The sequence below is a fragment of the Podarcis liolepis genome, assembly GCF_965112155.1.
Source record: "Podarcis liolepis genome assembly, chromosome: 1".
Taxonomy (NCBI): domain Eukaryota; kingdom Metazoa; phylum Chordata; class Lepidosauria; order Squamata; family Lacertidae; genus Podarcis; species Podarcis liolepis.
The window spans coordinates 87,562,960-87,680,735 of record NC_139554.1 but is presented as its reverse complement, the minus strand read 5'-3'; the positions used below and the strand labels follow the sequence as shown (position 1 = coordinate 87,680,735).

General features: G+C 44.5%; 2 protein-coding genes across 3 annotated transcripts; one reads left to right on the top strand and one right to left on the bottom strand.

Moving 5' to 3' along the window:
• Positions 1-352: 352 nt before the first annotated feature.
• On the top strand, positions 353-6,021 carry RPL37A (ribosomal protein L37a). The gene is made up of 4 exons (XM_083491795.1): positions 353-503; positions 2,812-2,940; positions 4,438-4,520; positions 5,877-6,021. The coding sequence occupies exons 1-4, from the start codon at positions 501-503 to the stop codon at positions 5,938-5,940; spliced, it is 279 nt and encodes a 92-aa protein (XP_083347921.1). The 5' UTR covers positions 353-500; the 3' UTR covers positions 5,941-6,021.
• A 6,335-nt stretch (positions 6,022-12,356) lies between these two features.
• On the bottom strand, positions 12,357-74,249 carry IGFBP2 (insulin like growth factor binding protein 2). Of its 2 annotated transcripts, none has more exons than XM_083491113.1 (4): positions 73,482-74,249; positions 22,724-22,914; positions 18,483-18,623; positions 12,357-15,148 (listed from the first exon to the last, which is right to left on the bottom strand). In XM_083491113.1, exons 1-4 carry the CDS (start codon positions 73,912-73,914, stop codon positions 14,981-14,983), a joined length of 933 nt encoding a protein of 310 aa, XP_083347239.1. In that variant the 5' UTR covers positions 73,915-74,249; the 3' UTR covers positions 12,357-14,980. The 2 variants fall into 2 exon arrangements, with proteins under 2 accessions (XP_083347239.1, XP_083347238.1); XM_083491112.1 differs by having other exon boundaries at positions 22,715-22,914; positions 73,482-74,001.
• Between the last annotated feature and the right edge of the window lie 43,527 nt (positions 74,250-117,776).

Here is a 117,776-nt window from a genome sequence, read left to right as displayed (position 1 = left end):
CTGGTAGGTGCTGACCCACCAGTTCAGGAATGATGCTGCCATGCATGCACACGTATTAAAAATGAATATAGCACATTGCATTTTCATATTATTTAGTCATTGCCCAGTGTCCCAGCCTTTTGACTCTGACCTCCCCTAGTATACTGACTTATTTTCTATTATGCTTGGGTCACAATGCAAGATTAGTATCCAAAGGGAGTTACTGTACGGTGCCTTAAGCACGATGCAGTTAGTGTAAGTAAGTCGTTCAGAGTTGTCGCGTCTACTAAGGCGGCTGCTACTCTCTATTCGAGGCAACAACTGAAAAGCTAAAGCGACGAGGAAGGCTTGACCATAGAGTCGCAGTACCTCCTGGCGCGCAGACAATCCTACTATCGCTTCCTCGGTCTCAATGGTTGCGTCACACGCTGATTTTTTTGCCCCTTCCTGGCCGGGTGGGACATTGCGCGTGCGCAGAGGGCACTTCCTTCTCTCTCCCTGCGGCCTGCAGCGGTAACAAGATGGTGAGCAACAGCTCTTTTCCTTTGGTACTCGGGTTTTATCCGCCGCCATCCTCTCCGTCGCTCGCCTCTCCCGCACGGGATTCGCCGGGAGTGGGAAACATGGGGACAGGCTAATCCAGGCAGCCGAGTATTTGGGAGCAGTTTTGATCAGCACCGGCGCTTGGGGAAGCCGGCTTGGGGAGCCTGCGGGCTGGAGGCGAGGGAGAGGGATGGTGGTCGCGGCGGACTGAGTTCCCTTGCTTGCGCTCTGCTGCTGCTGCGAGGCCTCACTTGACTAGGCGCGGCGGCCAGCTGGAGAGTGTTTTCCTTTCCCTCCTCCTCCAGTTTAAATTAAACGATGGAAAGTAGAGAGGGGTTGTCAGCTTCGTCTTAAGCAGGCATCCTTAAACTCTGCCCTCCAGCTGTTTTGGGACTACAACTCCCATCATCCCTAGCTAACAGGACTAGTGGTCAGGGATGATGGGAATTGTAGTCCCAAAACAGCGGGCAGGCCGAGTTTGGGGGTGCCTGGTCTTAAGCAGTTGCTGCAGGAGGTGGCTAAGGAATCCTGAAAGGTCCTCTTGAAAGCTATGCCTTTCATGGACCCGGTAGGTCCTAACCCACCAGCTTAGGACTGATGCTGCAATGCATGCACACGTATTAAAAATGAGTATAGCACAGGGATTGGCAGCCCTCTGCTGCCTGGTTACCTGCAAGAAAAGCTTAACCGGTTCTTAAATTAGGTCGGCTGACCCGTCATCCTTGGTTACTGCTCCTTTCCTTCCTTTTGTTTGCATTCTCGCTTCCCCCCTTCCAAGATCAAAGGTGCTCAGATCTCCTGGACTGTTTCAGTGAGAGGAAATTGTATTGTTCCTAGGAATAATTAGAACAGGGTTTATCCTCTTAAGCATGTGTTTGAAATGCTTTGGCAAAAAAAGTCTGCCAAGGATTTTTCACCACCTTGTGGGTCTCGCCAGCCTCTGATCCTAGATCCAGAATAAAAAAGCTAAAGGCCTTTTTGTCAGAACCTTTAGAAGAGGAAAGGGTCTGTAATTTGCATTGGGTGGGTTGAGCAGATCTCTTACCTGTGCCCAGGTTTGCTCTAAGGCAGGTGATGGGAATCTGGCCCTCTCTTGGGCCCTTATAGGCCACAGCCAGCATTGCCAGTGGTTAGGTGTGGTGGGAATGGTTGACCAGCAACACCCGGAGGGCCCAAGTTTCCCTGTTCGTGCTCTAGGGTAATTGATTGTGGGAGCTTGCCTGAACAGGGGGATAATGTTTTGTGCAATTTGTACTAAAAGGGACGGTATGAAAGTTCTGTTTGTGGTGTCACACATAGCATGTTGTTTTAACTTTATCTGGGGAGGCCTGGAGGGGTGAGGGCTCTGCCTACTACTGTCAGCAGTTGTTGTGAGAATCAAATAAGAAAACCTCATCCTCATAGGTTCTTGAAAAAAGAGTGTGTGTGTGTGTGTGTGTGTGTGTGTGTATATATATATATATATATATATATATATATATATGAAAAAAGAATATAAATATGGTTGGCAAGGGAGCTGCCCTCTCATTCTATGACAAAAAAATAATTAAAAGGAAGCATTTACTTTGCAGAAAACACCCTCCCCATCCCCTGGTATTTTATTTTGCAATTACAGTGGTGCCTCGCAAGACGAAAAGAATCCGTTCTGTGATTCTCTTCGCCTAGCAGTTTTTTCGTCTTGCGAAGCAAGCCCATTGAAGGATTAGTGGCTTTTAGCGGCTTAGCTGCTGATCGGATCAGCTGATAAGCGCCTTAGCGGCTTAGAAAAAGGGGGGGAGGGAAAAAAAACCAGCAGGAACTCGCAAGACATTGTCGTCTTGCGAAGCAAGCCCATAGGAAATTCGTTTTGCGAAGCACCTCCAAAATGGAAAACTCTTTCATCTAGCGAGTTTTCCGTCTTGCGAGGCATTTGTCTTGCGGGGCACCACTGTACCTTTGCAAATAAGAGACTTGTAGAACATAGATGACTGCTGCAGTCCAATAGATACTGAACTGGCATAGTGACCAGGATACATAATCCTAAATGTGTGGGTTCCATCCCCACCACATTTAGGATTATGTATCCTGGTCACTATGCCAGTTCAGTATCTATTACAAGTTGTTAGTCATTACTACACTGGAAATAAATGGTTTTAACTTGGAATTTGTGTTTTTCTGAGTTCACCATGTCTTCTGAGTAAACATGCATTGAGTCAGGCTGTTAATTGTTGTAAGTGTGGGTATAGTTGCAAATAACTTTGCCAGAAATGAAAATTTAATGTGCTTCTCCCCCCCCCCCAATGGTAATAGGCCAAACGAACCAAGAAGGTTGGGATTGTGGGTAAATATGGTACCCGATATGGAGCTTCCCTGAGGAAAATGGTGAAGAAGATTGAAATTAGCCAGCATGCTAAATACACTTGCTCCTTCTGTGGCAAGGTAAGTGCATCCTCTGTTACTGCAGAGCTCCCAGTTCATAATTTCATTTTTTCCAAAACTCCACTTAATAGTCATAGTTTACCTTTTGCCTTTTGTGCTAACTAAACTGCTCAGATATAGTATTCTTGGTAATAATCAACTTAAAGAGGCTTGAAAGCAACCATCATTTACAATCAAATTCATGAGAGTATAGAGTAGGTATGAGGAACCTGTGTCCCTCCAGGTGTTGTAGATTCAACAGTATTCAGCCCCAGCTGGCATGACCAATAGTTAGAGATGGTGGGAATTATAGTCCAACAGCACTAGAGTGTCATAAATGTTGTAGATCAGTGGTTAAATACTGTGGACTCATTGTTTTTTTAATAATTAAGCCATGAGCCCCCTACTTTTGAAAATTTTCATAGAATCGTAGAGTTGAAAGGGACTCTATACAGTAATACCTCCGTGAACGTCTGTATACAGTAATACCTCCGTGAACGTCTGCCTCGTCTAGCACACATTCCGGCGAATGTCTGCAGCAAACTTGGAAGTACCGGAATGGTTTACTTCCAGGTTTGCCACTCACGCTAAATCATGCTTTGTGCAGACACGGTACTTTGCCCTGTGTCCTTTTCGGCTAGCGGCCGGGGCTCCAGAACAGATCCCAGTCGCAAAACAAGGTACGACTGTAGTAGTTTTTGTTATGTGAATGGTGCCAGGCACCGATTCAGCACATCCATGGCCTCAGCTGCTGCTGATGAAGAGTAGAGCTGCATCATAACAACAGCAGGCTACAAAACTCTTGAGTGACCACACCACCATTTCAAGTAGAGGTTAAATGGAGGATTGATAGGACTGACCCGCTGTGGAAGCACATAGTAAGAGAATCCATGGGGCTAAACCAGGGGTCGGCAAGGTTTACCTCACCTGGGCTGGTTCACTCCAGGGAGATCCCTCCATGGGCCGGATTGTGTGTGTGCCTGCGATTTCCAGTGTTTGCTTCTGCACAGATGCAATTTCTGGTGTCTGCGTAGATACTATTTTCGGCATCTACGCATGCGCAGATGCGATTTCTGGTGGTGCGGAAGCGAGTCCCCGCGCCAGTTTAGTGCAGTGCACGGGGACTCGCTGAGTGGGCGGCTTGGTTTGGGGGCGGCTCATGGGCCGGTTAAATGACCCCTGTGGGCCGCTTGTGGCCCATGGGCTTTAGCTTGCCCACCCCTGGGCTAAACAGTTCTCCCAATATGTGCTTGCTGTTTCAGAACATGTTGTGGCATTTCTTAGTGTGTGGTCCTGAGTTTACATTTGCTCAGACCTGATTCTATGCAAAGTCATGTGTGTAGGGTTAAAAACATGCATTATTATCACTTTTTTAAAAAAACAACAACCCTACCATACTCTGTGTATTGTGTTTTTAAAGTGTTGAGTAGATGTTGAGATGCATTTTGATTGAAGTGACATGGTATGGTATGGTAGATGCTCCTGTGGAAGTAAGTAGCTTTTGTGTTTTTCTTACAGACCAAAATGAAGAGGAAAGCTGTGGGTATCTGGCACTGTGGCTCTTGTATGAAAACAGTAGCTGGTGGCGCCTGGACATACAAGTAAGGGAAATTATATTGGTTGAGGGGTATGCACGCCTGGGGGGAATGTTCCATTTTCATCTGTGGTGGGTGCTGTGTGGCGTTTGGTATGCTGGTGGAAAGTAAATTAAGAAGAGCCCTGCTGAATCAGACCAAGGGCCCATCTAGTCCAGGATTCTGCTTTTGCAGTGATGTGGTTAACCTGAACCCTATGATACACTCAAACAGGATGTGTAGAAGTGCATTTATGCTCTTGACTCCCAGCAACTGGTATTTAGAGGCATACTTCCTCTATAGTACATAGTACAGGAGATAGTACATAACCGCAATGACTAGGTAGTCTTCTCTAATTCATTTGTCTAATGCCCTTGAAAAACGGTTCATGGTTGTATATCAAACATTTTCTCTTCAACTTCACAGTGATCAGTGTTTGGGAGTGAAAGGGAAGGTAGAAGTTATTTAAATAGAGCAGGGATGTCCAGCTTACAAGAGACTGTGATCTACTCCCACTATAACAAAAACTGGTAGTGATCTATCCATTGGATTGACAAAAGTTGTGAGCTTTTTTTGGGGGGGGGGTGTCAGCAGCGATTTACCATGGACCCCTGCCATCGACCAGTAGATCGTCGTTGACCTGTTGGGCTTCCCTGAAATAGAGTATTCTAACCACATCTTCTCTAAAACCCTAACTACATGTGGCATTAACAATGTGATTATCAAACATGTACAATGGAACCTCTACCTGCGACCATAATCCGCTCCTGAGGTCGAAATGGGTCGCTGGGAGAGGCGCCATTGTGCGCAGGCATGGGCTTCAATTGCCGCTTCTGCGCATGCGCGAATGGTGGCAGACCCGCCGTTATTTCTGGGTTTGCCGCGGACACTGGGCGAAATGGATACAAGCGGAGGCGGGTGTAAGAGGTTTGACTGTATGTGTTTAAAAAATAATACTAGGTGCAAGGGGAGGGGGCACTCCTCATGGTTGCTACTTCTTGGTAGTGGCGCCTGCCCTGTGGAACACCCTCCCATCAGATGTCAAGGAAATAAACAACTATAAGTATCTGACTTTTAGAAGACATCTGAAGGCAGCCCTGTTTAGGGAAGTTTTTAATGTCTGATGTTTTATTGTATTTTTAATATTTTGTTGGAAGTCACTCAGAGTGGCTGGGGAAATCCAGCCAGATGGGCAGAGTATAAATAATAAATTATTATTATTATCTAAAGAAAGAAGAAAAACCCCAACATTTTGTATGCACTATTAAAATTTCATTTAGCTGACTCTTGTTAGTTCTAAAAAAAACGTTTAAAAGCTTATTACAGAAACTGCTAATGGTTTGTCTCATTTGAAATAATAGTGATACTTTTTGTTTCTTCCAGCACCACTTCAGCGGTGACAGTGAAATCTGCCATCAGAAGACTGAAGGAGTTAAAAGACCAGTAGAAGCATATTTTTGTTCCACTGTTGCTCTTCCTCTACAGTTCATGTCCTTATTGTCAATTAAAGGTGGTTGTGAACATTGAACCCTGTTGGGTATTTTGTGCAAGAACAGTCCTATAGGCAGTGTACCTTTTTGATCTTGCTTTTTCCCTTTCTGCACAAAATATCAGTTGGTTTATGTAAGAGTAGCAATAATGTGCTATACATGTGGATTCCAAATCAGGTCAATTTAAAATAGAATGTAGACATATTTGCCAAGCACTAACATCTCAATAAAAGTATAATGGAACAAATAAAAGCATGCAAAATGAAGTGCTTGTAAGTCATGCTGATTTTGGTAGGAGAGTTAAGCACATAATCACTCAGTTTGAAATTGATCCCACTTAACTGATATTTTTGCCAGCATGTGATCTCTATCTGTCTGTAAATCTTTAACCAAAAGTTACTCTTCTAAATCTAAATGGAGCTAAGGTACAGAACAGAAAATGCTATTAAGGCCGCATGAATACTTATAGAATTCTATTTTTGGAAAACGGAGCGATCCTAATTGGAAGGATGGGGAGCAGCAGATTCCCTCCTGACTGGGGCAGTGAATGGGTGGATGGTTTTGTTCCACCAGCTCCAGGCTGCTCTGGCATCAGGGCAAAAATCAGCTGTCTCCAAGAGTTGGGCTACCTTTTCATCAGTGGGTCTAGCACCAGCATTGCTCTGTTCCATGTGCCACCCAAGATAGCTTTGCCAGAGGTAATGTGTCCTCAGTGCACCTGGTGGGGACAACAGGCCCTTCACACTGGTAGAGGGGCACTTTTGCCAAATCCTGATCCCTAGCAGGCGTGCAAAAATTGGGACTGAGGATTACTCTGCCCTACATTTTCCACATTTTTCTTTTCTCCCCCCCCCCCCCCATTTTTCTAATGGGATGCTAGTATTTTGCCAGTGCAGTGAGTGAGACACTTTCCACACAGATAACTGGCTGAGTTCAAAGCATTTGGGAATCATATTTTTGTAGAGTTGAATGGGACCCAAGGGTTGTCTAGTCCAACCCCATACAATGCAGAAATCTCGGCTAAACATTGTTGCCATATTTAAACTTTTAACTTGGAACATAACAAAAACTCATAAAATCAGCACCATATACATCCAACAATTGTTTTTGTCTGAAATCATTTTTTAAAAAAATTGATGTCTATTCAAACCATTTTTTTAAAAAAATCTGATGTGTTCTTTTCTCTTGAATCTCAAGATACTGAGCACATCTCCTAAACAATGTTGTTTAGAAGGTAGTTTTATCAGTTAGCAATTTCCTTTCTTTTAGAAGTAAGTAAGATGGAAAGCCTCACTGCAGTAGCGGATATTTTCCAGCAAAGGAACTTTCTAGCTGTGGTGGATCTCATGGAGGCTTATAGTCTTTTTTTTTACCGAAGCTGCTGATAATTCAAGTGGGCTCTGCTCAGAGAGTTCCTGCAATAGTGGATTGCCTCACCTGCAGGCATTAACCTATATTTGCCTTACCACCGCAATTCTTTCAAGAGGGACTGGAGAGAAGGAGGTACTTGTGGTTTCCCTGCAAAGTGGTAAGATGTGTCAGTTCCCATGTCCATTGTACAGGGAAAAGTAAAGTCTTCCACTGATTGCAAATCAGTGACTCTTACGCACTTAATACAGAGTTAAGAGTGGCATAACCTCTGGACCAGATTTCACTCTTAATTGGTTGTAAAATCCACAATAGTGTTTTTAGACACACATTGTGAGCAGATATGGTCATCTGGGCAAACATCTGTCTTCAGCCATCTTAAAGGTGAGCAGGGTTTTTTCTCCAGGTTCTGTTTGAAAGGATGCATACGTCTGGCCAAGGGGAATGTGTACATATTTCTATGCATAGGGTTACTGGGTATGTGCAGAGATGGAAGTACAGTGGTGCCTCGCAAGACGAAATTAATTCGTTCCGCGAGTTGTGCCGTCTTGCGATTTTTTCCGTCTTGCGAAGCACGTGTTGGGAAAGTTTTGGAAAAGCTTCAAAAATACCAAAGTCTTTAAAAACCTCAAAAAAGGCTACCACACCGCGTTCTATGAGTTGCTCCTCGAAGTCAAGTCGCAACTGTATTAACGGTGTTAAGAAAAAGGAAACAAACTTGCAAGACGTTTCCGTCTTGCGAAGCAAGCCCATAGGGAAAATCGTCTTGCGAAGCAGCTCAAAAAACAAAAAACCCTTTCGTCTTGCGAGGCATTTGTCTTGCGAGGTACCACTGTACTGTTTCTTACTATCTTCTAGCCGTATAGGGTCTGCTTTGCCAACCTGATCATTACAGTTCAGGAGTGTCCATGGGCCTTTCCAGTACAGTCATACCTCATGTTGCGTCCGCTTCAGGTTGCGTGTTTTCATCTTGCGTCCTGCGGCATCCCGGAAGTACCGGAACGGGTTCCGGGTTTCGCCGCTTGCGCATATGCAGAAGCACTAAATCACGCTTCGTGCATGCACAGAAGTACTAAATTGCGCCATGCGCAGATGCAGCACTTCTGGATGCGAACACTTTGAATTGCGGACGTGCCTCTGGGACGGATTATGTCCACAACACGAGGTTCCACTGTGCACAGCTCTCACGCAGGGTCATGGTCTGTAATTGTGGCTTCACATCTGGCAGAGGAGCATAGTATTGTTATGGGAGGATAGAGATTGCCATCTTGGCCTCTTGTAGATCTTGCACGTGCATATATGAGGGAACCCGGAAGGTGATGTGGTGCAAGAGGAAGGTGAAAATTTCTTACATGCACACGTTAAGGGGATATCAGAGCCTGAAACCTAGTACCTGGTACCTTAAAGAGGCAAGTGGCTGTTCTCCCATTCAGTCATGGAACAAAAGGGGCCAAGCCCTCATATTGAAATTATCACAAGCCATTCTGTTGATACCTCCCACAGTGCATAAATGTTTTCAGCTGGGACCAGCACAGATGGAAGACACCAAATCACCCCTCAAGCCCATACGAATTATAGCCCAGGAGTCAGCAACCTTTTTCAGCCGTGGGCCAGTCCACCGTCCCTCAGTGCATGTTGTGGGCCGGACTCTCTCTATATATATATTTATTGGGGAGGGGGATGAACGAATCCCTATGCCCCATAAATAACCCAGAGATGCATTTTAAATAAAAGCACACATGCTACTCATGTAAAAACACCAGGCAGGCCCCACAAATAACCCAGAGGCGCATTTTAAATAAAAGGACACACTCTACTCATGTAAAAACACGCTGATTCCCAGACCATCCACAGGCCGGATTGAGAAGGCGATTGGGCCGCATCCAGCACTTAAGTTGCCTACCCGTTATAACCTGAAGGATCAGGGCTGGGAACTGCTTTTCTTCGTGGCTATTACTGCAGTTTGAAGGATTTCTGAGTCCTTGACAGGGCTACTGTAGCCTCCTTAGCAGATGTTTTCACATACTTCAACACCCTCAACACCAAGCCTTCAAGGTAGTGATATGAATATTTTTTGCATTGAAGATTAGATTGAGGCAGTGATTTAAAAACTATGGTTTTGAGCAAGCCAGGTAGAAGGTAGTAGCCTCACTAACATCCTAACACGAGACATTTCTGGAGGCCACTGACGAAGAATTGGTACCAGAAGGCAAACATGAAATTACTAGGCACCTGCATAATTTAGGACTAGCTTCAGAGATGACTTCCCTGCACCAAATCCTGAAAACTCATGGATAAGGAATCCTTTTGAATGTGGTGATATACAACTAACAGCTCTCATCTACATAAAAGCAAGATGCACTTCTTGACATGACTTGTGATGGTTCATTGAAATCATTCAAAGAATGTAGACTGGACCAATTCTGGGTGAAAGTTTTTGCTGATTATAAGAAGTTAGCTGAACATCTAGCTTCGAAACATCTAGTTCCCTTTTGTTCCACATATCTTTGTGAACAAACATTTTCAACATTTTGTTATATGAAGAACAAGCATAGAAATTGGCCTGATGTTGAATCAGATTTGAGAATAAAAGTAGGAAATATTGAACCGGATGTGGAAGAGATTGTTCGAGACAAAAAGAAGCATGAATTTCTCCCATCACATTTAGGTTTAGTGTGTTTTGAACATTTTGTTGGGAGCTGTCCAGAGTGGCTTGGGCAACCCAGACAGATGTGTGGCTGGTAAGTAAGTAAGTAAGTACCATCATCATCATCATCATCATCATCATCATCATCATCATTTAGTAGCTAATAGACATATCTTAATTTGTTCACTTGTACTATTCATTAATAACATTAAATATGTCTGTCTCCCAAATGAATTACTGTGATTTTTGCACGGCAATATAATGAATTTTACGGTCTGTTTTTTTTTTTTAGTATACCTAAAAGCCATTGCTTATTATGGGCTACCCCACATTTTCTTCAAAAAATAGGCACAGGCAACTACTATAGAGTTATCAAAATTTCCAAGAGTAGGGGGTCTGTGGTTTGGCTTTTGAAAAAATAGGGGGTCCTCAGTAATTAGCTAATTGGGAACTACTGCTCTACAGTACAGGGTGAGATGGGGTTATCATTGAGGAGATTTGGCCTAGATTGGAACCAACTTTGTCATTTCTTCTGATCTCTTCCATTACATGGTTATTTTTCTGTTTATTGTGCTGCAAGGTGGTAGGGTTTTTTTGGTTTTGTTTCGTTAGCTATAGTGCACTTTGGAACAGAAACAGAATCTGACTGATCCTGCCCAGAGGAGCAAGTGGGAGGAGCAACACATCCAGGACTCCCCTCCATACTCTGCAGAAAAGAAACTCTATGGTTAAATCCAACATTGTATTCAACCACAAGAAAATATTTGCATAAAATGGTGAGGGCATTTTGACACAAGTAACATGTATTCCTGCTCTGTCACTGACCACACAATAATGGTATATCAATAATAAGTTTGTAAGAACTAAATTAAAAGCATGCATGGGGAATGTTGCATTTATATGGGAAATAAACACATCTCTGCTGGGTTGCTGTGATATTTGAGCTTCAGTTTTACAAATGGCCTCATGTGGGAGCTGCAGTTCCACTAGTTCCATTTCCCTCCTGGCCACTGTTATATTTGATCTTGCCTTTTCATTTTATAAATGAGCTGAGACAACTTTATTCAAGAGCATGCAACTCCTTCTGTAGTTACCTAGTTGTCCTTAGCCCCCAGCTTCTTGGAAAGATGCTGAGAGAGGCTCAAGACATATTTGGCCTGGGTTTTTCTTTTTAGTGTGTACATGGCTTCCCCAGACAAAAGAGGCTATTTCCATTTTGGCAGTGGAATTTTAGCTTGAAGTTCTATCAATCCCCTTCATTTTATTTACCTTGCCAAATTTTTGTGATGCACTTTCAAATGTATGTGTCAAGATGTGTCTGGTCTTTTCTGGACAGATGCTGCTAAATTTGTAGAGCTATCCACTGTTTTTCAAGGGAGATGTACCTTACCAAGACTGTCCCTGACAGTCCTACCAGTTAGAAAAGTGTTTGCACCTGGGAGCAAAGTGACACACTCCTGATGTGTGGATGCTAACTCATACAGATCACACAAAAAGCTGGTCATGAACAACAATGCCCCTTACTGAGCAGACAAATAGGATCAACAGCTGAAGATGTGTACAGTCATACCTCGGGTTAAAGTTGCTTCAGGTTGAGCATATTCGGGTTGCACTCTGCTGCGACTCGGAAGTAACGGAATGCATTACTTCTCGGTTTCACCGCATGCACAGATGCTCAAAATGACGTCGCACACATGTGCTGAAGGGGCAAATCGTGACCCATGCATGCGCAGACGCGGGTTGCGTTCACTTCAGGATGCAAATGGGGCTCCAGAACGGATCCTGATCACATCCAGAGGTATGTGATGCCTAATGAGAGTAGCTTTTGTAATTTACAGGGGTACCTTGGTACTCAAACAACTTGGAACCCAAATACTGCAAACCCTGAAGTGTTCCGGCTTGCAAATTTTTTTGGGAATCCGAACATGCTCTGTTTGGAGTGCCACACTTCTGTTTTGAGTGTTACGCTGAGGTCTGTCTGTTTTTTGCTATTTATTTTGCATTTTTTGTATTTGCGGCTCTTTTTGTTTCATTTTTGTGACTGTGGAACCCAGTTCAGCTACTGCTTGATTGACTGATGGATTCTGTGGCTGCAGTACATTGGTTATTGCTTTCATTTTATGGATCAATGGTCTTGTTAGATAGTAAAATTGCTGTTTTGGGGGTTGTTTTAAAAAGTCTGGAACGGATTAATCCATTTTGCATTACTTTCTATGGGAAAGCGCACCTTGGTTTTGGAACGGACTTCCGGAATGGATTAAGTTTGAGAACCAAGGTACCACTGTATCATTAAGCTGGCTCACCTGGTGAGTGCTGATGCTCTCGCCCACAATACAATAAACTGCAGGACGACACATGTTTTGTTTGGCATCCCATTTAATTTATTCCAACTTTCTCACAATTTAGCAATCAAAACAAAATAGAAAAAAAAGCATTGTGATTTCTAAACAGGAGTACAAATTTCAGTCGTGAGCTGATGCTTGTGATGTTCAAATTCCTCTTCAATGTGTATCAACCACAAAGAGCACCATCTGCCCCCTTATAATTACTAGGTGTTGCAGTACGGAATCTGGATGCCTCTCAGAGGGGGAAAACCCAACAAAAACAGAAACATACATTTATGCCCCCAGAACGTGGAGGTGCTTTGATGTCCTTACTGATGCTGAATGCTCCACAGTTCTAGGTTTGTACTTAAAAAGTACCTAAAGGTAGCTAAAGGTAAGTTTGAGAGGCAGCTGATGTTCCCCACCAAGGCACTAATACTAATGTTCGTGGGTGCTAAATAGATTGAAAATGGGAAGCAGTAATGAGATTTTTTTTTCCTTTTTGCTGTGTGGGGAATCCCCAAAACAATACCACTTTCTGTTTTATGAGCCTATGGGTTGGGGAAATGCCAGGCAAAATTGCCTTGTACTAAAAAAGATAATCTCATCACCATATTAACACTCTTCATTTCATCCATCCATCATTACAGCAGGCTAGAATGTGCCATATTTTTTATCCAAATGGTCTAATGGGATGGTCATTGAACAATGTCCACTCCTAAAAAGTCTCCAGTGTACTTGAGATCCGTTTCCATCATAACCACTTGCATTGTTGCCCTTGTTCTGTACTTCCTCACAGAGCAGGCACCCTCATTCCACAAACATTTTGCCACACCGCTGTTTTCTCTATCCTGCATAACCGAGCAAACTACTCAATGACTGCTCACACTGTTTCACATTAAACATTTAAATTTCACCTCATTTCTTCCATCTAAACTCTGCCTTGGGGGTGGGGTGGGGAAACTCAACTAAGAAAGTCAATCTCTATGAGTCATTTATTTTAGGGTGGTGTGTGGTGGCGTTTTCACACTGTTCATTTACCACCTCATTTTCACAATGGAGGTGAGGGAATAAGAAGAGTAGTTGAAATCACCTCCGATTACTAACTGCTGCATAATGGTTCAAGACACTTCTCTTCCAAGATGGCGGCTAGGACAAGGAAATTGCTCCACTTGTGAAAACGTGGTGGTAAAGTAAAGCACCTGCTGCACACTCATGACATTTGCAGAAAAGGGGGGGGGGAACTATGTTGCTTGGGTTTCCCTTCTCAAAATACTGTATTTCAAAAAACAAAAGCACCCAACCTCCAATGATTATACTAAGTACATGAACCTAGCAGTTGTCCTGTAAATATAAATTGGTATATATAATAAAAGAAAATCTAATTGATCGTGCATTTGCTAAATCAGTTTTCAGCATTTGCATGATCCACACAAAAGCCAAATCAAGAGTGTCTGAAACAATATCAGAGAAGCACAATCTATTCTTGAGAACAGCATATTCAACACCACATCACCCCAGCTCCCAGATATTAATTATTATTCTGTACATGTGTATATATGCATGTGTGTCCATCATTTTCTCAGTCTGCATTTCGGGGGATTACCACACACTGTATAAAGTGTTGTTTACATATTGCATTGCTCACCTGGGTCCCATGCAAAAGGAAGGAGGGACATTGGCAGCAGCTTAAAATGTGGGTTTTAAATGGGTTTTTGCTTCTTGGGCGGGGGGAATAACAACAACTGAATTCTAAGCTTCTTCCCCCAATCTCTGACCCCTCTCTTCCCTGCTTTTGAGTTTAACTCTCGTTATAACCTGATCTGAAAGAGCTGACTGCCTAGCATTGACATTTTCTGTGTATTACTGTTTCTTAGGATGCATCAAGACTGAATGCAATACAAGGTCCTACCTAACAGAAAGTTGCCCAGAACTGCAAAATTCTTAAAGAATAAGGCTCCCAGGGCAGGGGAAGAGAAGGGGTTGAACTTCTATGTCAAGTGCAATGCCTTGTGGAAGAAATTAGTGTCAGGAAGTAGCTCCCTCCCACTCTATATGCTTTCTGTGTAGCAATTCCAACTGAGTATGTGCTAGACAAGGATTCTCTTTACCCCCTCTCAATATATGCTACAACCCACACAATAACAGGGGAACAGGTTGTCAGGGCTGTGTGTAGCAGGCAACATGCAGTATTTACAATCTTTGGTCTTTGGTGTGTGTGTATGGCGGGTGGGGGCTGGGGCAATTATTCTCCCATCCAGCATGATCACCCGGGTTCTTTGGAGAGGCCTGGGTAAGCAATTCAACAGCCAAGAGGGAAGGTCAGCTCCCTTGTTTCTCCTGCTTGTTTGCTGCAAGGCTACAAGTGGTCTAATAATCGTGAAACCTCTTAGGCAAAAGATTTTTTTAAAGGTTTAGAAACCAGTCCCTGTCCCCACCCCTGCCACCAAGCCCCTTTGCAATTCTTCCCCAAGGATTTAAAGGCAAGCAACTGGGAGGCACACGAAGCCCACAAACTGTTGGGACCTTCTGGAATACAAGAAAAAAGAGAGAGAGATAAAAATAAGATGCATCGAAACCCATGTAAAATCCAGCGCTGAGGCGAGAGGCCAAGCTGCCTGCCTGCCAGCGAGTGAGAAAGAGAGAGAACGCGTCCATCTATTGCACATGCAAAGCATGCGCTCCCCGGTCCTCTTGCTCATGCACAGGGTAGAAGAGGTGGCACTCAGGATCTCCACGGACAGTGGGCGACCCCTGGATGATCTTCCCAGTGTTAGGGTTAACACACCAGCATTCTCCTCGCTGGCCATTCACCGACATCTTGCACTAAAGGTGGAGAAGGGGTGGGGAAGAGAGAGAAGAAGAGAACACCATTGGCTTAGGCAGACTACATTAAATGGAGCACATGGAAAACAAAGCTCTCGACTTTTGTTATGCAGACATTATAGCTGCCGGGTAGTGGAAGCTACACCAGGTGTTTTAGAGCAGCTTGCTGTCTAAACAAAAAGCGAAACGGCCCCCCGTGTCACACAATGTTTCTTCCTTCACAGACAGGGAAGGGAAGGAGCAGTTTACAACATTCACCTCTAAGAGCAGCACCAATGGGCTGGAGGTGCTGCAAGAATGCAAGGGAAATCGCTGCCTGCAACTGTTGTGCAGTGAGAGCATTGAAGTTTCACTGTAACACTCCATCAATACATCCCATCAAAATATACAACCACCTCTTGTGGTTTTTTTAAAGGGACCAACATCATATTTATGGAAAGTCTGAGAAGATGCAAATGTTCTAGTAGGGGCTTTCTCATCTGGTGCAGGTGTGCACTAGGAACAGGTGTGCAAGAGATACACTGCTTCTGCACCCACCCACCCACTACTTCTACAGTGGATTTAACTTGTGGCTAGGATTCATAAGCGTCAGGGATCCTGGAGTGTTCACAGATGTCACCATATGCAGAGCCATAGCTAGGTGATCTTGCACCCCTGGCAGAATCGTCCAGATTGCACCCCCTAGCTATGGACAAATTAGTTTTTCTTTCTGCCTCTCCTCCAACCCCCTCCCCATTCAATTCACCCTCTATTTAAAACCATCTATTATGAGGCAATAATCAATATTTATATTTATGGACATATTTTAAAGCCGATTTTGCGCCCCCCCAATTGTCTGTACCCCTGGCGGGGGCCTACCTTGCCACCCCCTAGCTATGGCCCCGACCCCATGTAAGGTTTAAATTGGCTTTCCTAATAAGCAGCTGTGATACCAGTTTCCTGGTGGGAAACAGGAGAGGAACATGTGTAGCAAAGGAAAGAGGGAGGGGGAGCTTCATGGAAAGGGGTGGGAAAGAGTGGTCTGGAAAGGAAAAACTCTGCTAACAGTATATTTTATCAAAGATCACTCTTTTCACATGCTACCATGCATCAACTGCAAAAATGTGACAACAGTGGGGAGTTATGTCATTAGCACTTGACATTTCAAAAGAGAAATTCAGCAGTAAAGTGTTTAGCAGTGGAGTTAATGCATACATAACAAGGTTGAGGCCACAGAAAGATCTCAGCGTATGGAATGCAGAAAACGATGAGCAATTCTTATACTCATTGGCTAGGACAACTTACAGGCCTCTGACATTTCAATTTAATGCATAAGGGAACTGAGACTCAGAGACTGGGACTTGTCCTGAAGGTCCTTAGCAGATTCATTGCTAAGAAGGATTTGACTATCCTAGCTCTTGAACCAGTAAGCATAGCGCTAATAGAAAGCAAATGAACAAGGCATCTATAAATACATGTGTCTGTAATACCAGTGTGAGCAACCAGACTTCAGGCAATACTGTTTTTCTTTTTCTCTTTGTGGCAGGGATGAACATGACGGGCAAGGGCTGTACAGGTCCGAACTATGTATGTACCTGCCTGCTTCCTGAGTCGATGGCAAATGTTGGTGCAAGACAAGGCAGTGTGAAGAGCAAATTTCACTCAGCACAGCTAAATCCCTTTAGGGAACTAATTCATTTATGGGGGATTAGCCACAGCTGTGGGGTGTGGGCCTTGCAAGGTAATTAGAACCTTGGGGGAATCAAGGTTGCTGCTTTCATCTCCCCCAAATGGGGAAAGTTCCATCAAAGCAACCACACCCTACATTTAGGTCCACACCCAGCTTGTCCAGCAGGACTAATAAAAAAAAAAAATGCTTGCTAGCCTTAGAAAGGGAAAAAGCGGAGATATACATCTGCCAAGTCAACCTTTAGAGAATAACAGGTAAGAGACACCAGATTGGACCAGAAACAGGGGTGGAGAAAGGGGGGGGTGCAGTGGATGTGGGCCGCCCTGGGTGTCACCACTGAGGGGGTGTGTGACAAAATGCCGGGCAGCACTAACTGTGGGGCCTGCAACGTGCCTGAGCCATGCATCTCTCCTGGGAGAGACGTAGTGGCTTGAGCACGGGCAGGCTCTGTGCTGCCCAAATGGCCCACTTGCTGCTTCCCCCCAGCTATAGGGCAGCTGAGTGGGGGGAGGTAGGCAGACTCCAGAGGCCCCACCCTCACCCTGCCCCTATGGATGGCTCGCCCCGTCCCTGGGCGCACAGCCCCAGGTGCCTGAGCGGCTTCCTCCGTCGCTGACCAGAAGTATACTCCTGGCTCCATATTCCTGAGAGCTGCTGCTGCGCTTATGCCTTATGCAGGATTCAGGGTCCAGAAAGCCCTTAGAGCTTGATCCACACAGAATTGCCTGCAAACTCAAAACTTTGTGAGCTGAAGTCCCCTCAAATGCCGTTTCAAAGAACTGGCGGGCATATTTTTGGGGTGCTTTATATCCAACCAAAAGTTGAGGTTCTGGATTGAACATGGGGTGTGGTACAAGGTCAGCTGCTAACCTAGAAGTACAGTTCCTGCCTGCTGACCAGGAGAGCCCCATTACCTTCAGAAGGTCGCCATTGTTGTCACAGTCCCATGCCCAAGGGATTACATAGAATCATTGCCACAAGGCTTCCTAAGGCCTGCTTGGCGTCCTGACCTCTCACCCCCTGATAAACTTCAACCAAGATGTCAACTGAACTCTTATTTCATTCCTGCTCATGAGTGGACAATGAGTTTCCGAACAAGGTTTGTAAGTGAAATATGCTTGTTGTTGAGTGGCACATAGGCTGAAAGGAAGACTGGTAGATGTATCTACCAGATTTAGGATTCATACAACCATTCTGTATTCCAGATACAGTACATCCTTGGGACCTGTAAGACTGGATGCAGGAAAGCAGGCAATTTCTGCCACTTGGCAAACAAACAACAGGAAAAGTGGGGCTTTCTCTCGCACCATTACGATTTCCCCATGAGCTTTAAGAGCAGCAGTAGCCAATGTGGTGCCCTCCAAATGTTGTTGGGACTCCTAACCCCATCAGCCTCAGCCAACATGGCCAATGGCCATGGATTATGGGAATTGTAGGTTCTGAAGAACACTGTGTTGGCTGCTAGAGAGCATATCCGAAAGGATATTCATATGGTATTCAAACATGCCAAGAGTCCTGTGCTGCCCATGCTGATCTCTGTTTAGACATGCTGACCTGCAGAAACCGGAACCGGCTGAACCACCCTGCATACCTTGATCAGCACTGGTGATCCCTCAAATGACAGTTGTCTGAAGGACCCTGCCCCCAACCACCCTCTGCACTTGCCTGTTTGAGATTGTAAAGGCCTTGCTTGTCGCAGTTTGGGATATTTAGGGAATAGAGGTGCTCCAACGGACCGCGTTCATCTGGCAGGCGCATGGTTGAGATGCGTTCCAAGACTTGATCTAATTCCTGTTGGCAGGGGGTCTGCAAATGGTCAAGAAAGCAGAAGAAAAACAAATGAGGAAATCAGGCAGGGCCCAGTTGGCACAATGGAGACAACAATGGCTTTTGCCTTCTGACACATGCGGGATTTAAGTTCTTGCTTAGGGTAGCTATGCAGGTTCCGCCCCAAAACCCACACCCGACTCCTTTTCATCCCAAAGCATCAGAAAAAGTATTCTAGCACACCTCACTCCGCCTGTAGTCATACTGTCTCAAGGCTGTTGAACATTTGCCAGAAAGGATCAAAGTGTTATGACCCAATGGTGATTTGCCCAAGGCCCAAAGACGCAACACACTTGGTATATATGCAGCTCATGTCACTCAGTGTCAATTGATTTGAAATAACTGGCTTGCATCATCTTTGATTAACGGATATGAAAACAAAAACGATACAAGGGGAAAATGTAACAAGGATGATTTTCTGGTCTTCTGAATATACTTCTTTTTAGACAGGGCTGGGAAGAAGAACTATTGAGAGCTCTTTGCAAATATTTGTGCTTTAAGACAATTTCCTACCATTTCTTTCTTAGAAGAATCATAGAAGGGTAGTTACATGCCCAATTTCCATGGAGATTCTCCCTGTGCCAGTAAAATTGCAAACTTAAATTGATCGAATTCAACCTCTTCTCAGGGGGAACTTTGATTTATAGCCCCAAAACAAAGTTCAAACACTGGATAGAAATCTTCATCCACTACACTTATTAAAAAGCACCAATGAGTAGCTCCTCGAACTATGGGAATAAAAAGATAGTTTTTTGTTTTATAAAAAAATGAAACCCACAAACCCCAATCTTCATGTTCCACCAATTTTGGACAAATCATTGTCTCCTTAAAACCTTCTAAAATAGTAATGGGGCCAGGCTGATCATCCCTCCTGTGATTTGAACACTATTCTGAAGAGTGACTGGAGAGGGAGAAAGAGAACCTACAGCTTCATATTAACTGGCATTAACCCACCAACTGCCTGTATACACTGAGAAGAATGGAAACACTTATAAGATCCACAGTGCTACGATGGGAATATGGTGCCCTTCAGACATTAGAGGGTTGTTCTCCATAGCAGAGAACCTCTTATGACGCTTCTATGATGGATTTATTTCTATACCGCTATATCTTAGAATGTCAGGGAAGTGTGCAATGCTAACATATAAAACACCAATTTAAAAAAACCAAAAATACAGATAGTCTTTAAGGCAGCTGGCTAATCAAATATAAAAATTATACAGCTGCAACCGACTGTTTGCATTAAGAAGTTTTCAAGAGATGCCCAAGGATGCCTGTGGAATTTCTGCTTTATCTTGTGGGACTAATCACAGTAAATGCCCGACTTTAGCTGAGGTTGGTCAGGGCTCTGTAACACAGGGGGACAACTAACAGGGATCCTCTGGATGATTGGGCTGGGATAGAAGGGCTCAGGCAGTCCTTATCAGCCCTCCCTGCGTGGAGACGCTTGATCACATGGGTCTTTCCAAGGTTGATCATATATGATTGCAGCCTTTTAAATGCTAGGGGGCACATAGGGAGAACCCATGGCAAAACACCCCCCAACTAGGCTCCTGTACAGTTTTAAGAAGGGCACCGGTGTTCTGGGATTCTTAGAATCAGAAGAGTTGGAAGGGACCCCAAGGGTCATCTAGTCCAACAGCCTGCAATGCAGGAATATGCAGCTGTCCCTTATGAGGCTCGAACCTGCAACCTTGGTATTATCAGCACCACGCTCGAACCAACTGAGCTATGCTTGTGATCATACGATATAGCCTTGCTATTTGCCACAGAGTTCAGCTCTCTGAGATCTTTCAACTTTTATTTTCTTAACAACAACGGTAACATGTTCCTGACTCTTTGGGCTGTGGAAAAATAGGAACTGAATGGGAAAACAACTGATGAAATCAAAAGAGGCAGAGGGCGCTGTAAAGAGTTTCCAATAGTTAGGAAGCAAAGTTATGGCACTGTGTGTTACTCTTTACCCTTTTATCCCATGGCTAATGGTAGCCTCTGAAGAAATGCTGCAGAAAAATAAAATCCACGTAACATGTTCCTGCTCTGCATAAGTGATGTACAGACAGCAGAATTCAGCTCCTCTTGGCTTGGATGTTAGGTTATAGTGTGGCCCAAAAATTGGGATATTTTTAGCACACAGTTTATATATACACATATCCCTGGCTATGCTGCTGGTGGTAATGTGACATTTTATATTGCCTCAGGTTGTAATATCCAGTCTGGGAGTGTGCACAAAATCAGTTCCTCCAGTTATCATGGAGGGCAAACATTACCATTTTGTATACGTCTTGATTCGCTGCTCTGCAAGCTAATATCCATGTACTGTGAGAGACTAAGCTCCCCCACCACCCCGATGCTACCTTCTAATTCCCAGTGGCATTTGGTCATGTACTGTATATGGGATCCTCTTCAGCTACCATGGCTCTCTTATGGTATCAACCATGCCCAGGAAGTTGCTGCTTCAGCTGCAATGTTTAACACTACCTGGCATACATAAAGCAATCATCCCATTGAGACACTCCGTAATCCCGCCAATAGACCCCAGACCAGGAAACACATTGTATGATGGTTGGGATCCATTGCTGTTCAAGGTTTAAAATTTTACAGTGTATATAAAGAATGCAAACTTTCAGAACACTTCTAAGCATGCTTACTCAGACATGTTCAGTGGGGCTTATTCCTTAATACTCCAGCCATCTTCATATCAGTGGTAGATCTTGTTCTGGGCAATTAGCTGGGCAAGGAATCTTTCACAGATGAATTGCTACAGTTCTTTTCCCTGTTCTGGGTGGGTGGTTTTATTTAGCTTATCGACTCATGACACGTGTCTTATCTGATTGGGCCACCAGTACTCTGTCCTTATCTTTTGATTTTCAAGATTGCAAAGGCCACCAACAAGCTGACAGCATGCCAGGTCCCTAAATGCAGCCTGCAGTTGCTTTGAAGAGACTCTGAAAACCAATTTTAACACTGGTTTACCAGTTTCTGTCCAAGAAACTGGTAAGCATCCTGAGTACCTTTCAGCCACTCAGACTCTGCCTGGAACCCAGCCCGTCAGGGAACAGTGAAGCCAACTAGACCAGCGTGAGTGCGGTAATTAAAAGCACAGAGCAGGAGAATGGAAAACCCCAGGAAAAGCAGTAGCAGTAGCAGCAGGAGCAGCAGCAGCAGCAGCACCAAGACTGCTCTGGAGGCATCAAAGCAATGCTGCTCTGGGAGCCTCCAAGAGTTGTGGCTATAAGACCAAAAGCTTATGTAGCATCAGTCCCACCCGACAAGTGGGGGGAGAGGATCCAAAGCTAAATTACAAAAGCTATTGATAGGAATTATCCCTGCACTCTGGTTAATGATGCCAGCTGTAATCCTGAATGACAACTGTGTGGCAAAGTCCTCCTCCTGGGCCCTGCCAAAATCCATCAATCTCATGAAGAGGTATCTCGTGTTCTGTTTGTTTGGCTCTATTTTCCTCCTCGCTGTGCTGTCTCATCTCTTCCCATGGCCTGGCCCCGATGTAACCTTCAGCACTGTTTACGACGGGAGAAGTGAGTAGAATTTAGTCTCACACAATGAACTTTATTCATTTGACAATCAGAAACTCTGTGGCTCAACCTCTGGGTTCTCACTCAGGCTCCAAAGAAACTCTCAGCTAGCCCACAAAAGTCTCACAATGAGAAGAGTTCCTGGAAACAGCGGACACCACCCTAGTTTCTCACTCTAGACTTGCTTTTTACAGGCAGGCTCAAAGTGGCTGGTACTTTCTCAGGTAGCCCAACAGCTGTGTCCCATTCAGCTGCACTCTCCACACCCAGTTCCAGCAGGTTTGTTGAGTTTCCTAGGGGGTCCAGATGATGGGGAAAGCTCCCACTCCTCTACTCACAGCACATTCTTCACTCTCTGCAAGTCTCATCCAGCTACTAATGGAGACTAGGGGCAGGGGTGCCTCTGACAGCTAGAGAAAAAGCTCATCAGGTGATCATCTTCAAACTACATATAGTCCCACCCCCCTCAAAGAAGAATAACATGTTGCACCCTTTCGAGGGACTTGAAGACCATCTCCCGCACCCATTGTTTACCTCACTCACCCTGACTGATGGCGAGTGGAGGTGGTGCTTGGTAGGCTTGCCCAGCTGTTTTTGCTGCTCATTCACCTTCTCACGGATGACGGCGAACTCCTTGCCATTTTTAGGGGGCTTTATCCGTCCACCGCCACTCACCACACTGGAGGCGGCATCCACCACATTCTCTGCAATAGATACTTCAGTATGTTCCTCATCTACACAGACAAAAAAAGAAAAGGAGGGTGGGAGAAGAAAGAAAAGGGGCATCAGCAAGGCTTCTTTCCAGCTGGAACCCAGTTCCAGCACCTCTCAGGTGGGTGCCAATGCCATTATAAGAGAACCAGGGTGAATTCATGGTGTGTTCTGGCACCTCTTTTTCTAGAAAAATTAGCACTGGTGTATTAGTTATATTAGCCACAGAACCCAACTGCTCTGCCCAGAGATGCCCACAACGGAACAAATGGGGGAAATCCACACAGGCCCACAGTGAGAAGAAGAAGAAGAGGAGTTTGGACTTGATATCCCACCTTTCACTCCCCTTAAGTAGCCTCAAAGCGGCTAACATTCTCCTTTCCCTTCCTCCCCCACAACAAACACTCTGTGAGGTGAGTGAGGCTGAGAGACTTCAGAGAAGTGTGACTAGCCCAAGGTCACCCAGCAGCTGCATGTGGAGGAGCAGGGAAGCGAACCCGGTTCACCAGATTACGAGTCCACCGCTCTTAACTACTACACCACGCTGGCTCTCAGCGTGGGATATGAACTCCAGTCACAGCTATGTGGAAGTGGCATCCCAGCTGTGTGAGATTCCCAACCCCCCCCCCATTCCAGCCTTTAAATGCTTGGTTACACAAATTATCAAAAGTATTTAATAATGCATTTATTTCAAATCAGAAGTCACACATGTCTGAACCGCAGGAGACAATTTGGCTAAGCGTGCAGAACATCATGTCCCATTTATACTGTAAAGAGAAAGATATTTTTTTTTAATGGATAAGCTAAGCATCTTGGTCTTTTAGCAACACCCGATCCTTTGATTATCCTCCCCCCCCGCCCCCCAGTTCAGATACTGTGGGCCAAGTTCATTCCTGACCTGTCACCCTCAGGCTTTCAAGAGGTTCCAAAGCAGAATCTGAGCTGAACTTAGCCAAGTGGCTCAAGGGGATGGGGTGTGTGTGTTTGAGGGTCAAATAATTACCCCTAAGGACTCTAATTAAATAATAATAAAAAAGAGGCCCATTTTGGAAAATAAGTAAAGAGAACCAAAAAAGGGAGAAAGCAACTAGATGAGAAATCACGCCAAGAATACAAAAAGAAAGCAACATAACAAAGCAGGCTTTGTATTGTTTATAAACAAATTCCCTATCTCATCATGTAACTGAAATCAAATATACAAGATTGTATAACAAATGTAAAGCTCCCCTACAAGATTTTAATGAAAGGCCAGGAAGGGGAGGACGGGTCATCATTCAAGTCATGGCTGAGCTGAAAATATTCACGATTTTAATGACTACGGGTGGGGGGCAGCGTGGAAAAGGGTCTCTTGTTCTGGTACCTTCATCAACACTTCCAAGCAAAAATTTCCACTGTTTCTTCAATGTGTCAAAATGTGAACTTTTTTTTTCTTTTGCCCAACAGACAAATCTGATTGGCTATGTCATGAGTTAGTTCTATTTCACTGAAGCTGCTATTTCTGACCCAGAAAGATCAGAGCCAGTGAACATTTGGCCTAGTCCATTCTGCCTTAACCAGAAACCTATGGCATCTAGTTTTGATTTCAACAGAAGTCAGCTGAATTTGGACCAGTAGCTATTTGGATGTCGCCAACTCCAGACCAGACTTTTTACAGGCTGTTTCTATGTGTTTCTATGATCAGGCTCAGTACAGATTGGCTGCCAAAGCCTGACCTCACCTGGCTGGTGTAGGAGCATGCATGGAAACATCAAAAATTCACGGACAACTGTTGACTGTGATTTGGCAAAGATCCAGCTGCTCCAAATCTCTTATGCAGAACCTCAACTGTCTTTCTGGCCCATATGACCCCTAAATATGGCACAGTTGGAAAATATGGCTAGCAGTACTGCCCAATTTTTCACAATTAGTGTGACACAATTCAGCTGCGTTTTCACAGTTCTCCCAGGGCTGAGCTGGAGGCATACCAGGAATCCGACCTGGAGTATGTGTTCTCCAACCCAAAATCCCTGCAGTCTGTTGCTGGAATTTGGAGATTGGCCTGGCATGCAACTGGCATAGTTCCTTTGATCAAGTCTTCATAGAAGATCAGGGTCCAATTTTGTTGCGCTTTAATGCCTGGGCTGTCCAATCCAATCCAATGGTATCATATGGCTCACCTGTCCACCAGGGTCAACATTTCAAATTGTTACCACCATCTAGCCTAAAATGGGGATGTGGGTGGCGCTGTGGGTTAAACCACAGAGCCTAGGACTTGCTGATCAGAAGGTCGGCGGTTTGAATCCCCGTGACGGGGTGAGCTCCCATTGCTCAGTCCCTGCTCCTGCCAACCTAGCAGTTCGAAAGCACGAAGTGCAAGTAGATAAATAGGTACCGCTCCAGCGGGAAGGTAAACAGCGTTTCCATGTGCTGCTTTGGTTCACCATGCTGGCTTAGTCATGCTGGCCACATGACCTGGAAGCTGTACGCCAGCTCCCTCGGCCAATAAAGCGAGATGAGCGCCGCAACCCCAGAGTAGGTCACGACTGGACATAATGGTCAGGGGTCCCTTTACCTTTTTAGCCTAAAATAGTCTGCTGGGTAGCTTCCTTCCAGTCCAAGATCATGAAGTCCCTTGTATATATGTATATTTATTGTATCACGCTGAGTTTGTTTTGTTTAAAAATACAATCAAGCAGTCCACTGGAACCTTGGTTCTTGAACAGCTTAGTTGATGCTCCCAAACCCCAAAACCCTGGAAGTAAGTGTTCCAGTTTTTGAACATTTTTTGGTAGCCGAACGTCCAATGCAGCTTCTGCTGGAGTGCAGGAAGCTCCTGCAGCCAATTGGAAGCCGCGCCTTGGTTTTCAAACGTTTCAGAAGTCGAACGGACATCCAGAATGGATTAAGTTTGAGAACCATGGTTCCACTGTATATAAATTATATGATTTGGGAAGTGATTAAAAAACCGAAGAGTAGAATCCAATGCAGCACTAAGTGGATGTTCCATCAGCGCAAGGATTTCTGATTGTCCAACAGATCGTTCATCCTCTCTCCTCCCATTGCCTGCCCCTAAATTTGTTCTAGGGGTTACCCACAACCCATGGAGCAAGCAGAGGCACCAACTTGCACCAAAGATTGAGGGAGCCAAGTGACGTTTTGACAGGGGCCAGGGGACAGAGCTGAATGCATTGGCCATCATCTCCTCCTCTCTTGGGCTCGGCAGCCTTCCATGGCAGGAGGAGGAAGAGGAGGAGCCAGACACTGAAGCCATGCTTGGCTCTGTACTTGGCCTCCACCACCTGATGGTAGAGGACACTGGGGGGACCACTCCCCAAAAGTATTGGGGGCCCAAAACTGCTCAGTCCTCTGAAGTTGGCACCCCTGGGAGCAGAGGTGGAAACTCTCATGGCACAAGTCGAAGTCCTTATGTTGACAGAATAGGACAGGTGAATAATGCCTCAAATAAATTAATGAACTCTCCCTCCCAGCATGCCCTGCTGCCAAGATCCATAATGGGGTTTGACCACTTGTGGCCCTCTAGTTAGAGCTGCTCTGCAGTGCCCATAAATCCTGACCGAATGGGTCATCTTGGGTAAATCTTGTCAAATGGGGCTGACGGCAGGTGGAGTTCAACAAGATATGGAAGGCCACAAATCTATAGCATCAACCTGCTCCAACAGCTTGCATCAGGGGATGATACTTCCCTACTAATGCATGACATTGGCACATTTTTTTTTTAAAAAAAAGATAATCACCTGATGATCCAGCCATCATTGCATGGTTGGATTTGTGCTTAGCTCAAAGCGTTAAGAACTATGCAAAAGCTGAAGATCTGGAACTCAAGACTGGTCAAGAGCCTTCCAGATAAGTGATGCAATATTAACCCCACTCTGCCTCCTCCCCCAATGCATTATCTTCCACTGCTGTCCGGTCTTTTCAGCATAACTGTGAGAGTAGAAAAGGGATTGCTAAGCAGGAGAATGAACAGTATGTTCCAATGGGTGGTTGCTTAGCAAGTTCCTCTGGTTGTCCCGGACGGCTGCTGGCACAGGGATGATCCAAACGGGCATCCCGTGGCCTCCTTTGGCTGTCACCTCCCCCCAGGAAGTGCTTTCAAGCCCTTCAAAAGCACATGGAAACGGCAGCTTTGACAATCCCTCTTCAGCACGAGCAAATCCAGCTTTTAGCAGCATGCCCTACTTGCCCGTTTTGCTCGCTTTCCATCGCTGAAGGTACATATTGGGGGCCTGAACAATGCACTCATTCTTCCCATCCTTCCCCGAGCTGGTGTGATGCAGTCCTCCCCATTCACTCAATTTATAGCCCAGAATACATGTCCCAGCCCTGATGCTTTGCGGCACCATTCCCGCACCAACCTTTCCTGAACTTCTGCTGGGATCCTTGGGCAGCAAAAGTCTCAAGTCTGTATGGAGAGAGCAAGATTAGGGAGGATCTCTCCTGCTTTTGCAATGTCTGCTCCCATGACTATTTAAATGCACTGGCAGAAGTTGAACTTGGCACTGAATCACTGTGGAGGCAACCTGCTTTGCCCTGGATATGACCGCAATGGGACTCTGAGTCCCATTAGTCCCATAGCAAGAAAGCTATGTTTATTGCAGGAAATACATGCTTGATAGGGGAAAGATCCCAGTTCTAGGTAACTGAGGAGGAGAATGCAAAAATCTACACTTGCTCTTGCATCTTAGATGGAGAGAGAGCAAAAACAGACATCACTCCCCTAAGGCAAGGCATGCAGAAGAAAGAAGTAGCAAAATGAGGTTAGGAGCCCTAAGAGTATCGTTCTAGCCCTCAAGGAGGGTTAGCAAAGGTTAAAGAACAGTCTAGGAAGCATGGAGGCCCCCCTCTCTATCTGCTCTTTCCCATGCAGATATATCAGCCTCCAGTGCAAGCCCAGTTGCATCCCAACACTTCCAGCATGTTTTAGTCCAGTATAGTGGTCACCTTTAAGCAAACAACATTCCTGTGCCTCACAGTTGTTCTCAAATCTTGTCATAGCAAAATCACCCATAAACCAAGAGAAAAAAATGGAGGCACTGTGGGTGAGTAGCTCCCATGTCCAAGAAATTGGTCAGTGCCTACCCTGGATGGGGTTGCACTTCCCCACAGGAGCAGGAGGGGGTTGCTTCTGAATTCAGCTCTGGCATTGTACACTCAGGTAGCCTCAGTGACTAGAAATGCCTTTTACCAACTGTGACTTGTTCAACAGCTATGGGCATTCCTGGACTGGGAAAGCCTACTCACAGTAGTTAATGCAATGGTTACTTCAAGACGGGATTACTGCAATGCCCTCCATGTGGAGATTCCCTTGCACTTGATCCGGGAGCTTCAGCTAGTGAAGAAGACTGCAGCATGATTGGTGACGGGAGCGACCACCTGTGCTCAGAGGTCTGCACTGGCTGCAGATTTGACACCAGGCCAAGTTCAAGGTGTTAATATTAGCATTTTCATTTTTGTATGCTACAAAGGGAGGGTCGTGAGTTTTTCTTGATTTTATCTTTTTGCAAACTGCCTTGAGATTTTTGATCAAGTGGTGCATAAATTTTCTTAAATAATTAAAATTAACACACACTTTTTGAGACTATTTGGGCATCACATCCTTTTGAGTGAGATTGGTTCTCACCCTGGCAGGCAGGAAGTAGGAATACCTCAGCTAAACCATAGTTTAGTTCTGAAAACTGTCTTAAAGAGCAAGACTCAGCTCCTAAGGGGTCACCACTAAGGGCTGCTTTGCACATTACAGAATGCTGTGGGGGCCAAGACGCTTGCTCTCCCACCCCACCCAAATTTCCACAAACACCCCCTCTAGATACATTCCCCACCACACCACATCCACCCTGCTTGTCCTGGAGTGTTCTGCTTTTCAAGGGACAGAAGTGAACAAAATGGGACAGGAAAAAGTCTTTGTGTAAAGAGTCACACAGTCACATTCCTTTGGATCCAAGCCATAAGTCTCCCCCACCCCACCCTCACCAGGATGTGTACATAGTATATACACAAGCACACACAAAGGGAATTTGTGGCTGCTCATGATTTCCTAGCAACCATGTGTGAAGTGGCCACTAACTAAACACAGCTAGCGCCCACCCCTCATTTGGGAGATATGAGACAGAGAGAGAGAGGATTTTGCAGCCAATGGGGTAAGGCTTCCAACAGACACGTCCAAGTTACAGGCTGTGTATGTTTGCTGCCTATCTAACCTCTGCTGACAGGAGGTGGCATATGGCAGCTATGTGCTTCCACAAAAGTGACAAAAAGAGAGGTCCCCATGCCTTCAGTGATACAATTTGACCTCAGGAACCCACAACTGAATATTTTAGTATAGGTTTTGGGAAGGACAGAGTGTAGTATGGCCAGAAGTCTGACTTTCCACTCAAGAAATCGAAGCCAGAGAGGGGGGGGGGGGGAAATTCCACATATAATACTTTTTTTTTCAAGACGTACATACACCAAAAGATCAAATAAGTGCTCCACCCTACCCTTTTATTTCTGTCTGCGTGTCCATCTTTGATTTTGTCCACTTTACCTCCTCAGCCACACTGGCTTCAGCAGAATGTATTTAGATTTTGTTAGCTTTGAAACCACATCACACTTTTCCACTGTCTAGTTTCCAGACAGTGGTTCTGCCCAGGGCGTTACCCTCCCCTCCCCCTTTTCCTTTCCCCATTTCACTTTGCATTTTCTTCGTCTGCCTTTTCTTAAGGTCACTCATGAGGAACTTTTAATCAGTGATTCTATGTCCCATATAGACCAAATCAAATCTGGTTCCATCCACTTGCAGGGCACTCCACTTAGATCGTTTACTTTAAGCTTAAGGAGGAGCTGCAGATCTCAGACTATGAGAAAAGGAAAAGGAAATATCCATTTGCCACATCTGATAAAGTGGGCTGTGTCTCACTACTCAACCTGCCCAAATGGCCTCTCCAAAACGAACTCTGACCTCTAGAGCAAAATTTGCAATCACCAGAATGCCAGTTGTCATTCTTTTAAGAAAGCAAGTTCTTGTGATGTTCCATTTTAGGTAATAAAAGACTTGGAAACATATGGGCAGCATCTGGTGAGGGTTCGGAGACGATAGAGGAGGCTCCATAGATTTCAGGAAAATTGAGAAGGGGGTCACAATTAGCCCCAGTTTGGCTCAATCTAGAGCTTGGAATATATGGTAACCCATGATTCGGGTGCATGGAAGAATCATGAAATCAATCCTCATGCCAAACATCATTTTAAAAATCAGCTAGCAGCAGACCACAGAGCCTAGGACTTGCCGATGAGAAGGTCGGAGGTTCGAATCCCCATGATGGGGTGAGCTCCCGTTGCTTGGTTCCAGCTCCTGCCAACCTAGCGGTTCAAAAGCACCTCAAAGTGCAAGTAGATAAATGGGTACCGCTCCGGCGGGAAGGTAAATGGCATTTCCGTGCGCTGCTCTGGTTCACCAGAAGCGGCTTAGTCATGCTGGCCACATGACCCAGAAGCTGTACGCCGGCTCCCTTGGCCAATAAAGCGAGATGAGCGCTGCAACCCCAAAGTCGGTCACAACTGGACTCAGTGGTCAGGGGTCTCTTTACCTTTACCTTTAACCTCCCTGCAAATAAATAAGGATGTCAGTTAAATGATCAGGGCATCCAGAAGTATCCTCATCCTGGTATCCTTTTCACCTGCTCTGTTGCTCTTAAAGTCACAGTGGGGTTCTACTGCCATGAATTTGCATGGACCTGTTTGAATGCCACAGAGTGCCATAGCTTAGGTTTATTGCACACTCTTTAAAGCTTGTTGCCATCTCCTGCTTTATTCCTTCAACATCGGCCCATTCCCTTTTCTCTGCCTATTGGCTTCCTATCTCAACATTCCCCAGCATCTTCTGCAATTGATTTCCACACCTAGGAAAGCAGCCTTGAATTTCAGTTGGGTGAAAGTTGCTTGATTAGTAAAATACCTATTTGAGAAGCATTAGCTGCAAAAAACCAAAATGCCTTGCAATTCATACTCATTAAAGCCAGTGCAGCCCAATGACATTTGTCCAAATCCTTCTTCCATCACACTCTGGCCTTAAAGTCACAATCTTTCAATCTTCATAAAACAGGAATAATAAGGACCTTCCGCACAGGACCAAGACTGTGAAGCACTTGGCCCATTAAAAACAAAACAAGAAGTTATTAATAACACAGCTTTCCTTTCTTCCATTCCTTCATTTTCCATACTCAAAACATCAATGGAACCAGTAATGTGATACAGAATGGAAAGAATGCTCTGTAACCATTACCATTTCCTTTTCATGATTTACTCACAAAGAACAAAGTCACCCCAATAGTTTCCTCATATTTTTTTTAAAACAGAATTGTTTGTGGGTTCCTCCAGTATGTGCACAGGACAAAGAATTCAGTCTTGGATAAAGAAGACAAGACATCCCAGTGCTTATGCCCAGAAGACAGCAGGACCATCACTAATTTTTTAAAAAGCCAGAATTTTAAAAAATAGTTTAATTTTTTTAAAAATTATTTTAAAATTAACAACCACCACCACCTTGCACCTGCTAATCTCCAAGTCTGAGGGAGTGGGACTTCTCTAAAGGGCACAGGCAGCTGCTAGCAGAAGGAAACACTCAATTGGGTTTCCCCAAGCTTGCTATTTTGTGTGTTGCTTGTGCGCTGCTGTTTCATTTGTCCTTCTAAATATAAATGGACATCATTTATTTCTCAAGTCCCCATTCTTTCCCTGGGTTCTTCAGACCACAGACTTAATTCCCAAGTGGGCCTACTCTCATTTTCCCCCTATATGACACATTTGCTCAGGGTTATTTGGGTCTCTGGTTAGATTCCCCATGTTCCACAACATGGTAAGCTATAATAGGTTGTAAAGTCCACAGTGTGGGCATTCAAACCTCTTCTTTTGTCCCGGCTTCTTACATATCCAGCTGGAGTACTAAGAGAAAGCAAAGCCCTCTTGTGGTCAATGCCCTCCAGCTGGAACTAAGTATTCAGGTAAATATGAGGCTGTCACTTCAAAATAGCAACTCTGTCTCTCTTACTGCATAATATTGCTATCAGTTTGTGGGGTGCCTAGACTCCCCTTCTAATTCTTGGGTGCCAGACACTGGATTTAGCATGGAAATACAAGCCAGGAGACAGCCTGGTGATGATCCACTAAAGATGAGTCTTTAGGAGGACAAAGAGAGTGGCTCTGTGCCAGAGAGCAAGTGGGAGCCCCCCTCCCCAATTCAGAATTAGTTAGAAAGACAAAAGCCTTTGAAGTAGAGTTCTAAAGCAGTGGTTTTTAGGATTGCTGCTGGGGATGATGTGGGCTGGAGGCAAAATAGCTGCAGTCAGTTAAAGGCAGCAGACAGGAGAAGAGGGACAGAGGGCAATGGCTAATTTCCACCAGAATCCAAGACTGTGGCCATGGGAGAAGCAATAACCTCTTGAAGCACAATGCAGTGAGCTCCTCTATCATAGGTACAGGTTGTATATATGTATAAATAATCCCCATATCATAAAGGCACCACAGTCTCCAGTGGACGCCTAGAATCTCGCACTGCTCAGAGATTGAGATGGTGAGTAACAATATTAGAAATATGCAACACATGACATTGAGTTATGGGTCAGAATGAAACACAAGGTTGTTTTTAAGGTATTGGGCATGTCTAGGTTTAGCCCTGGGTTGCTAGTTCTTAGTCTAACAAATGAGTATCACACACAGATGCTGCAAAGGACAGTGAATGTAACTTAGGTTTGCATTTCCACTTATACCAACTAATTAACTCCAGTAAATTCTTGCTGAGTAGTGAGGTGTTTGTAGAAAAAAGTAGGGCATCTAAAATCTGTTGGATCAGTGTTCTGGAGCCTTAGGGTTTAAGACATCCCTGGACTACAAATCCCATCATCCCCAGTCAGCTTACCCAATGGTCAGGAGTGATAGGAGCTGTAGTCCACAGCAACAAAGGACAATGAAGAAGAAGAGGTAGGACATAGCTCAGTTGGTAGAGCATGAGCCTCTTAATCTCAGGGTCGTGGGTTTGAGCCCAGATTCCTACATTGCAAGGAGTTGGACTAGATGACATTTGTGGTCCCTTCCAACTCTACAATTCTATGATTCTAAGAGAGAGGAGGCAGGGACAGAGGCATCTAAGGTGCATCCTTTTGCATAGACACTAAAAAAGGACTGGCACGTCACAGTCAGCATCACCAGCTTCCTTTGCTTTCCACCCCTTTAGCTAAACCAAACAATATATTGGTCTCCCTTGCAATGTTTTGGAAAGAGCCAGAGAGTGAAACACACATTTAAAAATTGTTGGGAAATAGGATGAACTATGCCTAATTTCACATCATCTGAACTTCAACCTGAAATATATAGAAAGCCTTTACAAACTCTTTGGGATTGGAAATGGTGCATTCCTATGAGGCTTCTCAACAGAACTTACAGGCTCTTTAATTCCCCTTGAGACCCTCACAAGACAACCTCTCCCCTACCTCTTCGCCTAAAGATAAAGCACATCAGCTGACTGAGAGCAAGCCGGTTAACAGCAAAATCGCTGAATAAAGCTGCCTGCTATGCTCTAGGCACTGGAAGCAAAAGCTGAAGTACGAGTACCTGCAGCTAGTATATAAAATTTCATAGCTCCTAAAAATAAATCCATGCTCTAAAACACTCAGAACCATCCGCCGCCCTCAGTTAATAAAAAGGCTGTATTGTGTTACAGCTGTTACAGCTACTACTACATCTGCTAGTGTTTCAAAAGCAGATACGTCTGGCTCAATTGTACTCAGTTTATAGCTACTTTATTTCCATCTCCCGGACAGGTTTATTTTCCCTTTTCTGGTGGAAAACTCCACCTAAGGCGGGCATGAAAAGCACAAGCTGTGATCGTTTGTATGCCTTGAGCCGGCATTAAAAGCAAGTCCCTTACCCCATCTGAGCTCTGAAACAGATCCTAAATAACCTGGCAGTGTATGCTCCAAATTGGGGACATTTCAAAACACTGACTCTTAACTCCCTAGAGGGGAGGAGCCCAGGCCAACAGTCTTCCAACCAAATGCTGTGAACAAAAGTCACCCGGCTCACCTCACCCAAAGCTTCTGATTTTGCGAAAGTCACAGCACAAAAGAAAACCCAAATTTTGGGTTTTTTTAAAAAAAGGAATTAAGCTAGCATGGCTAGGAAAGTCCCTTGTCCAAAACCCTGAAGAACCCCTTGCTAGCTGGAGAGGGCAATAGTGGGCCAAATGAACCATAAGGTATAAAGCAGTTTCACTTGTTTTAATGCTGCCTTGTTCTTCCCTTTCATACACATCCATGAAACTGCTTCTCCCATCAATAGCCTTAGACTGTGGAATTGATTCTGGCTTCAACTTTCAAATGTATTTACAGAATTGCTCTAGTGCGTCCTCTCTTGTAGCCACAGCAAAATCCCTAGCAACCTGCAGGAGAGAGAAGAGCCACAGTAAAACAGGCATGGAGGACCCTTGGCCCCCCAGATGTCATACCAGCCACCATGGCCAATGAGTAAAGGCTATTAAAGTCCAGCAACATCTGGATGGCCACAGGTTCTCCATCACTGCAGTAAAGGCTTCACATAAATCCAGGGAGTCCATACGCGAGGGGTAGAGAAGCAGGAAGCTAAACTGGAGAGAGACACCTCAAGTTTTCAGGCAACATTAGGAATCAGCTATATTACATATGAAGTGCTCAGTCTTCTCCAAGGGGATCACACATATAAAATAATGTTAAAAAATGAACGGCACAAGTTAATAAACATCGATCTTAAAAATAGAAGGAATATAGGATATGGCCACAGCACCAACAATTACATCATTTGCTGAGGCTATGTGTCAATAACTTAAATTGCAATACAAGATTCAATTAGGTTGAGTGCTGCACCTCATTACCGCTATTCAAATTTCACACACATCGCTGTCACGCTGCTGAGAACTGCTGCACACCCAATTCCTGGGCTCCGGGCCAAGGCTCCCCTCCATTAGAAACAACAAAACAAAAACACCCTCAAATTATGCTTCCAAGGGTCCTGCCCTTTACCCAACATGTGAAGGTCCCTGGAGGAGGTGGCAGGCGTAGAAAGGGAGCCAGACCACAGAGAGGGGACCCGAGGTGGCCTGCTGCTTCCCTGGTCTAGTGGCCTGGACGTTAACTCAGCCAGAGACAAAAAGGTGGTGTGATAAATAAGCCTGTGCAAACTGCCCTCATTACAATTTGAAACCAGCATTCCCAAACCACTTTTGACTGCTTTGAGAGCCACAGGCCAGTCAAGGTTTTCTTTGTCCCCAGCTAGGTTGCTCTGTTCAAAAACTTGCAAAGCGATGCTAGCTACACACCCATAAAGTATCTTCTAATACATGGGTAGGCAAACTAAGGCCCGGGGGCCAGCCCCAGCCCAATCGTCTTCTAAATCCGGCCCGCGGATGGTCCAGGAATCAATGTGTTTTTACATGAGTAGAATGTGTGCTTTTATTTTAAAATGCATTTCATTATTTATACCGTGCCCATTTGCCTGGGTTGCCCCAGCCACTCTGGGCACCTTCCAACATATATAAAAACATAATAAAAGATTAAACATTTTTTTAAAAAAACCTTCCCTATACAGGGCTGCCATCAGATGTCTTCTAAAGGTTGCATAGTGACTTATCTCCTTGGCTCCTGGGTTGCATAACTCCATACCCTCCAACATTTAACCGATGAAAACAGGGACATCCTAAGGAAAAGCGGGACATTCAGGGATCAAATCAGAAACTGGGACAGCTTCTGTAAATCTGGGACTGTCCTTGAAAAATAGGGACACTTGGAGGGTCTGTCAAGGGAGTCGTGGGCTCAAAATGGTTGAAAACCTCTGCCCTAATCATCTTCCTTAAAACAGTTCTCAAGACCATTGTTCCTGTGGGCAGTGGTGGAACTTCATGCTCTAGCACCGGGGGGGGGGGGGGGGGCGGAGAGCAGGTGGGGGCGGGGCTGGTGCGCATCCTGGGGGCGGTGTGCTCCCCCTACACTCCTCTTCCTCCGCCACTGCCTGTGGGGCTGTGTGAAAAATGTGCAGTGGCAGCAGGCCTCATCGGGCCTTGTGGCATCTTCCGACGGGAATGACATAATAAGTGTTTGTCGCACGTGTAACATCGCATGCACTTGACCAACCTCTCCACCAATGTTGTGCAGAACTTGGTGCCAGTGCTCCTGGGCATTTTTGAATGTGTGCTGCCTTCTTTCAAACAGGCACTTCCGCAGAGCCTCATCATTTAAGCCCCAGACCAGGTGATCATGCAACATCTCTTCGAGGTTCGGGAAATTGCAATGCTGGGTCTAGCGTCTAAGTTCAATAGGGCCAGTACACTACAGGAAAAGTGAGGGAGGTGCAGGCAAACCAAAGACTCTGTATGGTTTGCCCTTGCAACATTGCCCTTGATTGCTAGTGGGAGTTAAAAGTTAAGTATTCAAAATATTAGCATAAAATATTGCATTATGTCACCATATGAAGGCAGCCCTGTTTAGGGAAGTTTTTAATGTGTGATATTTTAATGTATTTTTAATCTTTGTTGGAAACCACCCAGAGTTGCTGGGGAGACCCAGCCAGATGGGCGGGGTACATTATTATTATTATTTGCACTGAAATATTTTAATGTGGATTTTAAAGCAGAACAAAAAGGAGCATCCATGCTCCATCCAGCTACCATAATTCACTAACCTGAACATTCATGCTAACAATAGCTTCTTTTTATATGAATTACAGTAACCAGTTGCAGTGTGTGGATGTTGCTGCAGTTAAATGTACTAGACTGCCCTTTGGACTGAACTCCCAATTGCTAAATGACATTCTTTTTTTAATCAGTAGACGAATACTGGACTTTGAAATTCCATTTTATATGCCAAAAGTTACTTTTGTAAAGGAGGGAAAACAAGAATGACATAGTCCAAAACTGAGTACCGACAAGGTAAGCTCCTGAAAGGCCATAATAAGTATTATGGGTTTGCAAGTTGTGAAACCAAACATGAGATTGCACTCTTCTCCCCACACCCCGAATTCTCATGAAAACCACACAATTATTCCTTGGTAAAATGTATGGTACCTAGGATCAGAATGCCATCTCCATTTCAGAGTTTATGTTGCTTTCCTTAAAAAGTTTATATCTTAATCCTGCCTGAATACTTACATTTGTTCTTCATTTCTTGGTTCTTCAATCACAGAGCACTTCAGAAGAAAAATTATCTGACCTTAGTGGGCATGCTGAAAGTTGTGCTCTCTTATGTCAACACATTTCTTGACCCCCTATTACTGAGTTGCACTCTGGTGTACAATAATAATTTTCAAAACTGATGTGCCTACAATTACAGAAGTCTTATGAGAGTCTCAGCACTCTGTTTACCAGCACATTTTACTAGAACTGTGAAAAGCATATGTGCTAACTTCCCCAAATACCAGATAGCAGATAGACTATTTGTCCATCTGTCCTCTCTGTTGCGGCCAGAATCAAACAAAGTAGAATAACTCCTGACCACTTAAGACTAAAAAGTGGACAGCATGAAAAGTCAGGATAAAAATCCCTGCTTTACTAAAAATATTTGTGGATATATATTTGCAATGAAATAAAATTTCTGAATACATCAGATAGAGGTGAATACAACTAAACAGTCTAATGCAGCCAAACTGACACTTTCAGTTGCCAAATATTAAGATAAATCATCTTCTAAACACCATAATGCCATTCAATATACATAATAAGGCAAAGGAAAATGAATATCTCCTATTGCAAATAAAATATTTTCAATTGCTAAAATGAGTTTTTGGCTATATTGAAATGAAAAATTACCACTTTAAAGTAGATTCAGAACTCACAGTGTCCCCATTTTTTTAAATCTGAAAACATATGCTTTTAAAAAATGTAAAATATATATTTTTTCATCTTTCTTTCATTGCCCACTTATTTTTTTTGGTGGGGGGCTCTTAGCAGACATAACATAGATCTGGGTGGGGAATGTGTGGTCATCCAGATGTTGGACTGCAGCTGGCCATTGGTCACTTGGTTTGCAGCACTCTTGCCTTCTCTGAAAAAGTGAGGTGTTGAGAAAAGACCCCACCACTCTTAAGAGTATGGCAAGAAGGCTGTGGAAGAGGGATTGGGGTCTTGCTGTATTTTTGCAATGGACACAGGGGCAGCCAAGATGATGCTGGACATTCTCCTTCTGCAGAAAACACCAGTGACAGAGAAAAATTTCCATTCATGGGGAACAAAAGGACAATAGCCAGCTGCACAGTCAGAGGCTTAGGGTACCCTAAAGCAGCATGTTAGTAGTTAAAAGCTGGCTGGGGAATAAACCACAGCAGAGGCCCTTCCTGCAGCCTACTCCCACCTGCTACCTTTGGCTATAAAAAGGGGTAGCATGGTTCATTCATTAGAGGGTCATAAAAGTCTGTAAGAGGAAGCAAGTGTTGACCTGAAGATCATTCCTTAACTTTTCAGAAAAGGAAAATAAACATGGAACTATGGAGACAGGCAGATATGTTTCACAGCGGGCTTTTTGTTTTGTTTTTTGGAAGCACAGTGTTGCCAACCTATCCATTCTCAATCACTTAAGATTACCGGTAATTAGAGCCTGATGGGTCTATCTAGTTCAGGATACTGCTCTCATAGTGGACATCCAGATGCCCAGGGGATGCTCACAAGTAGGATGTGAGTGCAACAGGAGTCTCCCCTTTCCTTGTGCTCTGGCAGCAGAGACTGGGCAGTCTGGATCCTTCAAGTCTTATCCCACCCTCAAGGAACCAAGCTATGAAATATACACAAGAAGTCGGCACAAGAAATATACACAAGAAGTTTTGCCATCTAGCCTGGTATGGTCTTAACTTGATAGGCGCTGGCTCTTGAGGGTCTTGGGCATCATCTGCTATGTGATCCTTTTACCTGAGGGTTTGAACACAGAACCTTCCAGAATGCAAGGCATGTGCTCCATCCACACAGGAGGAAAGAAAGTGGGATGGCTGGGCTTTTTGCTACCTTCCTACACAATGCAGCTCCCCCCACCTCCAGGATACGTCCTCCTCCCAAGCAAAAGCATTTCCACATTTTCCACAATTTTGTCAGTGCGCCCACATGGGGAATCCCCACCGGCTTGGCAGCTCCAGGAGGGAGGGAATGCAAAGCAAAATAATCCTGTACCTCATGAATAAATGTGCGTGTGATTTCATTAACGAAACAAAAAGCTAATTGAAAGTGGAGTGCTGACGAGGCCCAGCTTGACGCCACGGGCAGAATGACGTGATCCTGGGGACAGTCTCTGCATGCAAGGAGCTGCTCCCTCCAATCAGGCGCTTGTGAAAAGGGCAAATATCGCCCTGTCCAAACACATTTACCCGGGAGGCCGTCAAGCCAGGCGGCATATCTAACGCTCCGTGAAGTTTTCCACTCTACTGCCGGGGTAGTTTCCAACAGACACCGTCAAGGTTGACAGGCCTAAAATCTGTCACGCCTCCAGCCTGAACCCTTATAAAAGAGGAGAAGAAAGGAAAGAGCTGCGTCAGGATGAGGACAGCACACAAAAGACGCAAGGAGAGGCACGTCAGCAGCCCTTGCGCAGGGGGTAGGGAGGTTGCAGCACAGTCTGAGTGATGCTCAGCAGCTGGGGTTCCAATGCTGGTTATAGCTTGTGCTGGAGAGGGGTTGACAACAGAAGGGGTTTAAAATTCAACAGGACATATCACATCGGGGAGAAATAAGGGGTGTCCTTTGTAGATGTCGTGCTGCCCAATCGTCTGCTAAATTAGGCACATCAAAGCCCACTGGAAGCCGATCAGCCTAGGCGACTGCAGTTCTACGTAAAATCGGACTATTAAAATTACTGGGTAGCAGAGTTTAAAGACACTATTCAAAACTAAGTACGCTCTCTACACTTCACAGTGGATACTTTTCTCTTGCAAGCTGATTTCAAATAGTTCTCAGAAATTTGCTTCCTCTGCAGTTTGTCCAAGAATGTGAGGCTTTTTTAAAGTAAAAGAACTGATAGCATGTAGGCTAAATACTTTGCTCTGCTGACTTTTCTATTTCCTGACTATAGCATTTATATAAATACTTTCTTCTTGTACTTGAGATTAGGGACCTCTTTTCCCAAACTGCTAAGCCCAGTGGGTACTGCTGTCAAACCTCAAGCTACTGGCAGGGGTGAAATTCTACTACCTGTTAGCTTATCAAATTATTTCAGAGGGGGTTTCTGAAAGTGGGAATGCTCCCCAAGGATCAACCAAAAGCAGTACAGTGGTACCTCAGGTTAAGAACTTAATTCATTCCAGAGGTCCGTTCTTAACCTCAAACTGTTCTTAACCTGAGGTACCACTTTAGCTAATGGGGCCTCCTGCTGCCGCCACACTGCTGGAGCACAATTTCTGTTCTCTTCCTGAAGCAAAGTTCTTAACCCGAGGTACTATTTCTGGGTTAGTGGAGTCTGTAACCTGAAGCGTCTGTAACCTGAGGTACCACTGTGCCTATATTCTTGGCATTTTAGGTTTGGGGTTCAGAGCACCCAGCAGAACAGGCATTGGAAAGATTAAGTTCTAGGTCTTATCTACACACCAAAGTTGACAAATTGTACTGTCCGAACAGCATCTGCTTAAGAATTCTTGAAAAAACTCAAACGTGAAATTGCTGATATAACAAAAGTCATATTAAAAGGTAAAGGAACCCCTGACCATTAGGTTCAGTCATGACTGACTCTGGGGTTGCGGCGCTCATCTTGCTTTATTGGCCGAGGGAGCCAGCATACACCTTCCAGGTCATGTGGCCAGCATGACTAAGCCACTTCTGGTGAACCAGAGCAGTGCATGGAAACACTGTTTACCTTCCCCCCGGAGCGGTACCTATTTATCTACTTGCACTTTGGCGTGCTTTCGAACTGCTAGGTTGGCAGGAGCAGGGACCGAGCAACGGGAGCTCACCCCGTCACTAGGATTCAAACCGCCGACCTTCTGATCGGCAAGTCCTAGGCTCTGTGGTTTAACACACAGCGCCACCCGCGTCCCTAAAAGTCATATTACTTGTTCCTAAAATCAGCCTCCATACCAGAGGGCTAGAAAAAAACAAGAAGAAAAGGGACTGGCTGAAGAAATGCAGGAAATTGCAAATCAGTTAGCTACCGTTCTGGTCTCCTCACCTCAAAAAGGGTACTGCAGAGTTGAAAAAGGACCAGAAAAGGGCAACCAAAATGATCAAGGTGGTGGAGTGAAGAAAAGTTGCAGCATTTGGGGCTTTTTAGTTTAGAGAAAAGATGAGTAGGAGGTGACATGGTCGTAGTTCATAAATTTATGCTTGGTGTGGAGAAAATGAATGGAGGGAAGCTTTTCTTCCTGTCATAACACTAGAACTTGTGGTCACCCAATAAAGCTGAATGTAGGGAGATAAAGTATTCCTTCATGCAGCACATAGTTAGACTGTGGAACTCACTCCCACAGGAGGCAGTGAAGGCCACCTTCTTGGGTGGCTTTAAAAGAAGAGCAACGGTGGCTCTGCTCTGCCTCCACAGCTGGAGGCAGTCATGGTTCTGAATACCAGTTGCTGGTAACCACAGTTGTGTCTCTCTGTGTGGGGAGAGCATTCTTGTGTGCAGGTCCTGCTTATGGGTTTCGGGCAGGCATCTGGTTGGCCACTGTGAGCACAGGATGCTGAGCCAGATGGGTCCTTGTCCCGATCCAGCAGCCTCTTCTTAAGTCCTTAATTTTTTTAGCAGTAGCCAACCTGCAGAAGCTACACTGGAAACTGGTGAAGTCACCAGATAATGCTGTGTTCATGTAGAGTTGGTAGCATCATTTTTAAGTGCAAATGTGGGAGAATTGAAAAGGGCACCCCAGTTTTCACCCCATATATACATATTTCAGCTGACATGTTGACCAAGTTGGTCTTACCTATTTTCATGCATTCTCTTGAAGCATAAACCTTGACTGGACAGCGTCCGTTTTTTTAACTTGGTTTATTTGTATACTTTCAAACATAAATGAAACCTGATCTTTGGATTGCTGAATATCTAAACTTTACAAGGTTCATGGGCTATGTGTGTCTTTTTTGTGGAAGAAATAGCAAGGAAACCCAAGGGCAGCCTAGTCCACTGATATGCAAGCACATAATTCAGAAGCATTTTAAGAGCACAGGTTTAGATCGTTGGTCTTGAACAGGTGAGAACCAACTTACAACTGGGTCATAACCTGGCTTGAAGGACTGCCCAGGGGCGGAGCAAGCTGATTGGGTACCTGGGGAGGCGCCCATGGGTGGGGCCAGCCACCCGCTGGGGTGGGGCCAGCCAGGGCAGGATGCTCTGTGGGGCCTCCGGGGAGTCTGCCTGCCTCCTCCCACCCAGCCGCCCTACAGCTGAGGGGCAGGCAGCAGGCGGACCATTTGGGCAGCACGGAGCCTGCGTGCACCAAAGCCACTTCGTCTCTTCCAGGAGAGACGCGTGGCTTGGGCGCGCTACAGGCACCGCAGTGAGTGCCACCCGGCATTTAGTCACCCCCCTCAGTGGTGACACCTGGGGCGGTCCGTCCCCACCAGACTCCCTTGCTCTGCCACTGGGACTGCCTCCTCTCTGCTTCCCACAATAAATAAATAAATAAATTACATACATACATACATACATACATACATACATACATACATGAGTTTCTTAGGTAGAGATACATTCTATACTCATGTCTGAAGCTTACAACATGGCAATAAGGTCTTCCTCAAATTAGCTTTAGTCCTCATCATTGAAAAGATTGCAGGTGTCACCCCCAAAACACCTCACCCACAGATGTCCACTATATCCAATTTCTGACTATAACAGAGGTCTTATTTTTCAAAACCATATTGAAGCAGGGAACAAGGACCACTTCTTATTGAGCGCTGCTGCTGGTTTCTGCACACAGAGTCAGGGGAGAGAGGGAGGGAGGGAGCCACGATGCCAGGCAACTGTGTGAACTGGGACAAGAATTCGCGATAGAAAGCAATTTCAGTTTGGCTAACATTTGCTTTCTCGAAGACCTCGGATTTGCCACCATAGTTGTTGCTCACATGGAGAATTCCCAATCAAATTGTGCCCATGGATCATTATTGCGTCTAAAGCCTATCAATAGGAAAAGTGACTCAGTAGAAGTCTACTTGAGCTGGCAAACAAAAGGAAAAGGGACACTGTGACAAATTAAACATTCAGCATGGATTGCGTAATGGCATGAATAATTCTTTTCAAAATAAAGAGGTTTCTGCAAAAGAACCATAGCTTCCCTCAACCCCTAAGACCTCAGCTAAGAAACAGGAGCCCTTAGACTCTATTTTAAATTGAACACTTCCTAACTCTGTTAAGCTCTCACAATGGAGGGATATATTTATAAAAGACTGAATTGCCCACTTATCTGTGACTTTTCTCTGCGATCCTGGGGAAGAAACAGCTTTTCTTTGGGGAATATCATTACTGTCACTTTAACTAAAAAGACATGTGTGATTAATTTTGAAACAGTAGCTATAGTAGATGGGAAATCCCTGATAAAATCACTCTGAGAAAGTTCAAAAAACCCACCAGGCCCATTTCATCTTTCCATCTGATGCTTTGCTAGCTTCCCAGTGGCTATACAAACTTTGCCTCAGCCTGCCATTGGCCTCATTCTAAGGCCAAGCCATTCAGGTAACCAACTCCCGCCCCCCTTTAAAAATAGGTGCTGGTACTCACCAAGAAGTTGTTACAGTAAGTGCCACACTTTTTAACAACAACAAAAAGAGGTGCCGGAAGTGTGTACCCTTCAGTACTCCCTGGAAAAAGCACTGCAAGTAACTGATTCAAAGGGATTTGGGAGATAAGGAATAAAACTCATAGGAAAGTGGGTGAATACACTGGGAGAATCATGTTAGGCTCCTACGCTTCTATTCAAGGAGTATTCTATGCTGCTTGAACTGGCCAGGTTGAACTGATTGACCCTGTCTTCACATCCCATTTACAAACTTTTCATGAAATGAGTGGCACTGATTTCTCCATAGGTGATGCAAATTCTTCCCAAGGAAACTGATTTGGTTTCTCAGAGGACTGATGGGACCTCTGTTCAAACTGATGTCCATTCAGATTAATTCATATACTTTATTTAGTTCATTTAGATTAGCTCAATAATATTTTAGATTCTTTAAGACTTTGCTTCTGGTATCGATAACATCAGCTAGGATGTTAGAGCTAGGGGGTCCAAAATAGTACCTCCCATTCTGCATACAGAAACCAGTCCGTCTGGCTACTGAACGACCAACACCACTGGTCACTTGCTGTCACCCTTTCCTCATTTTATTTGTACAAATCCTACTTGTGCTCATTGCTGGAAATACTGAGGCTATGTCTGCACCAATGCAGATCAATGGGAACTGTGCTTGATCAGATGCCAACAGTCCTATGCACTAAAGACAAAGGCACTGGTATCATAGGAACAGAGGAATCTGACTTATACTCAGGGCATTGCTCCATTTAGTTCAGGATTGTCTAGGCCAATCTTTCTCTACATGCTGCCTTCCAGGTGCTGTTGGACAACTCTCATCAACCCCAGCATGGCCTGGGAGGATGGGGATTGTAGTCCAACAATGTTTGAAAGGCACCTGAATGGAGAAGGCTAGTCTCACTGGCAGTGGCTCTCTACCATTGAGCTATAGAGCTCTTCTCTTTTATAGGCTTAGCATCTGCATGCTCTCAGGAACACTGGGAAAGGAGACCATCAATTCTCTTCAAACAGGTGGTCTTGAACATGGTATAATTCAGCTTGGTGCAACAGCCGATACAGCTAGGGAAATCACACTGCTAATTAGTGACACTCCCGTTGGCTCTCTCACACAGCTGGGTTTTCTATACAAGCCCTTAAAAAATCTCCAGGCATCATTACATCTGTATGTTAAACCACAGAGCCTAGGGCTTGCAGGTCAGAAGGTTGGCAGTTTGAATTCCCACGACGGGGTGAGCTCCCATTGCTTGGTCCCTGCTCCTGCCAACCTAGCAGTTCGAAAGCATGAAGTGCAAGTAGATAAATAGGTACCGCTCTGGTGGGAAGGTAAATGGTGTTTCCGTGCGCTGCTCTGGTTTGCCATAAGCGGCTTAGTCATGCTGGCCACATGACCCGGAAGCTGTATGCCAGCTCCCTTGGCCAGTAAAGTGAGATGAGCACTGCAACCCCAGAGTCGTCCATGACTGGACCTAATGGTCAGGGGTCCCTTTACCTTTACCTTTAAAGTAAAAAAAGGCCCCAAGTGGCAAATCTGTGGCAACAACTGGAGAAATGTATCTCTCCTATCTGAGTGGACAGTGTAGAGCAGTGATGGCCAAACTTGGCCCTCCATCTGTTTTGGGACTACAGTTCCCACCATCCCTGACCACTGGTCCTGTTAACTAGGGATGATGGGAGTTGTAATCCCAAAACAGATGGAGGGCCAAGTTTGGCCATCACTGGTGTAGAGGTATTAGTGGAGCAGCAGGTAGAAAAAGATTGGAGTGCACTTCAGATTAGAAAAAGTGTTCCAGTGCCATTTTTTGCATAATTCATAATGCAGTCTTCTTCACCCCAGAAGACATTTATTAAGCATTACTTTCAAAACAATCTTTTGTGAGTCATATTCTTCTCGCCCATCCCTGTAGACATTTCAGCAATGATCCTAAAACCCCATGCCATGCTACTCCTGCTCCCGCTCCCAAACAGAATTACATAACTTGCTTTTTTCTTCCAAGCCCTGATGGCAATAATAAAAAAGGCTTCTTTTTTGTCTCCTCACTCCTCACTTCTTGCCCTTTCCACTGTTCAAGAAGCAAGACATGATGGCAATGTATATCTTTATGGTGGTTGTCTATTGAATAGATCGATTATTGGGAAGAAACCCTGGCATGTCAACTATGTAATGAAGACGTTCATTTCACACAAACTGCAGAGTTTCAACCCATGAAATCACCTTCAGAACTGGGGAAAATGTTTGGAACTGGGGGAAATGTATAGGCAGGTGCATCTTGGGAGTGAATAAGCAACCCAAATGTGCTCTTTGCAGTTATCCTAGGTTCTTGCCTTACATATAACCATCATGTTCTCAGATGATTTCATGCTTCTGATCAACTTAGCACTTGCCCACAGAAGCTCATGTCACACTAAGGCATTTAATCTTCAAGGTGCCATCAAACACCTTCCCTCAAATTGAGATGTATGCATCAGCTTTTGTCTTGGCAAAGCAAAACAAACTCTGCTGGGAAGGATGTAGACAGAAACATAGCACCCAAGATCCATGACCACAATGCCAGGCACACAGTAAAATGGAAGCAGGAGTATGACTGGAAAAGGGCAAGTTACATGCAGATCAGGGATGGGGATTCTGTGGCCTTTCAGATGTTGCTGAACTACAGCTCCCAACATTTCCCATGATCCTAGCTGATGGGACCAGGAAGTGTAGCCAGCATATGGAGGAGGGACCATACGTTTCCCAATCCAATGTACCTATGGATGCTAAGAGCCTTGGCAAGATGATGGGGTGGGAATGAGAGAAGAGGAAGACCAAACAGTCAGGGACGCCTCACACAGGAGAACTGTCAGACTTAAGCATCACAATTCCAGCACTCTGAAACTTCCCTATAAAATGCCTTCCCAGATCTTGCATTAACATTCTGAGATAAACAGAGGTTCAGGAACTGCCCTCAAAAAGCAGACTCCAAGCCACGGCTGTGTATGTAGGGGACAGAATGCTGGGGCTGAGTTGGGAGGGGGACCCCACTTCATTATGATGCTCGCTTACGCAAATGACTACCTCTCAGTCTAATGATGGGAATATAATGGGATAGCTCAGTGAAGCCAACGTGCAACTTACACACATTTAACTGGTGAGCATTCAGCTTTACACACTTGGACAATTAAAAAAAAAATCAAACTAAAAGGGGGTGTTAAGGGGGTGGGCATCCAGGAAAAAAGAGTTTGGCAATCCCACCTGCCATTGACCCCTATGTATTTTGACTAAATATTATTTTGGCTTAGGCGCTATCCCCGGAACGTAACCCCAGCGTAAGTTGAGTTGCCTGTATACACTTCCTTGGCTGTGGAAGGGTGTGGTACAGCTTGTTCATTTCTTTAGAAAAGATAGCCTTCACACATTCAGAAGAACTACATTAAGATTTGAACTTAGCTATTCCAGTCCCTCAAAGGGCTGGCAGAAATGGTTTGGGGCTAGATCAGGGGTAGCCAATGTTGTTAGACTCCAGCTCCCATCAGCTCCTTCCAGTATGGGCAATGATCAGAAATGATGGGAATTATAGTCCAGCAACACCTGGAGGGCCCCACACAGGTTATCCCTGGACTAGATGATACTAGAGGTCATTTCCAACTCATGAATTTTTACTTGCCAGCTCCCAAGCCCCTGTAGAACTCTACACATTTCTTTCTGGCTTAGCAGAAAGAAATGTGCCAGAATAAATCACAAAGCATATCATACAAGTTCTTACTTGACCCATCAGTCACCACAGAATGGGGAAAGAAATTATAGACACAGATCCTAATTAGAGGTGTAGCCATCGCCTTCAGTAGGCAGGTTTAGTTCTGTGATCAGTCTGGGCACGTTCACCTTCGTAAGTCAAGCCCCAAGACATACCATCTCCCGATGCAAAACAAAAGCTTAATTTTTAAACAAGTGTCTTGCTGAAATGGCCAATTGCCCTGCTGAAACAGCTGCTCCTCCACCTCCTACCGTAACGTTGATGGAATGCAATAGTGGGTGCTCCTGGCCTTGTGACATTGACCCATGGACAAGAGGCCCCACTACAAAGCTGATAGCTGAAGAAAGTCAAAAACAAACTTATTCATCAGCTGACGGGTCTTCTTGGGGCAATTGCGTGGGAGTAGAGGGTGAAGGTGAGGACATGAATTGGATGGAGAGCAAAGCGGCAAACAGAACCACCGGAGCTCTTCTTCAGTGGCATTCTGATAGCATTAAAGCTTCATTTACCAGCCAAAATAAAGCTCTTTTCTTTCAACCCTCTGGCTGTGTACACATTATCATTTACTCTGACTCCACTGCTGGTATTTGAAGCTGTGTGCATGTGGTGTACATTAGGGACACGGGTGGCGCTGTGGTCTAAACCACTGAGCCTCTTGGGCTTGCTGATCAGAAGGTTGGCAATTCGAATCCCTGCGACGGACTGAGCTTCCGTTGCTCTGTCCCAGCTTCTGCTAACCTAGCAGTTCGAAAGCATGCAAGTAGATAAATAGGTACCACTGTGGTGGGAAGGTAAATGGCATTTCCGTGTGCTCTGGCACTCTTCACTGTGTCCCGTTGTGCCGTAAGTGGTTTAGTCATGCTGGTCACATGACCCGGAAAGCTGTCTGTGGACAAACACCAGCTCCCTTAGCCTGAAGCAAGATGAGCACCGCAACCCCATAGTCGCCTTTGACTGGATTTAACCGTCCAAGGGTCCTTTATCTTTTTCCCTACACATGATGTTAGCCACAATCTATATCTATTCTGTAGTTTCTTGAGAAATACTGCTGTTTAATGCTTTCCCCCCTCATTCCAGCTTCCATTCCATTTGAAAATGTAAGCCACATTCACTTTTCACTTAAGCTGAGGTGTGTACCTTTGAGACAGCCACAGGTGTGAGATTTGTGAATAGGAGTTTGCAGGGATTGCAAGCGTGGGGAAACCAAACAGGTAGTGCAAAGGGGGGGGGCATAGAGGGTGTCCAGAGGGGGGGGGGAGGAAAGTCCTGTTGTGCAAGTTGAAGTCCTTGTGCAGGACTTCCACTGATGAGACTCGCTAGATGAACCCTGCCCAACATGCATGGTTTCAAAAGATGGTTTAAAGATTGATGCAACATGGAAGTACAAAAGTTTCACAAATATATAATTTCCTCATGGCTACTATGCAGATTTAGTATTTCAGGTGAGAAATGAGATACTTCAAGTTAAATTTCACATACATTTTCAGGGTGAAATTACTGTTTGCATTTGTTTTACACAAGAAATATGAGCGTACTTGTAAATGAATTTTTAAAAGCCACATGATTTTTAGAGAGAGAGAGAAAATATTATTTCAACAAATTACTCTTGTAAAATTTGGATTCATTCTAGAGAAACATTCATTAGAATACTTAACCCTCTTACTTCAACGGCAATACTACAGTAGAAAGATCAGCACAAATCAAGAGTGCAGAGAGAATTTAGAAAATATATTGTGTCACAGCAGCTTCTTATACAGAGGGAGAGAAGCACCTTGAATATAAATAAGTGTGCAAAATAGGTCAGCATGTATTTCCTTTGCCAGTGAAGGTTGATTTCCGCCTTCCGCTCCCCTTATACTTAGTTTGGATGGTGGTGGAACACAAATTGCACTCAAAACTGATGCTCTACATCTAAAAATAGTTCACTTGTAACATTTAAATAAGGTGGTGGTTTAAGAGTTTGCCATAACTTATTAAGAGGACTTGCTCTTAACTCTGAACTATTTAGCGTGTCAGATAAGTTTAGTACAAGTGCAGCCTTAATTGCTATGCAAGAGAAATAAATGTACTATAAAAAGTAAGGGAATGGGTGTCTTTATCAGATCAACTTTGTGCTAGCTGAAAGAGCATCAGATCCAAAAGTTGCTCCACTGAGTTTCCTAATTTGTGATCAGATTTTCCTAAAAAAATCAAGGTAAAACAAAGAGGATGTTCCACACTGCCTGCCTATTCTGTCTCCTTCAGAGGCTGTTCGCGAGCCAGAGGACTGTGGCTGTAGTGTTTAATATGAGTTTGGTGACATCTCATCATGTTTATATCGGTGGATGTTCAGTAAGTTAGCACAACAATTCAAAGCTTCTTTATCAATACTGATTTTATTGCAATCCACATTTACAATAGGGCAGTGGAACCTCAGTTGTCGAAAGCTTCAGAGGCCGAACAATTCGGAACCAGAATGCCGACAACCCAGAAGTGAATGCTTCCATTTCTGAATGTGCCTTGGAAGTTGAATAGCTTCCATGTTTTCCACTTTTTAAAAGGAATTTCCAGACCGGCAATTGTGCCTTGGTTGTTGAACGTTTTGGAAGTTGAACTGCCTTCCAGAACAGATTGCATTCGACCACCAAGGTTCCACTGTATACAAACACTCTAGAATCTGAAATTCTGACAAAATTAAGGGGTTGGAATATGTTGCTATCACAGTCACACACAATCATTTTCAAAGCGCATCACAGCTTCCCAAGAAAGTGCTGAACGAATGCACAAACATTAACTGGGTACAAGGGCAGCGGCAGAATAATATGAGCATGTTCTCGGTCACCGACACAACTGCTGTAGAGATTATGCAAGTCTGCTGTCCTCTGAAAACTGCACGAACCTAGGAAATGTTGTGAATCCCAAAGGCAATGCTGCCATTTGGCCTTGAACTGAAAACAGTCTTATGCAAATAAAAAACACATCAGCCAAGAGATCTGAACTCTGGGGATTTTACATAACCCTATAGACATGCAGGGGAAGGAAAATCGACAGCTGGGCACCCCCAGTGACCTAACCAAACTTTTTCTGAGGGAAAAGGGCATCATGCTGGCCACTCTTAGAATTAAAAAAAAACCTATTCAAAAAAGTAAGTGGAGCAGGAGTGCCTTGTTTGCACTCACTGTTTTATCTATAAAATAAAGAGTGCTGTGATACTTTGCTATTAGGGAAATGCTTGGCCACTAAGGAAGTTTCAGCTAAAAATTGTGCAAGCACTTTGGAAGTTGGCATCTCACATCACTAATGGCAGAAGCTCCACCCAATAGGTACCTCAAGGATTTCACAGAGCTAGCTCTGTCTCCTTCCTCACAAAGCCGAGAAAACTGGTTTTGATAGAAGCAACTTAGGAGATAGCCCGTTACATAAAATAATAAAGATTATTCCCATGGAAAATAGAAGAAATATGAAATGAGAATGTTACAGCCCACTGTGGAACTATGAGCCACGTCTGCTTAACCCAGACTATCTATGTTTTATGGCTACTTTTACTATAAAAAGGAAGTTTAGTGGGACAATTCTACTGGCTTCAGTTGAATTTCAGTAGAAGAACTGCCTTGTGGTTTACAAGGACTTGGTACAGCCTAAGAACATCCCTGTTGGATCAGGCTCACCTAGTCCGGCATCCTGTTCTCACACAGCCAGCCAGATGCCGATGGGGACAAGCAGGACCTGACTGCAGCAGCACTCTCCTGTGCTTGTGACTTCCAGCAGCTGGCCTTTAGAGGCACACCGCTTACAATGGTGGAGGGCAGAACATAGCCTTCTCTTCCATGAGGTTTCTCTCCCAATGCAGTGTGTGAGAGAGGAGGAGCATTGGTGTGAGAAAGAAGAGAGTGACTGAGGGAGGGAGGAAGAAAATATGTGCAAATTTTTGGGGGGACAAGGAGAAAAGGGCTACACCTCCCCTCACCTGCACTTCCACTGCTGTTCTCTCCCCTTCCCTACTTTCCCCTGCAACTAGCCATTGACATTCTGGTGTGAAGAGTAAGGTACAGTGGTACCTCAGGTTACATACGCTTCAGGTTACATACACTTCAGGTTACAGACTCCGCTAACCCAGAAATAGTGCTTCAGGTTAAGAACTTTGCTTCAGGATGAGAACAGAAATCGTGCTCCGGCAGTGCAGCAGCAGCGGGAGGCCCCATTAGCTAAAGTGGTGCTTCAGGTTAAGAACAGTTTCAGGTTAAGAACGGACCTCCGGAACGAATTAAGTACTTAACCCAAGGTACCACTGTACACACAAAAGGTGACCTACAGCAGAAAAGCAGAGTGCCATGTCTGTACAGTGGTACCTCGGTTAAGAACTTAACCCGAGGTAATATTTCTTGGTTAGCGGAGTCCGTAACCTGAAGCGTATGTAACCCGAGGTACCACTGTAAACACACTGCACAGACTCAAGTCTAAGGACCTCTGCAGATTCCCTTTTTATGGCATGCTCAAGATTATTTGTGGAACGAGGCAATTTTATGCAATCCTGCTTTCAATATCATTTGTACCTACATTAGTTTTATGGTGGTCATATTGCTTTGCTTCCAACCAGTGCATGCCGCATAGCGACCTGTGGAAATACTATAACTTTTGTGCCACAAATTATCATTATTTATTATATGAACAAATGTCACTATTTATTGACTGTTCCACTTCTGTTGCACTATAGTGCAGGAGTGTCCCTCTGGATGATAATAATTCAACAATACTGGGGAAGCATCACAGAGCAAAATGGAATGTTGTGTGGACAGTCAAGTATAAATCCAGTACTAATGCACTATTGTTGCATCACTGGCAGGCTTCAGAATACACCCACAGAAAACCACCAGTCTGAAGGAGCCCTAATTTTCTTTTATTGATACCTTTTGAGAGGGGGTGGGGTGGAGAACAGCGAATGGGGTCCCCCTCTAAGAATGGCTCTTCCAGATGGTGGGCATCATGTGCCCATATGGAAGCAGGAGAAACTCCTCATTTCCTCCTCAATTTTCTTTTTACTGTTTCCTGGTTTTGTTTAGCACCAGAGGGGAAAATTCATTATCCTTTTTTTCAAGCACAAGGAAAACCATCATCTGCCCCACTCCCCTAAATCCCTTGCCACCAGTAAAAGGGCACCACTTCGCCAGACAAAAGATTCTGAGCAGGAAAGCAACACACACAAGATTGTAAACAAGCTAAACACAAAAGGCTGGAGTCTTATCTGGCATGGGCAGGTGCTACTTTGCAGCGATGTTTAAGCCAAGTGAACCAGAGACGTTCTAACAAACAAGGAAATAGAACTTGCACCAGTTTATAACCATTTTAATATCTTCCCACCAAGGAGTTCAGGGTTCACCCCCTTCCTCTTTTATCTTTGCAACAACCCTTGTGGGAGCTAGGCTAGGCACATGCTTCATGTGCGACCAGGTATTTAAACCCATATCAGCCCAGTTCAATGTTCTATTCCATGGGTAGGCAAACTAAGGCCCAGGGGCTGGATCCGGCCCAGTCGCCTTCTAAATCTGGCTCGCGGATGGTCTGGGAATCAGCATGAGTAGAATGTGTGCTTTTATTTAAAATGCATCTCTGGGTTATTTGTGGGGCATAGGAATTCATAGGTTCCCCCCGCCCCCAGTATAGTCCGGCCCCCCACAAGGTCTGAGGGACAGTGGACTGGTCCCCTGCTGAAAAAGTTTGCTGACCCCTGCTCTATTCACTACTCTGCACAAGTTCCCCAAAGTTATATCTTCAAGATATAAAAACCAAACATGTTCTACACAGTGGCGTAGAGTGGGGGGTGCAGGGGGGCAGGCTGCACCGGGCGCAACATCTGGGGGTTAGGGTTAGGGGGTGCAAATCCACGGGTTAGGGGGCGCAAATTACTTGCCTTGCCCCGGGTGCTGACAACCCACGCTACGCCACTGGTTCTACATAACACAGAAAAGTGAACAGAGCAAAATGGCTCAAGGCATCCCTTGCCCGCTTATTTTATGGCCTGGTTTGCATGACACAAAGTATGCCTTAGCACAGATATGTGGGCTCCTGGAGAAGAGCTCACTGCCATTTTGCTCCTCCCTGGTCCTTTTTACTGCTGCACTGCACTCACTGCATTAATTCAAGGTTTGGCTTGGTGTGTCATCTGATCTGGAACTTGTGGTTAAGAGATCTCCGCACTAACCATGAGTTGCATCTAAGGTTAGTGAAGAGGGAGCTTAACCACAAGCCATAGACAGGAACAAACCTTGGCTGCAGCTTGTGGTTATGGTGAGGAGAGAGCTGAATCACAAGTCCTGGTTCAGACAACACACCAAGCGAAATCTTGCCTTAGCTCAGCAGGACTCAGGAGCCAAAGAGACTGGGGAAAAGCAAAGCAGCTGCAACTTCCTTTCTGAGAATCCACACATTCATGCAGGCCTTAAAAGCCATAGTTTGATTAATTTTGTTGTGAAAACATGTAATGGATTTGTGTTATTCTGTATATTTGCACCATTAGGGACTCCTGGCAGATTAAGATCATACATAAGAAAGGAATCACACATGTAGAGTTGCTTTCAAAATTTCTACCCATATTCAAATGGCTGTGGAATATATTTGCTATCAAGTCTCAGAACTAACACAAACTGCATTCAAAAAGAGCCTAGTGTTCCAATCAGATTTTCTTGCAACTCCACCACCATATTGAGCTCATAGAAATTAAAAATAAGACTTTCTCCCTTAAGGGCACATACATAACTAACTTGACTTTCTGGATATGAAAAGTGCTGCCAGCTCAGACTTACATCATGCTACAAAACGAGCAGGTATGTTGCTTATACACATAGCATACCCAGTAGGGTTCTGCAGATAAAAGTACACAGCGTGCTCTTACAATGATTGTACACACCAAAAGAGAATGGAGGCCAGTCACAAGCTAGCTCTTTAAGGCCAGTACATATTAGCACATGTAGTTAAAAGAAGGAACAAGCTTGCTTTATGCACCCTGTAAGGTACAACACAGATGTATCCACTGATTTTGAGATGGTGAAGTGGCCCTAGGAGGCTCTATAGAATATATTTCCAAGGAAGCATGTGATTATCACACTTGTTTTTCACCAAGCCCATTTATGGAAACTCACTTAAGGGAAGACATCTGTTTCAAACACATAAGTAAAACCCTTTCTGAACACCACCCCTGCTAGAACACTTTGAGCATGGGTATAACAATTTATCTGCAGTATAAGAAAATTGAAGCATATGTAATATAACCTCATTAGCCCCATGTATTTAAAACATGTGAGTAATAAGACAGGATAAAACAAGAATGCTACTGTATACCTAGGCTTATAGTGGCGCAAGAAATTCATGGAACATGACCTTCCAAATAACTGAGGTTTGGATACAATGGTTTCTATAGAGGTTGGAAACAGATGGCAGTTTTAAAGCCAAAAGTGTTATTTCCCATGCTGTGCTTGTGTGTGTCACACTTCTTTTTACCTGTGATCAATCAGGTTTTGAACCACTGAAAAAAAATCCCATCAAACCTGTTTGCCTAGATGTAGGACAGGTGTGCACACAATGGCCCTTCTTTCCAGCTGCCTTCAGCATTCTGGGGGTACAATACTTATTTGATTCCAGCCCAAAAGGTGGGCTGCATATAATATGTCTGGCATAAGAGGCAAGATGTAGAGACAAAGGTGTTTAAACTAATATTACACACAAATAGTGAGTACAAGCCAGTTCACTTGTAATGCCAACCATGGTTGGGTAACACATGAGTGATTGGGTATTGCATCCTCTCCCATCCTGCGCTCCAATCTGCTTACTTCATGCTTAGTACAAACCATCATTTGCTGTTACAGAAGAAACCGACAAACTATGGTTTCTACTTCCCTCCAAACCAGCAATAGAAACATGTCTAGACTGGAGTGCAATCTTGATTCACAGCTTGCTGGTTCAGATAGTGTTCATGGAAGACAATCTTACTCGACTACGAGTGATTGCCAAAGAAGAAGACTATAGTTTGCAGTGTGGTGTAGTGGTTAAGAGCGGTAGTCACGTAATCTGGGTAACCGGGTTCGCGTCTCTGCTCCTCCACATGCAGCTGCTGGGTGACCTTGGGCCAGTCACACTTCTTTGAAGTCTCTCAGCCCCACTCACCTCACAGAGTGTTTGTTGTGGGGGAGGAAGGGAAAGGAGATTGTTAGCCGCTTTGAGACTCCTGAAGGGGAGTGAAAGGCGGGATATCAAATCCAAACTCTTCTTCTTCTTCTTCTAATCAGGAAGCTAACTGGAGCACAGAAAAGGAAGGGATGAGTGCAAACCAATCTTAGGTACACGGCTCCCTTATACCTTCTCCACCATGCAACCACCTTTTGACATTCCAAATACAGTCATACCTTGATTCTCGAACGCCTTGGTACTTGTAGGTTTCGGCTCCCGAATGCTGAAAACCTGGAAGTAAGTTTTCGAATGTTTTCTGGAAGCCAAACATCTGACACAACTTCCACTTGAGTGCAGGAAGCTGCTGCAGCCAGTCGGAAGCTGTGCCTTGGTTTTTGAACATTTCAGAAGTCGAACGGCCCTCTAGAACGGATTATGTTCGAGAACCAAGGTACGACGGTATACACTTTATGCTCTAGACAAGGAGCATGTTTAACCAATGAGTATAGACATGTTCAGTTCATGTGATGAATTGGAATTGGTTGTACACTTTCAGCCTACTCCACAACCCAGAACAACTCACAAATGAAAGTGCCGTTTATGCTGAAAGCCCCCTCCAGGCGTTGATGCTTTAAAATGCAGGAAGATTTCAGATTTTTGTGCATTTATTATTTTAGTGAGCCCATAGGATAGATTCTAGAGTACTGTAATGGGAAACATGGCAGAGGTTTATAAAGTGATGAAAGAGGGGAAAGAAGATAGAGATAAGCCCCCCTTTCTGGATTCTAGAATGCAGGGCTATCCAACAAACATCCATGGTGGCAGATACAGGAAAGATGAAAGGAGGTATTTCTTCACACAGTGCATAGTTAAAGCTATGGAATTTGCCATCACAGAACAGATAAACTCATGAAGGATAACGCTATCAGCAGCTACTGGTTATGACAGCTAGATGCTACCTCCAGAATCAGAGACATTGTGTCTCTGAACGCCAGTTGCTGCAAAACAGCAGCAGGTGAGGCAATTGCCCTCCTCACGTCCTGCTTGTGGGCTTCCCATAGGCATCTGGCTGGGCACTGTGGGTAATAGGAGTCTGAGATAGATAAGCCTTTGGTCTGTTGTAGTAGGACTCTTACTTGTGCTCCTTTAATACACTTTATGTTGTCGGCATATTTGAAAATGGGGTGCTTAAACTTGGCCTCTTCGTTTGAGGAAAAAGCAGCTGCAGAGCTCTGATCTGGAACATGTTCTGGATCTGGATCAGGGCCCCAAGGGCTGTTTCCTGCTGAAATAGCACCTTTTCCCTGGTCTCTATATGCCCCTGAAGATGAAGTTTGGAGCAAATTGTACTTTTACAGAGGTTCTCTCCTCCTGTTTTTAGTATTAAAGTGTCAGCGTCACATCCTAGATTGGGATCCAGTGGCAGCTTTGCAAGTACTTCGTCCCCAAGCTTGAGCACGCTGCAGAAACATGAAGGGAAGTTGGGGCAATCCTCAAAATTTCCTAAATCCTACTCAGAGTAGACCTGCTGAAATTAGTGGATGGAACTTAGTTGTGAATTCCACTATGTCTGCTCTGAGGACTGGCATTGGTGCCATCCAGTGTTTCCTTAACCGTCGCAGGGTGGCTGATACTGAGTGAAAACACAAACACAACAAGGCTCTTTTACCATGTAAAAATTACAGCCAACATATATGAAAGCCTTCTTCATTAGACCTAGATGAAGGCCATTTGCCTTTGCAATAAGCCCACTTGATGGTATTTTGTGGAGGATTGTTATAGCGATGTCTGCATCAGAAGCTGATGTTTCTCAAGAGCCTCGTCCGCTTTTCCATAGGGAGCAGCAGTTCATTATATGAGAGAAGGGGAACGGCTGTCGTTTAAGTTAACATCCTACCCTGTTTTGTTACTGAAGAAATGAAAGTTAAACATTTACCCTCTTTCTCTCTCTTTACCCCTGCGCTGTTTTCAAAGTCAGCTGGAACATTTTTGCTGCTCAAAGACAAGCTGTTACTCTGGAGGGGAGGGAGAAATCTCCCAGTTTAAACATCCACCCCCACCCCTTGGAGCTGATAATTCAAAAGTTTCAACAACTGAAAAGATTTGGAAACCCACAATGGGCCATAAAATTATGAAAGTTAAATCAGATAAGTCACTTAATGCAGTTACTGTCAGCAGGGGTGGACTTTGGTAATATGGCACCCTGAGGAAGGGCACAATTTACTGTGTTCCCCCTCACTTTGAGTAGGCACCCATATAAATATAGGTATTATTATTATTATTATTATTAGTCCCCCTCGGCTCAATGCCCTGTGCAGGGAAATTTCCCAAGCTGTTCAAAGAACACAGAATGCCATCTTATACAGAGGCAGACCGTTAGCCAATCAAACGCAGTATTGTCTACACAGACTGACAACAGATCTCCAGCATTTCAGGCCTGGGACAGTCCAAGACCTACCTGGACTGAACCTGGCATAATTCCCTCCTAGGTGCAGAAGTACTCCACAGTAACAGATATACGCTATTACCCATGGGCTGTTTCTCACCCCCATCAGCCTCTAAAGTAATTGCACCTCCAAGATAAAACAAAACAAAACAGCCCTCTCTTTTATTAGAGACATAACTTTACACTGAATCATGGCTCTGAGCTGCAGATTCACAAGGAAGACACTCAGCTCGCTCGTCGACATCAAGGCAAGATGTTGCCCGAAGGGTAGGTGAAGCCGCTCTCACCTTTGCTATAAATTAAGCACATATAAGCTAAGAGCTTCACCGATTGTATCTTCCCGCAGGATGGGCAGTCATGCAGTACTGACTAAACTCTTTCAAAGTCCTGTTCCAACATGTGTTGGGAGAATAAAAGGATCAATTAAAGGTTTATGGGAGGGCAGCTTCTTTTCTTTTTTTAGCATGCCTGCAACCACGGTCAGGAACATCTGGAGAGAGATCCCCCAGGATGCAACAGGAGTGGTAAATTGTAAAGGGCTTGTAATTTTATGTTGTCTAGAAAGGGAGGGCTGGGGGAAAGCAAGTGAGAAAAGACTCATTTTCCTTTTTAATTAAAGAAACAGCCCAACATAGATTACAGTGGTTAAAATGAGTTCTGTGGTCTAAGGCGTAAACAATTTCCCGATAAATTTAACTGGATGCGCATCACTTGGTTGTTGTTATCATCACCATCACCGTTATAATTAATTAATTGATTGATTGGTTGATTCAATTTGTATACTGTCTTTCATCTGAAGATCACAGGGCTATTCACAATATAAAAATGCAAAATGGGAATGCAAAATACATGATAGAAACAAGCACGAGTCAGGGAAGTCCAGGCAAGTCAGGGAAATCATCAGGGCTTCTCTCTGTTCCCTAAACCCAAAAGAATTTAGTTTAAAATATTACTGTTCTGTTAAAAGAAATTATTTTCACTGGACTTGCAATCCTAAACACTGTTTCTTAGGAGTAAGTCCCACTGGCTTACGAGCAAGTAAGCACACAAGTGGGATTGGGTTGCCTCTCTTATGATACACATGCAAACAAACAAACAAACAAATACATACTATAAACTAGACTATTTGCCAAAGGTAGACTCACCATACTCTTTGGATAGCAGGGTTTGACCCAGAATCTAGACATACTGTGCATCACCCATTGAGGGAATTAACAGGCCTACTGGTACTTTGCTCTCTTTCGTGGGGGGGGGGGGGAGATAAGTCCACAAGTCTGTAGTTCTACAGACAGTAGAGAAAATGTGTGGTGCTTAATTCTATAGTTCTGTAAGTAGTAGAGCTGCTTCTGCCTCCCTCTGTTCTAGTGGATGAGTGAGAGCCACACTGTGTGAAGTTGACCGATGAAGAATGAATAACTATTAGCTCCTCAGGTTGGCCAAAATTCTGCTGGGTGGAAACTGGATTATGCTATATGGAGTGGGATAACATTCCAGATGATGTCTTGCCATAATCAGTGATAATTCTGCCCCCTGCCCCAAATTATGATCACTAGAAATACTTTTCTCTGAGAGACCCTTGCCATTTACTAACCCTATATGATGACATGCTGCGGTCTCCGGACTGTGCAACTTTAGTCTGATTCAGATGCAATTGCTATTCAAATTGTGGCTTGGCCTCTGTGAATAGGCATTGTGCTTCGATTCTCTCCCCCTTCTTCTGCAGCCACCCTCAGTAGAAAGCAGCTTCATAGTTATAATGGTGCAGCCAATTCCACAATCCTCTTATGAAGGAGATCTTATTGTAGTGGGTGTGTCTTTGCAACACAGGCATGCCTACTACATGGAGAATTCAGCCACAAATTCACCTTCATGTGATTTGTTAGTATAGAGACATGCACAAGGTCAGCTCACGTACGTGACTAACAACAAGAACAGCTAGAGAAATTAAGCTGGATTTCTGTTGATCTTGACACCAAGATCTAGTCTCAACAAGGTCAGGCAAGTCTAAAAAGGTCCACCCAAAGTGTTCTTTAGTTGACACCACTCTTTAATATCAGAATTGGAGTTGAAGGCATTTATTTATGCCAGTCCGTCACTATGTGCTAAAGGATAAGAAAACCCTATTGCGGGTATAGACTCATGAGTATAAGGCGGTATACAAAATAAAAAAATAATATTGGGCTGGCTCACACTCTGATATTGCATGGGGTCCCAACCAAATCACACTCTTGTCATGTTGCATCAAGATTCCTACCAGGAAGAAGTGTTGACATTACAGTGGTACCTTGGTTGTCAAACTTAATCTGTTCTGGGAGTCTGTTTGACTCCCGGAACGGTTCAAAAACCAAGGTGTAGCTTCCGATTGGCTGCAAGAGCTTCCTGCACTCAGTCGGAAGCCACAGAAGCCTCGTTGGACATTCGGCTTCCAAAGAACGTTTGAAAACCAGGACACTTACCGTACTCCCAGGTTTTCAGTGTTCGGGAGCCAAAACATACGTGTACCAAGGCGTTCGAGAACCAAGGTATGACTGTATCTCTAGGTCTGCAAAATTATTGGCATTGGTTCTTAGGATTCTGGTCACCCCACAAGCTTGAAATCTGCTATTCAGTTCTGGTAGCTCAATCCAATTCTGCAGTAATGCTTACTGATTCAGCACTGTTGTGCTCAGGTCCTGCATTTGGCTTTTGATAGGCCCCAGGACAACACAGAAACATAGATAGTGTCTTCTGCAGGATCAGACCATTGGCCCATCTGGCTCACCATTGTTGACAGAGTGGCAACAACACCTGAAGGTTTCCAGCATGGGATATTCCCAGTCTCACTTGGAGATGATGGGAACTGGAGCTGGGACCTTCTGTATTCTACCCAACCCAGGATGCTGGGTTACATGTGGCCTTGGCTTGACCCAGTAGGACTCTGCTTGCAATCTCAATGGTCTAACATTATTCTGAAACCACTTTGATAAAGCATGTGCTAGGGATCTCCCATTTCCTGTTCCCACATGCCTTAATGGAAACCAAAGGTGGGAAGAAGTTACAGTAGTCTAGATTGCCTGATTTTACAAGAACAATTTGGGGGTGTTGTTAAAGAAGTCTTTTTATACATTCCTTTTCTGTTGCTATGGGTTGCCTTTTTTGTTTTCCAGTGGCCCTGTGCCAGACTCTGAATAGAAAAGCACCAGATGGAGGGGAACTGCGGAAAGCCAGCTACACGGAGTAAGGTGTGAGCACATCCTTTCAGGAGGAGGGGCATGTGGGAGGCTTGCCATGTGTTCCATAAATGCAAAGTCACTTTCCTTCTTCATTCGCTTGAGCTCTGAGGTAGATTGCACCAAGATAGATCAGAGGCGGGGAAACAGGATCTGGCTAGCAGGCAGGATCCTGAGCTCTTTTGGCCAGGGGGTGGGGGGGGCAGGTGAAATAACTTCAGAAGAGAAATCAGGAGTGCACTTTCTTCCTTTGCAGGAGCAACTTGAATCAAGCAGCACATGCAAAGGAAGATTCCTACAGAAAGTGGGGATGGCATTTGGCACTGATTATTCCATAACAACCACAACATTACTTAGTCTGCATCAGTCAACGGGTGCAAGGCAGGTGGATGTGGCTGGGATAATATGGTCATGCTGGCCACACACACACACACACACACACACACACGTGGGCTTCCTGTGACAGAAATTAAGCACAACTATCTGCTTGTCTATCATCTATCTATCTATCGAGCTAGCTAGCTAGCTAGCTCTACAAGCTCACATTACCTGGGAATCAGTATATTCAAATCTTGCTCTATGGTGTTGGTAGAACCAGTTATTTTTATCAAGCAGCAACAGTGTAAGATGGAGAACAGTCTTTATGTCATAATTTGTGAGTCTTAAGGCAAAAGGTGTGTGCAGAGCTATCATCACAAGTTATATATGCAGGTACAGTGGTACCTCGGTTTATGAACTTAATCCGTTCCGGAAGTCCATTCTTAAACCAAGACCGTTCTTAAACTGAGGTGCACTTTCCCTAATGAGGCCTCACACTGCCGGTGCTCTTCTACCGTTTGGATTCAAGTTCTCAAACCAAGACACTATTTCCAGTTTTGCGGAGTTTGTAAACCAAAGTGTTCTTAAACTGGACTGTTTTTAAACTGAGGTACCACTGCATATTGTTTGAATTCTTTAAAAAGGACCACTAAGATTCAGTCACAGGACAGATGACTGGAACTCTCTTTCAATGCCAGAGCTCAGTTCAATGTAAGATTTTTTCCAGAGAGAGAAAAAGAGAGAGACATTTGCCTCAACTTTCCCAATATTAAAATGTTTCTGCTTATAGGAACAATTCTATAAAGGAAGCTTAACTGAACTGCCAATGAGTTTAGAAATGCATCAGCAGAGGAACAAACTTGTATGCAATTGTGAGAGACTGCTGCAAACTCAAGGATATAATTAGAACTGGGTGAGTATGTCATGTCATTGGGTAAATGCTACAGGAATCTCTCTTTTATCTGAAATATCAATGGATCACATTTTTGTAACACCTTTACATATGTGCAAGATGTTAGAAAAAAAGGAAAGGTCCTGACTTCCTTTGTCTCCTCAGCCTGGTCCTCGGACCCTTGTCGGTATAAAAGAGTACACGAGGAGAGTGTCCTTGCAGAGTATTTTCTGCTTTTATTCTTCAAAGTCTTTGTCTGCAAAACGACCGACCAACTGTACACACATCAACACTACCAACTTTCTCTAACCAAGCAACCAACCCACACCACAACACTAACACTGACCACCCTTACGTCGCAACCATGCCCCAAACTGTTTGTTCAAAAATTCCCCACCCCATCTGTTTGCAACTGTACAAGAGGGCGATTGAAGAGCTTTTCGGCTTGGGCAACCCATTCTCTGAATGTGGGGGAACACTCTGCTTTAACAAAATTTCTGCTTTAACAAAAGCAACCAACTAAAACATGATTTATCAACTATTACCAGAAGAGCATATCTGGTGCCCCCTTCAGTCTTCTGTGGAAAAGGGCCTATCACGTCACAATGGACAAGTTCTAAAACCTCTTTAGATACTCTGTCACTTTTAGAAGCCACAGGCTTCCTCTTAGATTTGGCCATTTTACATACGTTGCAATCTAGGAAACAGTTACAGCTATTTACTTTTAGGTTCTTGCATACCTTTGACATCTCTGAAAGCACATGAAAATTTGCATGACCCAGTTTTCTATGTAGTTCATGTACACACTCCTTATGAACTGGCAAATTCTCCTGAATCACCTGGGCTGTTTAACAGGCTTGTTCTGCATTACATATAACCCATTTTCCATCTTTGCATGGCCACATATCTGTGTTCCATTCTTTATCAGACAACCATCCTGCGTGAACTTAACACTATACCCTGCATTAATCAAACAGCTTACAGACAGGAAACAATAGTCCAAACTGCTGACAAACAGAGTCTCTGGTAGAGTAGTGCTCAAGCACTGCAGGAAACATGTTCCCTGGCCATCAGTCTTGCTTCTAGGACCATCAGCAAGATAGTTTTGTCTTTTCCTTCGACTGGCTTCTCCAGGGTCTTAAAATCCTCCCGATTGTTGCAGATAATCCTGCTGCTGCCAGAGTCCAACAACCATGTTCCTCAAGGTATCTTCCTCTCCTCTCGAGAAAATGCAGACACAAGCTGAGCAGAACCTGTGTTCTTCTTCCTTGAAGAAAATCCCTTCTGCTTACATTTCTGTGTTGATTGCTGTCTCTGCTCCACGTCGTCTCTTGGAAGTCTTGCCCTACACTGACACTGGAGATGCCCGGGTTGGTTGCATCTATAGTATCTCCTCACTGCCATGGTCATGTCCAAATCTTGGTGTTGCTCCATTGGCAGGTTCTGCTGCTGGCCCCCTCGGCTGTAACTCCTCCACTCTTGAAGTTCAGCCTGTCTATCTGACCTTCTTTCTGCTTCTTTGGTCAATCTTCCAACCACATGGGCAACCAGCTTTCAGGCAAACTTGAAAGGATAATGTATGTTTGGTCAGTCTCATCATAATGCTTACCTCTCTGCTGTAGTTGAAGAAACAGAGATTTCAGTGTTTGAAGATGAGTTGCCAAACTCTCACCTTCTTTCATAATAGTCCTGAACAGCCTTCTGGTCAGAGAAATTATGGTTCCAGCAGTTTCTCTGACATGCATTGCCCTTAATAAATTCCAGTACTCAAACACTGTGCTGGTATTTGCTACATGCAATAACTGACAGTTGCTCAAACACAGCATAATTTGGGCACGAGCCCTTTTCCAGCCCTCTTTTCTCAGCAGAGTCTGTTATGAAAACCTCAGTCTCAACACAGTCCCATAGTCCATCTCTCCTTAGCAACTGCTGCATTCTTATTGACCAATTCAGCCAGTTGCTTTCTGAGAGAAGTTTAAAAAAACTGCTTCCCCCAATATTTACAACTTGGAAAGACTGGAAATCTGCCATCTCTGCTGGTGCTTGCTGAGCCCCTTCAGTGGGGCTTCCAGCAATCTCTCCTGACTCTCTCTTTAGAGTCCGACTGGACTTTCCTGGCTGGCACTCACCACTCACCAGCTTCTAGCTGCCACTGCTGTCGACCCTCAGGTCCTGCCTGACTCTGCAATCGGTGTAGCTGCTCTGTGAGTCACTTACTGTGGTCCTCTAGCAGTTCAAACTGTTCCAGTAGCTGACGCTGAGAGTTTTCCTGATCCTCAGATCCTAGCCGCTCCAGCGTCATTGCAGACAGTTACAGCTTGCCACCAACTGCTCCAACGCACAGCCACTGGCTCCATACACCACCAGGACTCACCAGCTCCCTACTGAGATGCTGTCAGTTGTTTTGTACTCTGCATATGCTCAGAAACTCTGGGCCCATAACCTATCAGTGTTTGAAAAAAACAAGGGTCCTGACTTCCTTTGTCTCCTCAGCCTGGTTCTCGGACCCTTGTCGGCATAAAAGAGAGTATCCTTGCAGAGTATTTTCTACTTTTATTCTTAAAAGTCTTTATCTGCAAAATGACCGACCAACAGTACACACATCAACACTACCAGCCTAGTTCTTTTAGCATTAAAGAAACAGCGGCCAATTTTTAGCTGTGACATATATAATTGTTGTTCAATAGCCAACTGAATGAGTCATTCATATAAAGGCAAGGTCATTAATAATGAAAACCTGTCTCTAGCTAGAATGGGTGGTTCAGACATATTGTTAGATTCTAAGAAAATGTTTATTTAAAAAATCACAAAATTTCTGCAATGTAGAGATTTTGTATGAATGGAAACCTCCAAAACCAAACAGGCACACACATCAGCATTGATCCGGTTCAAGCGAAAGCTTCTGGGAACAAAGAATCATGTTTCTTGTGGATTATAAAACTGCACTAGATAGGGAAAACAAAGATGCATAACAAGAATACAGTAGTGCCCCGCAAGATGAATGCCTCGCAAGACGAAAAACTTGCTAAACGAAAGGGTTTTTCGGTTTTGCGTTGCTTCGCTAGATGAATTTCCCTATGGGCTTGCTTCGCAAGACGAAAACGTCTTGCGCTTTTTTCTTAAAGCCGCTTGAAGAGGCGCAGTTGCGTCGGACCGTGCTTCGCAAGACGAAAAACATCGCAAGACGAAAAGACTCGCAGAACGAATTATTTTTGAGGCACCACTGTAGAAAGGTTAAAGGTAAATAAGTATTGTCAAGACAGGATGAAGAACCCCACAACAGGCACAAAACTTCTCTCTCTGTATTCCATGTTTAGGTCCAGGAAAAACATCCAAACCTTTTGCAACTGTACTGCTAGGTATCAAAGTACTGGTCTCTGCGAAGTGCCACCACGTGTGTTAAATCTGAGCAGGGCATTATAAAATGCAGCAACATCTATTCTATCTATGTTTTTCTAGTGTCACATTTCGGCATCAATTTCAAATTCTATTTTTAAAAAAGGCACTTTGCTTTTCAGATTTTCTCTCATGCCTGAAAAGTCTTTCTCGTTTCAAAGAGAAGGATGATCCTGTGCCTCCTCCTAGCCCAAACATGCTCGTGTAACATGAACCCCATGGATCAGGGCACTGCAATTACTGAAATCTCCATTAGCAGAACTTGTAAAACCGTCTGTACTGAACTAATGTTGCATCAGGCCAAAGGCTAAATTCCAGGCAAGGTCACAAGTCTTCTTAACTCCTCTTCATACCACGGGAGAGCTAAACTCTACACATACACTAAGTAAAAGAATATAAGTTTGACCATCACCCCCCCCTCTCCTTCCCCAACCTTATACTGTGTATAACAATAATGTCTCAAAAGAAATATAACTGATCTGTAGAAAATACAACCTGAAAAAAGAGACAATGCATGTACTTTTATAAACCAAGAAAATCTTTAATAATTTTTTTAAGGTCTCAAATTGCTCAAATCAGATCATTTCAAAAGCGCAGAACCCATTGCTTAGGACAGCAATAACTGATCAATAAGATGTCATAGATCCTAAGCATCTTGTGCTATAATATTGCTTGGGATTAAACAAACTCATGGAAGGATGAGATAGGTGCAATAGCTATGACAGATAAATGCAATATCCATAATCAGCTATATCTCTAGTGACCAGATGCTGGAGACAAACTATCAGGAAGTGGCTGTTTTTTATTGCCCTGTACTTGTATCCCCCCCTTAATATTTATTAGTTTTCCATTTCAATAAAAAGAACATCGACATTTCTTATCCTCACATATATTCTGACTCTTTCGAGTTCACTCCTTCCTCCCTTCCCCCTAGATGGCTTTCTAATTACATTTCCTATCTTCTTTGCATTTCTATTTCCTCTTATTTACTTTGTATTACTTAAATCCACATACTATGCAATATTGCCCTGTACTTGTAAGCTTCCCAAGCTCAGCAACTGCTGGAGATAAGAGTACTGGACTAAATGGAATTATGGCGTTAACACACCTGGATAAAAATTCCAGCATAGTCATGGAAACACTGGGTAACTTTGGACCATCACTTACAGCAGGGGTGGCTAACCTGCGGTCCTCACAATATTGCTGGCCTTCAGACTCCTATCAACCCCAGCCTGAATGGTCTATGAGCGGGAATTATAGAAGTCCAACGACAGATTCCCCATCCCTGACTTAAGTCATGTTATAGGTCTGGCAAGGAAAACTGATATAGCTGTTCCAAACTCTGTGCTAGCACAGATTGGCAGGTTTTATTATTACAGAATTTTATTTTATTTTATTTTAAATGCATTCTGTATCTCACACTCCTCACAAACACATCCCAAATAGTTAGTCTGTACTCAAGCCCCATCAAACTGCTTAAGGTTTTCCACAGTCCTGAAGCTCCAACAGCCTCCTTTGGCAATATCAGTTTCAGTTAACACCCACCTCCAATCTAGAAGAAAAGGAAGAAAGGCATGTTTGAAACAAGGAGAGAGCAGAACATTTGCTAAAAGGCAAGAAAAAAGTTTAAAGTCTTGCAAAATATTTTCCCGAAGTCCACAGTTATATAGCACCCACACAGAAAGACCACCACATGAATCAAAAGCCTCTATTTATTTCAGTTAGTTGTTTGCTTGATATTTATTAGCTGCGCTAGTAGTTTTAAATAACCAGCATTGTAATTCTTTCTGCCTTTGCAAAATCAAGGAGCATCTGAATTGTCTTTCTAAGGATAGTCTCTGTGGAATTATCAGAAATGGTTCTAGGTCTTCCCACCACTCCAAAATTCTGTTGCACCAGTGCTACTCCTGGAAAAGTGCAAAACAGGCTGTGATAGCAGCAATTTCGGTGACAGCTCCAATAGCAATAAAATACTGCCAGGATCTTGACCGGTTAGCGGTGCTCCATAACTTGGGAAACACTGAAAGCAGAAGCAGAACGGCAACTCAAAAACACCATACAAACGAAAAGCTGTATCACCTAATCCACTCCACAGAAATACTGTGCATTAGGAGGTGATGGTCCTATGATCTCTTGGGGACTAGCTGATTTATTGCCTCTGGAACATCTGCAGCAACAGTTTATTACATCAGATGTGTAAAAGCACACTAAGAAGGTGCTCGAGGGAGGAACAGAGGATGATCAATCAAGTTAACAAGGTGAGAGAACAGGAAAGGGGGGGGGGACCTAACAAGAATACTTCCGCAACAAATGGAAGGAAGTGTGGGGTTGGGGATTGGGGGGGTTACAATAAAATTGCCACATACAATCCTTTTATTCAAACCTTGAGAAATTCTGTCAAATAGGTTTATGGAGCCCAGTTCTGTAGCATCCAATATCAACGGCTAATAACTGAAGAGTTCAGGATCCCTGAAGTGCTCCCCTGCTGATGTGCACATTCCTCATTTTCAATGTTATGTTCGCTGATGATCTTTTGTGGGAACTGGCTTGTGTAAACTGCATTAACTTTAGTTCTCACCCAGTTGCCTTGCAGAGCAATCCTAAGTGAGATGGAGATTTAAGCGGCGAAACATAAATCACTTTTAAATTATAAATCACTTGGCAGGGGGTTGGGCTCGATGGCCCTTGCGGTCTATTCCAACTCTATGATTCTATGACTTCCAAAGCTCTGTTGACCTGCTCTGGCCAAGGAAGAAGTGGGGGGCACTTTTTATTCCCTCCCCCTTGCAGGCAGGTTTTTTTTAAAAAAAATGTCCACTGAGAGAAAAATTAACTAACTCCCAGGTAGCATTCACCTTTGCTATTGCTATAGAGACTATTGTAGCCAAACTTATCATTATTGTTTGAAGATACCAAAAATGGTCATTGCATAAAGGTAGCCAGTGTGGTGTAGTGGTTAAGAGTGGTAGTCTCATAATCTGGGGAACCAGGTTCACGTCTCCGCTCCTCCACATGCAGCTGATGGGTAACCTTGGGCTAGTCACACTTCTCTGAAGTCTCTCTCTCAGTCCCACTCAACTCACAGAGTGTTTGTTGTGGGGGAGGAAGGGAAAGGAGAATGTTAGCCACTTTGAGACTCCTTTGGGTAGTGATAAAGCAGGATATCAAATCCAAAATCTTCTTCTTCTTCTTCTAATGAAAATGATCTAACCCCCAACTGCACAAATGAATCCTCAAGGCTTAATTGAGGATAATCACATGCTTATCCAAGATATGAGTGACAAATGTGGCCCCCTCTGCCCAGTAAAGGTCTAGCCCTTGCAGCTCTTCCCAGGCTACACAGCCTCCTCAGTTCCTGGTTCCTCCTGGTTCCTGGTTGCTCTCTCCAGGAACCAGGTGCATGTATCCTGGTTATCACAACATATTTTAGTCTATTTTCAGAAATGAGTATTCTCCTACATTGATGAGTTAACATAATAATCAGTCAGCAGCCTTAAGCCTCTGAAACTTCAAATAAAATATTGCCGGGTCCTCATTCAGCAAGTTGTGTTTATGTCAGTAAGGATGAGAGTTACAGACAGTCCTTTGAGGTCTGGGGTCAATTGCCAAATGGATATTTATCATTCAGGAGCTTAGAATGAACCCATGGACTCATTACACATAGAATTTGGAAGGCTATACAGTGGTAACTCGGGTTAAGAACTTAATTCGTTCTGGAGGTCCATTCTTAACCTGAAACTGTTCTTAACTTGAGGTACCACTTTAGCTAATGGGGCCTCCCACTGCCGCCGCAGGGTGATTTCTGTTCTCATCCTGAAGCAAAGTTATTAACCCGAGGTACTATTTCTGGGTTAGCGGCGTCTGTAACCTGAAGCGTCTGTAACCCGAGGTACCACTGTACTGAAAACAGTTGGCAGCGACTCTTGGTTGCATCTACCCATGCCTGCAATGGATGGAATGCAGTTGCTTGTTAGCAGAAGTGAGGAAGGAAATCCACTCAAAATAGCATCGAGACACTACCTCAGTCAATCTAATTGGCACTGAGTAACTTCATGGGGAGAAGTGAAGGTTTAAGACTTTATAAAACTGGACCCCAAAAGGGTACAGCTCTATTTGGCCTGTCAGTTTGATTTGCACAGACTTGATATTTTCATTCCAACATTCCCCAGAATACCCACAGCCTTTTTTTGCAATCAGCAACAGCATCCGTTTCTTGCTGTGGATTATTTGTATTTCTTTCTGCCTACAGCCTTTTCTGGATTGGCAGCCCAGACCTCAGTGGAAGATTAAACAATACCGAAGCCCACAGCAGGAGAATTCTCAGTCTTATTCCTTGTTTCACTTGGGCAACCTTCCTGACTCTCATCAGGAACAAAATAAAAGTTGCCAACCCTTTAATTTAGGAATTGCATACAAGTTTTGCATTCCAATCCCCAGTCAAGAGAAGGGTTTTTCTACCCCAACCTGCTCTGTGCAAATAAATGCAGTCCATGGGATTTGCACGTAAAACAGAAATAAATTTTTTTTAATCAGCTCTTTGACAGATGAGAACATGCCAGAGTATGTTTCAGAATAATTTCACATGCGCTCCTGAGAATGATCTTAAGCTATCCCCCCCCTCTCTCCACACTTGAATTCAGCAAAGACCAATTGCCCCAGTTAGCCATCTCTGTTTATCATGGAAAACCTCCCATCACACACTCATTTTTTATTGTATTGGAAAGCAATACTGAACAAACAACATTATGTGAAGTTTTTTTTCCCGGTTGAAAAGTTAACTTAATTAAATGAAGATTAAAACCATTTCCAAAAACTCACTACAATCTTAGCCTATCTGATGGGAGTCCTGCTTTCTGTGGTTCAATGGTTTGAGCTTGTTTTGCTGCTTTCCTAGACCTCTCCGGTTTTAAATATCAGAGTTCCTCACTTTTATCATTACACTATTATGTTCTGCATTTCCATCTACCATCTCTCAGGACAATATTGAGGTGCATGGAGAAAGCTGTCAGTGTGCTTTTTGAAAGTGTTATCAGGGAAACTGCTACAAAAGGATTTAAGAAGCTGATTCGAGCAACACCAATGAAACAAGTGTTAAGGTGAACCATTATTATTATAGCTGAAAAGTAGTCTAATCCAAAATTGCAGGGCCCAGGTAGAAAAGTTTCATTTTGTTTCATGCTGCAATCCTAAGTACATAGCATAAGGGAGCTTGCTGTGTTCCCGAGTAAGACCATTGGTTCATCCATCTAGTTCAATACTGTCTACTCTGGCTTGCAGAGGCTCTCCTGGGTTTCTGGCAGCTCTACTTTGAGACACCAGGGATTCAACCTGAGAACTTCTAAACACAAGTCAGATCCCCTAGCACTCAGCTATGATAATTTACCCTCAGTGAGTCCTGCTGAATTTAAAGTTTACTTTTCCAACAGGAAGGCTTGTGAGTGTGCTGTATGTGTGCGAAAAGTTAAGTGAGTCCACACACATATATTCAGAAACGTCTGAGATAATTATACAGTCAACAACTCATTATGGAAACAGATTACGACAAAGTACTTATTGTAGGTGAAGATGGCCTATGTCAGACAGAAGCTGTGTGTTTATACCTATATTTTACACACTGGTTTTTAAGAGAGTTTCTTCCCACCTCAAACCATAATATGAGAGATACAGACCCACACATGCAACTCTTCATTCTCTACCTTGGTCAGTGTGAGTTAAAATGTCATTACAACAAGCTGCTTATGCCAAGGGGTAGGAGCTACCACAATCAACTGATAAGCAATCAATTGATAAGCAATCAATTGTCAATCAGATGTCAAAGAGATAAATAATTACCTGACATTCAGAAGACATCTTAAGGCAGCCCTGTTCAGGGAGGTTTTTAATATGTAACGCTGTACTGTTTTTAACACTGATTGGGAGCCGCCCAGAGTGGCTGGGGAAACTCAGCCAGATGGGCGGGGTGTAAGTAATAAATTATTATTATTATTATTATTATTATTATTATTATTATTATTATTATTATTATTATTATTGCAGGGCCCCCCAGGACATAATGGGTGATATCCAACTCAGTCATACTCAGAAGTAGACCCATTGAAACCCGTGGACTTAAGTTATTCCACTGATTTCAGTGGGTCTACTCTGAGAATGGCTAAACATTGGATTTCATTCTATAGAAGAAAGGGGGAGCCTTTGTCCCTCCAGTTGAGGAACTCCCATCTTCTCTAACCATTGGTCATGCTGACTGTAGTTGGTGGAGTGGTTTCCCTTTCCTGGTCTATAGCTTTAGCTGCTTAGACAAGGGAAGTTAATAGTAGATGACCAACGAAAGTTAAACTCAGGCAGTGTTGCCTCCGGCTGCTTCATATGTCTGCCACAGGTACATCACAAATGGCAAATCATGTTCTTAAACATTCCCAAGGACATGAGTCAGGGTGCCACAGGAGGACAGCTCTTAAACACATGTCCACTGCATGGAAAAAGATATATAATTTTCATTCACACTTCACATATTACTCTGCAAGACACAGCCAAGTAATATCTGTGCACTCACAGCGTCCAGGGCTGCAATTTAAGACTGTAAAGTAGCTCTTGAGAATCTTTGTGCCACAGAACCAACAGGCAGAATTGTGATGGACCATATTTTTGAATGTTGCTGCTGCTGCTCTCTCCCCACTATCCTGCCTTTAAAAAGCCAGCGTGCTTTGCTGGAAAGTTTGACGAAGCCTTTTGTGAGCACACTTGCTTATTGCATGCAACTTTTCACACAGGAAAGTACTGTAGTTAAATAGAAGGCATCTCACTTACAGTCTTGATAGGGCAGAGTGGATTATTTAGTTTATATGTGTTAAAAATGTTTCCAAGTGGTGTATGAAACACCGAAGCAACAATGTACATCTTAAACAGTTACAAAAACACAGTCACATATTAAAATGTTACATCAATATGAAATTACTAATAGTTCAGAACTCTATTGCCGTATCTTCATTTTTGCATAATACATACCGCACATTGGCTCTTTTAATTTTGCATGCAATAGGAAGTCTATTCCTCAGATCCAGCCCCACACCTGTCAAATTTACCCAAACTACCTGTGGCCCACCTCAAGATCCTTATGCATGAGGCCTTCCTCTCCCACTCACCCCACATCAAATTCCCTAATGTTTGTGTTCACCCATTGCTACCCATGCCTTCCTTCCTTCCCATCCCTGCACAATAATGCCTCTGCTCACTAGTTCAACTCTTGACTCCTGATATCCTTTTATACCAGATTATTCTTCTGTTTGCTGCCCCAACAGCTAGTTTACCCTCGGCAGCCAATTTCCCACACGGGATCCTCAGAGATGACAAAAGCACTCACTTAAATACATCGTTATTAGGTCGATTCATAACAATACCTCGGACACCCCTTGTTCGAAGTAAGCCCGACGTCTTTTGAAGCCTAGTGGTTAGAGTGTCAGGTAGGGATACGGCTTGACTCCCCACCCAGCTCAAATGAAGAGTGATCTGGGGCCAGTTTCCGCCCTTCTGCCTAACCTACCCCACAGGGTTATTGGGGGGACTAAATGGGGAGGGGGAGAGCCGTGCGCGCCGCCCTGAGCTCTACGGGGGGAAAGGTGGGAGATAGCAGCAATAAAATAGATCTCTACAATGAATTGGAGAGAGGGGGAGCACACTGCACATGCTCAGAGGGCGGGAGTTCATTTGACGCCCTAGTTGCCCCCCAAGCCCCCCGCGCGGAACCGGCGCCCCGTCCACTCACCGGTCGCTCGGTGCTCGGCGCTGGCGGCGCCGTACTCGGCGGCGTCGCTCCGTCGGGCGCAGGTGCCCTGGCCCTGCACTAGCGCCTGCAGGGGCAGCTCGGCGCCGGGACGCGGGTAGCAGCGAAGCCCCGAGGCGCAGCGCGGCGTGTAGACCCCGCACGGCTCCCCCTCGAGGCGGGCGCACACCCGGCAGCAGCCGCAGCCGGGCTCCCGCACCAGCTCCGGGCACGCGTCGCCCTCGGATCCCGACGAGACGGGCGGCGACGGCGCGCAAGCGGCCAGGCGCTCGGCGGTGCACGGAGAGCACATGAACAGCACCTCGGGCAGCGCCACGCGGGCCGCCGGCAGGGACGCCCACAGCGCCAGCCCCAAGCCCAGCCACAAGGAGCAGCGCCCGGCGCGCGGCTGCAACAGCAACAGCAACTGCACCATCGTGGCAGCAGCGCTTCGCGGAGTGAGCGAGCCAGCCAGCTTGCCAGAGAGCGCCCGCCGGCCGGGCAGGTGCTGCGGGGCGAGAGAGGGGCGGGCGCGCCGGCGCCGCTGGGTCCTAAAGGCAGGCGCGCTCAGGGAGGGAGCTGGGCTCTGCTCTGCTCCACCCCCCCCCCTCTCTCACACACAGACACACTCAAACGTTCTCTCTCTCTCTTACACACACACATTCTCTCTCTCTCTCTCTCTCTCTCTCTCTCTCTCTCTCTCCCAGACATTCTTTCTCTTTCTCACACACTCACAGTCCGTTTTTCTCTCTTACACATTCTCTCTCTCTCTCTCTCTCTCTCTCTCTCTCTCTCTCTCTCTCACACACACACACACACACACACACACACACAGAAGGTGACGCGTTCTGCCCTGCCTGCCTCGACGGAGACCACAGACTTCATTCGGAGTAAAAAAAAAATCATATAAGCACCCCAACTTCTAGAGGATGAGATCCTTTTGCCGCCCCCCAAATAAAATATTTGAGGGGTATGGCAAGGCAACAATTCAACAGGTGCAGCTTTCTTCCGGCAGCAGTTTGTATCTTGGCTTTCCTCTCCAAAGAGCTCGCGAAGAGAGGGCCACTTTGAGTTCGGGTGTTATGGCCTTGACAACGAGGGGCAGGATCTCACAGGGTTGTTGTGCTATAATAAAGGGACATAATCCCTGAACAGCAAATTTACAATAGGTACTCAACCTTTACTCAATGAAAATCATGGGGTGCGTGCAGTGGCGTAGCGTGGGTTGTCAGCACCCGGGGCAAGGCAAGTAATTTGCGCCCCCTAACCCGTGGATTTGCGCCCCCTAACCCTAACCCCCAGATGTTGCCCCCGGTGCGGCCGGCCCCCCCTGCACCCCCCACGCTACGCCACTGGGTGCGTGCCTGGGGGAGGGGGAGAAATCCAAGAGGGCAAGTGAGAATGAAGCTTTATCCACTTCATGCACCAACCTTGGCTAGAAGCTGAATCAGGAGGCTGGCAGTATTCACCCCTCTGCTATTATAGATGTGATTACCAATGTTTCTCCATGTCCTGTTATTTTAAAGAAGCATTAAAATTATTGATTTCTTTCTTGCTAAATTTATATCCTGCTTGTTCTCCCAAAGGAGCATGGGGCAGAGTTCTGGTTTGATCAACTGCATTTTGTTTTATTTTCTGTGGGTTCCTTTTTATTATTGTACACCTGCTTCGGACTAAATTGGTACAAAAATAAACATACCATATATTAAGGGATATATCAACACAGTAATAATTGCTTGTAAAAGGACACCCTAATTTCACAGATGAGTTCTTGGGGAAATTTCCTGGGTGGTTTTTTTAAAAAAAGTTGATTCTAAAAAGTGGGTGTTTAAAAAGCCTGCTAGACTCAACTTTTCTTCTTCCTTTTAGAAATCAAGCTTTGAAGGTAATAGCAAAGATAATACAAATCTGTGAAATACTGATTGTGTTTGATCTTTGATAACCCAAAGTGAAAATTGGTGGTTGCATTTAAAATGAGTGTGTATGAGATGCTCGTTAATGCACTTATTGCACTCTTGTAATTGGAAAAAAATATCTTTAAATAAATTTATGGTTCTCCTTAAGGCTGAAATCCTACTTGAGAGTAATTTAAATTAAAACCAGTGAGAATTGTTTCTGCTTAGACATGGGTGAGATTGGGGTGAACTTGTTGCCTCAAATGCAGGGAGAGAATTATGAGTAAATGTATCCATCCTAACTATCATGATGCTGTATTCGTCTGTGATGACATCATAACATGACACTAGCATAATAGCTGTCTTAACCTTCCATCCCCCCCTTGTGCTTCAGCAGATGGGCCTCTAAAGCCTTGATATGGTAATGGAGTGAGGTTTACCTTCCATCATGGAACCAAAGTTGGTGATACATGGAGTTTCTAGGAAGTCACAAGTTCAGGCACTGACCAGACCCAAACTTGCTTAGCTGCAGCAAGAGAGTGGACTTCAGACCATAACCACGGTTTTGACCGAGATCTCTGATGACACCATTCACTCTATATACCTCAACAATCTTCCACTCACTTGAAATATTCCAAGTCTGTCTCTACATGACTCAGACGTTCAGAATGTGCTGCACACAGATGACCTAATCACAGTATCAGCAACATGAAGGATTAGAAATAAAATTTTAGCTTCTGAAAGATCTTTGCAATATCTGGGCACTGAAAGCGAACTTGGCAGATATTATGGTCATGATTTTTCAAAAAGAATATGAAAAGCAAACACAACAATATTCTATGACCCCCCCCCAAAGTAACTAGGGAAAATCATCTGAAAAGGAATATTTCTGAGCCTTATAATTAATGTATCAGACACCTGCAGTTTATCTATTAAAGCCCTATTAGAGAACTAAGAAAATCCCAACAACTCACCAGCTATAAATATGCTATATTTATATATAGGTAAATAATTCTACAAATTCTCCTTACTGGTGTGAATGATGGCTTGGAAGCATTCTTAAAATTAATAGTACACTTCTTAGCACACACACACAGCAAACAGAAGGCTTGCAATTCTCACACACTAGTTCTCCAGGAGGGATATAGGACTTTTCCCAGTATGTAAACACACATAGCAAATGGTAGATGCTTCTTTCTACTATTAAGTGTACAGAAACCAATTTGAGCTCCCGGTACCGCTGGAAGCAGCCCATGTTCCCTCAGTTATAGACCAAAGGGTTAATTCAAATGCAGGGGAAAGAGGGAGAGAAAAAGCCCTGCCTATATATTATCATTAACTGAGTTCAATGACCTTTGGACAAGCGAAGCAAAAAGAAAAGAAAAAGGGGGGTGGGAGAAACCTTAACAAAATGGTACTGAAGCAGCTGGGTCAAGTGCTAAGACAACAATGCACACAGTTTGGTGGAACGAAGAGGACTACATTAGTATTAGATCTGCCTGCTGCAGATTCTGGGGCAGAAAGTAGTGCTTTGTGAGTGGATACAGATAGCCATTAGCCCTGTGATTTGTGGTCCTATGCAAACTCATTGTGGGATGACTGAAATGTTGAAGAATCATTGTTTCGACACTAGTGATCTTTGCTTCTTCCAGTACACTGGCATTAGTTCGCTTGACTTTCTTCTGTCCAAGGTACCATGCATGCACCTCTCTGCCTCTGCTCTTCTTCTTCAACATGTCCATAAATAAATGAAAGTATAATAGTTTTATGAATCAGGTGAACAACAAACAGAAAGACACTATTGTCTCTGTGACACTCTCTTGTTTGATATAATGTCCTGCCTGCTTCTTTGGTAGTAATAAATCAAGTTTGCCTTCACTATTGGTGTTCTGCTTAAAAACCCCCCACCCAAACTCACACTTTGATTGCAACCCTGTGCACACTTATAGCACAAGCCTAACCGTCTCTACTCAGAAGTAAATCCATCAACTCTTTACTTTTGTAATTGGTTAATTCAGTGCTGTAATCAATCAAACTTTGCAGTCCTGGTCCCTTGAGACAGAAGCTGACTCTCATTCCCTGCCTTTTCCTTGCACCAGTAAGCTGACCAAGTCGAACAAGCAAGGAAAACAGAAGGAAGAGGTGTCTGTGTTCTATGGAAGAGTTATAGACAAACATCAGGGCATACATATATATATATGAAAGGCTGCAAATAATTCAGGTGGGTGAGCTTTGAATGGCTCATTGCTTTGACCTCACATTCTGCAGGAGGCAAGAACAGGCTTGTATGGGCTCAGGGAAAGAGGACTTCAAGAGATGGCGTGATTATGAGCAATTCTAGTGTTCCTTTTTTCACCATAATTTTTTAAAAAAAACCCACAGTGGTATTTTCCTCCACCCCTACAACTTTTTTTGGCCTGTTATTTTCTGACTTGATCTCAGCTCACAGAGGGCAAGGGTTGTTAGACAGTGAATGACTTTAATGAGTGGGGTGTGGCATCTCTTCAGCCGCCAGTCACTTTGCAGCCTTGATGTCCCCAGAACACCCTGGGGAGTATTTGGCTAGGTGTCTGAATGATAAAGGGAGCAGTTCCTGTTAAATGGTTTCTTAAAAATGATCCTATAAAATAAGTCCCTTTGAGTTCAGTGGGGCTTAGTGCTGAATAAGTGGGTATAGGAATGCAGTCCAAAATCATGCAAATACTGCTTAGATGAGACCTTAGGAGCCATTGAGTGATGTCTCCTGGGGGACAGGATGACTCTACAGTTTCAGAGCCTTTTGCTGTTGGTATATCTGACAATGGTTTTCATTTGCAAAGAGTTTTATCCCTGTTGGTGGTTGTAAGGTAAAGGTAAAGGTAAAGGTAAAGGTACCCCTGACCATTAAGTCCAGTTGTGACCGACTTTGGGGTTGTGCTCATCTCACTTTATTGGCCGAGGGAGCTGGCGTACAGCTTCTGGGTCATGTGGCCAGCATGACTTAGCCGCTTCTGGCGAACCAGAGCAGCACATGGAAACGCCATTTACCTTCCCGCTGGAGCGGTACCTATTTATCTACTTGCACTTTGAGGTGCTTTCGAACTGCTAGGTTGGCAGGAGCAGGGACCGAGCAACAGGAGCTCACCCTGTCGCAGAGATTCGAACCGCCGACTTTCTGATCGGCAAGTCCTAGGCTCTGTGGTTTAACCCACAGCACCACCCACGTCCTGCTTGTAAGATACTATCATCATTTTTGGGTGGGCAATGGAAGATGAAGGGCAGTGGCTGGTGAGGTAGGATGGGAGACAATGACCAACCAAACCACCTTTAGCAGGGACTGCTGCTTGGTAACAGTGGAGGAGGTAGGGAGAAGCTAAGGAGGCCCCTTTCAGGTGTGCAGTAGGCGAATTTCATTTCACTTTTAATTTGTATACCTCCCTTCTAGATTACTATACACAGGGCAGTTTACAAGCTGAAGAAACAACAAAATAGACAGCAAAGATCACACACCTAATAACAATCTGATCCAATAAAAATAAGCAATATTCATTAGAATATAACAGTAAAGGGCAAATTAAATATCAGCAAATAATAATTAAACAGGTTACGCTTAACAATTACAATAAAGAATTACAAAACGAGAATCAATAAAAAGTCATGATGCATAAAATACCACAAAACATACATAGGCCAACGATGTCCTCACTGTGCTGGGTGCTGCAGCCATTCGCTAGCATTGTGACTGCTGTCCTCCGGCCCATTATGCGAGGGGTGGGGAACCTTTGGTCCCCCAGGTGCTGCTGAACTACAGCTTCCATCAGCCTCAGCAAGCACAGCTAATGGGCAGGAACGATGGGAGTTGTATTTCAGCAACATCTGCTGAGCCAAAGGTTCCCTACATTCCATCACGGTGCCCTATTGCGCCATATGCAGTTTAGTCATGCTGGCCACATGACCCGGAAAGCTGTCTGTGGACAAACGCTGGCTCCCTTGGCCTGAAGGGAGATGAGCGCTGCACCCCATAGTTGTCTTTGACTGGATGTAACTGTCCAGGGGCCCTTTACCTTTACCTTACATGTGTCCTGCACCATTGTGTTGTATATCATTGCCTATATCAGGGTTGGGGAACCTCCAGCCCACCAGCTGGAACCTGTCCACCAAGCCCTAGACTACGAAAAGTTCCTGTGCCATTAAGACTTCTGCATGTCCTCAGATTCACAGGAATGGGAGTCTGAGCCAAATATACTGATGACAAGGGAACAGTTTATTTAAAACTCTTGCCTAAGCCTTCAGTATGATGCCCTCTTACCTGGAAGTAAATCCCCTTGAGCTCAGTGGAGTTTATATCTGAGGAGGCACATATAGAATTGAGCTGTTACACTGTGTGGCATCTTTACAACCGGCTCTAAAGTCTCATTTTTCAAAAGCAACTCTTGCACTTTTATACTATTGCTAGAGTGACCAGGTTGTTCACTGAGGGCAGGAATTGCTCAGCTTTTCATTTCCTTCCTTAGGGCCTATCCATTGTTCTGACTTTGTGCCTTAGCTCAGGAGTTAACTTTTCTTTCTTTTTGCAGTTGAATATCGTTCTGTTGTGGGAAGGAAGGGCAATCTTTGTTCAGAGGCTCTCGGTGCTTGCCTGAGCCATTGTCTGCTGCTCTTATTCATTTGAGGTTCTTTGTTTCCAGCTGAAACCATAATAGTGGATGCAAATTAGACAGATTCAGATGACATATGTGTTGCTTCTCTGCAGATATGCAAAAATGGAAAGGAGCCCCTGTTTCTAAAGCACAGTCATTCCTGATTTGTTGGGGGGGGGGAATTACAGCTGTTCCGAGTTTCTTTCTCCCTGGGATGTGTAGAAAGCAGGATGCAGTTCATGTGAGCGGCAGGCTGCAATTACTCCCAAGGGGTGGTGGGGAGAATGGCAGGTTTCTGACAGATTTAAGCTTTAACAAGCAGGGCTCTGTTCCTAAGCAGTTACCCTCCATATATAAGTCGAGCTGTTTGTTGTCAGGGTTTTATTTTACCCCAGAAAATGTGGCATTGCCAAACAGATGTAGGCTTGTTCAGGCGGGGAGGGGAGTTCTGCTTTTGTTAAAAAAGGAGGGAGGGCTGCGATTGCACCTCCTCCCAGAGGCATGAGGTCTTGCAATTGTCTGTTAAAAAGTATTCTCTTTCAAGGCAGCACTTTCCCACAGACATCTACCATTGATTATTTTACAGCTCTGTTTTGTCAATGACGCACTATGCAAAATAAATGGGCAAAGCAAAAAAGAGATGCCAAGGACTGGGATGTCCTTACCTTATTGTGTTGTTGTTTTTAAGGGAGGTGGGGAGAGATATAACTTAGCACAACTTGGATGTGTGTTATTCTCTTAATGCCCCATAGAGCAGAACTAGATATGAAATTGATTGATTGCATTTACATCCCACCTTTTTCTCCAAAAAGCTGAAGGTGACATATATGGTTCCCTCCTTCATTTAATCCCCACAACAAGCCTGTGAGGGAGGTTAGACTGAGAGTCAGTGACTGGCCAAAAATCACCCAGTGAGCTTCATGGTTGAGTGGGGATTTGAACCCTGCTCTCCTAGTTCCTAGTCTGACACTCTATCTACTACATCACACTTCTTGTCAAGTTATGGGCTTCTCCCCTGTAACATTTAGCCATGCCTGTGGGGTAGCTCAGTTTGTAGAGTTGGCAACTCTTAAACCTAAGGTTATGGGTTTGAGCCCCATGTCAGGCAACAAGATTTTTATATTGCAGGGCCTGGGCTTAGATGACCCTTATGGTCCCTGCCAACTCTACAATTCTATGATTTTATAGTGCTGTCATGTCTGATTATCAGCACATATTTGGACCCAATTCAAAGTGCTGTTTTCTTTTTAAACCTTTAGAGTCTTAATCCAGCTTTCCCTAACCTGGTGCCCTCCAGATGTTTGGGATTACTACTCACAGCAGCTTGTGGAAAGCTGGCAGCTTGGAGGCTGATGGGTTTAACAGCTGCACCCACATGAGCCTATGCCTGCCTTCAGAGGCCAGGCTCAGTGACCCACCTGGAAGATGGGCAGGTGCTAGAAAGAGCCTTCTCTGTAGTAGCCCTCAAGTGATGGAACTTCCCCAAGGATGTGTGGTTGGCCCTTGGAGCTGGCGTATTTTAAAAGGCTTTTAAAAACCAGCACATTTAGAAAGGCTTTCAGTTGGAGTGTTGTATTGGTCATGCTGTTGCTTTATTGTTTATGGTTTTTATCAGCACTGACTTTTATTTTAATGTAATTTCTCTATAGTCCTGTGGTTTTTTAATGCCTTGCCCCTTGGGCCTGAGATCCCTTCCCCTGCTTTAGATGGAGGCAGCATGCCACTGAATGCCAGTTGTAAGGTAAATGGTAAAGGACCCCTGTATTGCTAAGTCCAGTCAAAGGTGACTATGGGGTGCAGCGCTCATCTCACTTCAGGCTGAGGGAGCCAGTGTTCATCCACAGACAGCTTTCCGGGTCATGAGGTCAGCATGACTAAACCACTTCTGGTGCAATGGGACACCGTGACGGAAGCCAGAGCGCACGGAAACGCTGTTTACCTTCCTGCTGCAGTGGTACCCATTTATCTACTTGCCTTGGTGTGCTTTCGAACTGCTACGTTGGCAGGAACTGGGACAGAACAATGGGAGCTCACCCCGTTGCGGGGATTCAAACTGCCGACCTTCCAATCAGCCAGTTGTAGGGGAGCAGTATTAGCTATTGTCTTTATGACTTGCCTTGCTGGCTTTCTTTCAAAGGCATCATCATTGTGGTTGTTGTTATTTCTCTATACCACCTTTCATCTGAATATCACAGGGCAGTTTACAATATAAAACCCAAAAAATGCATACCATAATAATAATAAAGGAAAACAATGCCCCTCAATTTAGAAGGTTTAATTAGCCAAAGACCTGGGAGAAGAGGAGTTGTTTTTTTGCCTGGCATCTAAAGATATATAACAAGGGTGAGCCTATCTGGCCAGAGCACGCCACGTGTGGGGAGCCATTGCAGAAAAGGCCCATTCTCATATTGCCCCCCTCCAGACCTCTCACAGAGGAGGCACACAAAGAAGGGCCTCAGATGCTGGCACCTCATTGGTCACCCTGAAGAAGCAGGGTGCAGGATGAGATGTATATATGAATTGTATGTATTAAATTTCTATACCACCTTTCCTCCAAGGAGTTCAAGGCGGTGGTGACACACATTGTTTGCCCCTCCTCATTCCCCCCCCCCCCACAATAACCCTGTGAAGTAGGGTGGGCTGAGAGACAGTGACTGGCCCAAGGTCACCCAGTGAGTTTCATGGCTGAATGGGAATTTGAACCCTGGTCTCCCAGGTCCTAGTCCAACACTCTAACCATTACACCACATTGGCTCTCAGATGAGCCTTTGGCGCTCTCGTTCTTGAACAGTTACACCCCTCTGAAAATGCAGGTGCATGTCATCACCAAATCACAGCTTCCTACATCTTTCTAGTGGTCTAATTCGGACCAAGAAATGTGGCCGGGGGTGATGTTGAGGTTGGGGTGGAGATATGCATCTAAAGGCTGTTTGAATTGACTGCAATGTGGAACACAATTGAGAAGGGTCAGCTTTCCCCCTGACCTGTGGTGACAGCAGTGTCCTGGGGGTGGGGGTGGGGGGAAGGCAAGATTGGCTTCCTGTCAACTCTGGCTTTGATTTAAGCCTCAAGGGCACATCTCTAACTTTTGACTCACTGGATCCTCCTGAAAGCACTGTGGTTCACTTCATGCAACTTGCTTTCAAAACACTTTCTAATAAAAGATCAAGGGCTTCTTTTCTTTTTTGGAAATGCCATCTGTTTGGGTGTGCAAGTTTGACAACCCAGGGAAAATTAAATAAAAGAAATATCCACAAAAATAGCATCTGAATCCCAAAGAAAATAGGATGGAATGAAAAAGTAATGGCTGAGATAGCTCATAAATAACAATTTGTTCTCAATAAAAGTACTTTTTCCAAAAAAAAAAAAAAAAAAAAAAGCAATAGCAACAACACAGTTTTTTCTCCCTGGTGTAAAAGCTTCCCCATTCCCAAACCTTTAAAACAAGCCTCTCTTTGCACAGGATAGGTTGCTCAAGTATAAAGAATGAAACTTCACCCATAGTACAACCTTTTCCTCATTGCTCCCATTCTCAGGTGGCATTCTTAAATATTTTCTCTCCCTTGTCCCATGTTGTAAATAGATAGAATAGTCAAATTGCACACAACACACAACACAAAAACATGGATGGAGTCCCACGATACTCCCCACACCATCTGTCTATCTAGTATATCTATCTTTTTGTTGTTGCTGTTGTTGTTGTTTACTCGTGTCTGACTCTTCGTGACCCCATGGACCAGAGCACGCTAGGCACTCCTGTCTTCCACTGCCTCCTGCAGCTTGGTCAAACACATGTTGGTAGCTTCGAGAACACTGTCCAACCATCTTGTCCTCTGTTGTCCCCTTCTCCTTGTGCCCTCCATCTTTCCCAACATCAGGGTCTTTTCCAGGGAGTCTTCTCTTCTCATGAGGTGGCCAAAGTATTGGAGCCTCAGCTTCACGATCTATCCTTCCAGTGAGCACTCAGGGCTGATTTCCTTAAGAATGGATAGGTTTGATCTTCTTGCAGTCCATGGGACTCTCAAGAGTCTCCTTCAGCACCATAATTCAAAAGCATCAATTCTTCGGCGATCAGCCTTCTTTATGGTCCAGCTCTCACTTCCATACATCACTACTGGGAAAACCATAGCTTTTACTATATGGATCTTTGTCGGCAAGGTAATGTCTCTGCTTTTTAAGATGCTGTCTAGGTTTGTCATCGCTTTTCTCCCAAGAAGCAGGTATCTTTTAATTTCATGACTGCTGTCACCATCTGCAGTGATCATGGAACCCAAGAAAGTAAAATCTCTCACTGCCTCCATTTCTTCCCCTTCTATTTGCCAGGAGGTGATGGGACCAGTGGCCATGATCTTTGTTTTTTGATGTTGAGCGTCAGACCATATTTTGCACTCTCCTCTTTCACCCTCATTAAGAGGTTCTTTAATTCCTCCTCACTTTCTGTCATCAAGGTTGTGTCATCTGCATATCTGAGGTTGTTGATATTTCTTCCGGCAATCTTAATTCTGGCTTGAGATTCATCCAGCCCAGCCTTTCATATGATGAATTCTGCATATAAGTTAAATAAGCAGGGAGACAATTGTCGTACTCCTTTCCTTTATCTGTCTTACCTACAATATCTAATTAATTACATCCATTGGAGCGGATGAGACCAATAGTGGGTTTAATGGTCAAGAAGGCGGTTTCTACCCATGATGTGGAGAGAAGCCCAGGACCTCCATACACACTGCCAAGGCTTGCGCTCTGGGAAGGTCATTTAGGTGCTGCCATAGCCGTGGTATGACTTCACCCCTGGAGGCTTCCTCCATTGTCTTTCTAGACAGATGGATTCCCATGCTTTGTCAACTACTGCTTAGATTAGAAGGTGGTACCTGGGGACATTTCCATCGTGGAACCCGTTGAAACTTGGGATCATATACCTTGTAATTATGTAGCTGAGGATCCCTGTTTTGGATATGGCCATTTTATAATCATCACCATCAACATCCGAGGAGCACAGGGTGGTTTACAATGTAAAAACACAAAAATACATAACACAATAACAAACAAAAATAATTGCACCTTCCCCCCTACCCCCGTCCCAGTTTAAAAGATTTAATTAGCCAAAGGTCTGGGAAAAGAGGACTGTTTTTCCCTGGCACTTAATGATATGTAATGAAAAACTTCCAATAAAAACTATTTTTTAAAATCTGATCTGTAATGACAGTGCTAGGTAAGCCTCCCTGGGGAGAGCATTCCAGAAGCAGGGAGCCACCACAGAAAAGGCCCATTCTTGTGTTGCCACCCTCCGGACATCACACGGATGAAGCATACGAAGAAGGGCCTCAGATGATGATTGCTGGGGCCAATTTGGTTCACATAGAGAGAGGCATCCTTGAGGTATTGTGGTCCTGAGCTTATTTAAGGCTTTATAGGTGAAAACCAGCACTTCAAATTTGGCCTGGGAGCTCATTGGCAGCCTGTGCAGTCCAGCCAACAATTGGTGTTATATGCTCAAACCTGACCAATATGTATGTGTATATGTTCCTCTGCTAACACACCTCTTCTGACATTTATTCTCATATCCTGGGAAGTGTATTTTGTTAAGGATGCCAGGAACTGAAACTCTGTGAGGGGGTAAACTACAGTTCCCAGGAATCATTGGGGGAAGCAACGACTGTTAAAGTGGTAGAAATGTGTTTTAACTCTGTGGTTAACCTTGCTGTGTTCTGTGTCCACACTCTCAGCTACTGTGCTACATCTGCTAAACTTAGGAGACCAATATTTTTAGTTATTTATTTTTATTTTTAATAAGATTTGTATACTGCCCTTCATCATAAGGTCTCAGGGCGGTAAGGCACTGCATTTCCAGTGCATAATGCTGCTTTGGGATTCCAGCCATGCCCCATGGACTTGAGCTCATATTTAAGCTGACTTTTGAGGCCTCCTCCCTCCTCTCCTTACCAAAACACAAACAAAACCTTTGGCTCCCTGTTAGCCTGTCCCGCTCAGCCTTGCCAAATGATAAAAGGTCCCCTAATAAATAGCTTCTCCATCTTCTAATTCCGGGGGACGGATCAGGGTGGGGGTCAGCTGTTCCCAGCATGTGGTGGGCATAGGAAGGAACAAGGGTCCCTGTGTACATATAATAAAGGGAGTCTACACAATGCTCTCTCCCTCCTCCCCTCCCTGCCCCATTAGATTTAAGTCATGGCCTTAGGAAAACACTGGCTTTTCTAGCGGAGCTATTCAGTCCAAAACAATGCCTCCGACAAGCAGCCAGAGAAGGCAAGGCAGGCACATTCCACATATGAAGCAATTAGTTAACAGGCTCCATCATCCCTCAACCTCATTTGGGCACAAAATCAAAGAAACTGCCTTGATATCATAGAATCATAGAACAGTAGTTTGGTGATGACTTCAAAGGTCACCTAGCACAACCTTCTTTTGGTGGGGAAAGATCCACCACAACAAAGAGTGTGAGTGAGCAGCAGAATCAGGGGCTCAAAGGTTGCCTGTGTGCCTTGGGCGATTTCAAATGAGGCCAGCGTCTGATGTCAGTCCTGACTATGCCAGCCTTGTCCACACAACAGTATACATACCTGTTGTTGTCTTTTGTAGGCAACTGGCAGCTGAAGTATTTGGTCCAGCCCCAACATAGGTCCTAACAGTAAGTAATGATTCGATACGCATCTCAACTGCCCTGGGATGCGGGTGGCACTATGGTCTAAAACACGAAGCCTCTTGGGCTTGCCGATCAGAAGGTTGGTGGTTTGAATCCCCGCAACAGGGTGAGCTCCTGCTGCTCTGTCCCATCTCCTGGCAACCTAGCAGTTCGAAAGCACACCAGTGCAAGTAGATAAATAGGTACTTCTGTGGTGGGAAGGTAAACGGCATTTCTGTGCGCTCTGGTTTCTGTCACAGTGTCCTGTTGCTCCAGTAGCAGTTTAGTCATGCTGGCCACATGACCCAGAAAGGTGTCTGTGGACAAACGCCGGCTCCCTCGGCCTGAAAGTGAGATGAGTGCCACACCCCATAGTCGCCTTTGACTGGACTTACTCATCCAGGGGTCCTTTACCTTTACCTTTTTACCTTGTCCCCCACTAACTAACATGCAGGCCCTGCATAGATGTTGTTGGGGTACTACTTTCATCTTCCCTGATCATTGGCCATGCTGGCTGGAACTGATGTCAAACAACCTCTGAAGAGGGGAGTCATGTCGGCTGCCCCTTGATAAATAAAGGGCCTCTAACCTCTTGTTCTTCATTCTTATAAAGCAGCTGAGGCTTTGTCAGAGACCTCCTCTTCTTATGCGCATCAGTTGCCTGTTCACATTTGCTGGTGTCTCTGCTAATGCAGGAGTGAGTCAGGCTGCAGATCCAGGATTGCGCAGATAAACCCCCTGCTGAAGAAATAGCTGCTGACCAGATTTCCATACATTTTCAAATGTTCCCTCTCTCTCCTCAGAAACAGACTTGCAATGCTTCAAAATATGAACAGATTTCTTATGACATTGTTCATGGGCTCAGATCCACTGCATCAGACACAAGACTCAAGTCCACAAAAGCTGATGCCATAATACATTTGTTAGCCTTTAAGACTTTGAGTCTTTAGTCTGTTTCAGCAAAAACAGTAGATGCAGGTGTTGGACTAGGCCCTGGGAGACCAGGGTTCAAATCTCCACTCAGCCATGAAGCTCGCCGGGTGACCTTGGGCTGGTCAGTGCCTCTCAGCCTAACTTCCCTCACCAAGTGGTTGTGAAGATAAAATGGAGGAGAGGAGAATCATGTAGTTGCCTTCAGCTCCTTGGGGATATACATGGTATATACATGTAATAAATGACTGAATGAAATGAAATAAATTGTGGCACCTCTTTGCTAGCTTTGCATAACAATGGCACAAGTGGCCTTTTTGAGCCTTCCTCCCCTGGAAGGGCCTGGAAGTTGGGATACAAACAATTTCAGCAAGGAAAAACAAAACAAAACGGTGGGATGTGTGGTGTCATGTGTAAAGTAAAAATGTAAATGAAACATTTGCCAGAGACAGTCAACGGCATGTGGACAGCAATGATCACATTACAGTAATACTATAGCCACTAGTTTAGAATGATGTGGAACTGAGAAAAACTCAAAGCATAGAGATTGCTATGGGCGTTACACAGTTTTCACTGAAATATTTCGGGGTGGGGTGGGGTTGATGTCTTTGCAAGATTGGAACTGGCATTCCTTGGAGGATTGTCTCCCTTTTGAGTGGAGCTGGTCAGCACAAGATCATTGTGGTGGCCATTTACTTAGATGGCTTTAATAGGGGATTACAGAAATTCATGAATAGCAGACCTATCAGTGACCATTAGCCAACATAGTTAAATGAAGCCTCCTTTGTCCAGAGGCTGTGAATAAAAATAGCTGGTGTGGGTGAGACTAGTCTAACAATGGTAAAATACAACAACAACAACAACAGCAGCAGCAGCAGCAACAACAACAATAATAAATAATAATTGTCCAGTGGCACCTTAGAGACCAGCTAAGTTTGTTCTTGGTATAAGCTTCCGTGAGCATGCCCACTTCTTCAGATTCACTGGTAAAATACAGTTGTTTGCCTTGACCTCAATGTGAACTACATTAACTGTGACATTGACCTTCCAGTGCCAAAATTTTGAACTGTTTTGCACCGTGATCTCTGCGTTTTGCTCCGTCCTACAAACTGAAGAACAGATACTCAAACCAAGAGTCACAGGTATTGCCCAAAACAAAACCCCACCCAAGAGTAGTCATACAAATTGCGGAGAGGCCTGTAGCTTTCACAATGCTTACTCATGAACCCTCGCTCCACCCAATTTCCTGGGAGCAACAGACTGCAAAGCTGAAAGGAAGACTGAAACAGGTATGTCAAGCACCTCTATAATATTAAACTGAGATAAAATCTTCAGAATATTTTGCAGGGGCAATAAGCACTTTGAAACAGTTGTGGGGGTGGGGGTGCCTCTCATTCACCATGAATAAACAAACAACAAATAGTCTGTGGGACTTTAAGAACTGTTTTTAGTATATCATAAACTTTTGTCAGCCAGAGCCTACTTCATATGTATTGTGAGTCTGTGTAAATATATGGGTGTGTAAATATGTGTGTCTATTTTGTGTGTGTATGCGTGTTTCATATAATAACAGCAGATTTTACAACAAACAATTATAAGCAAGCACATTGCTGATATTTTTTTTAGTCTAACTGGAGTCCTGTACCATCCTGAGTTTTTTTTTAAGTTATGCTTTTGTATTCCTGGTGTTTATGACTTTAAGATCTGTAACTAAATGGACAGGAAGTTGAGTTGGCTATGGTTGCATTCACACGTGGCGTTAATTCACTTAGTTTTACTGATTGTAAAGCTTGCACATCTGTTGTGTTTTCTAATTATCTTTTCTAACATCAGAATCTTTAATAATGTTATGCTATTTTTAATTTCAAACACACCAGTAGTCTGTACTCCAATGTGAAAGGAAAGTCAGAAATTGGAATCCTGCCTCATTTAGCTTGGCCTACATTTTGGAACTCCTTGCCTAATGGGATCAAGTAGGTGCCTTCATAGAATCATATAATTGTAAAGTTGTAAGGGATCCTGAGGGTCATCTAGTCCAACCCCTTGCAATTCAGGAATCTCAACTAGATCATACATGACAGATGGCCATTCATCCTCTGTACACTTTTTGGTGCCTGCTTAAAAAATTCTTGTTTAGGCAAGTCTACCCAGATGCTCAAAAAGTTGAGGGAATTTTAATATGCTTTAAGTATTATTTTTTTGTATGTTTGGAAGTAGAGGTGTGATTCCCCCCCCCCTTGATTTTACTGTTTTATCTTTTGTAAACCACTTTGAGGTGTGTGCTTGCTTTTTTTTTTTACAGTCAAGCAGTGTATAAATTTTATGAAATAAATTAATGCTATGCTTCTCATATATTTCACATAGTACATGAAACAATGCCGAGACCATGCACATTTCCTGTTTCTGAGGTTAGGCCTTTACTCATTGAAGAACGGGAAGCAATAGTGCAAGATAATGGAAAGATTTCTGGGAAAAAAGACATGGTTTGGAGAAGACTTAGTGACAAACTTGCAAAGAAGAAAATCAACATTTCTCCCTGCAACCTTTATTTGACTGTGATCGGTAATCGCTATGAGTTCCACAGCGCATTGGGAATTTGTACAAAACCTGCAGATTCTGACAGGGTAAAGCGTGTTCTCATAAAAGAGAGAGCACGTGTTGCGGATGGGGCCGAACAAAACCCCCAGTTAGTGACCAGGCCATTGATGGCAATGGGCTGGAGCAGATTGGAAGAAGTTGTTACTGGGGCAAAATTGATGTTGCCAATTTAGGGGTGGGATTAATCCCCATATATAAGCAGGGTCCACAGCTTTCTCTTTCTCTTTCGCTGTGGACATCGGATCACATGGAGCACTTGGACTGTCTGGAGGACAGTGATGCAAACTTCTCATTGTCTGGTTACATTTCTTTATTCCCCCCTTCTTTTAATCCTCTTTAGTCCCTTAAATAATTTAATTCCCCTTTTTCCTGTTCAATGTCCCACCCCACCCCTTACCCTGCCCTGTGGGAAGATTCTCCCTGTATCTGTGGCTTGCCTTTCTTTCGCAAAAAGGTTTCCCCCATTTCTCCTGTTGTAAATTGTAGGGCTAGTCAGGGCTGTTCCCAGCTTAGCTGGAATCACTTTCGTTTATAGCACCCCGAAGGTTGGCTTTATTTGAGTGTGTGCAGCGCTGTTGGCCAATTTTAATCTAGCCTTGGGTGGGAGCACTATTTTGAGTTCCTTTAATATTGCTATGAGACTAAGATTCTCAAGAGCAGAGGCATGGAGCCCTATTCGGCCTGGGCATAACTTCCGAGCCTAAGTAAGCTACAGGTAGCAGTTAATTGTTAAGTCTCTGACCTCTCTATAAGAATGTACCTGCTTGCAGGCTCAGTTGCTGCTAATGTATATCTGAGGCAGACAGAGGGTGGCAGAGGCTCTCTGTGCCTCCAATGACTATGAGCACTCTGTATATGCTCTTGAACTATGCTGTTTCTGAACAAGTTTATTTTCTTTAAGTTTGTTTTGCCCTGATAGTGGCGACTGCCATTTTAGAGGCGAGCCATTGTGGTTTAGTGGCTAAAGTGTAGGACTAGGACCTGGGAGACAGGGTTCATATCCCCCTCTTAGCCATTGTTATAACAAAACAAAACAAACTGCTCCTTTTGGGCTATTCTGTTGCTGGGTAGTTCGGCCCATTTGTGATAAAAGAACTTTGGGTTTCTTGAAGGGGTGCTTCCCTCTAAAAGGGCAAGCAGGGGTACCTGGACAAGCTGTGGGCTGCCTCAACTCTGCTATTTCACTGGAAACATTTATGCCTGGCCTGGCAGGTGATCCTAGGGCTTTGCCCTAGAATTCGATGGCCTGGAAGCGTTTCCGGCCCGAATAGTGTCCCCATGTGGTCCATGAAGCATTGGTTTCACCAGTTCCTTACATTGTTTAGTTTTTGCGGACTATGACTGGGCTTTTGCAAATGCCTCAAGAGCTTGCCTCTCCTGCAGGGGATGACTTGTGGACGCCCCAGGTGTCTTCTTCCAGAAGGAAGCATCTTCGAAGGCTGCAATCCAGGAGGAGGGCAAAGAGGAGCAGGGATCATGATTCAGACATCACCTTGGACCTCTACAGGGGTCAGGGTGAGGCTGTCCCGGGTCTTTAGGGATCATCCTGGATAGCTCAGCTGGTCAGCGCATAGTGCCGGTAATGCCTAGGTTGCAGGATTGGTCCCTATATGGGACAGCTGCATGCTCCCCCATTGCTCTACCTGGACACTTAGGTCCAGTCTCGAGGGCCTTTTGGTGGTTCCCTCACTGCGAGGGATGTAACAGGCGCCACGTTTGCAATATGCAAGCGGGAGAAAGCACCTTTGTGTGCCCGCACTGCAGTTTGCTCTGTGTGTTGCAGGGCTCAGCGCTGCACGGGCTGCATTTGCATTGCATTGCGTGAGAGATTTGCATTTGCATTGCACCGAGGTTGTGTGCATTGCACAGAGGGTGTGTCTGCATTTGCACAGAATGTGTGTGTATTGCACAGAGTGTGTGTGCATCGCACAGAGGGTGTAGTGGCATTGCACAGAGTGTGTGTGTGTTTTTTGTGTTGGTTTTTTTTTTTTTTTTTTTTGCATTGCACAGAGAGTGCATTGCACAGAGTGTGTAGTTGCATTGCATGGAGGGTAGTTGCATCGCACAGAGTGCGTTTTTGCATTGAACGGAGTGTGTAGTTGCATTGAACGGAGTGTGTAGTTGCATTGCATGAAGTGTGTAGTTGCAGTGAACGGAGTGTGTAGTTGCATTGCATGGAGAGTAGTTGCATTGCATGGAGTGCATTTTTGCATTGCACGGAGTGTGTAGTTGCATTGAACGGAGTGTGTAGTTGCATTACATGAAGTGTGTAGTTGCATTGCATGGAGTGTGTAGTTGCATTGCACAGAGTGTGTAGTAGCATTGCATGGAGGGTAGTTGCATTGCATGGAGTTGCAATGCGTTTTTGCATTGCACGAAGTGCGTTTTTGCATTGCACTGAGTGTGTAGTTGCATTGAACGGAGCGTGTAGCTGCATCGCACAGAGTATAGTTGCATTGCTTGGTTTGTGTGAGCACTGCACGGAGTGTGTTTTTTGCATTGCACAGTGTGTGTCTGAAAAGGAAGCTGGCTCGGCGGCAGTTTTGTCGGGACTTTTTTAGGGGTTCTGGCCAGCGTCGGCCCTGTAAATTTACGTATTATGATGGCAGCACAAGATGCCCCCTGCCCAAGCGGGGCTGGAAGCTGGCAAGCAATAGCTCAATACCTTTTGCCCATATTCCATTTTATTTAGGGATCCAGTTGGATATCGTTGCTACAACATACCACTTGCCTATGGAGAAGCTGTCTGCCTTGAAGGAAGTTATTTTGTAATACTTCCTCTGTAGCAAGTGATGCTTCATCAGATCCGATCTTGCTGGGTCACTTAATTAATCTTGCATGCAGAGTGGTTGTCCCAGGCCGCCCCTTCCCTTCCCACTAGGCTAGGCTGCCTGCGGCCTGAGGTCCCCTTACCTTTCTCATGCAATGGTTGCAATTCCTAAATGTTGAGGTCCCCTTACCTTTCTCATGCAATGGGATCTCATGCAATGGTTACAATTCCTATATGTATGCAATAGTAGTTGGCCATGGCAGGATACTTGCACAGGGATTTTCAGGTTCATGCTGATGCTGCTGGATCTTTGCCCTTTGGTTTTTTATTTCAGGGGCTGCTGGTGTGCAAAGCTATGGCCTCAAGCCCGGTATGGTGAGGCAATCATGTGACCTAACTTTTGAGTTTTCCCCATTGTAGTAGCAGTTCACATGTGGCCCGAGGAGTTTCAGTGACCATCGGATCTGCTTTTGGTCTGATAACCAGGTAGTGGTGAGCGCCTGGGCTAAACAGTCCTCACGCTCCAGCAGAGTCTCCGCCCCTCCGCTCACGCTTTTGAGCTGCACTGCTTAAGGTTTAATATTGTGCTTTCTGCTCTCCTGATTACGGGATCCTCTAATGATGTCTCTGACACTCTATCCCATTTTCAGATTGAGCGCTTCAGATCCTGGGCTCCAGACACTCAGCTATTGCCAGACTTTTCCAGACCACCTGTGGCATTTTGACAACAATTAGTAATTACAGAGAGCAGCAGCTTCCATTTCCCCTTCTGCTTTTAGCTCTTATGGGAAGGCCTGGATGGATTTCTTAGCCTTAAGCTGGCAGTCCTCGGCCATTCAGATGAACTGGCCCCCATCCTTTGAGCAGATCCTGCAGTATTTGGTCCACCTGCCGCAGATTGGGCGTGCTGTTATAACTATAAGAATTCAGTCCGCTGCAATGTCTGTTATACTGAAGCTTTTTATTTCAGAGACCCTTGCATAAAGTTTGTAATGCGCAGGGCCTTGGAAGGTTGGAATAGGCTCCAACCTCATAGGACAGTGGGCAGGAAGTCGGTCAATTTTACCTATGCAGGATCTGCAACAAGTTAAAACTTGTCTGCTGGTAAAAGATCAAGGCGAGACTCCTTTCAGTATTCCATTGCATTTTGGGCACTGAGGGTTGGGGAAATGGTTGTTGGAGCCAGCACAGGACTGAGAGTCTGAAGGCTTATTGCTTCAGGACTTTTCCTTATCTGCTTTGGAGCTTGTCATTAGAGTTGGGAACTCTAAAACAGACTTAGTGGGCAGGAGTGCCACAATCAGGCTTCCCATTACAGATGAGGAGGGCCCTTGCACGGTTATGGATACCAGAAAAATTTGGCTTTTCATTCCCCTGGGGGCTGGCCCACTCCTAGTGCATGAAAATGGGTTCCCATTAGCCAGGCATTAATGTGCTTACATCGTGCACCAGTTATCACGGCCTGCGGCTTGCCTACCACTAGACATGCCTCATTCCTTCCGAATAGGGCTGCTGCAACGGCTGCACACTGGGGGCCTGTCAGTAGACAGGATTTTGAATACGGGTCATTGGAAGTCTGACGCTGACAAGGGTTATATCAGGAAGTGTCACAATGATGTCTGTGCTGATGCTTGTCTGTTATTTCCTTTTCTCATAGGAGCAGCTGTGCACATTTGGGCCACAGCATTGTAGACTGGGCTGGCAAGCGCGCTGACAAGTCTGGACTGGGGCGCCATCTCAGTCTTCCTGCCCATGTGAACATAGGCTGGATGTCCAGATGGGGAATGCTTTGGGAGGACGTCCTTCCTTTGGTGCGGTCGAGTGTGACCTGTGCAGGTCCTCCCGCAGTGCTGGTGGTACAGCTAGGCGGGAATGATTTGCCGTCTTCCTCCAGCATAAGTTTGCATTCCTGCAGGCAAGAGTGCTTGGTTTGAGTTGATGGCAGCTCTCCCTGGACTCAAAATAATTTAAGGCATTTGGTTCAAGGTGGTCTGGAAGGGGGGTTGGAGCACCTGTCCCCTCCAATGCGCAAAGATATTCCATTAAAGGAAACCAAGGATTTGCCATGCTTTGTCAACCCCCTTTCGAGGGGTAGGGCCACGCAAGAGTCCCTGGGAGCATTTGTGGTGAGCTTGAGTCTGATCCTGGTTCATTGCTCCCCCACGCTGTTTACTTGTTCTGACGATATGGTGGGGCCCAGTCAGTGCTGCTCTGCTGAGGTCAGATGCAGCTAGTCGGGAACCAATGCCTAGACAAACTACCACCGAGCAGGCCAGAAAGCATGTTAATATGGCGGTGGAAAATAAAATAAAATAAATAAAGTAAATAAAATAAAATAAAATAACATATAAAATAAAATAACATATAAAATAAAATAACAAATAAAATAAAATAGGTCCTTGCTTTAGGTGGTTCTGTGATATTGCACCCTGCTATTTTCTCCAAGACTGTTCCCCTCTTTGGGGCAGATGGGGGGTGCATCTTCCCCCTATGGGGAACGACACCTGGCGGGATGCGATTGCCTTGGGATTCATTGCTCCCCCACAATGTTGCTGGTACTGACGATATGGTGGGGCCCAGTCGTCAGTGCTGCCCTGCTGAGGTCAGGTGCAGCTAGTCAGGAACCAGTGCCTAGACAAACTACCACCAAAGAGGCCGGTAAGCATGTTAATAAGGAAGTGTAAAATAATAAAATAAAATAAATAAAATAAAATAAAGAATAATAAAATTCTTCAGGTCGGGCTGCTATCCGTATCTGGATAGTAGGGCACAGTATTGTGCATTGGGCTGCGGACAGAGCTCGTCAGTCTGGACTGGGCGATGGCCTGGGCTTTCCACAGCACGTACAGGTGTCCTGGATCTCCAGAAGGGGGATGCTGTGGAGGGAATTCTTACCTCTCATGCAATGGCGTGTCCTACGGTTTGGCCCTCCTTCGGCGATCATGGTGCAGCTCGGGGAGAACGATATGGTTTCCTCTTCCTGCTATGGGCTGCGTGCTGCCATATTACAGGACCTTGGGGAGCTGGCGGCACTGGTGCCGTCAACTAAGCTAATTTGGTCACAGCTATTGCAACGCCACATTTGGCGAGGTAGTCCTTGCCCAGCCGCCACTGAACGTGTAAGGAAGCGGATTAATTCTACGGCAAGCAAGCTGGTGGTGAATCTGGGCGGGTCTGTGATCCCTCACCCTCTGATTTCATTCAAGGCGATTGAATTTTATAGGGATGACGGGGTTCATCTCTCGCCAGTTGGGAATGATGTGTGGTTGGATGCTATGGTGTCCAGGCTGAGGGTGTGGCTTAATTTGTGAGTGGTTGGCGGCGAGCGTAAGAGCTCGAATGGCGGTTAGGCATTGGTTAAAATTGGTTGGTGGAGGGGTATGGATTGGCTGTGCCTGCCCCTCCAATGCTGCTGAGACGGGTATTCCGTTAAAGGAATTCTGAAGCTTACCATCCCCCTCGTCCAAACCCTGACGGCAGGGTGCGGGCCGCGTAAGCTTCAAGGAACATGCGCGGAGCAGTGAGAGTCTGTGACGCAGCTCCATCTGACTCTGACCATGCTTCCTCCGGGACTGGCTACGGAGTCAGTGCTGTCCCCCCAAGGCGGGGGGGGGACAGGTAGTCATAACCAATGCCTAAGCAACCACTCTCAATTTGTATAAAAATAAAGTTGTGGCCAAAATTATGCCAAAAACCTTAAACAAAAATTACGTGTGATGTCTGAGTTATTGGGGTAGGGGTTTTGGGGGACCTCAGCACGCAAAGCGTGTTCTCATAAAAGAGAGAGCACGTGTTGCGGATGGGGCCGAACAAAACCCCCAGTTAGTGACCAGGCCATTGATGGCAATGGGCTGGAGCAGATTGGAAGAAGTTGTTACTGGGGCAAAATTGATGTTGCCAATTTAGGGGTGGGATTAATCCCCATATATAAGCAGGGTCCACAGCTTTCTCTTTCTCTTTCGCTGTGGACATCGGATCTCCCGCCCGCCCTCCCTTGCTTGGGCTTGCGCTTTGACCTTGCTCTGCCTGTCATGGGGTCGTTCGCCTTGGTGCGGGGGCCCAGTAGGAATTTGTCCAATTGGCTGATTAGTGCGTGCCTTTTGGGTTTTGCCTACTGCTTAGCAAATCGTCACAACTTGTAAGGTTGGCGGTTAGGCATTGGTTAAAATTGGTTGGTGGAGGGGTATGGATTGGCTGTGCCTGCCCCTCCAATGCTGCTGAGACGGGTATTCCGTTAAAGGAATTCTGAAGCTTACCATCCCCCTCGTCCAAACCCTGACGGCAGGGTGCGGGCCGCGTAAGCTTCAAGGAACATGCGCGGAGCAGTGAGAGTCTGTGACGCAGCTCCATCTGACTCTGACCATGCTTCCTCCGGGACTGGCTACGGAGTCAGTGCTGTCCCCCCAAGGCGGGGGGGGGACAGGTAGTCATAACCAATGCCTAAGCAACCACTCTCAATTTGTATAAAAATAAAGTTGTGGCCAAAATTATGCCAAAAACCTTAAACAAAAATTACGTGTGATGTCTGAGTTATTGGGGTAGGGGTTTTGGGGGACCTCAGCACGCAAATCATGAGCGTTCACCAACTTTATCCTTTGCTGAGTCCAAAGACTACAAAACAGAGGGAAACCTTGAAGAAAGTAAAGAGGATGAATACTTTTGGAGCAAACAAACAAATGTGGATGAAACTCTAGAGAGAAAGGAATTCACAATCATATTTTCTAAAGAGGAATGGGCTGAGATTTTCATCTTAAATGTGCCGAAACCTCATGTATGGACGCACAAGCTAAACTTTTGTGTGCAGCCTCATTTGAAATGGCCATGTAAAATAAGATACAGGGAAGGAAAGGACACTAGGTCAGACCCGGCGCAGCAGTATTTGAAAGTGGAAGGAGAATGCACATTTTGCAAGTCACAGTTCATAGGACGCGTTACAGAAGCACCGTCAGCAGAAGCACCAGTAATAATGCAATGCTCTTACAAGGGCCGCTTCAGTGATTCTCACCCACCAGATCTGAAAAGAAAGCTGTCTGCAGATGCCACTATGACATTTGGTGATCTTGGAGCTAGTTATCTGCCTTTGACAAATCTCTCGAGTGTGGCAAAGTGCAACGCTCTGAAGGGAACTCGCTTGCATGAAGATCCCATCCTTGCTGTTTCACTTGCAATGAACATACCGCCATATGAGGGTATTATCCGGCAGGTGTCCTATGATTACCTGTTTGTAAGATATCACAGCTCAGCACAGCTCCAGGTTTACCATCAGTACATGAACACTGCCAGGCATCCAAGTCTGAGCATTGGTGCAACAGGAGGATTGGTCCAAATGGTTGATAGGGGTGGAAAGCGTGAAAAATCTGGGCACATACTTCTGTATAGTGCTGTTGTTCAAAACCTGGAGGCCAAAAAAATCTATCCGGTGTGCAGCATGGTGTCTGAACAACATGATGCAGAGACCGTCCAATATTGGTTGAAAATGTGGCTCCGAGATGGTGCAGAGAGGCCTAAGGAGGTTGTTGTGAGCACATCTGAAACTCTCATGTCGGCATGCATTCAGGCATTCACACCATTTCCATCGCTGTCAGACTACCTGGATGAGTGTGCAAAGATTTTGAATGACAACCGGGGATTGAAGAATTTGCCCTATAGCTACATCAGGAATGATGTAGGGCACATGATGAACCTGGTGGCAAGTTGGCCTAGTCTGTGCGGAAAGAATCTCCTAACTCGTGAATTCTACATAAAGTCTATGGGTCTGGTGGCGCAAGCATGGGATATAAAAGATGTGAAGTCTCTGCTGAGACACATCATCACTGTTGCTGTGAGTGAAACTGAGGGAGAAGGCAAGGATACAGGCCAGCCAACAAATTGTGAGCTAAGCAAACACATCCTTCTACAAAGGATTGAAGGTTTTCGTGCTCCAGGAGATGCAAGGGAAGAAGAATGGAGTGAAGTATGTCCTCCTGCTGGTCCCATAGAAAAGTGCAATGGTAATGCTTTCACACGCATGGTGGAGGAAATAAGGCATACTGTCACCACCAGTGTTGTTCCTGGAACTAGGCCTAACTGTCAAATGCTTCCAGACTTAGTAAGAGACATACTTAAAATTTCCCATTTGATTCCACTGTGGACAGCTGTGATGGTTCCATTCTATGGATATGGTGGTGTTACAGACAGCAGCGCTTCCAGTAAGGCTTATTTCAAGGACTTGAAACACGCACACTTTAAACATCTAACCCTACCCATGCGCTTGGATGACTTCATATTTGAGCACATCCAGTCATTGGAAGGCATCATGAAGCTTGCTGTTGCAGCTCAAATGACAACTGCGGTCAATGAGGATTGCATGGGGGAAACAGCTCAAGAAAAGGTGACTGCTCAGTGTGCCAATGAGACAGGAAGAGCAAAATCGGCAGCAATAGCCAGGTAAGAAATGCAGACAAAATGTACAAAATGCATTTTCTGGGAAGGGCGACAAGTAGAGCATGATCCATGGATGCCACAGACTCATCACTGGGCCAGATGGGGCTTTTCTGAAAAAGGATGCTGAACTTGTTGTTGTTGTTGTTGTTTAGTCGTTTAGTCGTGTCCGACTCTTCGTGACCCCATGGACCAGAGCACGCCAGGCACTTCTGTCCTCCACTGCCTCCCGCAGTTTGATCAAACTCATGCTAGTAGCTTCAAGAACACCATCCAACCATCTCATTCTCTGTCGTCCCCTTCTCCTTGTGCCCTCCATCTTTCCCAACATCAGGGTCTTTTCCAGGGAGTCTTCTCTTCTCATGAGGTGGCCAAAGTATTGGAGCCTCAGCTTCACGATCTGTCCTTCCAGTGAGCGCTCAGGGCTGATTTCCTTCAGAATGGAGAGGTTTGATCTTCTTGCAGTCCATGGGACTCTCAAGAGTCTCCTCCAGCACCATAATTCAAAAGCATCAATTCTTCGGCGATCAGCCTTCTTTATGGTCCAGCTCTCACTTCCATACATCACTACTGGGAAAACCATGGCTTTTACTATACGGACCTTTGTTGGCAAGGTGATGTCTCTGCTTTTTAAGATGTTGTCTAGGTTTGCCATCGCCTTTCTCCCAAGGAGCAGGCGTCTTTTAATTTCGTGACTGCTGTCACCATCTGCACTGATCATGGAGCCCAAGAAAGTAAAATCTCTAGCTGCCTCCATTTCTTCCCCATCTATTTGCCAGGAGGTGATGGGCCCAGTGGCCATGATCTTCGTTTTTTTGATGTTGAGCTTCAGACCATATTTTGCGCTCTCCTCTTTCACCCTCATTAAGAGGTTCTTTAATTCCTCCTCACTTTCTGTCATCAAGGTTGTGTCATCTGCATATCTGAGGTTGTTGATATTTCTTCCGGCAATCTTAATTCCGGCTTGGGATTCATCCAGCCCAGCCTTTCGCATGATGAATTCTGCATATAAGTTAAATAAGCAGGGAGACAATATACAGCCTTGCCGTACTCCTTTCCCAATTTGGAACCAATCAGTTGTTCCATATCCAGTTCTAACTGTAGCTTCTTGTCCCACATAGAGATTTCGCAGGAGGCAGATGAGGTGATCAGGCACTCCCATTTCTTTAAGAACTTGCCATAGTTTGCTGTGGTCAACACAGTCAAAGGCTTTTGCATAGTCAATGAAGCAGAAGTAGATGTCTTTCTGGAACTCTCTAGCTTTCTCCATAATCCAGCGCATGTTTGCAATTTGGTCTCTGGTTCCTCTGCCTCTTCTAAATCCAGCTTGCACTTCTGGGAGTTCTCGGTCCACATACTGCTTGAGCCTTCCTTGTAGAATTTTAAGCATAACCTTGCTAGCATGTGAAATGAGTGAAATTGTGCGGTAGTTGGAGCATTCTTTGGCACTGCCTTTCTTTGGGATTGGGATGTAGACTGATCTTCTCCAATCCTCTGGCCACTGCTGAGTTTTCCAAACTTGCTGGCATATTGAGTGTAGCACCTTAACAGCATCATCTTTTAAAATTTTAAACAGTTCAGCTGGAATACCATCACTTCCACTGGCCTTGTTATTTGCAGTGCTTTCTAAGGCCCATTTGACTTCACTCTCCAGGATGTCTGGCTCAAGGTCAGCAACCACACTACCTGGGGTGTACGAGACATCCGTATCTTTCTGGTATAATTCCTCTGTGTATTCTTGCCACCTCTTCTTGATGTCTTCTGCTTCAGTTAGATCTTTACCACTTTTGTCCTTTATTATGGTAATCTTTGTACAAAATGTTCCTTTCATATTTCCGATTTTCTTGAACAGATCTCTGGTTCTTCCCATTCTGTTGCTTTCCTCTATTTCTTTGCATTGCTCGTTTAAGAAGGCCTTCTTGTCTCTCCTTGCTATTCTTTGGAAATCTGCATTCAATTTCCTGTATCTTTCACTGTCTCCCTCGCATTTTGCTTGCCTTCTCTCCCCCGCTATTTGTAAGGCCTCGTTGGACAGCCACTTTGCTTTCTTGCATTTCTTTTTCATTGGGATGGTTTTAGTTGCTGCCTCCTGTATAATGTTGCGAGCCTCCACCCATAGTTCTTCAGGCACTCTGTCCAGCAAATCTAAATCCTTAAACCTGTTCCTCACTTCCACTGTGTATTCATAAGGGATTTGGTTTAGATTGTATCTTACCTGTCCAGTGGTTTTTCCTACTTTCTTCAGTTTAAGCTTGAATTTTGCTATAAGGAGCTGATGATCTGAGCCACAGTCAGCTCCAGGTCTTGTTTTTGCCGACTGTATAGAGCTTCTCCATCTTTGGCTGCAGAGAATATAATCAATCTGATTTCGATGTTGCCCATCTGGGGATGTCCATGTGTAGAGTCGTCTCTTGTGTTGTTGGAAAAGCGTGTTTGTGATGACCAGCTTGTTCTCTTGACAGAACTCTATTAGCCTTTGCCCTGCTTCGTTTTGATCTCCAAGGCCAAACTTGCCAGTTGTTCCTTTTATCTCTTGATTCCCTACTTTAGCATTCCAATCCCCTATAATGAGCAGAACATCCTTCTTTGGTGTCACTTCTATAAGGTCTTGTAAGTCTTCATAGAATTGGTCAATTTCAGTTTCTTCAGCACCAGTAGTTGGTGCATAAACTTGGATTACTGTGATGTTAAAAGGTCTGCCTTGGATTCGTATCGAGATCATTCTATCATTTTTGAGACTGCATCCCAGTACAGCTTTCGTCACTCTTTTGTTGACTATGAGGGCCACTCCATTTCTCTTACGGGTTTCTTGCCCACAATAGTAGATATGATAGTCATCCGAACTGAATTCGCCCATTCCCGTCCATTTTAGCTCGCTGATGCCCAGGATGTCAATATTTATTCTTGCCATCTCATTTTTGACCACATCCAACTTACCCAGGTTCATGGTTCTTACATTCCAGGTTCCTATGCAATATTTTTCTTTACAGCATTGGACTTTCCTTTCGCTTCCATGCATATCCGCAACTGAGCGTCCTTTCGGCTTTGGCCCAGCCGCTTCATCAGCTCTGGATCCCCTTCATGGATCACTGCCTTGCCGTGGCGAAGGGGCTTGAAGAACTCAGAGAAGCTATGAACTACGCCGAGCAGGGCACCCAAGATGAACAGGTCATAGTGGAGAGTTTTGACCAAACGTGATCCACCTGGAGTAGGAACCGGCAAGCCACTCCAGTATCCCTGCCAAGAAAACTCCATGGACAAAGACAACAGGCATATAAAAGTTATGACGCTGGAAGATGAGCCCCTCAGGTCGGAAGGTGTCCAACATGCTACTGGGGAAGAGCGGAGGACAAGTACAAGTAGATGCTGAACTAGGGATAGCCAATGCGGTCCCTTTGGAGTACATCTCCAAAGGGCATTGGCTATGCTGATTCAGGGATGGGAGTTAAAGTGGCCTGGTTCAGCAGTGCTGTTCTTAGGCAGCGTAGATCCCACACTGAGGCTACTGGCTTCATCAAAAGGAAAAGTTATCATTGGGGGTGGTTGGGAGGAGAAGCCATGAAGGATGGAAAGGAGCACAGGCAACAAAATGAGATTGCAGCTGTCTTTTGAACATCGCTTCCACTATCTTTTGAACATTGCTTCCACACACAAAAAGACTCAAAATGTATCTCAGAAGGCCAAGTTAAAAGTTGCATGGTAATCTTAAAAAGACAAGGGTGTGGGAGGAAACTCCTATGAGGCCATCTTAATAGAAAGGGGATCTTAAGAGAAAGGAGATTGGACAGGCAAGCACTGCCACCTTCTGGCCATCCAAACTGATATGCTCCAGTTAGACCTGATACATTGGTGATGGGCTCAAGTCATTAACCCTTTCTTTACCTGTTTTATGCTGCTTGATGTTTTTTTACAAATTCTGTTGTCTGCTTTTATACGCCTCTTATGTTTTGCTATTTTAATGTTCTTGTTTTTCATGTTTTGTTTGTTTGTTTTTTAATTTTAAACTTGTTGAGAGCTGCCCTGGAAACCTACATGTGTGTGTGTGTGTGTGTGTGTGTGTTTAAATAGACATTTCTTTTATTTTCTTTGCAGCAACATTCCTCCTGCTTTTAAGTGATCAGCAGCATCTCTCTGTCTCGGTTCTCATTTCCCAACTTGATAATGCCACTGAGGGACTTCACAAATTCCATCTGGAATCTTCAGGGTCTTCTTTGAGGCCAGAGTGGATGACCTGCAGCCAGTTCAGCAGTGGAGGCAAAGTGAGATTCTCCCAGGTTCATTGCGCTTCCTGGCTTGTGATGTGAAATGAGCAGGGACTGGCTCTCTAGCAGCTGCTGTTGCTGGACGAAACAAGAGTGCCACATTTCAATCTCCTTCACACAGCCAGACAAGCCTTGGTTAAAAACAATAGTGACCCCATGGGAATCTTTCATCAGTACTGGCCAGAAAGTCTCGGATTTTTGATCCCTTCCCACAGTTCAATACAACACCCTGCTCCTTTGCCATTTCCCCCGAAATCTGGATTCTCGTATTCTAGGATCCTTTCTGCATGTGATGGGAGATAACTACCAATGCCTTCGGTGCTCTCTCACAAGGAGTTTGCCAAGACAGGCTTTCCAGCCTCACTGGGGCCAACAAAGAGGATCTTCACCTTTGGCATCTTCCCTTGGACTAGGCCACATAGCCTTGATCTCACATCTAAAGCCAACCTGAGCAAACAGCTGAAAGGGCAGCTCCAATCCCCTGGAAACACGTTGAAGAATGGAATATAAATCAGTGTGAGGTGTTTGTGATTCTTTTATATATAAAATAAGACTTGACTGAATGGGGAACTTGAGTGCATTCTGAAGTAATATTTTAATTTTAAAACTGTAGATATTCCCCCACTCTGTAAACAACAATGTATAACAATTTATCCTCATCTCTCTCTTTTTTGGGGTGTGTGTGTGTTATTGGGTTGTTGTTGTTTTTTATTTTGGGTATGTGCTTTGTGGTTTTATATTCTGATTTTATCTTGTGAACCGTCCTGAGACCTGTGAGTATAGTGTGGTATAATAATAATAATAATAATAATAATAATAATAATAATAATAGGAGCATCCACCTGTCCTTTGTCAACCAAGCTGGGAGAGAGAAGGTTTTCTGCAGTAATTCTGTTCTTTTTACAAGTGCTATAAACATTGAACAAGTTCATCTACTCAGGAGCAATTTAGAGAGAGGCCATGTTCCAGAGCTTTCCTCAGTTCCACTTTCCACCCACACATAATTTCCTCACTCCATCACTAATGTCTGAGCAAGGTTTCAGGGCAGTTCTCCATTTCCAAACCTATCCATGCTGCACTGTTCCAAAGTTTCAAGATAACACTGGAAAATGTTCTGGTCTAGAGTCCATCCAGCAGGTGGACTCATATTCTGACCTGGTTAAAGACAGTTTCCTACGAATGGAATTAAGTTTCCATCCTCTCCCAACCCAAAAACTTTGCTTGGAAGGTAAGTGTGCCTCTTGAACTCCTCTCATTCGTATGCAGGAGAGAGTGAGAAGGCACTGGAAGCATATTAAAACCCTCAAGTGGCCTATAGGGGCAGACACTGATCCCAACCATGAGACCCCAAATGTCAGTATTCTGAGTTATGTAGTTATGTATTTTACTTTACACAGGAATGAGTGACAGTTTATTTGGGAGAAAGTAAAGGCACGCCTTCAGGGTCACCCCTGGGGTAGCCCCTGTTTATGAGAAACACATTCTGCCTCCTTTCAACACTGCCCTAGACTGCAACATGGTAGTTTGTCCCATAAAAGTCAACTAGCGGGACTTACAAAAACAAGGAAATGATGAAGTGTGGAGAACTCCTGTCCAGGATTCCAGCAAGCCAAGCAGCCAGCAATGCTCTCTTTCAGGAAACTCCATTCCACCCTCTCTGTGCTCTTCTGTTCCATCCTAGACCCAGCAGTCAGCCAGCATTCAGTGTCCACTGAGCATGTTCAGTAGGTTGTGTTGGAGTTTCCACCCTTTTAGGGTTTTCCTCCCTAAATATTCTTTGTACTTCTGCAAACTTTGGGGTTCTCCCAAGTCTCCTTGTGCTTGGATAGTGCCATTTTGGCAGCATAAGGATACACACTCAGTTGGAATATATATAGGAGCAACCCAGAACTGAGCCACGCACCGTCTTTTTTACATACCCCCAATCATTTGACTGCAGAGCTACACTCTGGATTTGTTTTGTTAATCATGCTAACAGGGATGATAGCATGTTGAGAAAACTGTATGGAAGGGAATGCTGAGATTTGGCTGTAATAACTATATAGCTATGCTATGCTCTAATTGATCATATTTAAAACTAGTTATGCTACAGATGTCTATTCTGTAGATCTATCAGATCTATCTAGTTATGGCATTCTATGCTATAGACAATGTTTTTGAACTGCATTTCTTTAAAAACTGCTTTTCATCCATTGCAATCTGTAGGGAAATAATCTGTTTTCTGGCAGGCTAATCTACCATAAAAGGAATGGATCATTTTTGTGGGTTTGTTTTGGTGGGGAAGTGACTCTAGTTAGTGGATCATAGAGCTTGCCAAAGGTGGAAAAGATATCTCCTGTTTTGGGGGCTGGCCTAAAAATGGTTGGTTTTCCTATTACTCTGGGTTTTCTTTGAGTCAGTTTGGCTGTGCGTTGGGACTGGCTTTCTGTTCAGATTTTTTAAATATTTGGGTTGGTGGTTTCTGTGCTCTGCTTAGGTACTTTGTAAAATTCACCTAATAAATTGATTAAATCCACATAAAATGCTATTTTAATTCTTCCTTTCATGTGTTTTTCTTCCTTTGTATTATTAAAAACCCCACCTTGCCATTCCTATAATTGTTGTGTGCTGCTAGCATTGCTGTGTGTCATGCTTTCCTCTTAAGTGTTAGTTAATATGTCCTGTTCATTGTTGGAGATCAGTTGATACTAGTGGACAATTTGTCTGCCTTTTGTTTAAAGCTACTTTCGAAATGTATCTTGGCTCAGACTTACTAACAGGAAGGTAGGGGGCTGACACTGAATAGAATATTATGCTTGAAAGCAACCATAATTTTATTATTTTGATGAATTATGTAATTATGAAAGTCATGGGGATTTTTCTAATTTATATCATTAATCCTAGTTGCACAGGCATTTTTTGGTATGTGTAAAGTTTTATTTCTGTTCATTTATTAGAAAACCTGCTAAGAGTTGGAGGACACCCTAGAAGCTCTCTGACTTTGTCTTAATTGCCCTATTATATGATTTGTGGACAGAGTTGTATAGATTCTTTCTTCACTTTGCCATGTGGGTGAGAAGGGATATAATTCTTTTCTCTTTTAAGAGTCATTACAATAGGAGTCAAAAGAAATATCCATTTAGGGAAGAGTAAATGGTGCATTGAAAGCCTAATAAGTGTGTGTGTGTGTGTGCACACACACACATGCGCGCAATAAACAACAAAATGTCACAAAATCTCAAGACACCATCTCTTCTCTGGTGCTTTGAATCAATAATGATAATGATGATAAAAATGGTGATAAGAATTTATTTCTTGTACCCTGCCCATCTGTCTGTGTTTGCCCTGGTACTCTGGGGGACTTCAAACAGAATATGTATAAAGAAACACAACAGAGTACCAAACATTAACCAAGTCTTCTTATTTTATATGCCTGAGAGCTTTTGCTATAACTCTGAAAAAATCTTAAGGCATTTTAAAAGTGTATTTCAAGGTGCTGAGAGAGACTCCTATTCCCCTCAGAGAGCTACCATTTTCAAAGTTCCCTGGGAAGAGGCAACACAGCCCTTTGAGGGAAAAGGGCTCTCCTGCTAACAACTCTTAACAGACTACATTCCCCAGGATACTTTGAGGAAAACAACGACTGTTTAAAGTGGTATGATACTGCTTTAAATATATAGAGCAGATGGGGCACTCCTGTGTGATTTTAAGCAATTAAGATTGTGGTTGTAGTAACAGGATATCAAGGCACTCTATAGATCAGGGATTTTCAACCCTTTTACAGCTGAGGAACCCCCAAAAGGTATATTAATATTTTGCAGAAACCAAGTCCTTGCTTCTGCCCTTTAACAAAGTGAAAGAATGAAACTAAAATGGGGATTAAGAAATTCATTATTTGATAACAGAAGAGGAGAAAGTGAAGTGCCTTAGGTGGAAAGTAGCAAAACTTTGTGTCATCTCTGGGGAATGGTTGCCGAACCAGAAGGTTCCATGGAACAAAGACACAAGTTTTCATTGCTGGAAACAGTGCCCTCAAATGATTTGCAAATGTCAGGCCAAAAGTGACTGGCAGGTCATACTTTTTTCCAGACCCTGCCCTCAAGAACCTGCTGTTTTAACATTTTGGACAATCAGTGTTCCGGAAGAGAGACCTTTGGGGTGCCTCCTTTATTCGTTACTTGTGTCTGGATGTTTGAATATACCGGTATTTTCTGTTGTTTTGTCAAAGGGAATGGCCATTTCCCACCCTGTCCCAGGTAGTGTAAGGTCACTTGCAGACAAGCTATTTATTAAGACTGTTTATTAAGACTGCATTCTGATTTGTTTTCAGGGAGGTTTTCAGGGAGGTTAGAGGATGTCAGCATTAATTGTGATTTGTATGTGGGGAAGTTATACAAAGTAAGGTAAAGGTCCAGTCGTGACCGACTCTGGGGTTGCGGCACTCATCTCGCTTTATTGGCCGAGGGAGCCAGTGTACAGCTTCCAGGTCATGTGGCCAGCATGACTAAGCCGCTTCTGGCGAACCAGAGCAGTGCACAGAAACGCCGTTTACCTTCCCGCCGGAGTGGTACCTATTTATCTACTTGCACTTTGAGGTGCTTTCAAACTGCTAGGATGGCAGGAGCAGGGACCGAGCAACGGCAAGTGCTAGGCTCTGTGGTTTAACCCACAGCGCCACCCGCGTCCCCTTATACAAAGTAGCATCACTCAAATTGTTATCCCACACTTGCCAGTCACTTTCTTCATAGCAAAGTCTATGATTCTGCAGGGCAACCAGGTCACTGCTCCAATCTCCTCAGACATGGTGGCTGGGGGCTGATGGGTGATGTAGTTCAGCAATATCCACAGGGCCTCAGGTAAGACACCCCTGTGTTACTGTGGGGGTGGATGGGTAGTAGATGCCTTTGCCTAAGAAGTTAGACAAGGCTAGATGACTGTTCTCCTTTGCTCAACACAAGATGCTGTGTAGTGTGGTACTGCAGGCCAATGTTTGTAACACAGCTGCACCATAGCTGTCAACTTTTCTGTTTTCTTGTGAGGAATCCTATTTGGAATAAGGGAATTTCCCTTAAAAAAAGAGAAACGTTGACAGCTATGAGCTGCATATGAAGACACTTCATAGCATTACCTTGTGAGTGCATATCCACATGGCATACTTATTGCATACATAACTACACTGCATACTCATTCCCCTTCTACAATATTCTTTAGAACTGTAGTTCTTTTTCTGAGTGGGGTCCAAATCTTGCTGAGAATTCTTAGCACCTTCACCAAACTACAATTCCCAGAATATTTTAGTGGTTTAACTGGTATAAAACCATTGAATGTTTACGGTGCAAATAGGCCTTACTGACTTCCACCCCTTAGAACAGAGGCCTTTCTCTATAAAGTGGAAGATGATTATAAAAATGATACAAATAATAGCTGTTAATTCTACTTCTACTTCTGCGAACAGCAGCAGCAACAACAACAACAATAACAACTACAAACCAGAACGTCCTCCAGTCAAATTGTAAATCATCCATACAGGCAGCCAGGAACACTCTGATTAACTTGCTAAGATAAACACAGGGAGCCTTCAGACAGCTGCTATTTTGGGGTAGGATTGAATCACATAATAGAAAATTAGGGCTGTACAATCGGAGCTGATTTGGCACTCTTCCACAACAGACCTGCCCCCCCCATTAGACTTTATATGATGAGGAACATGATGAGGAACACTGGAAAGTGTTGAATAATGATTGCTTGATGCAACATCATGTAATATCCCTATAAACAATTAGAATGAATGCCCAATAAGTAGCCAACATCGTCTAAGCTCCCTGCAAACTTTGTGCAAATAAACCAAGATGAATGCTCAATAAACAGTTCCACTGGAAGCAACCTTTGGTGATAAATACTATATGAAGTGAAGGAAACCCATTCATTGAGTGCTATTTGTTTTATGATTACAACCTCATATTTCTACGTTTGGGAAACAGGTGTGCAGAAAAGATTGTGCATTTATAGTGCAGAAATTTCAACCAACTTTGTTGGTTTTAAACCTCAGACCTTAGGAGTTGGCTCCTATGAGTGGCAGTGCCATATGTACGCAAGAGAAAGCAGTAGCTGCTCTTACTTTCTCTTGCTCACCCTTTCAGCAGGGAAGATTGGGTCCACAGTGCTACCTAGAGGGAAATTGAGAGCAACTGTCTCTCTGGGTGGTCATGGGAAGAGGAGCCACTTCATACAATGGTGAACAGGACTGGGCTCCATCTTCCTTTCCATGCCATCAAGTGAGAGAGGCTGAGTGAGAAGCAGCAATGCCTCCTCGCTTCTTCCTATTGAGGTCAACAGCAAAGACAGCACAAGTGATGTTTGCTGTTGCTGCCTCTGGTCCCTCACTTGTCCTCTGCCTCTAGAAGACGTCAAGTACTCATGTACCCTCTCTCTCCTTGGATGGTTCAGAAGCAAAAAGTGGGGACAGCAGGGCCATCTAGGGAGAGCAAGTGAACAAAAATATCAGTGAGTGATGTTCCTTGAGGAAGCAGCCATCACCGCTGCCTGAGTCAGAAATTCTCTTTGTTCTCACCAAGCAGCAAGGAAGCAATGGGCTGCATGCATTGGACCTTGGCTAGTGGCAAACTCCACCTGATGTCATCTGTGTTTTGTGGATGTTTGTTTGTTTGTTTAAAACCTAATTGTATTACAATGATGCTTTGGCACCAGAGTCATTCATGGTTATACATTTTGCCAGATCTACATGGCAACAATACTAATGCTAATGCTAATGCTAATGCTAATGCTAATGCTAATGCTAATGCTACTACTAATACTAATACCAATACTAATACTACCGGTACTTTATTATTCATATGCCAACCATTTGACTGGGTTGCCCCAGCCACTCTGGGCAGCTTCCACCAAATTAAAGCATCAAACATTAAAAACTTCCCTAAACAGGGCTGATTTCAGATGTCTTATAAAAGTCAGATAGTTGTTTATTTCCTTGACATCTGATGGGAGGGCATTCCACTGGGGGGGGGGAGGGAGAGAAGGTAGCTATTTAACTATTTAGCTAACTTAAACATCTGCTAGGGGCAGTGTACTCCTGAGGACAAGATTCTGGGGACAAACAATAAGGGAAAGTAATCTGTTAGTGAGCTTTCATAGGCATCTGGCTGATCAGTGCTGGAGGCACAACACAGAACTAGCTGGACCTTCATGGCAAGGCAGTTCTTATATACTTACGGATGGAGCCTCAACAGTAAGGTTTGGAAATGGAAAGGCTTGGTCACTTTAAGAATTGCAAGAGGAGGCCCAGCTCTTTTAATAGTGAAATTGCTAGCCAACAAACTCTGCAGCGTGGTCTAGCATACAAGGAGTTGTAACCCACAGGGAGGGTGACCTTCCCTAGAACTTTAAACCTTTGTTGGTTGGTTATTGTTGCTTTTACACGCTCTCTTTTTCTTTTCAATGTTGCCGTTCACCAATTGTGCTGCGCTACTAGCTAACTGCAAATTAATAATTAGATCCCGGCTGGTACGTGCGTGGCTGCACACAGGGTGGGGGTTCCTGTGTACTACATTGCAAAATCAATGAACCAGCTTGGAGACTGGTTTGCTGCCCAGGAGGATAATTTAGCAAATATCTCCACTCTCTGCTCTTAGCTTAAATTCTAATGAATCAAAGAGTTGTACAGTCAGTAAGAAGACACCAAGGGTAGTGTTTAACTGAGATTTAGGCTGAGTAGAACCACTGAAATTAATGGAGCTAACTTAGACATGTTCATTAACATCAATGTGTCTATTCTGAGTAAAACTTTGTTGAATACCACCCCAGGATTTCCTGTTAGGCTCCCCACCCCCACCCCCGTAAAGCTGTTTGCTGTTTGAATGGATTAAGGTATAAGGGGAAATGCCATTAAATGCCATTATGGCAAAACAGGGATACCGGATCTGTGATTTTGCTCCTATGAAGGAGCCAAGATTATGGTATTCTACTTGCCAAGTTCCAAAGCAGCATGTCTGTTTCTGCTGTGTAAGGTAAAGGTTTCTGCTGTGTAAGGTAAAGGTAAAGGGACCCCTGACCATTAGGTCCAGTCGTGGCCGACTCTGGGGTTGCGGCGCTCATCTCGCTTTATTGGCCGAGGGAGCCGGCGTACAGCTTCCGGGTCATGTGGCCAGCATGACTAAGCCGCTTCTGGCAAACCAGAGCAGCGCACGGAAATGCCATTTACCTTCTCGCCAGAGTGGCACCTATTTATCTACTTGAACTTTGACGTGCTTTTGAACTGCTAGGTTAGCAGGAGCAGGGACCGAGCAACGGGAGCTCACCCCGTCGTGGGGATTCGAACCGCCGACCTTCTGATCGGCAAGTGCTAGGCTCTGTGGTTTAACCCACAGCACCACCCGCGTCCCTAATGCCTATCTTTCTAGGGATGTGTCTGGAGAGAGTCAATTCTGTCCTATCAATGCTGGAGCTGTTCTGGATTCAGTTTTTATGCTATATACACATTAGTGGCTTAAACTACACCAATGTTGCTTTACACCTCCCCTGCTGTGTTTCAAGTCACATTTTTATGTTGCCCCATGTACCAGAGAGGGGGCGGGGATGCCTTCACCCAATGAACATTACCCTATTTGTTTCTCTGTGCCTGCAAGCCCTCTGAGCTCCTATTCAATGAAGTTGCCATCTGTATATGCACACGAGCAATGGATGTTTCAGGTGTACAACCCTCAGCTTAACTGCTGCTTACATTTTCAAATTGTAAGCTGGGTTGCCATTTGTTATTCATCAGCCATACGGCCCATATATTATACCTGTTTCTTTGGAGGCAATTTAAGTCTTTAAAGTCTATTTGCAGTGTGAGGGATTATTTTACCCATGGGAACACAGCTGGGCTGGGGAATGTTAACTCTCCCCTGACTAGGAGTGACTCTCTTGCAGAAAATGTCCTCCTTGTACATCTTAGGGTAGAAAGATGGAAATTCTCTTTGCAGCTGAGGAGGGGCAATTATTTGTGGGGTTGGGGTTGGGTGGATGCAGTTAGGAAGCATTTATTCTTCGCTCCCCATCTGCAACTCCCCCCCTATTTTCCCCCTCTTCCTTGCTGCAATTAGACTTGAAAGAAACTTCCTTTTGGCTTCAATAGATATGTCGGTTGTTTTTGGTGGTATCCCATGGCAAATATAATGCCTTTAGAAGAAGTCTATCACAGGAACACTGCAGAAAAGTTATAATTGATTGCAAACACTTGGACTTTTTGCATTCCTGTTCATGTGCCTGCTGGAATAGGTACATGGATATATTATAACTCCTACAGACTTAAATGAAGTAGTGAAAGAGAATAAAGCTAAATGCCTCAGGACTGGGGTGGATGGTCTCTCTCCAGTCCTGCCCAGGGTTATGGAAAGACTTGCTCAGCCCAGACCATAGCAAACCTTGGAGACACACAGATTTCAGAGTTATGTGAAATATTTTCCCCACTTCAAGACTTGGCACACACAATTTTATAAGGAAAAATGGAATTTATTAACTGAAAATGTTTATCAAGGGCATTCCCTTCCATCTTTTGGAGGGTGGAGGACCTAACTTACCAAGGAACATTTCATCTTCCATTGCTTCTTGGATGTTAAAACATTGCTAGTGTTTGAAATACAACAGATGGGGAAGCTGGCGCTTTTAATGGAACCCATTTACCCACAAGTGGAGGGCTTGCTTTTCAAAGGTCACTCTGTTCCCATTTCCTGCGCTGGGCTGTTCTGCAGTGAAATGGGCCTAGCTGAGCAGGGCCAAGGCATGAGGCTGGTTGCTTCACCCCAGTGGATACAGCATCCCATGTGCTGACCCACCCAACCTCCTTCCCAAGAATAATCCAAATGTCCTGCCTGAGGATGGCTTTGACTTGGTATATAGTGGAAGAAGTAAAAAGGGGAACTGGTGACGGATCAGATTTGCAGGTTTGTCGCTTGATGGGTGCAGCATCAAGTGGCAACTTGCACTTGTGCACAAATACACTTTAAATCATTCACAACACCACAAGCCTTATTGAAAATATCTGAAGAGGTGCCTCTTACCTTTGGTGCACATGCAATATACCTAAGGGTCTGTGAACATGCCAGACAAAATGTAGCACAGAACCCAGCATTGCACTAGCTATGGCTGAAACTGTATGTGGCATATGACGTGCAGTTGGGTGCGTATTTCCATGGACTTTTTTTTTTTAAGAAACCACTATAGGACACTGCAAACTTTAGTGGTTGGGCCACATTTCCCTTTGGTACGGTGTCCCCATGTTCTTGAGTAAGCACGAGCAGACTGTCTCCAGAGATGTCTAACCCAAGCAGAGCACTGCAGATTTCTCACTCTGTCATTTTGTAATCTCAGAAACATTTAATGTTTCCAGCTCAAAATAAAATGCATTAATGCAGGAAGCTGCATTATTCTCAGCACTATTTAAAAAAAATTAAATTTTTATTAAAGATTTCTTAATTTACAAAAGTATGTGCAATGTTTCTTTCCCCCCAATTGTGTTTTCTACTGATCAGTTTCATTTGTTGAGACGTTAGTGTTACATTAGGAAGAAAAGAAAATTCTATGATTCTATGATTCTATGAAAAGGGGGAAAGAGGGGGAGGGGGGAATGGTGATTGGGATTGGGGTTGGGGTTGGGTGGCAATGCTTCTACAGTATTCTACTTAGTGTATGTGTGGGGTCTTGTGTCAGCGTCACTTGTGTCGGTTCTCTTTATTATTCACTTTCTTTCTTTGGGGGGGGGGTGAGAGAGGTTGGGGGTGGCCTAGGGTTGTCTTTGGTTGGCTGTAGTGAGAATTGTTTTTTCTTTGAGTGGGGTATGAGTGTGTATTTTTGAATCAGGTTAGTCAGATTGATTTGTATGCTGTTGGTGGATTCTGGTTGTTGTCTTGGAAGATGTTTAGTAGGACCTGGGTTATGAGCTCTTTGTGATGTGAGTGGGCATTATTGTCTTGGAAGATGTTTAGTAGGACCAGTTCTGGGGTGACGTCTAATACTTGCTTAGTTATTTTGTGTATTTCTTGTATGGTTGATGTCCAGAAGGGTTGGCTTTTAGGATATACTCAGTACTATTGACAACTGAGTGGCAGTGGCTCTGCAGGGGGTCAGGCAAGAGTCTTTTCTAGACCAACCTGGAGATGTCAGGATTGAACCTGGGACCTTCTGCCTGCTACTGAGCTACCACCCTTCTTTCATCAATCACTTTGACTGCAACACCATACAGCTATAGGCAGCATGAAGAAATCAGGGGTAGTCATTGGAGACTTCTTCTCCCCATTCCCATCAATGTCTGGATCTAGACTCTTGAGCATGCTTCCACCTTATTTATAGCTAGTTGCTGAAGGTCAAGTGAGAGGCAAATCAGCAGGTGGCAATTTCTGTGGCATTTATATCATGGAACAATCAAGTTCCTGAAACATCCAGTGGAGGACTTTTTAATATCAATGTTAGGTTGGTTTTTTTGGGGTGGGGGTGGGGGGGTAGATGGGTAGATGTTTCCCCATTTGTGTATGTCATGTATTTAGTCTTGATGTTTTTATTGATGCTTTTTATGATGTTCTTCTTGTGGATGGCTTTGGGATGTTGCACAGGAAACGATTCAGAAACAAAGTGGAATGGAATGGAATGGAATGGAATGAATGGATATAGTCTGTTTTCTGGATTCCTAGGTAGTGGAGCAGCTACCAGGCAGAATCTAGGTAGGTCTCTCAGAATGGCAATGAAACAGATTGTTTTATGGCTGTTGTAAGGAGAAGAAAATGTTCTTCTCTTGATACTATAACTTAATCAAAGGAATAGAGAGGGGTCATGGAGCAAATTCTTGAAACCAAATGCACGAGTTATAAATAAATATGCCTTGGCAAGCACAGAAGTGCCTTTGGAAAAGCCTAAAAAGGCTAGAATGAAATATTCCATTATTTTGAGTACTTTTTAAATAAAAAAAGTCCTTGTTATTAACCTGAAATATTTGAGAACAAGCTCTGCCATGGTCCTGTCTCCACTGTCTGGCTTGACAACTCTGTCCTCCCACCCAAACACACAGACGCACACATAGTCCAGGACACACAAAACAATGTCTTCAGGAATGTAGAGAGAGATTTCAGCTGGAAAGGGTTGCCAGCATTTTTGGTCTTGCCTTAGTCAAAGGGCTGAGCTGGTGTTACGATCAGGACACCCCTTCGCTGTGCTTCTGCTGTGATCACTTGGCAGGGTTTATTGAGAGTCACCCAGTGCCAATTTGCTCAGATGCATCAATTACAGCACCCATCGCTCCGGAGCCTTTTTCTGTCCTTCTGTCCTAATTGTCAGATCCTGCGGGTAGCAATGCAAGCTGCTCTGGAGGAAGTGGGCTCCTGTGTATTGTTTGGGTTGTAGTGGTGTTCTCCTGTTGCCTGAGAGCATGTAGACAAAGGGGGGGGGGGAAGAGTTCTAGTTCACTTATCTAAGTTCACTTATCTTGAAACAATGACCATTTGATTTAATACTTCCTGGCTGCTTCCACACATGCTTCCTCAGAAGTAAATCCCACTGGATTCAGTGAGAGGTATTCTTGGCAACCAGGCATACTTTGGACAGTGGCAGCCTTTGTATGGAACACATTTCTTTGAGAGGGGCCATAGCTCATGCTTTGCATGTGAAAGATCCCAGGTTCAACTCCCAGTATCTGCAGTTAAAGAATCCCCATCCAAGGCCTTTGGCAGAGGTCTGATGCTGCCTTAGATGAAGTTGACTCCTCTGATATCTCAAGCAGAGGTCTTGATGGGTTACTGGGCTAGATGTCTCAATGGTCTGACTCCCAGGGTGTGGACTGAGGGCTGGAAACATCTCAGTCCTTTTGCGCTTCAGTGTTGCTGGACTAATGCATGGCTAATGGCCAAGGAGTCATAGTTCAGCAACATCGGGAGGGTCAAAGGCTCTCTATCCCTGGGCTAGACTCACTACATCACTTTCTTGATAAAAGAAAACCCAGGCACACCGGGGAGTTTCTCACAATACCTCCTGTGTGCTGTTTTTCGGATGAGATGTTGGAAGATAACTTCAGAACATCACGTAACTGTTTACAAGGTTTCCATCTTTATATAAGGCTTTTGATGCACCAGTGCAATACAGAGTCCCTGCCTTATTGCCTTTTTTTGGCCACAAACATTTCAGGTGTTTTTCCCCCAAAGTAGCTCTGGTCTGTGCTTCCCTCGTGTGGTGAGAATTAATATAGCAGCTTCTGCCATTTTTAATTTTGTTTTAACATGGGATGCATCAACAAGGTGTGTTTTATTTTACCCACCACGTGCTCCTGACCCCTTTAAAGAATGGCACCAAGCTGCACAGTGTTGGAGATTCTACGGGCTTCTTTGCACCTCTTCAGTGCAACAAAATGCAGTGACTTATGCCAGCAACAGTGACATGGATAGATTTGTTAGGACCAGCCAAAGAACTCATAAAGTGAGCAAGTTTTAAAGTTCACTTTCTTCCATGCAGAAAGGTGGGAGGGAGAACAAAGAGCAATATTCAACAAGGTTTTTTTGTGCTAGTGTAAGGATTGGTGCTAGTGCAAGGCGATTGCCACCTCTCCTTTACCTGTGCTATCCCCAAATCTGCTCTGGAGGGTTGGACTAACCCTTAGAACAGTTGCAGGGGCAGGAGAGGGATGGATATGTTCTGTTGCAACAGGAAATAGCCTTACATAGAATACAACCCAAAGAGGTTTAACCCCTTGTATACTATATTGCTGTATTATAGTGTAAGTCACTTGGAGGCTGTTTCATTTTAGTAGCTGGCATCTGACGACTCCAGTCAATTAGCCAATATTGCAATGGGATCGAGAATGTGGCCTACAGTCTCAACAGCACAATCCTATATATGTCTGTCAGAAGTAAGCTCCATGGTTTTCTATGGGGCTTACTCTCAGATATAGGATTGCAGCCTCAATTAGACAGAGCTTTCTTTCCCCATGAACCTTCCATATGTTCTGGGCTACAGATCCCATACGCCTTTATGTTAGCCAAGCCAGCTGGAGTTTATGGGAGCTGTAGCCCCCAACAACATCTGGAGGGAGCAAGGTTGTGGAACATCATGTCTAGTGCAAAATAGATCTTGCATGCTAGGTGAAGGAAAAATGGGTGCTCTTCCATTGAAACCAGGAGAACCACCAGATCCATCTCTAGGACTAATT

Coding starts and splice junctions, on each gene's coding strand:
- RPL37A (XM_083491795.1), top strand. Junction 2,941..4,437: donor CTTGCTCCTTCTGTGGCAAG/GTAAGTGCATCC, acceptor TTTTTCTTACAG/ACCAAAATGAAGAGGAAAGC. Junction 4,521..5,876: donor GGTGGCGCCTGGACATACAA/GTAAGGGAAATT, acceptor TGTTTCTTCCAG/CACCACTTCAGCGGTGACAG.
- IGFBP2 (XM_083491112.1), bottom strand. CDS start 73,914: ATGGTGCAGTTGCTGTTGCTGTTGCAGCCGCGCGCCGGGCGCTGCTCC. Junction 22,915..73,481: donor CGCCGAGCACCGAGCGACCG/GTGAGTGGACGG, acceptor TTGTCTGTGTAG/ATGAGGAACATACTGAAGTA. Junction 18,624..22,714: donor CATCAGTCAGGGTGAGTGAG/GTAAACAATGGG, acceptor GACCATTTGCAG/ACCCCCTGCCAACAGGAATT.